This window comes from Silene latifolia, chromosome 11 (assembly GCF_048544455.1).
Source record: "Silene latifolia isolate original U9 population chromosome 11, ASM4854445v1, whole genome shotgun sequence".
Classification (NCBI taxonomy): domain Eukaryota; kingdom Viridiplantae; phylum Streptophyta; class Magnoliopsida; order Caryophyllales; family Caryophyllaceae; genus Silene; species Silene latifolia.
The window spans coordinates 15,283,730-15,427,908 of record NC_133536.1 but is presented as its reverse complement, the minus strand read 5'-3'; the positions used below and the strand labels follow the sequence as shown (position 1 = coordinate 15,427,908).

Below are 144,179 nucleotides of genomic sequence, written 5' to 3'. Positions count from 1 at the left end.
CCTCGGCCAAAACCGAGAGCGACGGGGAACACGTCGGCCGATACGCTAAAAAAAACGTATACTCGGTCGCATTGAGACGCAATCTAGCGGCCAATGTGCTACACACGATTCGATTGCTATCGGCCGCAACCCCGATTACCTCGGCCAAAACCGAGAGCGACGGGGAACACGTCGGCCGATACGCTAAAAAAAAACATATACAAGGCAATTGAGACGCAATCTAGCGGTCAATATGTCCGCACGGTTAAGACATACATTCAAATCGCCTCGATCGGTGACACAAGAAGACAAATAAAGGATCGTAATCGAGTCCCGGCCAAGCCGAGGACCAAAAAGATAAAACCTTGTTAAAATGATCGCAAGAAGAGTACAAACGACGGCCGTCCCCATAAGGATTGCCTAAACTCTACCTACCAGAGCTTTACAAAAAGCAAGGAAACAGAAAAACAAAAAGGTACAGACTTGGAAATTGAAGCGCCAAAAGGATGGCAGGGAGAGAAGGCTCAATAATTGGCCCCGACACCTAAAGCTATCCGAGATGCCGGGTGAGTCGTGTGACGACCGCCCGTCTCCTATGCTCGATGCTCCCCTGCGTCGTAGCCACAAGATCATCGGTGGCGGCTTTGTTGAAGGTCGAGCATCTTCAAGCAACTTCAGCCTCTCATCCTCCTTCACTTTCGCATCATAAGCCGCCTTGGCCTCAGCTATCTGAGCCGCCTTCGCCGCCTCAGCCTTCTCCGTAGCCGCGGCCTCCTCAGCATCAGCCATTTCATCCAAAAGAGTATCAAATTTATCCCATGGAAAGGAGCCCTCGGGGACGAGTCTTCTTATCGCCTCCCTGGTCGCCTTCTCGGCCTGGTCCCGGAACTGGACGCACATTTTAGGAAGGAGCTCATCCTGAAGCATTTCAATATCCTTCTCTTTCTGAGCAAGGATAGCCTGCGTGCCCCTGAGCACCTCTGCTTGCTTCTGAAACCGATCCTCCCACTCGTCCCTCTTGGCAACCACAGAGTCGTAGGCGCCCTTGTACCTGTCCCGCTCCTCCATCATCTTGGCCGTGGCGCCATCAGCATCCTCAACTTTGGCCCTCTCGGCCCTCAGCAGCTTCTCACCTTCCTCCGCACGCCCCTCAGCAGCACGGAGATCCAGCTTAGCCTTCCCGGCTTCCCCCTCGCAGCAAGAAGATCAAACTTGAGCTTTGCAATCGCCGCCCAGATTGGGCGTGGCCTTTCTTGCTCCCCGATGAGGAAGCGGCTTGACGGTTCCATCTCCCCAACTTCTTGTATATTTTCTCACCCTCCGCCACGAGTTCGGTAGGGTAAGCTTCACGGGGTGAGGAGTCCACGGTGACACTTTGGTCACCCGTTTTCTCAACCGCCTTCTCAGGCTGCTTCCCTGCTTGCCGTTCAGCGAGGACGGCGGTCTCCGACGATGGAACTGCAAAAAAGTTACAGAGAGCATCCATGTCACCGTGCATTGACACGTCGTAAAGCTGTCACCGGGAATGCCCAACGAGCGGCTAAATCCGAACCACAAGTTAAATCCGTACCAGTTCGAACCCTCTTAGCTGAAGGGCTGGCGGGAGCAGGCTCCTCCACGGCAACGGTGGAAGCAGACGGTGGGTCTTTCCTCTTCTTCGGAGAAGGGACCTTAGCAACGGTCACCTCCCCCTCAGAAATGTTGATCACCTCCACATGATCCTTTTCGATCACCGGGGTCGGAGAGGGAGTTGCCATTGATGCAGCCGCCGACTTGGACGCCGCCTTCTTTGGTCTTCTCAGCACGTTGCCAAGAACCCGTGCTTGTGCCGTCTCCTGATCCAACGCCTTTGTCTGTCTTTCCATGACTTCGTTAGGAGACAGTCGGCGATCACGTGCTTCAGCCGTAGGATGGCGGGTGAGAACCTTTCCGTCCTTATCAAGCCCAAGCCTCTCCAAGTCCTTCTCTGACAGATCCTGACCAAATCGATCTGCAAAGAATCAAACAAGAGTTATATGAAAGAAGTAAGAAAGCTCCAAACAGGAACATAACAAGTAAAGGTGGGCCTCACACCGACCCTACTCACCACGGCTGAGGGCCGGTATGAGGCCGACGCGGCAGAGCATCTCGTCCTGAAGAATAATCTGAGTCGGGGGCAGCCATCCCTCCTCAGCATCAAATAGCTGCATTGCCCGCTTCTCATCCGCCGTAAGGGGGACAAAAGAAGCGTCCATCTTAACCTTGCTACCCCGGGAGACGTACTTCTCATACTCTTCCCGGGTCTCACACCGCAAATGAACGGGGCCCTGGAAAGACCTCGGCAACGGGTAGTCCTCCGGCACCTGGACGTACACCCATCGCCCCTGCCAATCTTTGCAGAAGTAAGCTTGTTTACGGAGACATATCCAGCTCGTCCGGGACGCTGTACCACCCCACCTTTCGGGAGATCGACGGCCGAAGACTATGAAGTCGGCGGAATAGGTTGACCGTAGGGACCTCCCCTTTAAAAAGGCAGAGCCACACAAAGCCGATTATCGTCCTCATGGCCAACGGATGTAGTTGGGCCACGGCAAGGTTCATAGCTCTGATGATGGCCGCAACATGCTCGTTTAAAGGAAACCGGAGCCCGTACTCCAAATGCTTAAGGTACACGCCAATATGGCCCGGGGGAGGGCAACAGACCACTCGACCCTCCTCCGGGATAACAATTTTATACCCCTCACCGAAGGAGAAATGATCTCCGAACAGGGTCCCTCCGGAACTACTAGCGAATTTATTCGTCCAAACACGGTCGAGGCCAGTCGTGCAGGCCTCGCCATGACTCGGAACAGTCATCCTCCCACCATCGACGGGAGCCCCATCACCGTGATCAACATCAACATCACCCTCATCCTCCAACTCCCCCAGGAGGGGCAGGTCATCTACGGGAGAAGGAGGCCTAGGACCCCCTAACCTTAGCGGGATGGCCTCTAAAATCTCCTCCTCGTCAAGACGCGACGGGAACCCCGGCGCGGAAGTGCTAGCCCCAAGCATCGCAGCAGAGACATGTTCACAACAAATTACTAGCAAAGAAAAGAAAAATTCGTTTGTTTACCTTCAAAGGAAAAAGTGCTAGCCGGATCAAAAACTCTGAAGATTGGAAGAAAAAAGAAGCCCTTCAGTTTAGCAAGACGAAAATTTTGAAGAAAATTTGAGAAAATGAAATTAGTGACCAAAATCACGAAAAAACTGCCCTATTTATAGGGAAAAAGCCCATAATAAAGGGCCAATCAAAGCACAGCCCATGAAGCAACAGCCAATCAACGAGCAAACACGTGTCGAGCATGCAACCACGGAATGTCAATCGTCGCAATAGTTAAACGTCAATCAATGCAACAGTGACCAAGCGTCTTCAACACGCCCGTTCACATCCCTTCAACTATTCATTTTCCTCAACAAATTCCTAGGTATCCGGTCTCCGCCGCCACCGATCAACCAAGCTAGGAAGCACGCCGGGGCAATCAAAATCAACCTAAGCACTCTCGGCCTTGGTCACGGCCGGCGTCATATTCTTTTCCACATCGAGTGCCCTTTACGCATCCATGGTGGGGGGATATGGTATACGGCACGGCCTAGGATATGGTATACGGCACGGCCTAGCAAGAGCCACGCCGATGCACAAGAAGAAGCCGATGCAGAAAATTTCTAAAAATTACTTGTGCAGAATACATGCTCAACGTACATCGGAGCCCATACCACGGCATAGACTACGCTGGGGGCAAATTGATGGGGCATATCTCGCACCGCCGACCAAGTCAACACACCGAGCAAGGTCAAAGATATCCACAAGAAGTCAACGACTTAGATAGCCTAGCCGATGCATCCAATCGGCTGCCACACTGGGTCCTGCGTGACAACCTTCCGGTAGGGACACACATCCGCGTACTCATATCCAAGACCCTCGGCGGCGAGTCAACATTGTCCGCCGGCCTGCATAGGTCCCCGGCCGAGGGGTAGATCGATCTTTCCACCTGCTAGCCACTTGGCCACTACGTGACAAAAGGTGAAAGTCTATAAATACTCCTCAACCTTCATTGAGGAGAGGATCTCACAATTATAACCTAAATACACTATTCATCTGGTAATATCTCCCTTATCTCTCTACAATACGCATCTAGCCAAGTAACACAGCTTAATCCTTTAAGTTTACTGACTTGAGCGTCGGAGTGAGTACGCTTGGCACACAGCCAAGCCCTCAGTTCGTTCATTGTTGCAGGAGAGGCCGAGTGGGACGATAGGAGCAAGAAGGATTCAGCTCAAGACATTATTCTACAAGTCAAGGGTGGTAACTAATAACAACTTTGGATCAAATACCCGATCCGTACTCTGCCCTACTCTTAACAGTCTTAAGTACTACCAATAATACAAGAACTGTGTATATTAGACCATCCCCAAGCAAGGTCAATTGCTTGGTCGTGACCTTGCTTGGTCACGGTTAATCAAGTAATTAGTATTGTTAATGTGTGACCAAGAGTGGTTAATTTGTGACAAAAAACAAGAAATGGTCAATTTGTGACCAAGGTTGGTCAATTTGTGACCAAGGTTGATCAAAAGAGGGGTCTTATTGACCTTCTACGTGTCAATTTCTTATTGGCCAACAATTATAAAACAATAAAAAACAATGATTGAGAATGTTGTAAAGTGGATAATGATTGGGTTGATGCGCAGGTCGCGACCTTCTCGCAGGGAGGGTGAAAATGGGTCAAGGTTAATAAGTTAGGATTAAGAGTAAAATCGGTGCGATCAGTTAAGCATGTGACACCACGCTTGGGATGGTCTTACAAACTGTAGTAATTTTGATGTCAATTATTAGGAAAAAGGAAAAATCCAGAAACACCTGTCACTTCCTACAACTAACTCACTGCCTCACTGGTAGTCAATAATTGTCAAGTTTAAGGTGCATGCATAATCTACGCCTTTCATCTTTGGGTCTCTTGAATGCTGTTTCATACCCGATTTGAATAATGTTAAGTAGAAAAGAGAGTTGTGACTTGTGAGATGTTATAAGGAAGACTTGTTGATGAAGGTATTGCCTCTTCCATTAGATCAAAGAGCATTAATTTTTGCTTTATTTATCTCAGGTCTCTTTATTTGTCTACACAAAATCTCATTTGTGACGGCATGTATCCGTCACTTTAGAGTGACGGATACCATTTTTCCTCACAAATGACCCAAATAGAGGAGAGAGGGAAGCACATGGGGTGCCCCCGCCTTGTCCCCCCTATCCGTTTTGTGAGTGGCATTATCCGTCACTTCCTCCGACCCGTCTTCAGCAAGACTAATTGATATGTCTATTCCTTATGTGAAATACATAAGCAAGATATAATATTATAAACTCCATCATCTTTTATAATATACGGAGTAAAAGATAAAACGTAAAAACCGAGCGGTGGATATTATGAACTCCCATTAGGCCAAGCATCTTTCTTTCACATTTTTCATCATATTATTACAATTCTTCTTTTTCGAGACAAATTTTTAAACAAAGGACTGTCAGGTCAAAAATGTTACTATACGTTCTAATTACTTGTTTCCGGTTTTCATTTTTTGTAAGAAAATTTAAATTAAAGGTAAATAAATTACTGAATTGAAGGGACTAATTTTATATACTTTAATACTAAAAGATCGATCACGTCATAAGCTAAATGATAAAATTGTAGTATGATTAAATGAGAAGTAGTATTCATATATTGATCTTACGTATGATAAATAGCATGCATGTAAATTTACGGAATTAATTCTGATAATTAGAAAGTTTAGAACGTTAAAAAACTTCAAATAATATGTTACTTACCGAAATACGTTCATCAATTTATAATGCGATTTTACGTTAATATTGTGGAAAATATATAACAACGGCCAACGGTGTAAAACATGACTCATAGTTATAAAAAAAAAACTTGTTTTTATAATATATACTCCCTCCCAGTCACTATAATGTTCCCTCTTTCCCAAAACGGATTATTCAAGTAATGTTCCCCTTTCTATTTTTAGAAACTTTTACTCTTATTTTATTCATTTCTCTCTCCTATCACCAAACCCCACACAACTCTTTTACTCTTACTTTATTACTTTCCTTTATGTTTTGGCCCCACAATTCTTTATTTAACTACTAATAATTCATCCCTCTCTCATATCACCAACCCCACACAACTCTTTTACTCCTATTTTAATACTTTTCCTTAAGTATCGTGTCATTATCAAGGGGGAACATTATGACGACTGGGAGGGAGTATATCCGTGTAAGGTCACGTTAATGAATACTCCTTACTTATGTAAGCCTGATTTACCTAAAATACGAGTACTTATCTATGTTATCTCTATCATCTCTGTAGTATATAAAACCGTCTTATATAAGTATTTACTTGTCACCGATAATTTTAAACTCTGGTTGATTGCCATGTAACTTTGTAAGAGTGGCGGTTAAATTTTCTTATTGTTTTGATTCAAATGAATGATGACGTCACGATGACTAATGAGCACGAGCCAAGTATATTTTGTTGTTTTTTTGGTGGGTTGTTTACTTATTTTTGTGTGGTCTTAAGAAGTTACTGATTAATCAAACAAACGATGGATACGTATGTGGAAGTTCATAAAAAATTAAAAGAAGTTAATTTAAAGACTATTGAAATGCATGATTGATGAATTGTTGATGTGACGGAATTAGTTGGAATAATCTGTATAATCTATATTAATTAATGCTAATGATCAAATAAATTAGTGTTTAATTCTAATTGAGTAATAGAATCTTTAGAGAAAACGTTAAAAAACTCAATAGTATCTTTTTGAATCTGTTTTGATTTCATTATCGATTACTTAATAATGGACAAGAATGTTATTTTGATTAATATTTGTTGATTCGCGGTGGGTCCAGGTTTGGATAGGGAGGAGAAATTGGCAACGTTGGGGTCAAGAAACTTCTTTATGTGCAAGCGGAGGATAGAGGTGATGGTGGATGGTGGAGCGATTACTACGTCGTCTTGCTCGTCACAAGCGGAAAAGGTGGCTAAATTAGGGTCTCCTTCCCCTTGGTTCAAATTCATGAGTTTCTTGTTAAAATAGAAGTACAATGGAGGGAAATAAAATGGAGAAATTCGACTCTTTCCTAAAATTCAATGTCTTTTCCGTTTAAAAAGGTGTTAAAAGTCAAATGGGAAGAACAGATGTCGACGGAAGGATGGTTAGTTGGTACAATCATCAAAGCTATATATGATGGAATTATTTTCTTTGAAATTTGGCAGCTTTTGTATTGGATGACATTGTATCTCCGAGGTGTAAGCCTAGACTTTGGTCAAATAATTAGTTTGATGATTATAGGGATAGAATCATAGAAGTATTGTACAGTTGAAATTTGAGATCGTTTTCAAAGTTTAAAATTAGAGCAATGTATATTTGGAGTATATATATATATATATATATGTATAATCTATGGTTTTAAAAATTGTTTCCAAGACACATTGGTAACTTGATTGGTTCGTAAATATATTAATCTCGCTAAATCTATTTGTAAGATTAAATCGGAGTGACCTCACTAAACACAGGAGTATATAGCTTTATCAAAAACAACTTGAAATGTGAAAGATATTAGAGAATAGGAAGGAGTATAACTTAATTAAAAATGGGCTATAGTTGACCCGAACTTCTTGGATATAAATTAACATACTAGAAATAAATTTACTCATAAAAAGATCGATGATTCAAAATGACACAAAATTATTAAAGTTATGTTCTTTTTGACTTAATTTTAGCTCATTTAAGTTCAACCCACCTCTATTCAGTTCAGTTATGTTCAGCTTTAGTAAGTAGAAGTACTATTCAGCTCATCTCGCACAAATTTAACTCCTTACGACTTACTTCAGATGCATTCAGTCCACCTCAGGTCCATTCAGTCTAGTTTAGTTCAGCTCAACTTCATTCAATTCAATTCAACTCGTTTCAGTCGAAAAAGTTGAACAGAGAGATACTAATTTAAGGTAAATAGTACAGTCCGTCTCATTATAGACGGTCACTATCCGTCTATAGCTATAGACGGATAGTGGCCGCTATAGACAGATAGTGGCCCTCTCACAAAATTAAAGTGGAAGGGCAAGTGGGGTATCCATTTCCGTAGTTATAGACGATGATGGGGCATATTCTGCACCGCTGACCAAGTCAACATATTGAACAAGGTCAAAGATATCCACAGCAAGTCCACGACTTAGACAGCCTAGCCGATGCGGCCCATCGGCCCGTTAGCCTGGTCTCGGCGTGACACCGGTAGGGACACATACCCGCGTACTCATATCCAAGACCCCTCGGCGGTGAGTCAACATGGCCCGCCGGCCAGCCATAGGTCCCTCGGCCGAGGGTAGATCGATCTTTCCACCGCTAGCCACTTGGCCACTTGGCCACACGTGACAAAAGGTGAAAGCCTATAAATACTCCTCAACCTTCATTGAGGAAAGGATCCCACAACTTAACCTAAATACACTATTCATCCAGTAACATCTTCCTTATCTCTCTACAATACATACCTAGCAAGTAACACAACTTAATCCTTTAAGTTTCATCGACTTGAGCGTCGGAGTGAGTACGCTTGGCACAAAGCCAAGCCCTCGGTTCGTTCATTGTTGCAGGAGAGGCCGAGAGGAACGATAAAGGCAAGAAGGGTTCAACTCAAGACATTATTCTACAAGCCACGGGTGGTAACGATACTTGCTGCGGAATTACACCAGGAACAATTGGCGCCCGTCGTGGGAAAAGACACTAGAAGCTAGTCACATTCATTCCCAAACAAAAAAAAAAAAAAAAAAAAAACCCACCCAAAAAGCTAAGAAGATGTCGAAACAACAAGACGCGATCGTGTGACCGACGAAACCACATTCTACCAAGATGATACTTTCAACAGTGCTCGAGTCGTGCGGCCCTCCCGGCGTGAGTAACCCAACCAGAGTTCGGGATGCCGATAATACCCGACACGCGCGGCCCAACCAGGTCACCATCATGGGACATATGGTTGACGTAGCAAACCGAAAATGCTCCCGGACCTAATCGAATACGGCTCACACCGTCACGCCGACAAGAGCGGCGGAAACCGTCCAGGAGACCAGGGCCCAAAATGTGACTCCGAGAAATTTGAACGGAGCACTAGGAGAAGCTGACGCAGTCAAAACGCCGGCGGAGCCCAAAGTGGGCGCGGTAGACCTAAGTCCTTCCCGCACTCATGGGAGGACAGCGTCCGCAAAGACGAACGAGGCTTACCCCAAAGGAGCCGAGGAGTCCGACTCAACAGAGTTGGAGGAGAAGTCCAAGTCGAAGAAGGAGTCCTTCCCGCTACGAGGAGAGGAGCCGGATTAGGAATGCGAGGAGCCGATCGCCGCGTATCGTTCGGCACGTGGTCAGACAGCCCCTCAGCGCCTACGTCCTAGAAGTTCAGGTGCCAACTAAGCTCAAGTTGCCACCTCTATCATACAAGGGAGATAGCGATCCAGCCGACCACGCTGAGGCTTTCGAGTCTTACATGTCGGTATGGGAGCCCGATGAGGTCCAGTGCCGAGTTTTCCCAACAACTCGCCATGGATGGCTCAAAGTTGGTACAAGGGGCTTCCGACGGCATAAGGGACGCCTTTCTAGCCCATACTCTTCTTGCAACAAGAGAAGGGCCGTGGAGACATCGGACCTCCTAACTATCAAACAGGAGGGAGGCGAGTCTCTACGAAGCTATGTGAAGAGGTTCGACGGAAAGGTCCAGCAGATTCGGGAAATCAATCCCGAACTGGCGGCCTTCGCACTAATGAAGGGCCTCCCAAGGGGAGATTTAAAAAATGAGCTCATCAAGTGCGGAGGCCTGGGCTTGACGCCGCCGTAAAGTTGGCCGACCAAGCCATCAAGGTAGAGGACTATCACAAGACCCGGGTAGGCGGCCGAGGCCGAGCACTCAGAAAAGAAGAGTCGTCGGGAGGACAACCCGGATGAAAGACGCTGTGACAACAACGGGTCACGGTCCGATGAAAGACGCCGTGAGAATAATAGGTCACGGTCGGATAGATCCACCAGGAAACAGGACTCGGCGGGCGCCGGGTGGAGTTCAGGAACGTACCACCAGAGGCGGTATAGTGATAAAACCCCTCTCGTCGTATCAGCCGCCGAGGTCTTCGCCCTGAGCAAAAACGAGGGCCAGAAATGGGAGAGACCCCCCAAGCCAAAAAGCGACGGTGACACGAGCCAGTACTGTGAGTACCACGGCCACACCGGCCATCTAACCAACGACTGCCGGCATCTAAAGAATGCCATTGAAGAGCTGATCCGGAAGGGGAGCCTCGGCAAGTACGTTGCCAAAAGCCAAAAGACGACGCCGAAGCGGTTCGGGTAAGAAATCTGTCTTGAACGGATAGGAGTGATCCATGTTGTCATCGGGGCAACGAGAACGGAGGGTCCGCTCATGGGCACAAACGGCACCTGAACGAGCTATATCAGGCCATCAACTTTGTGCCCAACACAGCGATCCCCGCTTCCAACATCCCCGACATAACCATTGGAATGAAGGACTACGAAGGAGTCATCGCTCCTCACAGCGACCCACTTGTGGTCAATTTGGACATATCCAACCACCTGGTCAAAAGGTGCCTGATTGACACAGACGCGTACACGAACATCATGTTCAGGGAGTGCTTCCTCAGTCTCGGCCTGAAAGTCAAGGACTTGAGCCCCTGCACCAACCCACTATACAGCTTCTCCGGGGCCTACCGATACCACTAGGATCAATCAGACTCCCGGTAACGTTCGGCGAGAAGAATGCGGCTAAAAATGTCCTAGCTGAGTTCGTGGTCATCGACGGTTCGTCCGCCTACAACGTTCTCAAAGGCCGAATCACCCTGAGCGAGGCTGACGCGGTGATGTCCATCCGGGCCCTAACAATGATGTATATCTCGGACCGGGGGGAAGCGCATAAGCTCGTCTCCAAAGACGAGAATGACGAAGTGGTCAACGTCCGAGATAGGCGCCGAGAGGATGCAACATGCAATCCCTCAAAGTAGCAAAGAAATCGGAGAAAGGGAAAAGTCTATCCTTACAACAGGAGGGCGACCTCATGGATGTAGCTAGCGGCTGACCGGGAGGGTGTGCCTTTGATAAATTGTTAGGACACTGGTAATCTCGAAGAAACTGTGTAACGGCGGAGGTGTCCAAAACAGCTGTGGGCACCCCGACGCATGTTTTTATCTAAGGAAGAATCGTCCAAGTTTTCCATCAAAGTGTTCATTTCCCCCCATAGTCACTATCAAGAAGCAGACGCCACGGCTCGCACTGTCACACCGACAAGAGCGGCAGTCTCTATCAATAAGCAGACGTCAGCTCACACTGTCACACCGACAAGAGCGGCAGTCTCCTCCAAGAAATAGGCGCCGTCGCAGTCACCCCAAGTAGTAGACGCCACGGCAGTCACCCCAAGAGGTAGACGCGTCGCAGATCACTCCAGTGGTAGACGCCACGGCCGTCATCATCAAGAAACAGACGTCGGCTCGCTTTGTCACACCGACAAGAGCGGCGATCTCTATCAATAGCGGACGTCACCACATCGTCACACCGACAAGAGCGGTCCCCTCCAAGAAATAGGCGCGTCGAAATCACCCCAGTAGTAGACGCCACGGCAGATCACCCCAAGAGGTAGACGCCGTCGCAGTCACTCCAAGTGGTAGACGCCACGGCCGTCATCATCAAGAAATAGACGTCACTCACACCGTCACACCGACAAGAGCGGTCTCCTCCAAGACATAGGCGCCGTCGCAGTCACCCCAAGTAGTAGACGCCACGACAGTCACCCCAAGAGGTAGACGCCGTCAGATCACTCAAGTGGTAGACGCCACGGCCGTCATCATCAAGAAATAGACGCCGGCTCATACTGTCACATCGACAAGAGCGGCAGTCTCCTTCAAGAAATAGGCGCCGTCGCAGTCACCCCAAGTAGTAGACGCCACGGCAGTCACCCCAAGAGGTAGACGCCGTCGCAGTCACTCCAAATGGTAGACGCCACGGCCGTCATCATCAAGAAACAGACGCCGGCTCATACTGTCACACCGACAAGAGCGGCAGTCTCCTCCAAGAAATAGGCGTCGTCGCAGTCACCCCAAGTAGTAGACGCCACGGCAGTCACCCCAAGAGGTAGACGCCGTCGCAGTCACTCCAAGTGGTAGACGCCACGGCCGTCATCATCAAGAAACAGACGTCAGCTCACACTGTCACACCGACAAGAGCGACAGTCACTAACTAGGAGCACTCGCCGGCTGACACCGTCACACCGGCAAAAATGGCAATCACCCTCAGGAAATAAATACCTCGACGGTCACGGCCAAAGACATTGATACTGCAAAGCGATCAAAACGCCTTAGAAGTGTCGCGCACGGTTGAACGACACTCTAAGACCGCTCGACCAAGCCAAGGCGGAAGCAGAGGAGACGCCCAATCAATAACATAAAAAAACTCGAGACAAGGATGAGAATGGACCTCGGCCGAGCAGAGACAAAGTGAAACGTTAATGCAGATTGAGATGCTCAACTATTAGCACAAGGAAAAGGGAATGAGGTAAAGACCTCGGCCAAGCCGGAGGCAGAGGAAACGAGCTCTTATTAAATATGTTCAACAAATTACAAAAATACAAACGACGGCCGTCCCCATAAGGGTCAGCCAAAGGACAACCTGCCAAAGTTGTACAAAATACAAAGACGGAAAGGCGAAAGGGCAGACATCATCTCCCTATGTCTCCGCCGCTCGCCATCGCCAGCGGTAGCAACGTCTCCTTCGATGGGCAACCCGGCGGCTTTCCCCGGCAGCCTCGGCCTTTGCTCGGCGGCCTCGGCTTTCCTCATTCTCTTGGCCTCCTCATTGGCCGTCTTCGCCCTCTCAAAGAAGGGCTGCGCCTCCTCGGCCGCCTCCCCGCTCTATCTTCACCCTCACCGCCTTCTTGACCCTCTCCTCCACGGCCTTCTCCTTAGCTTCGAGCTTGTCGTCAAACAGCTCGTCAAATTTGCTCCACGGAAAGGAACCTTCAAGAGGAAAGAGCTCCTCAATTACTTCCCTGGCGTTTGCTCGGCCAGATCCGAATTCGGAGCACATGTCGGGAGCATTTTGGTTTGGAGCATCTCAATGTCGTCCTCCTTTTGCCTGATGATGGCCTCCTTGCTCTGAATCACCTTCCCTGGATCTCAAACCGCTCCCGAATTCATTCCTCTGCTGGAGATAGAGGTCGGCGTGCCTCCGACGCGAGGCCACACTTCGCCAAAAGACTTTTCAACTTCGGCCGCGAAGTCTCGGCCTTGGCCCTCTCAAGGACCTCCTTTTCGGCGTCCTCCCCGAGCTTTCTCTCGGCCAAGAGCGCCTTCTCGGCCTCCCAAGCCTCTCCGCTCATTGAGAAGATCCAGCTTCGCCTTCGTGGCCACCTTCTTAGTGGCATTAAGCTCAAAAGCGGATTGAGCCACGGCCTTCTCCTGCTCCATGATACGAGCGCCGGTCAGCTCGTTCCACCTCGCCAGTCTCTTAATCAACCTCGCGCCTTCCGCCACAAGCTGAGATGAAGAGTCAGTAGCGACGTCATGATCACCAGCCCGCGGACGGGAAAGGGAAACCTTCTGCGATGAAGAGTCAGGAGCGACGTTATGATCACGACTGCGCGGGTTCTCCTCCGTTCCGCTTTCAACAAGAGCGGCGGCCGACAGCGGTTGATCTACAAATTTTTTTTTAAAAAAAAAAGGGGGGGCATCAGTATCAACATACATAGGCATGCCGAAAAGCCTGTCATCGGCAGCGCCTGATGAACGGCTAAATCTGAGCCACCGGATAGATCAATACCGTGCTTGGCCTTCTTGACCGAAGGGTGCATTTCCTCGTCGGCGGCGCAACGGCAGCGGTAAAGGTGTCGCTTTCTTTACGGACAAGGGGAGACCCCTCCTCCTCACTGGAATCATCGCCATTGGAGACATAAACGACTTCCGCCGTCTCCTTCTGAACAGGGGGGGTGGAAGGCGGAGCCGATGTCGACGCCATCATCGCCGAAGGATTTGTTTTTCGCGTATGGCGCGGCATATTACTAACAACCTTCGCCTGGGCCTCCACCACATTCAAGCGTTTCAGCTGCTGGTCCATAAGATCATTCGGCGACGTCCTGCGGTCGTGGGTCAGAGCCTTAGGATGCAAGTTAGCAACGGTTTTGTCTTTGTGCAGCCCCATTCTCCGGAGGATATCCTCAGACAAATCCGGTCCAAAGTGGACTGCGAAGGAAACAAAGCAAGAATTAAATAGAGGAATTAAATCGGAGTTCGAAGAACAGGAACATTGACAGCGGTGATGGGCCTCATACCGACCCTACTCACCCTGTGCTAAGGCCGGTATGAGGCCGACATGGCAGAGCGGCTCATCCTGAAGAATGATCTGCGTTGGGGAATCCATCTTTTCGGACACCCACTCTTGTCCGCCTCAAAGAGCCTCATCGCTTGACCTCTCATCCTCCTTAAGAGGGACCCTGCTGGCATCCATCTTGAGTTTTTTCCGGGAGACCCATCTGTCATGTTCCGCCTTAGTCTCACACCGCAAGTTAACTTCCGAAAAATTTACAATAATCTCCAAATTTAAAACCCCCAAATTTAATAACAACAACAATAATAATCATTATAACGATTGATTTTGATTAATTTGATTATTTAGAAACTTATTATTATGTATAATATATATAGAGATTAATATAGAAATAAAACATAAATTGAGAAATTAGGGAAAAATGAAAAAGCAAGATACATGGCGAGAGAGGTTGCCGGCGGCGAAGGGGAGGCTGACGGTGGCCGGACTCAGGCGAGGGACTCGCCTGGAAGGCGTCGTAATGCAAGAGAAACAAGGGGATAAATGAGATGTAAGGGGAAAATGGAAAAGTGAGATGTCATGATAACTGATAAAGTGATATTTTGATTTCAAAACTGCTTATTTGGTGTGTCCATTGGACACGGGCCGTGTCCAACCATGTTGGACCGTGTCCGACACGTTTTCTTTTAACATAAAAACCGGGGACACGGTTCAAGGCGTGTCCAGAACGTTTTCAGGCGTGTCCTACGAGTGTCGGTGTCCGACACGGTGTCCGACACGGGAACGCTCAAAACTAGGCGTGTCCGTGCAACCTAGAAAGCAACGGGGCAGCGGATAGTCATCCGGCACCTTAACGTACACCCACCGATCTCTCCAGTCTTTGCAAGAAGTAAGTTTGTCAACAGAGACATAACCCTTCTCCATGTGCACACTGTACCAACCGACGCGGCCAGAGATTGTGGTGGAGATAATGCACGGCGGAATAAATTCACCGTCGGGGCCTCCCCCTTGAAGAGACAAAGCCACACAAAGCCGACTATCGTCCTAATGGCCAACGGATGCAGTTGGGCCACAACGACGTTCATAGCTTTGATGATAGCCACGACGTACTCGTTCAGCGGAAACCGGAGCCCGTACTCCAAGTGTCGCATATATACACCGGTATGGCCGGTGGAGGGCGTGACGGCCGACCCTCCTCGGGGATGACAATCTTGTATCCCCGCCAAAGAAAAAGTGGCCCTCAAAAAACTTCTCACCAGAACAACTGGCCAACTTATGGGTCCAAGCTCGGTCAACGCTTGCCTTACAGACGTCACCGTGATCCATAACGTACCGCCTCCTCTCTTTGGGACGAGCACTTTCCGCATCATCACCGAAATCATCACCAAAATCACCATAAGAATCATCATCCTCCCATTCCTCCAGAATTTGAGGATCAATTTCAGGAGAAGGAGACCTAGGGCCCTCCGACGCAGGTTTACTAGGTCCAGCATCAGCAGAAGATATGGTCACAACAAAATACTAGCAAGATAAAAGAAAAATTTGTTTGTTTACCTCGAAGAAAAACACTCGCCGGATCAAAGACTCTGAAGATTGGAAGAAAATGAAGCTCTTGAAAGTTTAGAAAGATGAGGATTTTGGAGAAAAATTTGAGAAACTGAAATTGGTGGCCAAAATCACGGAATAACTGCCCTATTTATATATTAAAGGCCATAAAGAAGGACCAATCAGCGAACAGCCCATGAAGCGTCGTCCAATCAGCGTGCAGACACGTGTTGGACATGCAACCACGGGATGTCAATCGTTGCAACAGTTAGACGTCAATCAATGCAACAGTGACCAAGCGTCTTCAACACGCCCATTCATATCTCTCCGCCTATTCACCTTTCTCAACAAATTCCCAAGCATCCGTTTCTCCGCCGCCACTCGATCAACCAAGCTAGGTAGCGCCGCGGGGCAATCAAAAACAATAGAAGCACTCTCGACCCTGGTCTCGGCCGGCGTCACTTTCTTTTCCACATCGGATACCCTTTACGCATCCATGTGGAGGGGGGATATGGTACGGCCTAGGGTAGACCAGGCCGAGGTGAAAGAAGCCACCGCAGAAGAAGCCGATGCAGAACACTTGTTACAAATTACTTGCGCAGAATATACGCCCAAACGTACACCTCGAGCCCATACCACGGCATAGACTACGCCTGGGGGCAAATTGATGGGGCATATTTCGCACATGACCAAGTCAACATATTGAACAAGGTCAAAGATATCCACAAAGAAGTCAACGACTTAGACAAATTTTCTAGCCTAGCCGATGCGGACCCATCGGCTGTTAGCCTGGGTCTCGGCGTGACAACCCGCCAAAGGGACACATACCGCGTACTCATATCCAAGACCCCTCTACGGTGAGTCAACATGGGCCCGGCCCGCCATAGGTCCCTCGGCCGAGGGGTAGATCGATCTTTCCACCGCTTAGCCACTTGGCCACTACGTGACAAAAGGTGAAAGCCTATAAATACTCCTCAACCTTCATTGAGGAAAGGATCCCACAACTTAACCTAAATACACTATTCATCTGGTAACATCTTCCTTATCTCTCTACAATACATACCTAGCCAAGTAACACAACTTAATCCTTTAAGTTTACTGACTTGAGCGTCGGAGTGAGTACGCTTGGCACAAAGCCAAGCCCTCAGTTCGTTCATTGTTGCAGGAGAGGCCGAGAGAAACGATAAAGGCAAGAAGGGTTCAACTCAAGACATTATTCTACAAGCCACGGGTGGTAACGATACTTGCTCTGGAATTACACCCGGAACAGACGATAATGAGAATTTGTGTAAATAGTATGTCAATCCTAAATGACCGTGGCCACTTAAAAGTTAAAACTATAGTAAATCTCCTGAATCTCCTGAAAGACCGCCTCTCACTACATTAATAAGAGAAAATCAATAAATAACTAAGAACTAATTAAAAAAAACAATAAAAATTGAATATAAATAGTAACTATCTATTACTCCTAAGAGAGGTATCTCACTAACCAACATGGGTTTTTCTAACGTGTGCCCTAAGGGCACACGTTAAGAAGATAAATATGGAAAGATTCACAACATATTCTCATGAAAAGTGTAAGAATAAACTTAGTGTTACCATAATTAGTGAGGATATCTAATAAATCTTTCCATATTTATTTTCTTAACGTTTGCCCTTAGGGCACACGTTAGAAAAATCCAAACAGAAAATGACCAAAGTCGCAAAAACCTATAGAATATGCGAGATGATTCAGCTAGAATATACTCTTAAGTCCTACCAATAATACAAGAACTGTGTATATTACATACTGTAGTAATTTTGATGTCAATTATTAGGAAAAAGGAAAAATCCAGAAACACCTGTCACTTCCTACAACTAACTCACTGCCTCACAGGTAGTCAATAATTGTCAAGTTTAAGGTGCATGCATAATCTACGCCTTTCATCTTTTGGGGCTCTTGAATGCTTATAATGTTTCATACCCGATTTGAATAATGTTAAGCAGAAAAGAGACTTGTGAGATGTTATAAGGAAGACTTGTTGATGAAGGTATTGCCTCTTCCATTAGATCAAAGAGCATTAATTCTTGCTTTATTTATCTCAGGTCTCTTTATTTGTCTATTCCTTATGCGAAGTAATACATAAGCAAGATATAATATTATAAACTCCATCATCTTTTATAATAGAGTAAATTATAAATTACTCCCTTATAAGTTGCACTTTTCTAAACTTACTCCCTTATAAGTTTTTTTTTTTTAAATTACTCCCTTAAGTTGACCTCAGGCCAAAAGTTGCTACCATTTTCGAACTCTGGGGTGTATTTCCGTCTCTTTTTGAATTTTCCCTCCATTTCTCTAAATTCATGACGAAAATGCCCCTGTAATTCCTTCACCCTATGTTAAATCACCCATATTCCTCCTTATCTCGGTCAACTGCCCCACCAACCGCCACCCCATCCTTGCTCTCCGACACCCCACCAGCCGCCACCCCATCCTTGCTCTCCGACATCCCACCACCCGCCGCCCTTCTCCCTCATGAGAACCTCACCATCCACCTTTATTTATTCTTTCCTGCCCCAATTGCGTTTTTTGCCGATAACGACCACCACCGCAGAGCGACGTCCTCAGCGATTCAACCACGAAAAATAGTGACGAAACTAGTTTCGAGCTTTAATTTTGCCGACAACGTCCCCGGAGATATTAGGTTATTGAATTTGTACGTGAGTCGTTTTTGGTAGATCCAGCGTTTTGAATTTATGTTGACTTACTGTGGGGCTGGTTGGGATAGTCGTCGGAGAGCCTGGAGGTAGTTGGGGTGATGACGGTGGTGGAGGTTGTGCGGTGGTGTGGTGGTAGTAAGGTGGATCTAGGAAACGAGGAAGAGAATGAAGAGAGCAAGAGGACGAGAATGGACTGGGTAATTTTTCAAAGGGCAATTTCGTCCCTTTACTTAATTTTTCACCTGAGAACTAGCTTGATAGCAACTTTTGGTCTGAGGTCAATTTAAGGGAGTAATTTTAGAAAAAAAACTTATAAGGGAGTAAGTTTAGAAAAGTGCAACTTAAAAGGGAGTAATTTATAATTTACTCTTTATAATATACGGAGTAAAAGATAAGACGTAAAAACCGAGCGGTGGATATTAAGTTATTAACTGCCATTAGGCCAAGCAATCTTTCTTTCACATTTTTCATCATATTATTACAATTCATATTTTTCGAGACAAAAGTAAATAAATTACTGAATTGAAGGGACTAATTTTATACTTCCTCCATTTCATTCAATTCCATACTTTTGCTTTATACACGTATATCAATGCCCGTTTTCTTTTGTTCATATCTTTAGTTACATATTAGTAAAAATTATAAAAATTTGTTATTCACAATGTACTCGGTAAGACAATTAAAACAAGATCGCACATGACTATATTTTATGCTATATATTAGAAGTTGTATCGAAAGTTCTCCCTACTTGTAAATAGTGTTCAAAAAGGCAAATGTATGGAATTGAATGAAATGGAGGAACTATACTTTAATACTAAAAGATCAATCCCGTCATAAGCTGAATGATAAAATTGTAGTATGATTAAATGAGAAGTGGTATTCATATATTGATCTTACGTATGATAAATAGCATGCATGTCACACGTATGAAACAACCATATAACTATGTAAAGGGGCACTAATGTTAATTATATTCACAAAATAATATACGATTGATTGCTAAACTAGTGAAGATTCCGTGCTAAAGCATAGTATTTTTTAAGTTATCTATTTATATAAATACGTCTCTAATTGAAGACAATTTTCTAAACTAATTGTAGTTTTAGTTTGATGTTATAAGAGGTAAAAAACGAAAGATGACTATAATTATAAGACATTAAATTAATGTTATCTCATTAAATGTCACTTCTCCGTCCTAGTGAATAGTTTACACTTACTTTATTTTTCCCTCACAAAATAAAGCAAGTGTAAACAGATGGAGTACTATTTTATGATATTAATAGAACTGCAATAAGTTTATTTCGATGGAGTTTAATGGTATATAATTTTGTAGTATATAATCCTTGTTTTTTGTTTTGTTTCTATTTTAAAATATAAAAATATAAAAAGATATTATTGTAAAATATTTTAGGAAGATGCTTAATATTTTCAACATATCAGTATGTCAAATTTTTGATTTTGTAGTATATAATCCTTGTTTTTTGTTTTTATTTTAAAATATGAAACTATAAGATATTATTGTAAAATATTTTAGGGAGATGCTTAATCTTTTTAATATATTAGTATGTTATCTTTTTTATTTTATCTTGTATATTCTTTTCGTATTTTGCATTAATATATTTTTTTTCAGCTTTTTTTGTTAAGATTGGCAGTGTGAATGCTTTATTAAATAAGCATTTGATTGAAAGATTTTATTTAGTATGACCCACCTTGTGTAAATCAATTGTGTAAGGAAGATTTTATTTAGCATTTGACAGAATTGTGTGAATCAATTAATTAAAAGATTATTTTCAATAGGGGCCCACTTTTTTTGTCAATCAACTGAGCGGGAAAAAGTTGAGCAATCCTTAATCTTTTAATTTATTGGGGATGACATGAGGCAAACAATTAACAAGATTCATAACGTTAAAGTGATCTTGGCGTAAGCTTATGAGTCTTCGAAATCTCTTTAGAAAAGGACTAAGATGGCAGGTAGGAAATGGTAGTAACATTAAGTTTTGGGTTGATAATTGGATTTTTTACACGCACACTTACAAGCAGTATGGTTGATAATGATAGTAACCGTGATCCTAACCTTTTGGTTAAAGATTTCATAACCTCGGACAAACAATAGGATGTTTGTAAATTGTCCAGTTTAGTGAATAACGATATTGTTAATTAGATTACTAACATTCCACTGCCACATAATGATATTCAAGATACCCTCATTTGGGGGTTGTCCGTAGATGGAATTTTTTCTACCAGAACAGCAACTTGGTTAGCGCAAGGTTTGTTCGATCAAACTCTTGACAAATGTGAATTTCAGTGGATTTGGAAATTGAATATTCCTCCAAAATTGAAAATTTTTCTTTGGAAAACCTGTGTTGACGGCCTTCCAACGAAGAGTAGACTTCTCAAGAGTCATATTGATGCCCCACCTCATTGTGTTTTGTGCAACAATCCTTTTGAAAACAAATATCATTTCTTTTACGAATGTCCCTTGATTGGGTCTGTCATCCAAGACTTGAACATTATTAGTTTCAACAAATTTTTGTCAAAATATGATTATATTACGAGTCAAAGTTTTCTAAGAAACTTAATTATCTCAAAGATTTAATTCCAAAAGATGATTTCATTAAGATTATTTTTTATTTGGTGGAATGCATGGTTTCATAGAAATGATATTATCTTTAATAATGTTAATTTAAGTATCAGCAAACTTATTACTTTATGTAACAATAGCACGAAGACCTGGAATGTGACTAGATTTAAGGATCTCAACAATCCCGAGATAGAAGAATCAGCTAGAAACATCTCTAGTAAGAAAGAAATTTGGTGGGAAAAACCTAGAAACGGTTTCCTAAAGCTAAATTTTGACGGATCGAGAATAAAAGGTAATAAAGCGGCTTTAGGATACTCTATAAGAGATCACAATGGTAAAATTGTTTTGTTGGGAGCAAAAAAGTGCGGATCCAATAGTATCCTTGTTGCGGAAGCTCTAGCTTTAAAAGAAGGTATTTTAGCAGCTAAAGACTTAAGAATCTCAAAGTTAATTGTGGAGGGTGATAATTTATGTGTTATTAACTCGATTCGAGGTACTTGGCAAATTCCTTGGGAAATTTCAAGTATTATCAAGGATGTGAAATTAGACCTTCATTTTTCGATGAAGTGATAATTAAACATTGCATTCGTGAAGCCAACAAGGTTGCTGACTTCATGGCTTCTTTTGGACATTCATGTCCAACTCTTTCGAGGTGGTTTGATAGCCGGTGGGACTTCAACTTACCTCCCTAATTCGAAAGGATGAGATAGGTTGGTCCTACCCTAGAGGATCAACCTAATTTTCTTAACTAATCAAAAAAAATAAAATAAAAAAATAACGTTAAAGTGATCTATATCATCTCTGACCAAAATATGTGACGTGAAGAAATGATGTGACCATAATGTATTACATACCGGTAATAATATTCGGGACAAATCATGGAGTAACTTAAGTTACGATTTCACACGTTTATGGGATTAATTATGAGGAAGCAATCGAGTTAATTTCCCTAATCGTGAGGTAACTAGTAAGCATTTTTTTTTGGTACATAAGAGGGCTAAGCCCGATGACTAAGGAACTAAACGAGGTGTAGTAACACCCAAAAGATCTTCACGAAGAATCGTCCGCAGAGCTTCAGGAGGAGCTTTGAGATAAGTGATATTAGTAGAAGATTGTACTCCTTGATTAGCTAACCAGTCGCTAGCTTTGTTGGCTTCTCTAAAAACGTGACGAATTTGAACCTTTCAACCGGGCTCCCGAATTAACTCTTTACACCGAAGGACTAGATGCCGAAGGCTATTACTAACCAGCTGATCTTCCAAAACCAAATTGATACACGTCTCACTGTCCATATGGATAAGGAGTTTATCTATGTGAAGGACCCTCGCTCTTTCAAGGCTGTCAACCAAGGCAAGCATCTCTGCCCTCATAGATGTACAAATACCACCTGAGAATAAGTAAGTTGAAATAAAATTACCTGTATCGTCCCGAAAGATACCACCACACCCCGCAGGGCCCAGGTTCCCCTTCGACGCACCATCGGTATTAAGAAGACACAAACCATATAGCGGTGGGTACCAACGAATAAAAACCTCTTTGCGAATGGAACCGGGAGAAGGGATGAACAGCAAAAATTTGTCGGAACACAGATTTTGAAGTAGCAAATTGTTGATGAAGAAAATCGATAGGGTAAGATGGATTCTCATGAGCTCTATCAAAAGCAACATTGTTCCTCCACCTCCACATCCACCAACAAGTGATCGCAAACTTCATAGACCAATCATCCAAGTCCTCAGCCACACTATTACTAACATTGAGTCAAATCCATATCGGAAAAGGGGAATTATAAAATGAACTGTGATTATTAGAAATACCGAGATAATGCCATATATTGCGAGAGATAGGACAGTGACAGAGGATTTAATCCATGGTTTCTTCTTCTGCTTGACAACGCGGACAACTAGGGTCATCCGAGAGGTTGCATCAGACCATATTCACGTTACACATAGCTAGCCCTTCCATGGGCAGCCAATCAAATAAAAATTTAATTTGCTATTGGACGGGTAGTTTCCATATAGCATGCCATCGGACTTGATTAGAATCCGGTTCCGGTGCTGGGGCCTCGATAATATTAAGGGCAGACTTTAAGGAAAATTTTCCATGAGAGGTGCCATTCCAATAAAGAGAATCCACAAGGTTAGTAAGCATAATTTTTGTGATATTGAGTTATCGACCCCTCAACACAGACTTATGTAATGCGATTTTACGTTTATCGTAAAATTGGCTATTTTAATAACTATTTTTGTCCACTAATAAGATTGTATTTGGATTTGTTTTACAATTGCGAGGTTAATAGTGTAAAACCGCCTTATAAAAAACAAACTATAACTATCTGTACTTGTACAATAGTACCATTAATTTTTTATGTTATTTTACAAAATTTTCTACGCACTAAATTAACTATGTCCATTCTATTTTTGCTTACCATTCTACCAAAATACCATATTGACAAGTTTTTCCTATCAAAAAAATAGTGGATTTGACTATAAAAGGTAAAAAATGAAAAGAGTTAATTTTACGGATAATACATATGTCAATCTTACAAAAGGTGATAGGCGTAATTATATCATCATAATTGTTAAATCCTGCGCACCAATCTACTCAATCCCGCGTTTGTCTCTTTTTTCCATCACTACCCTTCATTAAAAAAAAAATCCCCACATCTCCTAACCCCCAACACCCCCATTCCCATTTCCACCTCCCGCAGCCCAACCACCCTCCACCGACGCCGACCTCCTGCCCCCTCATCGTGACCTTCATTCCATTCCTAGCCCCGCCATCGACGGAACACTGTCCCTTCTCATTCACTCACCAACGAGGCAAACCCAACCTTCTGTCATTCTCGTCATGCCTTTGTCGTCGATCTGTCGTTCTCTATTTCAAATTCTAATCAAAATTGTCTCATTATTTCCAATTATGAAAATCTGATTAACAATCAAGCTGGTAATTGTTTCATTTTATTGATTAAGTTACATAAATTTTAATTTAATTGGAGTTAACCCTAATATTTTCAATTAGGGTTTTCTCCAATTGGGGTTGTTACTTGAAGGTGGTAATGAATTTGGCTAGTGTAGGCGGCATGGTAGAGTGTTGGCGAACGCGTGCAAGAAAGGGGCAGTGAGGGCACCGACAATGGCGGGGTGGGTGAGGGCTCGTGAGGAGGCATAGATGGTAAGGGGGCGGTCAGGCCAGGGAGCGACAATCACATCATGGGGTGGTAAAAGGAGTGAGTGAAGAGCTGGGTGGCTGACGTGGTGGGTGAGAGGTTGGTAGCGGGTGGTTGCACCGTGATTGTTGGTTAGGTGGGTATTCTTCTCTTAATTGTTTAAGAAATGTGGGCATAAAATGAGAGGGGTAAAGTCAGAAAATTTTGACCATTTGCATAAGATTAAGTAAAACCGTGTACGGGATGTAGCATGTCCCCTATATCATATCAATTCATTATTCAAGCTCAATAAAGTCACATTCCAAAAACCACCTCCACGTCTTCGCCAGCTCCTCAATCAAGACCGAATTCAGTTATCATTATCACGCTACCTCGACTTCTCAAGCCATTTTCACTTTCATGTTATGCCTTCTTAGGCCCTGTTTGGTACTCACTAGATTATAATTAGCAGAAGCAGATTAGTCAAGCGCAGATTACAAATGACAGATTTGATTGACATGTTTGACTAGTATATTACAATTAACAGATTTAGTAGAAGTGTTTGTCAATTAGCAGATTTAAGTTAACTAGGTTTGGTACCCGGCTTCGCCCGGGCTACCTCTATTTATTGTTAAATTTTATTTTCAAAGAAATAAACTATGTTGGAGCTGTCTAACTCATACATTTACTATTTGTAATATATTTTTCTACGGCATATCTTGTAATTATGATGAAATGTGAAATTTATTTTCAAATTATGAGACACGTTCACTACCCCGCTATTAATATTATTACTTTCACGATATTTTTTCTTAATATCATTACTTTCACTACTCCCGTGGTTACTATTGTTTCTTTTACTAATTCCTCTATTTTTTTTCTGTTAAATTCATTATTCCCGTTAGTTTTATCCGGCCTATATTTAAATAAATAAAATATTTCCTTGAGTCGATTGGTTATTTAATTGTTCATACTTTTTAATTGTTCATACTTTTTCTCATTGTTACCACTGTTACTTTCACTATATTCGTAGTTACTTTCACTACTCCCACTATCATTATTATAACTGTCACTACTCCCACATTAATACCGTTAATTTTATTAATCTCGTTGCTGCTACTATTACTTTTACTACATTTAATTTAATGTATAATTCTACGATGATACTAATTAATTACATAAGTGGGGCATGTTAATTTTAAGTAAAATCACTATATTCTTGTGTTTTATAAATTTAATTACTTTAATTTAATGTAATTTCCATAAATATTCTTCATCCAGGCATCTTTATATTATACTTTTAACCAAAACTATATAATATTTACATTGAAATTCCTTTATCAGGTCCATCACACGGTGCTATCGATTTAAAACTATATAGTATAATTAATTTGTATAGATTTCTTTAATTACATTAAGTCTCTTGGTTTCTGAAATTAATATATAGTACTAGTATTAGTGCCCGGCTTCGCCTGGGCTACCTCTACTTACCATTAATTTTTTTTCATTAAATAAAATTATTTAAAGTTGCGTAACTCATAAATTTATTATTAATATATTTTTCTATGACATATCCTAAAATTACGATGAAATAAATTTTGAGACAAATTCACTACTCCCGCCGTAATTATTGTTACTGTCACATTAATATTGATAATTTCACTAGTCCCGCCGTAATTATTGTTACTGTCACATTAATATTGATAATTTCACTACTCCCGCTGTAATTATTGTTACTTTCACTATTGCCGCATTAATATTGATTATTTCACTACTCTCGTTGTTGTTTCTACCACTTTCAGTAATCTCGCTGATAATAATTAACATCTCCATACATCTAATAAACTATAAAGTTTAATAAAATTGCATAGATTTTAAATTTAATATATAATTTTATGATGATAATAATTAATACCATAAGTGTACATGTTTATACTAATTAATTATTTTATTTTAAGGAAATTGACCATCTTCTAGTCTTCTATAAATATTTAGGAAAATTACCAAACATCTTCTTTTTTTTAGTCTCCTTAAACTTAAAATTGATCATGTTAATTAATTATTTTATTTTAAGGAAATTGACCATCTTAATTAATTATTTTATTTTAACAAAATTGACCATGTTTTAGTCTCTTACAAATGTTTAAGAAAATTACCAAACTTCTATATAATTTATTTTTAACCCAAACTGTATAATATTTGCATTGAGATCCCTTAATCGGGTCCATCACACGGTGCTATTGATTTAAAACTATATAGTATAATTAATTTGTATAACTTTCTTTAATTACTTTGAAGTCCCTTGGTTTCTGGATTTAATATATAGTATTGATAGATTGTTGTATACATGTGTAAATTATAGACAGATTCATTTTCTACAATCTACTAAAGTAAATATGCTTGGGGAGCAGCATATTGGAAAACAGTAAATTGGAGCTCAATTTACTGTTTCAATATGCCATTTACCAAACACGTAATTTAGTAGATTGTTGAGTCAATAATGCTAAAAGTCTTGAATATACTGAAATTTCATCAATTTACTGTAGATTACCTTCTCAAAATTCTTCTAATTTACATAATGATTTACTCGTTTGACTATATGCAAACTTAAAAGGCCTATTTTCACTATAAATGCATAATAATTTCATAATTTCTATATTTGTTAAAAACAACTCTTTACAAAAGATTTCTTTTGATAATAAACCTAATAACTTAACTTAGGTAAAATATCACAAGCTTTTTAAAAATTGGTTTTATATCTTCATAATAACTTATTCACCTATAAAATCCAACATATCCGATCAGGATGTGACCTTGAAATAACGGGTCATTTCAAAGTACACTCGAATTTCAAAATTTATTATTCTTAACTTAAAAAACATGTTAGACGATATTTAAAAATTGGGTCAAATTTTGACAAGTTTAATTATTGGACAACATTTTTTCATGGGTCCTGCTATACGTCGTCGACAAATTACTAAATATCGTCGACAATTAACGTAAAATTCCAAGTTTGCCCTCCATATCATGACTCCATATTGGTCTCACCAAAATGCAATTTCCGTCTCAAAACAGAAATGAAATTACCGTCTCACTAAAACACAAGTCACCGTCTCACTAAAATATTTCAAACAAAAAAAAAAAGTCGGGTTTTGTAATTAACAACATGAACGGGAACGATTTTAACAACGATTTCAACAATGAAGATAGTAACGAGGTTAGTTTACGATTTAGTTTTGTTAAAAATTTATGTTTTATTATCGTTTGAATCCCGAATTAGGATAGATGCCATGAATGTAGACGGAATTATGATAGAATTTGTGACGGATTTATATGAAAAATTAATCGAAAAAAAAAAAAAAAAAAAAAAAGACGAAACTGGGCTGAGACGTGGGTGTTCTTCGTCCCAGACCCAGGCCAGACGAAGCATGGGCTCGTCTCATATGGCCCATGGACGAAGGATTCCTTCGTCTGGGCTTGGTGTTGGACGAAGGATTCCTTCGTCTGGCCCATTGTTGTTTTTTTTTTTTTTTTTTTTTTGTTTTAGAGTTTCTCGTTAGTTTTTTTTTTTTTTTTTTTTTTTTTTGTTTCCGACTCGTTTTGTATAAAATAATTAATTTCCGTCTTTGTATTAAAATTTTTTATTTTTTATAGTTTCCGACAATTCAAATAATTATAATTAATTTCCGTTATTTCCGACTCGTTGTGTACAAAATAATTAAATGCCGTTTTTGTATTATAAAACAATTGAATTAATTAATTACCGTCTTTATATGAAATTTTTATCTTTAACATTTCCGACTCGTTTTGTAAAAAATAACTTATTACCGTGTTTGTATTAATTTTATATTATTTTATATTTACTTCGACTAGTCCCGTAGCAAATAATTGAATTAATAACTAACTTGTTGAAATGCGTGCGCAGGTGATTAACGATGGAGACGGTGTTGATTACTCAGATCATTTTACGACAACCAGATTTTTGCATCTAGTACTTGAAGCGTTTAATTGGGCATATGAGATCGGGCTCCGACTCGGGTTTGGTATAAAAAAATCAAGCAACAAGAAAGTTGGTCGTAATACTAATTTGAGACAACGTTATTTTGTTTGTCGGATGGGTGGAAAAGGTCCCGTAAATAAGGATGCCGATTCTTTAATGAGGGGTAACACGGCTACCGCGTGGTGCAATTGCAAATTTTCAATGAAAGTTGTTGAATTAGAAGAGAATAAGTGGCAACTTGTGATGAGATCCGGGTTTCATAATCATGGTTTAACGTTGTGTTGTGTGGACGGCGAGATACTTTGCAAAGTTTGATGACGAGGAGTTGGCTTATATCGATGCCCAAGTTAGAGCTCACGTTAGACCGGCAATTATTAGTGCGGGTTTACATCAGCGGAATCCGGAAAAGTCAAGACCTAATCGGCGACAAATCTACAACCGTTCTCAGAAAGTAAGGGTCGAGGAAAGAGATGGGAGAAACCCGCACAATGAGATGTTAGCACTTGCGGTTCAAAGATAAGTACGTTCATTATTGGGTCATCGATCGAAGACCGATGAGCTAACCCACGTGTTCATGGCTCATCCAGAAGCGGTTAAGATGTTTCGATCATACTATTATGTGGTACTGATCGATTCCACGTACAAGACAAATGAATACCGTCTTCCGCTTGTTGAGATGGTTGGAGTCACACCTGTCGGGAAGAGCTTTGTCATCGCGTATGCTCTTGTGACGCATGAGTCGGAGGAGAAATATCTGTGGGTCCTACGGAAATCGAAGGCCCCGCTCAATGATGCCGTTCAACCTAATGCTATTGTTACTGATTGCGAGAAAGGTTTGTTGAACGCGATTCCCATTGTTTTTCCGGATTCGTCTCACTTGCTATGTCTTTGGCATATATATTCTAACGTGGAGACGAAAGCACTTGATATCACGGGTCAAGATAGTTGGGCTAAGCACGTAACTTTTAACTTGTTTACTGCGGTTGTCGAGGCGGAGACCGAAGATAAGTTTAATGTTGCGTGGGGCAAATTGGCAAGGGAATGGGCGGGAGTGGCGGCTTATATTGAGAGGCAATGGTTCCCGCACTTGGAAAAATGGGCCAAGTATAGAACGAACAACATAACTCATTTTGGCAATACTTCTACATCCCGGGTTGAGTCGGCTCATGCGAATTTGAAGAGATGGCTGAATAGCGCGAAAGCGGCGATTGATAGCATCTGGAGTCGGTTTCATTCTTTGATGGAAACGCAACATGTTGAGATCCGACACTCGTTGGAGTTATCTAGATCGAGGCGGTTGACGGGGATTCAGCGATTATTTTCCAGACTTTCTTGCAAAATATCAAAGAATGCCATCAGTGAATTGCATGAAGAATTCGAAAGAGGTGCCAAGATGACGGAAGATGCCTTGACGATCGATTGCGGTTGTGTAAAGGCTACTACACTTGGTTTGTTATGTGCTTGTTCACTTCACCGCATTTCTAGAAACGGATCTCGGGTCCCTGTTGATGTGTTACATGCATTTTGGAGGAAGTTGGAGTACGATGGTTCGGAGGCAATGCCGACTTGTGATGATGATCGATTGGAGGAGTTATTCGATGAAATTCGGAATGCAGATCCGAGTATGAGATCATCCATGTTCGATGCCCTTTACTCTCAGATACATCCGGATCAGGAGGATGTAAACGAGCCTCGGGTCAACGAGAACCCTAGAGGACGTCCGAGTAGGGGAACTCGTAGAGATCCGTCCGCCGTTGAGCATGCACGGGTTCGTGTTCGAGTAGGTACTCCGTCTTCCCAACGTACTCCGTCTAGTACCCCCCGTTCTACTCCGACGATTCCTGTTACTCCGTCGTCTACTCCCCGTTCTACTCCGTCGGTTCGTTTTACTCCGTATCGAACCCCCCGGTCCACTCAAACGGGCCCCGTTACACCGTCTACCACTGCTACCACGACTACGGGGAGTTTCGGCACAACGTATTGCGCACCTCTTGAGGTCGACTACACCATTGGTGATTTGAGGTATTTTCCTTATCGTGACTTCCTGCCTTCATTTTTTCACGAGTATGTAGAAGCATGGTTTAATCCTTACGGAGACGGTCATTGTGGTTTTCGAGTTATCTCACATGCTGTTCGGGGTGACCAATCTCATTTCACGATGGCTAGAACAGATTTACTTAGGGAAATTCTTAGTCCCGATTACCGTGATCATATCTATGGCCCAGGGAGATTTGATGCGGAGGTAGCTAGAATTACATTTATGGATCAGATACCGTGTGGCTCGGGTAATTGGATGGACGGTTTCGATCTATATGGTTATGCTACGATGTACAATTGGGTGATATGTTGTATTTCTGCATTTGACGATCAGTTAAGTCAGCGACATTGGAATAGTAGTTTTACTTATTTGCCTCTACGAGCCCCCCCGGAGTACGTGCCCCATATGGTGTCTTATGGGTATTACATGCGGGAAACCACTATTTGCGGCTCCGAGTACGCCCCTTGTCACCTATGCCTCCAATAGCCCCTTGTTGGGTACATGATGCAAGCGTAGATCATTATAATGGCCTGTATCGACATCAGATCCGATTATGGCGCGATTTCGCGAGGTGTTCTTAGCTTTTATTTGTCCGATTATTGTACCTTCTATTTTATATATCTGAATATTGTACCTTATATTTTTTTTTATTTAATTATCCGATTATTGTAGTTTATTATCCTCTGCATCCGATTAATTGACTTAAAACGTAATTTAATTAAAACAATCCTTAAAACATAATTTGACATATTTTAATAAAAACATTCCTTAAAACGCGTTTTGACATACTTAAAACATAAACCAATGAAAACATAATTAAACCCCAAACCCCAAACCCCAAACCCCAAACCCCAAACCCTAAACCCTAAACCCCAAACCCCAAACCCTAAACCCTAAACCCCAAATCCCAAACCCCAAACCCCAAACCCTAAACCCCAAACCCCAAACCCATACCATAAACGATTATTACTTAAAACATAACATAATTAAATAACTACCGAACTTAATTATCTTCCGATGATGAAGATGACGATTCCTCATCTTCTTCATGATCTTGAATCTCAATTTCTTCAGGTTGGGTAGACATATATTGAGTCAATAAATCATTCAAGTAGAGATAAAGAATTCCTTGCCCCAAGCACTCTACCAAAGACATAAGTCTGATAGTCTTGGGTAATCAATCACGGTGAGAATGCGCTCAAAATATGTAAAGATATCACTTTTTAACCTACGAAACTCCCACATCTTCTCGTTTAGTACTTCATCAGAAACAACCTCATCTCTAACTGCTGGAGTTAGAACATGATCCGGGTTTCCTTGTAAAATTATACAAAGGGTACCAATTGGAGGCTCTTCAAGCAGGTGCCATACGGTGTCACTAGGAACCACCGATTCAAGACGCTCAATTAGAATTGGTAAATTTTGAACAATTAAATCGATTCTTATTTGATAAACTCGATTTTTGAGCATTTGTGAGAACCATTTTAGGATTGGATGTTGTGAGTGAATAATTAGTATTGTAGTGAGTGAAGATGATTTGGATGTTGTGATTGAAATTGACATAGAATGGCCTATTTATAACCTATTAATTGTAACGGTTATTTTTGAATTACAACGGTTATTTTGAATTATAACGGCTATTTTGAATTATAACGGTAAAATTTGAATTATAACGGTAAAATTTGAATTATAACGGCTATTTTTGAATTATAACGGTAAAATTTGAATTATAACGGCTATTTTTGAATTATAACGGTAAAATTTGAATTATAACGGCTGTTTTTGAATTGTAACGGTTATTTTGAATTATAACGGCTATTTTTGAATTATAACGGTAAAATTTGAATTATAACGGCTATTTTTGAATTATAACGGTAAAATTTGAATTATAACGGTTGTTTTTGAATTGTAACGGTTATTTTGAATTATAACGGCTATTTTTGAATTATAACGGTAAAATTTGAATTATAACGGCTATTTTTGAATTATAACGGTAAAATTTGAATTATAACGGCTGTTTTTGAATTGTAACGGTTATTTTGAATTATAACGGCTATTTTTGAATTATAACGGTAAAATTTGAATTATAACGGCTATTTTTGAATTATAACGGTCACATTTTTCCCTACATAAACATCTACTTAATGTTGTAATTTTGCACTCATCTTCAACCTTTTCTATTTTCCAATCATCTTCATCATCTTCCATTTTTTTCTTCAAATCTCTACTTATGTCAACATCATCCTCAAGGTGGGGAACCCGACCAATTGAAGGCCTTGATTTTAAGAATCAAATTTGCAATCGTTGTCAAAGAAACGCTATCATCATGATTTCGGATGACTACTAATCCGAAGAAAGCTTTTTTTAAGTGCGTAACTTGCGATCGTTTTGTGTCGTGGTTGACTGAAGATCATTTAACAATAATAAAAAAGTTGAATATAGCATGTCAAGATGAAGGTGATGATGCATCAAGTGGAAATGTCATGAAATAGCAAGTGATAGGTATAAAAAAGGAGATTTCGGAAATGACAAGGATGATGAAGTTTTATTTCAAGTGTATCTTGTATTTGTTTGTTTTCATTATGTTGGCCATTGTCATGAAGTAGTTACTATTTCTAGAAATGTATGAATTTGCATCGATTCTTATGTATTCAAGAAATTTAAGAAATTTTAATTTAAAACCGTCAATTTTTTTGAAATAAACAACGTTCAAATAGTCAACTACCATAATCATCCAACATAAATAATGTCTTCAAAAACGTACAAAATAAATGAAAACAAACACAAATTAGTCTCCCACTACTAATTATCCTCTTCCTCGCTATCAGTATAAACACCATCGCTCTCTACGCCGAACAACATCACCGGGTGTTTGACGAGGTCCTCGCCGACGTATGATATCCCCGACCCTCTCAATCAATGGGTCGACGTTCTTCATCATCTTGCGGAGGAAGGCAAGTTGTTTCTTGTCATCCTTAATTTTTTGGCCTCGTAAAATCGAAACATTACAAAGACGTGCGTCTGCAAATTGACAAGAACAACTAAAACATTATAAACATTATCGAGGAACAAAAGAAAGTTAAACAATAATTACAAGAAGCGTAAGTAATATTATTACCTCGGCGGGGATATCAAAATTCTCATGTGGCGCGGGGCGTCATGGTGGTCGGGATCAATGATCAACGGGTGAGAATTCCCATTATACCAAGTCACATACTGCCCGTCTCACCGGGATAGTAATCGGTCTCGATTTACGAGAAAGTGAACCACGTGATCCTCCCAAAGCAATCCCAAAGATGATCGGTCTCCGCAACCCCACCCCCTAACCTCGCACCCTATCCCCGAAAGCGGGACGATGCGGCCGTCAATCACATAATGGGATTGGGTATGATCTCGCACATACCCAAACCGTCGTAAACACCGATCGGCCGGGTACGGCTCCGCTATGTCCATGAAACGAATAAAACCGGTATACAAAGTACGAGGATGATATCTTTGCTCCCGACGCGGCCCGTACGGATCCCACCTAATGGAAGCACAAGTAAGCCCATCTAACAACCTCCGATACTCCAACAATTTCTCCGCATTTTGAGCGAAGGGACCAACGGATCTCCAAGAACACGACCGAGGCCGAGTAGGTAGGGTCAATTGCCAAAGGTGGACCAGTCCGAACATAGGAAAATACTCATAGATCCACGATTGCAACAAAGTCAAGCAACCACCAATAGTCTTCACACAAGCACGTGAAGCCACCCCCAACTGTCGGTACATGAAGGCAAGTACACCGGCTCCCCAAGCGTAGTGGTGTACATCATCAACATCATACAAGAAAGAAAACAACCGAGGACGTAACCTATCACCCGATTTGTCGACAAAAAGTGTCGACCCCAACACCACTGACCAAAAACCCCCGAGCAAAAACAACATCACAATTAGCTCTCGCCGTTTCACAAACTGCATCTACCAATATACCCCTACTCTTGCAAATAGGGACCTTCTTCTTAGAGTTTAACGGCAACCTCAATCGCTCGATGAAATCCCAAAAAGCCACAAACATGCATAAGGGGATCCGCCAACGTCCCGTCATTATTCTCCACCTTACAACAGTTACCATCAACTCGAACGCCTAAGATCTGCGCAACATCGTGAAGGAGTATGGACATCTCCCCAAAAGGCATGTGAAAACTGTTGGTGTCGGGTTGCCATCTCTCAACAAAAGCATAAATAAGGGGCATGTTATAATGCTCGGCCATGGAATCTAATAGGTGAGAAAGACCGTCACTCAGTCATAAATAGTCTTAACGGCAGTGGGAGGGAGTTGCCAACAACTCAACAACCTCGTCTTACCAAACCGGTGGTAACCCGTCAAAACTGGTCGACCGACCTCATTAGGAGTCGGCCATAAGGTGTTGGCAATGTGGCCCCCAAAGCTAGGAATCACGTGGGGAAAGTCAGGACCACCAGGAACACGATGATCGATCAACCAAGAGACATCCTTACCCGACTTCTTCTTCGGAGCCACCACACTACTAGAACTACCATCCGACCTCCGCAGGAAACGGCCCTCCTCATTCCGTCTACGTGGCACCCTACGCACTCGCTCATAACCCGACCCCTCCTCACCTACAACATCACCTGACCAAACCAGCTCCTCCTCCAACCGCTCATCAGTCCACGAATCGGTACTACCATCTCCAACCTCAGACTCAAACTGGAGCCCCTTTCGAGCTCGAACTTGACGATCATTTCCTCCACCGGCCATCTATTCAAAAAATAAAACAAAAGTTTAAGTAAATTAAAAATTTAAAAAAAAAACAAAATAACCCGGAACGGGGTTTATTAATAATAATTAATTAATATTTTACGTAAACTAAACGAGACGCAACAAAAATATATTTACAACAACTTGATTACTTAAATTAATAAAACAAAGAATTTTTAAATATAAGTTTATGTAAATTAAAAATTAAATAAAAAAACAAAATATCCCCAAAAGGGGTTTATTAGTAATAATTAATTTATATTTTACGTCGACAAAACGAGACGGAAAAAATATATATTTACAACGACTTCGCCAGGGACAACAATTATTATTAATAATTTATTAGTTTATAACGATAACAAAACAAGACGGAAAAATTTTATTTAAAAAAAAAAAAAAAAAAAAAGTATCGAGAAATTCTAAAACAAAAAGAGAAAAAAAAAAAAAAGGAAAACGGGAAACTGGGCTGAGACGAAGGATTACTTCGTCCAACACCAAGCCCAGACGAAATATTCCTTCGTCCACAGCCCATAACAGACGAGAAGTTCTTTCGTCTGGGCCTGGTCTGGGACGAAGAACTTCATCGTCTCAGCCCAGTTTCCCGTGTTTCCTTTTTTTTTTTTTTTTTTTTTTTTTTTTTTTTTCTTTCGATTATTTGTTACGATAATTGCGTTTGATTTTCGCTAAACACGACTAAATCCGATTGAAATCAAAGCACCTATCCTAATTCCGTCACTAATTTCAAATTTACAACCTTAGCAAAATACAACAAAAAATTTTTTAATAGTAATCACATACCTTGTTGAATGTTTGAATTCGTGACGGAAATTATGCTGTCGATACGTTTTTTTGTTGAAATTTGAGTCGGGTTTTTTTTTTTTCAAAATTTCGAATGTGAAAGGTTGTTATTGAATAAAAGGGAAAATATAAGGGGGAGTGTGAGGGAGGGGCAAATTTGGAAGTTCATTAAAATTGTCGACGATATTTAGTAATTTGTCGACGACCTTTAGCAGCCAGGTTTTCCATTTATCCATTACTCAAAAGCCCAAATGTGTAAGATGCAACCTCAACACTCATCAACAATTCAACATATAAAACCCCCATTTATTCGCCTCTTTCGCAAAACCCTAATTCATTTTCACTTCTCACTTTCCTAAAACCCTTGATTTTACCCTTTCTTAATCTCCAATGGCAGGCCAAATGGAATTCTGGGGTTTATCTCTTTCCCTTTCTCTTTATACCCTTTTGTTTCTTAATCATATTTCTTATTTCTTGCAAAATGTTTGATTGCTTTATTATATTTATGATTATTGTGATTTGCGATTTTCTTGTATGAAGATTAGATTATCATTCTACTTGATTAGTTGATTTGTTTAGATTATCTCACTATTTCATATTAAAAGCTGTGTTTATTAGTTTGACGATGAAGATTTCTTTGTTTATGTATCGTTTGAGTGATTGAAAATGGGAATTGTGATTGAAATACAGGGATTTTGAAACCATTTTAGGTTTTGATATTATACGGGCTGTGATTGTTTTGATGTCGTAATTTGAGAAACAATAATCGAAACCTGGTTGAGAAATACTCTTAGAAGGTTGCGCGTTGGCGTTTTAGTGGTTGGTTTACGTTTCCGCAGTGTTCTCCGTTTTTAACATGAAGTGTTCTGATATGATGCGTTCTCTGTTCCATTTGATTGTGAACGGTTTAAAATATGCGAGGGAGATTTTGGAAAACGTATACAATCTTATGAAACTGAGGAAGTATTAAATGGTAGGAGAGAACCCTAGATACTTAGGAAGCTTATAAGTTGAGGGTTTTCTTACGAGTTTTAACTTCATTGCTTGCGATTATTTTGATGTCGTAATTTGAGAAACAATAATCGAAACCTGGTTGAGAAATACTCTTAGAAGATTGCGATTTAATGTTTTAGTGGTTGGTTTACTTTTCCTCAGTGTTCTACATTCTAAAATGAACTGTTTTGATATTATGCGTCCTTTTTTCGATTTGATTGTGATCGGTTTTCAAATATTCGATGGAGATTTTGGAAAGTATACAATCGTATTTGGAAAGTATACAATCGTATGAAATTGACCAAGTATTAAATGTTGCGAGAGAACCCTAGATAGTTAAGAAGCTTATAAGTTGAGGGTTTTCTTCTGAATTTAACTTCATTGTTTTCTATCTTCGCCTCTGCTCGCCTTTTCTAGCTTCGCCTCTGCTCGCCAAAATGTTTGATCAGAGTGATGTAACGGGGTTGATATCGTAGTTCGTTGTAGTCTTTTTGTTTATGAAATATCCTTTTTGGGGAATAATTTTTGTCTATGTCTTTGGTTATTGTATACTGTGAAATGTATGTGCGTATGTTTTGACAAATGGAGTCTATGTGTTGAACTAATTTGAGATGTGTGTGGCATCATGGTTATTTTGGCATGTCATTAATTTGTGCTGGTTGTGTGAAGGTGTTGAGGTTAAGGGCAACAAGCCATGCCAAGTACCTCTCAAGCCTGGTTTTGTTGTTCACGTTTCACAGGTACCAGGAGTGTAGAATTCTGAATTTTGACAGATTGTATTATTTGAGCTGAGTACGTTAGTTTACATGATGCTTGTGCTTTGTACTGTTCAGGCTACTCTCGGTGACATGAAGAAAGATAAAGAGACTGTGATAGTCCAGGTTAAAACTACTGACAAGAAGTTGGTTATGGGCATGCTAAACCAGGACACTCCTCAGCTGTCATTTGATTTGGTTTTCGACGAAGATTTTGAGATATCTCACAACTGGAAGAATGGAAGCATTCATCTGATGGGATATCTTGCTGCTACAGGCGAACAATATCCTTTCAAATATTCTTTATGGTGCTTGCATTTTTATTTCATCATATTTATCACGAAATTTAATTTTGTAGTTGAGATGGTTATATTGAACATGGCACTCCCCTGAACATTATGATGCTTGCATTCATTTTTCTTCAGATTTTTTCTGGGTTTCAAACCCGGAGGTTTTCCTATTGAAGTGACTCTGAATCATAACATATAGTCAAAGCATATGGTAGAGACATATTTTGTTGACCTGGGTAAGGAGTATTTGACAGTGGCACATATTCGAATGTTGAAGTTCTTGTATTTCACAATTTTTGAGGCATATATAACCTGTCCAAATATGATAATACATACATACTCTGGATGGTGTTTTGAGTTTTTAAAGTGAAGTGGAAGGATATATAACATAATCATAAATAAAAAATTACGGAGTGTACGATATGCTGTGTACCAATCTCTAGTTTTACATTTATCAAGCTAGTGCAAGCCTTGTTTCTATCTCTCTTAAGAAAAGTGTCGGATAAGGAACCCATTCTCTCTCTCTTAAGAAAAGAGTCGTAGTAGCATTGTTGTTGACCAATTAAGATTTATGCTTAAATTGGTTACCCCGATTGAGTGGTGCTGACGTGATGTTATAAGGAACAATGAAACCTTTTCTGGACTTGACCATTCTGAAAATTTCTAATGGATGTTTTCTAGTTGATGTCCATAACCAACTCTTAATTTGTAGTTGAGTTGGTTATTTTCTTAATTCTTGTAGCTTTCTCAGCACCCTGGCCTATGTTCTGTCTTAAGATATCTCTATTCTGGAAGAGCTTTAGCGCTTTATAATTTTATTTCTTCCTAAACTGGAATATCTTGGTTTCTTTCAATTAAATATTGTCTAATTGTTATGTTTCTGTTCATGCCAAAGTATTTGTCTCCCTTGACTCGCTTGTTTTCTGCTGCTCTCTACGGTGTTTGAGTCTGGTAAGCTGTTTAATGTTGTAATTTTCTATAGTAATTTTCTATAGTAAATGTCTTTGTAGGCACATTGGTAGAAGACAATGGACTAACTAAGACTCTGTATCTTGTATTTTTCAGACTCTTCTGATGAGGAAGAGGAGGATGTTCCAGTTGCTAAGGAGAATGGTAGCCACCATGCTTGTGTTTTCTCCTTATGCTTATTTAATTTTTTAGTATGATCTTAAAGAGTTTGAGCTTTCAGGGCAATTAGCTGCTCCAATTGCTAAGCCTTCTGCCACAAAGCCAAAGGAGGAGATTAAGCCAAAAACTGAAGAGAAAGATGATAGTGATGAGTCTGGTAGCGATGAATCTGATGATTCTGATGAATCTGATGATGGTGAATCTGATGAGGTATGTGAATAAATTTTATGTGTGAAACGTTTTTGGTATGTTGTCCTCCAATTCTTGTCTTGTTGATTCAAGTCAGGCTTGTTTTGAGAAGCCTAGTTACTTAACATGCATTTGACATTTGTAGGCGGCGGACATGAGCGACAGTGAGGAAGATAGTGAGGATGGAGATGAGAAGGACTCAGAGGAGGAGAAACCAGCTAATGTAATACTGCACTCATAGAAATTCTACTCTTATAGGCAGGCTTTATTTTTTTTTTATTTGCTGAAAATTGGCATGTCTCCTTTTCTAGGCTAATGCTGGCAAGAAAAGGCCCAGTTCAGATGCAAAGACACCTCAATCCAAGAAGGCAAAGTTAATTACTCCTCAGAAAACAGGTAACATCATTTCTCTTTTCCTCTGTACTTTTGGATTTTTATCTTAAGGATTGATGGAGGTTGAATTGTGTGATTCCAATTGTATGTCAACTATGACTCAGCTGTTAGTATCCGATGCATGCGACATGATGACAAATGTTGATATACCATTTTATGAAAGAAGCTAGTGTTAATTTAACCCCGAAATTAACTTGTATAACAACATGGCCAAACTAGTGAACATAGGAACGTAACATGTTATAAAGACACCGACAATTATCGATAGATCGATAGGATACTAATTGCCGAGTAATAGTCCACTTTCTTTTTTTCCGAAATCCACCGGTATAATAAAGGGAACTCCGTAATACATGAAAAAAAGGTCATCTTAAGTCTTAAGCGTAGGATGATCTCAAATGTGATTTTGTATTTGTGAAAAACGCTCATGGTTTTGGCCTAGCAGCAATTGTCGAGCTGTCATATCAGGCATGTGATTAGATACAATCGTGATTTCTTACAGATACAAAGAAGGGTGTTGCTCATGTTGCTACTCCTTACCCAACAAACAAAAGTGGAAAGACTCCAGCTGCTGACAAAACTCCCAAGTCCAGTGGAGGCGATGTCTCATGCGGTTCTTGCAAAAAGTAAGCATTGTTTTGTTCCTGTGGTTGTTGACTTCCTGCATTAAGTGAGTTAAATGTGAATCTATTGTGACATTTGAAAACCTGTTGCAGGACTTTCAAGTCGGACTCAGCTTTGCAATCTCACTCCAAGGCCAAGCATGGTGCCAAGTAGATGATCTGAGTTGGAAACTAAATGTAGGGGAAATGGGAGAGCTTAGTCTCAATTTTTTGTTTTGCGAGTGACTGGGTGATGAAGCCATAGCTGAACCTAAATTAGAGTAATTACTGAACTGTGGTTTGTTGTAGAAGGCTTAAGTGCTGAATTTCTAATGGGACATAAATGGATGTTTTTCTGAGAAACCATTTCAACGTTTGAATCCATATATTTGTCTCTGCTGTTTATGTTCACTATTTAAGATATCTTTGCCGTATTCTTGACTGGAAGTGATTGTGGATCTTGAATCTTGATGTTCTCTACACTTTTACCCCTTCGCCCGTGCTGAATTGTTATGGTGTCTGTATTGAAGTTAGTCTCGGGTATTTTGAAACACAATCTCAAAGCTATGGTACTAAGAAAGCTACACTACTCACAAGTCCAGTGGCAGCAATGTTTCATGTGGTTCATGGAAAAGGTATTAAAGTACGCGATGTTTCCTGAGGTTCGATTTCTTGCAATAAGCTAACCTATTTCTACTTGTTGCCGGACCTTAAGTCAGATTCGGCTTTGCAATCTTGCCCAAAGGCCAAGCATGGTGCCAAATAGACGACCATGTTGGAAGGGGAATGTTGGGGGAATGTGAGAGCTAGTCTATTTTGAATATTGTTATTCGGCTAAAATAGAGACTAAGCCCAGGCCTCCGAGGCGATATATGACCTTTAAATAATGTTATTAGTATTAGTACTTATAGGTCATATATTCAGTAGTATTATGATAGAGACTAAGCTAAGCTAAATTAGGCACTTTAATTTGTCCTATCTACCCAAGTGAGTGATATTTGACCTGTTACATGTTTGTGACGAATATATCCGTGACAAAGGAAGATTTATTGTTAACTCCGTTGTATTATTAGGGATGGCAGTCTCACCCTTACCCTGTGGATATCCATCCACCCGAAATTAAATGGGTGGGATATGGATGACGAATTTTTTTCGAATTTAGGGTAGGATATGGATATGAGTGAATTTAGGGTGGGATATGGATTATCGTCTCTCACCCGCTTAACCACCCTGTGGATATCCAAAATTAATATTTATAATAAATTTTTTATTAAGTTAATAATTATTTAGGTTATTAATGATTTCCCTTCAAAAGTATATTTTTTTTATCAGAAATTTTACTTAATTTTAATATCATACTGTTATTTAGGAAAAGTAAAACTTGTGTTTATGTGTATTGTTATTTTCACTAATCAAAGTAACTTACTTTTGTTAGTTTATTCAATAATATAATGCGTTGGTGGTTTCGTTGTAGTTGGCGTGACGTATTTGTATGGTCACTTGTTTTGCAAATACACTTTGTTGTTGATATATACTGGGTTGCTATTTGCTAACACATATTGTTACTTGAATTATGTATGCCTTTTAATTTTATCGCCACAATTTTTTTTACGATATATTATCTTTAAATTTTATAAGTTGTGAAAATATCCAACGGCTACCCGCTCCACCCGCTTCACCCGGTGGATATGGATATGGACGGATGAAAAAATATTAAATGGATGAGGGTGGGATATGGATGACCATAAATTAAATGGATATGGATATGGATATGGCGCCACCCCATCCATATCCCACCCATTGCCATCCAAGAAGTCCAAGGGTGTACTGTGTACCATATATATATTAGTCATTATCATACTTTAGTATCAAAGATGCAAAGAGAGACGTGCACTGTATGCATATTGTATGTAAAACATTCAATGTAAATTAATTAAAACACAAATAAATTATCATTTTTGTTTAGTTTTATCAATAAAACTCTCAAAACTACTATCTAAAGGGAAAAAAATTGTGTTATCGAAATGTCAATTAGTTTACCTTATAAAATCATATGTTCAATCACTAATGATCGCTACACTCCCCTTTACACAAAAAAGACTAAAATGTCCATACAGATTATACATTTAGCCAATTATTTAGAATCTATGCAACTTACGGACAACATACTCGACACTAAAGTATTTATTTAACTATACTTTGGAAAGTACTAATAACACATATATCAATGAGTTGCACAATCTTAGGTACCAGTTAATTAATCCTATGATCAATCTTTTTTTTTTTTTTAATAAAATAAGACGAGATCTAATTGAATTTAGGAGTAGTACCTATTAGCTATCTTAATCTCTAAGAAATAAAACATTTATTTAATTATTCTTTCAGATATAAACATATATCTATATACTAGACCTGAGATTTTAATGACTCATATGTCCATACCCGCGCACGAGGATAGTGATGATTTCCCGGATACAAAATCTCTTTCATGCTTAACAGGAGACAATATCAATTACGGTCATGCTACGCCATGATGTTAAATAAGATTCAGGGGCACTCACTTAATCATGTTGAAGTTTATCTGCCGAAACCAGATTTTAGTCATGTCTAGCTTTATGTAACAACGTAGAATAATATCACCGAGGGATTAAAGTTCTACACTGATAATAGGAAACAAATGTACCTGGGACACATGAAAAATATCGTTTACAAAGAAGTTTTTACACATATACCAAATTAGGTGTCTTATTATATATTTTATATGAATTTCATAGGGAACAACCAGTCTTAATTGTCGATAGTCAAAAACAAATTCTATTATTTAGAGATCTAACAAATTCTCCAAACAGGATGCATATATAATTGAGATACCTGTTATTTTGCGTATTGCCTTTGAAATTTTACATCATCGCATGCTTACAAACTCGAATATATTGGTAAATGTTGTAGGTTAATCTAATTTGCAAATCTCATAAATGTCAGCCTTGGTTATCATGAGTTCATTTTGACGAATTAAACCACATTATCGACAATAACGCTTTATATTAACTTATTAACTAAAAACATATGGTGTGTATAACAATAAGAATAGGTAACTACATAATACAAATGTGTCTTTGGATGTTATACAACTGATATAATTAATACCAAAGGAAGTGGCTTTTATGTTAAAGGGACTGATGATTCATCAATAATCAAGTAAATCAATCTCAAAGTTTTGCGTGTTCCAATTTTCAACATAATTGAACTTTTTTTTAATCAATTTATCTAACTTCTACATAATACCAAACTATGGTCATGTAAATCAACCTACAATCTGTTGTTCAAAAAATTATTAGGATGTTCAACATGTATATTGTTAAAAATGATCCTAATTGGAGCCCCGTGCATCGCACGGGCTTTCCAACTAGTATATATTTAAGGGATAAAAATGGAAAATCAAATAAGTTATTTGTCAAATGCTTATAAAAACAAGGGTTTAAGGCCTGTTTTCTTTCGCTTATTTTTATTTACTTACGATTGATTATTTCGATTGATTCGATTATTTCGATTGATTGATTCACTCCATTGATTCGATTGATTCGATTCAGCTCCATTGATTGATTTTTTCGGCTCAGCTCCATTCGATTGATTGATTGATTCAGCTCCATTAAGTTAAGCTCATTTCAGCCTTACTCATCTTAAATTTAATAGTTATTATTAATTTTGTTATCAATAATACTATTTTTTAATATTATTCTTTATTATTATTATTATTATTATTATTATTATATTTAATAATAATGTTATTAATAATTTATTTATTATTATTATGAATATTATGAATATTATTATTAAAATGAATAATAATGTTGTTGTTGTTGTTGTTGTTGTTGTTGTTGTTGTTGTTAAAATGAATAATAATGTTATTAATGTTAATAATAATATTATTTATTATTATTATTATTGTTATTATTATTATTATTATTAGTATTGTTGTTGTTGTTGTGGTTGTTATAATTATTGGTATTATTATTAAAATTAATAACATTTATTATTAATATTATTGATGGGGCACGCCCAACCGACTTGACCCAATAGCCAATACGGGGTCATACAAGTCAACACGCTTGCCAACATGGTTACGGATTCGCTTGATACTCTACGAATCACGGATTGTTAAAAGCGAATTCTATCAACTCGATTCATCGAAAATACATATAACACATTTTCTATAAGCGAATCGCGAATCGATAAGGCGTATTCATAGCGAATATGGTAACCATGCTTTTGACCATCATTTGAGGTACACATAGAAATCTATAAATATCTCATTATTCACCCATCAATGGTAAAATACTTCTCACCAACAACTTCCTCTCTCTAGAAGTAAAACTACTCGAGTTACTATGAGAAGGCACGGAAACCTTAGCTTCAAGCAAGGTCCCAACTATCCACCCGATCGTAAGGCATCGAGAAGGACCTGTGCGAACCCTCCGAGGCCCTATTTGTTACGCGTGAAAGATCCATCCGGAGAGAGCAAGCATAGGTTCGAGGTGCCATAAATGCGAAAGGAGCGCGTTGACCCGACCCGGATTCGAGCAACGCTTACTTGAGTGTTTTTATTCGAAACAATTATTTTTACTAATATCATTATTAATATTGACATTATTATTTATTATTGTTATTAAGAATATTATTAGTAAAAAATTACTATTTTTTCATTATTATAATTTATGATTATTCATATACTCCTCCCTCTATCCCGGTCAATTGTTGTCCTTTGGTTTTTGGCACAAAGACCAAGGAAAAAGGAGGGCCAATTATAAATGACAAGCGGACCAAATTGAGTGTGAATGATCAAATTGCTCATCAAGTTCATTCTTAAAATAGAAAGGACAATAATTGAATGAGACACCCCAAAATGAAATAGAACAACAAATTACCGGAAGAGAGAGAGTATAATATTATAATTTTTTTCTTAAAAATATTAATTTTAGTATAAATAGTATTATACTATGAATATTATTATTAGTACAGTTGATAATAACAATAATATTAAATATTATTATTATTATTAATATTAATATGATTATTTGATTGATTTCAATTCAATTGACTTTTATTGATTGATTGATTATTTGGCATTTCAAATTTATTGATTCGATTCAATCCATTCAGCTCCATTGATTCGATTGATTGATTGATTGGCTCCATTGATTCAGATTATTTCGATTGATTCGATTAATTCAATTCAATTGATTGATTATTAATTTCTAAAAAGTCGAAAAAGCAGGCCTAAATATCTACTTGTACAATTTAAGTGAAATAAACTACTTTTACCAAATTATGTACATAAAATGCCTTGCCAGTTGCCACCAAGTTCCCAAGAGAAGTAGGAAGAACATTAGATGGGGAGATTCATAAGTGTTCTTCCATATATCCCAAAATAGTCATCACTCATTCACACCCAATTTTACCCAAATATTTCCGAACTCCTTATACCCTAACAAATAATTGTACAATTAAATCCCAATTTTTAACGACCGTGACCCGAATGTGGAGCAGTTGGATGGGTGAAGCGGCTTTAAGCCGGACGAAGGAAGAAATTTCATCTTTGCGGAGGCGTTGCAACTGCAAAAAGCGGAGGTCTGTCCGCTAATTTTAATTTTAATTGTCAATGATTTACGTATATTAGTTCAAACCAATTGCTAGTTGATTAATTTGACGCAGCGCGTCGTTACATTATTCAATCAATTAGTCAGTTTAAATTGATTGCTAGTTGATTAATTTTATTGCCAATGATTTATATTAGTTCAATCGACTGTTAGTTGATTAATTTGGCGCGGACCGCGGAGTTACGTTATTCAATCAAGTAGCTATTTTAATTTAGGATTGTGATTTGTTACTACCTTTGGACCATTTGTCATGTTTGTTAATGTAGATAAGAAGTGCACAATAATGGATGTAGATAATCAAATTACCCATTAGAAGTAGTCCTAATATGGAAAGGAAAACGAATGAAGGTGATACCCAAATATGGCATAAGTAAACAAATGACCGGGACGGTAGTAGTTATAACTATGAAGTGTGAGCTTAACTGGTGCTTGTTTCACTTGTAATTTGTACTCCCTCTGTTCTGGTCATTTGTTGTCCTTTTCCATTTTGGGGTGTCTCAGTCATTTGTTGTCCTTTCTATTTTAACAATGAACTTGATGAGTAATTTGATCATTCACATTCAATTTGTTCCACTTGTCATTTGGTTATTGGCCTTTTCCTCATTCCTTGGTCTTTGTGCAAAAACGAAAGGACAACAATTGACCGGGACGGAGAGAGTAATTTGTAAATAGTCAAGTGACTAGTCAACTATGTCGTTGTTCATGACCGATTATCTCCCACACCTCTCACAATAGCCGTCGGATGAACTATGTAGCTAGTGAAAGAAGGGATCAAAAATCCAGAGGAAGACAAAAGATTGTTACTTAAATGCTAACTAAGGTCTCTAGATTACTTAAATTTACGTGATGCTCCTACTCGTGGTATGTGTTCTTCAGGCTACTCTCGGTGACATTGTGTTAAGAAGGATAGAGAGACTGATTGTTAAAGTTAAAGCCAGTGACAACTGACAAGAAGCTGGTTATGGGTAAGCCAGCACACTCAGCTGTCATTGGACTTGGTCTTTGACCACCGCAAAGGACGTGCTATTAAATATTAACAACGGAGATGTGGTCCATCTCCATCCCAATAAATAAATTCCAATGGATGTTGCACTTTCGCAACAGATTCCCGCCACAAAGCCACTCAGGAAGAAATATGGATTCTTTCCCATCGATGGTTGCGACGGAAAAATAGTTTTAAGTGACAGAAGTTTGCCAGAAAAAAAAAATATTCGTTGAAAAATGCATTTTCGCCGCAAATCAGCGTCTTTGCTCGTCCCAATTCAGAGAGATTTGCTTCATGTGGTATGTGTATAAGGTTTGTTCATCCTCTATGTTTGAGTTTTTTACTTTGGCTGATTATAAGGGTATTTGTGCTAATAGACTGGGCCAAAACTAAAGTTTTGTGACACGATTGAGGTTGTCATGGATTATTACGATGTTTACACTTTTACCTTTCTTCTCTCGTACAATATGCTGAAAAAGTGAAATGTTCTTCATGTACGTTTTAACTGTTTAAAAAGACATTGGATACTGAATTACTGATCTATTTAATACTTGACATATGAGTAAGTCTTTTTTTTTTGTTTCTTGGTGAAAGACAAAGTCTTTGATATAATAAAGTCAACTCAATTAGAAAATAATGAAAGTGTAATAAATTAATAAGTTACTCAAAGTCTTATACCAAGTCATTGAATATACATAATCAACTCAATTATTTGCGCTCGTAAACATGTGTTTACTAGTGGAGATCTCCATTATTTGCGCTCGTAATTGCTACTTAATCAATTTCGTACTCAACAGTTTCTGCACTCTACCAATTCACTCTAATCTTTCTTTCATTCCAAAAAACAAAAACTCTTGACAGATCTTTCAAGTCCCACAATCATGGACGTGTCAACAACGTTGTCATTAGTTCAAACTATTCTTGCTGCTATCCAAACTTTGGGTCAGCTGCAAATAGTCTGCTCTGTTTCTAATTGCAAATCCGAGCTTGATGACCTCCAAAACACCGTCCAAACCGTCAGAGCTGTTCTTGAGGATGCTGATGCCAAGCAGGACTTGCTCAGCAGCCAGGACAAGAATTACATCCAAGAGCTCAAAGATGCGGTTTACGATGCGGATGATGTTTTCGATGAGTTCCTAACCCTTGCCAAGCAGAAGCAACTCAGCCGCAACAAGGTGAAATCTTTTTTTTCTCACTTTAAGCTTCTTACTCACAAAATCTCTAGTAAAGTCAAAACAGTTAACGACAAGTTAAACACCATTGCCACTAAGAGTGATAACTTTAGTTTTAAAATTGACTATAAGCCTAAGAAATTAACTGAGGAGACTTCTTCTTGTATGTCTGATACAATCATTGGGAGGGAGGAGGACGTGGAGAAGATTATAGGTGTGTTGTTGGGTTCTAATATTGTAGATCACCCACCTGTTTCTTTACTTGCCATTATGGGAATGGGAGGTTTGGGAAAAACCGCCCTTGCTCAACTTGTGTATAACGATCCTAGGATCAGTGAGGCATTCCACCTAAAGAGGTGGACTTGTATCGCTGATCAGGATGAAAAACAGTTGGACTTGAAAGGGCATTTAGCGAAGGTAGTGAAAGGATTATCGGATAGTGAGAAAATGTCTTTGGAGGACATACATCACGAAGTTAAGGCGCATCTGGGAGGGAAAAAGTATTTGCTTGTGTTAGATGATGTGTGGACTGAACGTTATGATGAATGGCAGAGGTTTGAAGGGTTTTTGAAGGTTGGGGGAAAGGGGAGTTGGATAATTGTAACTACGCGCTCGAAAAAAACTGCACAAATGATTGGAGGTGATCAAGTCTATGAGCTGCAAGGTTTGTCAGAAACAGAGTCATGGAATTTGTTTGAAAGGATGGCATTTCAAACAAAAGAAAGAGACGATGAATTAGTTCAACTTGGCAAAGGGATTGTTAAAAAGTGCACTAATGTTCCACTTGCTATTAGAGTAGTAGGAAGTCTTTTGCGTGCTCAATCCAAGTCTAAGTGGTTATCATTTCACGACAAATGGTTAGAGTGTCTTAATGAAAGTAATGATACCACAACCCGCATATTGAAGTTAAGTTACGATCAACTTAACCCTTCCTTGAAGACTTGTTTTGCGTACTGTGCTATCTTTCCCAAAGATTGTGAGATTAATAAGCAAATGTTGATTAGGCTTTGGATGGCACAGGGTTACATTAACTCAGAGAATATAGGCGAGGAATACTTTCTTATACTTCTTCAAAGGTGTTTTTTCCAAGATATACTCAAGGATAAATTCGGGAGGATTGGTTCTTTTAAGATCCATGATCTCTTGCATGATATTGCTGAAAAAGTAGCTGGCAAAGAGATTTGTAGGTTCAATTATGATACTTCTAATGTGGGTAAAAGTGTTCGCCATTTGTCTTTGGTGAGTGTACCTCATGCACAACAGATCTTCAATAGTCCTCATATTCGTACGTGCCTTCAAATCGAGCTTTCCGGGACGTGTAGAGTGGACCAATTACTAGCAAGTAAAACAATAATGAAATGGACATGCTTAAGGTCATTAGATTTGAGTACTACAGATGCAAAAAGTTTACCAGAATCAATTGGTCAACTTTTACATCTTAGAAGTTTAGATATCTCATTCAGTTATGATCTAAAAGTTCTTCCAAGATCAATAACAAAGCTAGTTAATCTAGAAACTTTAAATTTAAATCATTGCGATAGCTTAAAACAATTGCCAGATGATGTGAGCAAGCTAGTTGATCTAAGAACTTTGGATGTAACTGGATGTAATGCGCTCAGACGTATGCCGGTAAACATAAGTATGTTGACCTGTCTGCACACTTTATGCGAGTTTGTGGTGGGTGTGAGAGGAAATTCAACTTCAAGGCAATGTTTTAATGGCTTGAAAGATTCAAATCCACGGCAATGTTTTAATGGCTTGAAGGATTTACAACACCTGAATAATTTAAAAGGGAGTTTGATGATTCATGTAGGAGTACTTAAAAATGCAAAATTTGTGAAGGAAGAACATGGCGGGGGAGGCTACTTAAAGAGTAAGAAACACCTAGAGACGATTGGTATTGCCTTTAGACGTGGAGAGGAGTATGGAAACAAGGAATCTGAGCAAGCATTACTGGAAGAGATGCTGCCTCATCGTGATGTCAAAAGATTGCAGTTGGAGGGGTATCATGGTGAAACAATATCGAGTTGGCCAGGGAGGGGAGATAACTCGGTACTGTTTGATCTCCCCAATCTTGTCACTTTGGAAATCACCCATTCCGGTGACTTGCTCTATCTGCCTTGGCAGGTTGGGAAGCTGCCCCGCCTTAAAACGCTATATATATCAGGATTGTGGAATATGGAGTATGTGCTGGATGCGAACTCAGAAACACTAGTCTCATGCGAAGGATCATCCTTCTTTCCCAGCCTCGATATCCTCAGTTTTTATAACTTGCATAAGTTAAAAGGGTGGTGGCGGAGTTCAGAATCAGGGTCGAACGTGGTCAATCCTAATGACAGTGGAAGCAGCCGAGAAGCAAATCTAGAGTTGATATCATCTCCTTGTTTTCCTGTACTAAGGAAACTCGATTTAGAAAATTGTGAAAAGATGATGTTTGTTCCATTATGTCCGCAACTCGAAGATCTCACTATATGTGATTCCATACTAGATATGAGGTGCATACTAAATCATCAGCCGCCCTTGTCATATCCCAAATTGAAGAGGCTGAAAATCAACAACTTAGAGTGGCTGAAATCAACGCCAGTTGAGCACTCTCAGTTTCTTGTAGAGATACATATAGATAGCGCGAGGAAAATGGAGAGCTTGGGAGAAGTAAACGAGTATCCAGCCTTTTTATTGTGTTCCGTGCGAACCCTACTCATCAAATATTGCTATAACCTTGTGAGTATAAGAGGATGGTTGGAGCATCTTTCTGCCTTGGAGCGTTTGTCTATAAATTACTGTCCGAATGTGGAGTTGGGTGGGATGTCATGGCATAACCTTGCTGCTACCCTTCATTCCTTGGATTTGTGTGGATTGTATAAGATGGAGGAATTGCCGGAGGGGATACAGTACTGCACTTCCCTCCGATCTCTTACCATTGCGCAGTGTTCCCAATTGAAATACCTGCCGAAGTGGATGCCCAAACTCACCTCTCTCCACAAACTCGAGCTTGAGCGGTGTTCCGAGAGTCTCAGAGAAAGATGCCAACAACCGAATGGCGAGGACTGGCCCCTCATCCAACATATTTCAAAACTTGAAATCAACTCCGTATGATATTGTGGGACTATTATTATAGCATTACTTATCGTGTTTACCATTCTACATTCTACAACAAATTTTTTTTGTGCTGTATTTTAAGTAATTTATTGTACGATTATTTCTGGCCGTAGTAAAATATGATTTTTTTTTTTTTTTTTTTTTAAAATTCGTCTCTCATTGTCACTCTAAAATATAATTTAGTTATTTACTTGCTATTGGGAAAACTAACGGAGTTAGTAGAGTCCCTTAACTGTAATATTTAGAAGTTGAGTTCCTTAACTGGAAAAAAAAAAAAGCAAAGTATAGGTTCTTCCACAATGGTAAGCTAGTTGCTACTAGCTTACCTTTGCCACATCAACTTTTTAAGCCACAACAATTTCAAGCTACAATTTGCTCTAGAGCATCTCCAATGGTTAAGCAAAAGGACTTGCTTGCAAATAAAAAAGTTTTCAAGCTACTTGCTTAACCATTGGAGCACTTTACATGTACTAGCTTAAATTGAGCTAGTAGCTCCATGGAGCTAGTAGCTCAAATGGGCACACAAGAAAAAATCTACCAATTAAAACAACACTTAAATATTTTTAATTTTTATTTTTTAGGTAAAATAAGTAAATGTATTAATTAAAAGAGTGTTGTGGAAGGTAGTTGACATATGGTGCATTTAAGCCACAACTCTAAGCTAGTAGCTTACCATTGTAGTAGTTTGTAGCTTAAAAATATTCTAGCTTGAAAATCTTATGTAGCAAAGGTAAGCTAGTAGCAACTAGCTTACCATTGTGGATGCTCTAGAGCTTAATTGAACCCACTTAACTGAACCCACTTAACACACCCTCTATTTTTACCAGTAGCTTAATTGAACCCACTTAACATACCCTCTATTTTTCTATTGGTTACATTCTTCTTGTAGGACCATTTGAGCTACTAGCTCCATGGAAGCTAGTTTATGTAGAGTGTTCCAATGGTTAAACAAGTAGCTTGAAATCTTTTTTATTTGCAAGCAAGTCCTTTTTGGTAACCATTGGAGATGCTCCTAAATAACATGTTTATTTAGAGTAAATCTATATATAATAATTAAAAGATAAACTAACAATCTATTTTAATGCCACATCAATGTTTTCAAGTATTTACACAACACACCTCCACATCACCACCAAGTCATTTATTAGTAAAAGACAAAAAAATAATTAAAAAAAAAAATACTAAATAACACCTTTCTCTCTTTTAAAAGAATTTCAGCATGCCGTACTATTAATTGTTATTTTAAAAAGAAAAATATTGTCTTTTTAAATTTAAACTAAAATAAACGACTAAAATAACAATTAGACATCAAAGATAATTCTAAATTTTAATTTTAGAATTTTATTGTAAAAAAAAAACACATTACATCACTATAACCTTTTTTGTGTTTGAAAATGTTATCCTCTCTTAATAGCTTAGAACTCGTGTAAAATTGCACGAGTATATAAATTGAATATATAAATAAGTTTTTTATTATTTTTATTGTTACAATATCATATTAATTTAATTGTGCAATCAGTGGCGGATCCAGGAAAAAAACTTTACGGTGTCCTTTTTTCACTATTTTTGTAGATTTTTTTTTGTGCAATTTTTTATAGATTTTTTTTTTCAAGTTTCATTTCACAAAAACAAAATTTTCTTTTGTAAAATAGATTTTTTTTCGAAATTATGGTGTAATGAGTACCCTGAATAGTGAGTACCAGCCCACGAGCTTACTATCGATAAGACGATAACGCTTACGTTAGTGTATTTACGTACTCCCCCATCCATTTTTATTCTTCTCATTTGACTTTTTAGGGTCAATGTTATCAAACTTTGACTTTGAAGAGACGAAAAATAAAAAATATTAAGATATACATAAAACTTAAATATTTAGATTTATTATCAACCAATCTTTCAGAAAATACATTTTTCAACAATAAAATATTATAAATACATGACTAAAATGCGGTCAAAATGTCGCATTAAAGACCGCATAAAGTCAAATGGGATGAATGAGACGATCTCACACCGTAAAACGAGTTATGTATAAAACAATCACAAAAAATTTAGAGAGACGGTCTCTCATTATTGAGAGATCTCTCACATGATGGGGGGGAGGGGAGTTATTTAATTTCTATTTTTCATGGTATTTCTCCCACTAATTTAGCGAGACTGCGGGAGACGGTCTCTGAGGAGACCTACCGATAAACAATTCATTTATTGCTAAGTGAATGAGTTATTTTTTTTATACAAATATACGGTCTTACAAATTATAATATGAGACTATCTCTGTTAAGAGTGTAGAGGGAAAGGTTGATTGTATTACTGTGCCTAACACGGCTTAAATAGAATTACAAACGGAATCGTAATCTCGCAACATAAGGCAAGAATATCGGGATGAATAACAAATATTATATGACTAACAATATTTCCTAATAGTATGGGATATTTCCTAATACCCCTCAAGCTGGAGCGTGAAGGTCGAGAACGTCATATAATATTTCCTAATAGTATGGGATATTTCCTAATAATCTCACACTTTATTATTGATATTTTTAACTTTTTATTACTTGGTATATTTCATCAAAGTACACTAATAGCCATGTACCCCGTAGATCATAAGGTAATTACTAGTCACTTGGTAATATAGTAATCAAATACTATTAGGCTCACCGGTAGTTTTTATAAGTAAAATCTTCTTAAACAAGGACAAGTGGCAATGTTCTTGTTTGACTGGTGTCCCACTACCATTTTTAGGGTGTCCTACTATCCTCTACTCCAATTTGCATAACTTCCTGCAAAAAAATTCCCAAAGTTTGAGGTGTCCTTGGACACCCCATAGCAATACGTGCGTCGGCCACTGTGTGCAATATTAAGTTGTATAATTGTACCGTTAACTTCAACAAATTAGTTACCTATAAAAAGAGCTTAAACGAATAAAATAACATATTTTTTTCATATAACGTATTTCAAATATTATACTCGTATAACTTAGTAAATTAAAAATATCATAATACAAGGATAACATAGAAAGCACCAAGTGTACTCTTCTAAGACCATGTTATCCTATGAAACAAAAAAAGAATATATTGCAATGAAATAACAAAAAAATGCAGAAAAATAAAATAAAAAAATTCACGCTCTGCCACAAATGGTGCTCGTGTTAAATTGACAAGGTTAATGATGAAAATAATAAAAATATGAGAAACATATTAAAAGTTAAGAATATTGGCTAATGATGAATATGAGCAACATATCTATCGTCTATTCAATTAACACGGTAACTTTGTATCACAGTTCTCAATGTCCCAATTAAGTACTTTCATATACTTTCATCCGGTATTACGTATACTTATGCATATAATTTGTTAATTTGTATAAAAAATATAGATATTAAAATGTTATGGTTTTCACCAAACTACATAAATTATAATTCAGGTGATATGTTTTTTGGAGTCTATGTCAGCAACAAAAATGTCAACATGTTTCATACTAACAAGGTTACAATCATGCGTAAATTTAAACAATTAATCTTAAAAACACCCGTAATTTTCACGGGTACAAATGCTAGTGACTAATTAAAAAACAAGGAAATTGTATGTTAGTATTATACCATGAGTTGTTGAGGTTTCCAAATTGTAATCCTGTTTTATTCCTCTAATATTTGTATCTTTGCCTAACTATTTCATCTCCACACAAAATCCAAGTTGGTTTGACCCAGGTAATTAAATCTGCAATTATTAAACAACTAGTCCCACTATAGACGAATATATATGTTTAAAGTGAAAAATGGGTCAAATATATTTAAAGTGGTGATATTTTTGGAACCACCATGCAACTTGTTGCTTGTTTTATGCTTAAAGTGAGTGAATATTTCTGTTAAATCTATAACTATAGACGGATATCTCCCGTCTATAATGAGAATTTGTGTTAAATCCGTTAGAAAAAGTGGAGTCACATATATTACCGTAAATAATATTATAACATTATACAACAATATAAAGGACAAAGAAAATAAATAAATAACAATAATGTAAAATAGAGTAGAGAGAATAAATGTAGCCTGGGTCGAATCGCGTTAGGCGCTTTCCTAAGAGAGATCACGCTTCCACTGCACTGGTTATCAAATAGTGTGTTACTCTCCCAAGATACGACAACCCGGTTGACTATTTCGATAGCAGCAAGAGGAGCCTCGAACCGATGATCACTAGTGTGTTTTTTACGAGATAATCTTTCTTATAAATGATCTTATCTCAAATATCCTATTGAGTATTGAGTGATCCATCGGTTGGCGATCTTACACTCGGAATTGTTTTGGGTGTATAGGATCTACAAGTTATTAGATCCATATTGCTGCATGTTGTCGTGAGAGTATTATTTCTATTGTTTCAAATGTGAATGGTCTGCTTGATCGTGCTCAGGAGCGGGGTTTTGCTGTGTTTCAGACGCAAAGCAATCACACGATGTTTAACCTTGATCTTAGAGCTACACCATTTACTACTAGGTATGTTTCTTCTAATATCCGTCTTGGTGGGCATGGGGGCTCTGTGTCTTCGAATGAAGCTAATTTTGAAGATGAGCAAGTTATTGATTTTGAGCTTGGGACTACTCCGGGGGGGAGGGTTCACCCTGGGATGAGGTTTAGTGTGACCGCACAACCCTTTGCAGGGCCTATTCTGTTTAATGTGGGTGGTGGTGGTTTTGAGTATGCGGACCCACTTGTTGACCCTATGCATGTTACTCCTGCTAATGGGGTTCCTGATCCTGGTGGTTTGCATGAACCGGTTTTCAACATGAGTTTAGATGCTAGTGTGGGTCTGAATGCTGCTGGGGGGTCTAATAATGATGGGCTGGTTAATTTAGATGGTATGCCGGCTTCTATTCCTGTGCCTATGCAGGTGGAGGCAAATGGGGGTGTGCCTGTTACTGGGGTGGGAACTAATGAACCTGGTTTTATGAATGGATATGCTGCTGGTGTTTCTGCTGAGATTGGGGCTGCCGCGGGTTCTGGAGTGGCCACTGGTGGGTGGATTGTGGAACCAGAACCATTGCATAATCTGGGTCATGGGTTCCCTGAGAATGATCCATATGTTGTCTATAGTAATTTCCACACTGTTGGGAGTCATTTTGACCGTGATCTACATATTCAGGAGGCTATTCTCAGTCGTGTGGAGAGTGACTTTAATTGGTCTCGTATTGAAGATGATGACATGGGATATGGGCAGACTTTTGACCCCCCTCCTCAGGGGATGCCTATTGTATACCCTTATAATTTCTATCAGTTCTCTCCTGGGGATGAAAGACCCTCTGATGAGGTGGGGGATCTTTTTGGTAATAATGTTACGATTAATATCGATGATTCGTCAAGCTCTCATTACTCTACTCCTGAATGGCCCCTTCATAGTTCTGATTCTGAGGGAGAGGAGGCACTAATAGAGGCTGATGTGATGGCTAGAACATCTGAAGTGGATACTATGTTATCCCTGAACCTGGGATCGTCTTCTGTAGCTGCTGTGATGGAGAAAACTCAGGCTGCTTCATGTTCTGTTCCTGATAGTAATGCTTCTGTTCAGGAGGCTGGTGTGATGTTACAAGAACCAATGGGATCTGCTTCTACTGCTGTAGATGTGTGTGCCTTGACATGTGTTGCTGCTGTTCCTGCTACTGTTGGTAAGACCCAGAGAGCTCAGTCTGCGGGTGCGTGCATGGATAGTTCAGGTGTGGGTAATTCAGTTTCAGGGGGTGTGTCTGAGTGCAAGTTACCTTTCAAGAAAAGGAAATGCAGGTCTGAAGCTGGTAAGGATGAATTAAAGGGAGCCTTTATCCCTTCTATTGGCCATGCAAAGGCTTATCTCACTCAATTGGCTAAAAAAACTTGTATGGTGGATGTGCGTACTTTGGATCTGGGTAAAGTCTCTACTGGGTCTGGTTTTCATATCAAAATTGCTGAGGATGACGGTATGAGTTCGTGTGATGGTTCTTCTGTTCGTGGGGGAAGGAGTTGCGGAGGTTGGCCTTCATCAACCTCCTTGCTTTCCATGAATGGGCTTCTTTGGAATTGTAGGGGCTTAAATAATGTGCTCTCCCCTATAATTCCGAAATTAAGAGCACTTAATAATAATAATAATTATGACTTTATTTTCCTTAGTGAAACGAAATGTAATGCAAGCTTCGTTAGTCCTATGTTTCGTAGTATGGGTTTTATTGAGTCCGTGGGTGTCAATGCAACGGGTAGTGCTGGTGGTCTTTGGTGTGGCTGGAAGAAGGGTTTGATGATGAGCTGTGTAACTACATGTAATAACTTCATCATCCTTTTGAATGAAATGAATCCTTCTTTGCCTTGGTATCTCGTGTTGTTCTATGGTGAACCTGAGCAATCTCTCCGTATGCAAGTATTTGATCTTTTGGGTTCATGGCTAGTTTCCTTAGAATTTCCGTTTGTTATTGTTGGTGACTTTAATCAAGTTGAATTTACTTGCGATAAGCTTAGTTCGAAGACGGGTAGTATTGCGGGGGCATTGAGTTTCCATAATTGGCGTGTTGAACATGAACTTGTAGATATACCGTTCAAAGGGCCGCGTTTCACGTGGTGCAATAATAGAAAAGGTTTTAAGCGAGTGTATGAAAGAATTGACAAGGCCTATGGTTCTAAAGATTGGTTTCATCTCTTCCCTAGTACTGGTGTTAATCATTTACCAATTCAGATTTCGGATCATGCTCCTATTGAATTATGCTTTAACCTTGTTAAGAACTCGTGTAAGAAGCCGTATAAAATTGAATCTTGGAATTTGGATAGTGAGGAGTGCCTGTCTTTAATTCAGAAAAATTGGAAGTCTGTTTTTATAGGCACTTCTCCATTTAAATTGGTAAGGAAGCTTGCTTTTATTCGGAATTTGCTGCGAAAATGGTCCATTGAGAAACGAAAGGCTTGGAGTAAAGAGTGGGATTGTTTTGATGAACGAATTGTGGATGCTATGAATTGCGCCATTAATACGGGGAATTCGGATCTAGCTGTTCAGATTAATAATGAGGTTACAGAATTTGCTAAAGCATCGGCTTTGTACTGGAAGCAACGTGCAAAGTTAAATTGGGCGGTTGAGGGGGATACTTGTACTAAGTTCTTTTTCAATTGGGTTAAGGGCCGTGCGGGTCGTAATTTTATTCTTGGTATCAAAGACACGCGGGGGACTTGGAGTTATGACCCGGGTTGTATTGGGAATCTCTTTTACAACCACTTTTATGCTATTTATAATCCGGTTATTGATGATACTACTACGACTTCTTCTGGTTCCCATCTAGCTTCGTTGTCCTCGGTTGATTTCCCAAGGTTGGCGAAGTATGACATGCTCTTTTATCAGGTAAGGTCTATTGTTAAGGAGGATGATATGGATTTCTTGACCAAAGCTTTTACTGCTAAAGATGTGAGACGGGCGGTATTCCAACTCGGCGCCTTGAAATCCCCGGGACCTGATGGTTTCCCGGCCTTGTTTTTTCAGAAATGCTGGCATTTTGTGAAACATGATGTCATTGCGGCGGTTTTAAATATTCTCAATGGTGGTGGGATCCTAAAAGTACTCAACAGGACTTTTATTACACTTGTTCCGAAATGTGAGAGTCCCGAAAGGGTGGAGGATTTCAGACCTATTAGTCTCTGTAACGTTATTATGAAGGTGGTCACGCGCTGCATTACGAATAGGATGTCTAGGGTTATGAGTTATCTAGTTGGTGATTACCAAAATGCTTTTGTTGTCGGTCGGCATATTGGGGATAACGTCCTTCTTGCCCACGAAGCAATTCAGAATATTAATAAGCACTCATCTGGGGCCTGTGGGAGATTTGCTTTTAAAGCAGATATGAGTAAGGCATATGATCGTATTCGATGGGATTTTTTACGCCGTACTCTTATTTGTTTTGGGTTTCCTAATGGTTTGATTAATCTTATTATGAGTGTTGTCACAACGGTTTCGTATGAGGTTTTGGTTAATGGTGCCCCTTTGAAGCAATTTCAGCCTAGTTGCGGCTTACGTCAGGGCGATCCGCTATCACCGTATCTTTTTATCTTATGTATGGAAATCCTGTCTCAAAATGTTCTTGCAGCTGAAGCCAATAGGTCTATTTATGGTATTAAGTTATCAAGAAATGCGCCCTCTCTTTCACATTTATTATTTGCGGATGATTCTATTTTCTTTCTTCAAGATAAAGATGAGGCTTACAGTAAGCTTAAACTGATCTTGGCTAATTTTTGTGCTGCTTCGGGTCAGATTATGAATGAGTCTAAATCTGGTATACTATTCAGTCCTAGCACCACAATGCGATCTGTGCGGGAAGGTCTGAGAGTTTTACATATTACTGAGAATAAGGGTATTGGTCGATATTTGGGTATCGATATTGATTTTGGTTCGTCTAAAAAGGAGATTTTCAATGCGCTCATTGAAAAGGTGCGGCGCCGTATTTCGTCTTGGAATGCTATTATTCTCTCTCCTGCGGGAAGGTTGACTTTGATCTCTTCTGTTTTGTCTGCTTTATCGAATTATGTCCTATCGGTATTTAAAATACCGGTAAGTGTGGCCAATAAGATTAACTCCTTATTGTCACATTTTTGGTGGGCTGGAACGAGATTAAAGTCCACGATCCATTGGTGTAGTAAGAATTTTATTAGCCTTCCTAAGTCGGAAGGTGGACTTGGAATTCGAAATCTTCAGTGTATGAACCAGGCTCTGTTAGGTAAGTTAGCTTGGAAAGTCTTGTCTATGAAAGACTCTATGGTTAGTCGAGTTTTTTATGACAAGCTTATTTGCAATAAGGATCTTGTGATGCCTGGGTCTTTAAAGTCTTGCTCGTCCCAATCTTGGGGTTGCAAGAGTTTATCTTTTGGTATGGAGTTGATTTTGGCTCAATTGGGATGGAAGCCTGGTGTCAATTCAATGCTGCGTATATGGAATTGTGGATGGGTTGGTGGTGAGGTACCACCTAAAAGGACGAGTTTGGGCTTTCCGCCGCCAGACTCTATGTCGAATTTTACGGTTAAGGATCTTCATACTCCTTCATTGTGTTGGAATCGTGAGCTTATCTTTGATTTGTTTGAACCTGAGTGGGCTCGTCGGATTTGTGCCATACCTATTTGTAATACCGCTGTCGACGATTGTTTTTTCTGGAAGCTTTCTTCTTCGGGGATCTACACGGTCAAAAGCGGGTACGCGGCCTGTCTTGCTTCTTATCTAAGCGTTCATAGTTCGTCTAAGGATGAGAGTAGAATTGATGCTACTTCTAAGGTTTTTTGTAAAAAAAGGTTATGGCGTTTACCAGGCCCGCCTGTTTGGAAGATTCTTGTTTGGCGAATTTTGACGGATTCACTTTCGGTGGGAGCTGAATTTGTTAAACGGAATCTCATCATTGGGTCGGTGTGTCCTTGGTGTGGGGAGGATGGTATGGTGGAGACTGTAGAGCACCTTTTTAGGGATTGTTTTCTGGTTAAGCGTCTTTGGGCGTGTTCTTCGATTGGTATTTCTACTGAGTTTTCTACGTCGGTTAGGTTACGTGATTGGATTAAAAATTGGATAAATTATTTCTACACAAAGGAGGATTCATCTATTACTGTCATTCGTTTCCTTTCTGTTTTGTGGAGTCTATGGCGCATCAGGAACGACATTGTGTTCTCAGGAAAGTCCTTTTCGCCTGAGCACTTCTTTGCTTTTCTTTCAAACTCTACTAATGTGGCTTTGGAAGCGGAGTCACGGCTTGCTTCTGCAGTCTCGGCTTCGGGGGCTGTCTGTTACGATCCGTTGGACACTTTGAGGAATGATATTAGGAATTATTTTCCGTTCTTTTTGGTGGGAGAAAAAGGAACTTGTGCTCCTTTCCGTGTTAAAGTTGATGCGAGTTGGGTAAGTTCTTTACAGGCTTCTGCAGGTTGGATTGTCTATGCTCCTAATGGGGAATGTTATGGGACTTTTGCCATAAGTTTTGATGCTGAATCCGCGTTACAAGCCGAAGCGATTGGTATTAGGGAAGCTTTGAGATGGGCTGCTAGAAGCAATTTGCTTCACTTGGACGTCTCCTCGGATTGCCTTCAACTTCTTCTTCAACTTGCCCGAGTGGAGTCTCAGCACCACTTGGTTAAGGGGATTCTGTTTGATATTGAGTCAGACCTCTTGTTGTTTCATTGTATTTGCTTTAGTTTCGTTCCGCGTCGTCTTAATAAGGTTGCCCATAACCTAGCTCGGGCTAAATTGGGATTGTAGTTTGTTCTCTTTACAGCTGCAAAAAAAAAAAAAAAAAAAAAGTTATTAGATCCATGCAGATTCAAGGTCTCAGTATATATTTTGACAGTTAAAAGTATTTATTTTGAGATTTTCCCATCTATACCCCGTGATTTTTACTTTTCCCAACTGTACCCTCGCATATCAGAGATTACTAATTGTACCCCTAAACTTACCTAATGATTCCCAACCGTGGCTAATCTCCCATTTTCCGTCAAATGTCGTCGTTAATTGCCAACATGGCACGCTTAATGGGCCAACAAGGCATGACTTGGCTGCCAACATGGCATTACTAAAACCCCTTCTGCCATTCACTAGTCATACCCTTAATTTCATTATATTGACGGTTTTTCTTATTTATCGTCTCACTCACGCTTTATCGACTTTTAATTATTTGTAATGTCCCGCCTTTTTCACACTCACCAACCTCTTCACTCTATCCTATTCCTCAACCCAAACCGCCTCCTACGTTGCTCTGCTGCCCCCACCTCTGTCAGCCTCCGTGGGTCCGTAGGTGGTCGTAGGTGAGGTCCACGGTGGCGGGAGGTAACTGTTGTGGGTGGTTGAAAGATGGGTGCATGAGATGGTTGTTGTTTGTATTGTTTACGGACGGGGGTGGAAGAAGGGTTCGTGGTGGCTGTTGCGGTGGTCCATGATGGCCGTGGATGGTTGGGATGTGATGTTGGAAGTGGAGAGTGGTGAGTGGTGGTGAGTGGTTGTTGCCACGGTGGCCGGAGGTGATAGTAAAAGCTCAGCAAAGACCATCTGAAATTAGCAGATGCTCCTTTAGTTTATTTTTCCATGATTTGGCCTATTTTCACCTCCGCCATTTCTTCTCATAATCCTGTCTTGCTCTTCCGCCTCACTTTCCCGTCTTGCCTGCACATTAAATTAATATAATAATAATACTACTAATATTATACATAAATACAATTAATTATTAATTATAAACTAATACGACTAATTATTTTAAATTAGTAATTAAATGAGCTTATTAGACAACTAAGCACACAAAATGAGTCGGAATAAGGTAATAGGACGGGGCTAAACCGTCCTAAATTAGGACAATATCATTCGCTCACTGTTGCGGCGTCTTTCTCAGATACCCTTGAAACCCTAACCCCCAAATCCATGTTATTTATTGTGTGAAGCTATTGAGGTGCTGGATGCTGCGATTAAGGATTTGGGCTCAATAACGATGTGAAGTCGGGTTTCTGAGTTTGAATAAGACTGAGTTAGAGGGTGGTTTGAAAAGGATTTGGGCGAAATTTTCTGGATTTAATTCGATCGATTTTGATTCGGAATCTGAAAATAATAAGGGTAGTTTGGTCATTGCAAATAATTAAAAGTCGATAAAACGTAAGTGAGACGATAAATTAGAAAAACCGTCGATATAATGCCACGTAAGCAGCCATGTTGGCATAAGGCGTGCCATGGTAGCACTTAACGGCCAAAACAAACGGAGTAGCCAAGTTTAGTCACGTATGGGAGTCATTAATTAAGTTTAAGGGCACAATTAGTAATCTTTGATATGCGAGGGTACAGTTGGGAAAAGTGAAAACCACGGGGGTACAGATGGAAAAAACCCATTTATTTTTAACCGTCAGAGTGTATCTCTAACTTAGCTTGGGTGCACTCGCTATTCCGAATCTCTAAAAATAGTTAAGATTATCAATTATCAATTTGAGACCTTAGCATGACTATAAATAACAAGAGAATAATTTGCCAACCCAAAGTCGTATCTCTACATTTCTGTCTTAAATCCATAGAAATAGTTAAGGTTATTTGATTATCAATTTTTGCTAGCAGAAAATCCTTAAACTTGAAACCTTAGCATACCTGTAAAATAACAAGAGAAGAATTTATTGACCTAAAGTTGCATTTCTACGTTTCCGACTCTGCTCCTCAACCAAGGTATGCTATGAATGACCTAAGGTATAGTATGGCATCAATTTTTTTTTCTTGATTGAAAATTTACAAACTGGAATTATTTTTGTTAAATCTAAAGCTATTATTTGGAATGAAGACGAAATCTAAAATTTCAAAGGTTCTTTGCCCTTGTTTCCTTAGATGAGTTTTTTGGGGCGTTTGGTTTATGTTGGAGTTAGTGCTTTAAAAGGAGCAAATTGTAATTCCCAATTTATTGATGGGATAGTTTTCCAAATTGTTCGTGCATTCTCCATACTTGATTTATGAGATTTTCCACATTGATTGTGTAGTATCTTAAAATTACCATTTTACGATACTAACTTTGTGATTTACAATACCCATTTCACTACTATATAAACCCCACCTCTACCACACAAAAAAAAGAAGACACAACACATTCTCACATCTACTCCTCTCAATCTACTCCTTCCCTAATACTTATCTTTCATAGCTGATTTTGGCAACGTTCTGTTAGTAATTCTCAATCTGAGCCTTTGTCGTACACCTTAGACTCAGAAGTCGTGTAACCCTGGGAAGTTGGTTGCTAAGAGGCCGTGTGTACGAGCGAGGCAAATTCAACTTTAGGGCAGTGATTCTATCACGCCACGACATCTTTCTCTTCAAGTTCTGTAAGTTTATCTGTTCATTATCCGTCTTATAGTCATACCGCCTACAGTCTAAAGTTGAATTTTGTTAAAAAAAAATTCTTGCTCATTAAATTTTTATTTAAGGCGATATGGCTATGTCTATTTCTACTTGTTATATTTAATTTCATGTATCCATAATTATTTTGACAAGTATATTATTTGATTTATACAAAACTAGTGTAGATTCCGCACAAATTTTCTCTTTACTTAATTAAATAAATAAAAATCAACAAACCCTAATTTCATCTTTAACAATTTTTTTTTTCATTGATTAATTAGACTCAACAAATAATATTAATAATTGAGAAACAATTAAATTACTTTATAAGTATCCATATTTTATGTCATTTGAGCAATTAGATTAAATTTAAGAAAATGTTGATTTAAGAGTTCATTTGGTCCGATTTTGGGTAAAAATGGTACAAAATGGAACGCTTATGAAAAAGTGGTGAAAGAGTAAAGTTCGTATATGAAAAAAAATTACGTATTAATAATAAAAAAGATTAGAAATAGTAATATTATTAAGAATAATACTATTAAAATATTAAAATTAATAGTAATAATGTTATTATTATTTTAAATTAATATCAATATTCATATTAATAATAGTATTAGTAATATTAGTAAATATATTAATATCAATATTATTGATTTTAATAATCATAATATTCATTATAATACAATAATGAGGATGATTAATTAGTAATAAAATAATATTAATAATATTGATACAATAATGATAATAATAATAATAATAATAATAATAATAATAAATAAATAAATAAGATTAATTATATTAATAAAAACTATTAATTTTAAGATGAATAGACCTGGAAGGAGCTAAACTGAATTGAATGAAGCTGGGCTGATCTGAACTTGAACTAAACTGAACTGAATTGAGCTGAAGTGAACTGAATAGAGTTAAGCTGAACTGAAGTGAGTTAAAAATGGTTTTAGTCTTGTGTAAAACAATTCTACTTTACTATAGTTCTAAAAGAGATTCAAGCATAAATCGATTAGCGAGTAGAAGTGGTTATTAAAAGCTCCCGTTTATTGTAAAACCGTGTTAGACAACTATTTGTGCAGGATACGGAGTATTTGACACCAGATGTAAATTCACCTTTCTATGTATCCCAGAATAATCCCCCCCATCCACATTTTCCCAAATTTTCCGAAATCTAACCTCCAACTTTAATAATTAATCCAACTACCCTAAGAAGACAATCAAGTATGCTCCAAAATCTGACGGTGGTTTGGAGTTGGACTATGTATGTGGAGCAGTTGGATGGTTGAAGCTTCGTTTAATGGTATTCTTATTCCTATGTTATACAATAAGTCTCCTCTGTGACCTTCTTTTCAAAAAAAGACGAAATTGTTCGTCTTCATTGGGAATTTGTGTTATATTAATCCTAACCGATTGGTAGTTGATTAATTTGACGCGGAGTTACCTTATTCCACCGAGTTGCTACTTTAATATTGTGATATGTCACTATTTTGGTATTTTATACTCCTTACTTGTTTTAATTATTATTAAACCGAGTGCTAGTTGATTAATTTGGTCCGATGTTACGTATTCAATATTTGAGGTTGTTTACTGTATTGTTTGTCAGTTTATGGAGATGATGTGCTCTAAACGCGTGTTTACACAATTAATTGTGCTCGCTAATTACTTTATTAGCCACTAGCTTGTTGCTGCATTACCTATTCACTTTAATCTTGCATTTACAAACATCAAAAACCAGAAAAACTCTTGACAAATCATGGATCTGTCAACAGCCTTGTCTATAGTTCAAACTATACTTGCTGCTATCCAAACTTTGGGTCAGTTACAATCACTGTGTTCCATTTCTAATTGCAAATCCGAGCTTGATGACCTCCAAAACACTGTCGAATATGTCAGAGCTGTTCTTATGGACGCTGATGCCAAACAGGACTCTCTCAACTTCCAGGAGCAGAATTACATCAAAGAGCTCAAAGATGCTGTTTACGAGGCCGATGATGTGTTAGATGAGTTCCTCACCCTTGCTAAGCAGAACCAACTCAAAAGTAACAAGGTGAAACCCTTTTTTTCTCGGTTTAAGCTTCTTACTCACAAACTCTCTAGTAAAGTCAAAATGGTTAACGACAAGTTAAACAAAATTGCCACTAAGAGTAATAAATTTAGTTTTAAGGTTGACTATAAGCCTATCAAATTTACAAAGGAGGAGTCGTCTTCGTTTTTGTATGATAAAATCATCGGGAGGGAGGAAGATGTAGAGAAGATTGTAGGTATGATGTTGGGTTCTGATAGTGTTAATCAGCCAAGTGTTTCTTTGCTTGCCATTATGGGGATGGGAGGTTTGGGAAAAACCGCGCTTGCAAAGCTTGTGTTTAACGATCCTAGGATCAGTGAGGCATTCCAGCTGAAAAGGTGGACTTGCATTGCTGATCAAGATCAACAACAGTGGGACTTGAGAGGGTTTTTAGGGAAGGTGGTCAAAGGGTCATCCATTGATGATAAAACGTCTTTGGAGGAGATTCATCATGAAGTTAAGAGGCAACTGGGAGGCCAAAAATACATGCTCGTGTTAGATGATGTGTGGACTGAAAATTATGATGATTGGCAAAAGTTTGAAGGGTTTTTGAAGGTAGGGGGAAGGGGAAGTTGGATAATTGTAACTACACGCTCCAAAAAAACTGCCCAAATGATTGCAGGTGACCAAGTTCATGACTTGCAAGGTTTGTCAGAACCGGAGTCATGGCATTTGTTTGAAAAAATGGCATTTCAAGTAGAAGAAAGAGATGATGAATTGGTTAAACTTGGCAAAGAGATTCTTAAAAAGTGCACCAATGTTCCCCTTGCTATTAGAGTGGCAGGAAGTCTTTTGCGTGGTCAATCCAAGTTTAAGTGGCTATCATTTCACGACCAAGGGTTAGATTGTCTTGGTGAGAGCAATGATGCCACGACCTGCATATTGAAGTTAAGTTATGATCAACTTAACGCTTCTCTGAAGGCTTGTTTTGCATATTGTGCTATCTTTCCCAAGGATTGGAAGATTAATAAGCAACTGTTGATTCAACTTTGGATGGCACAAGGTTACATTAACTCGCAGAATTTGGGCGAGGAATACTTTCTTATATTGCTTCAGAGGTGTTTTTTCCAAGATATAATCGAGGATGAATTCGGGGGGATTGACTCGTTTAAGATACATGATCTCTTGCATGATATTGCTGAAAAAGTAGCCGGTGAAGAGATTTGTAGGTTCAATTTTGACACTTCTAATGTAGGTAAAAGGGTTCGCCACTTATCTTTTGAGAGTAGCCCTCATGCACAGCATATCCTCGATATTACTCATATTCGTACGTGCCTTCAAATTAAGTTTTATTTCAGGGAATGTTTAGTGGAGCAATTATTAGCAAGTAAATCAATAATGAAATGGACATGCTTAAGGTCATTAGATTTGAGTGATACAGAGGCAAAAAGTTTACCAGAATCAATTGGTCAACTGTTACATCTGCGAAGTTTAGACCTTTCATCTAATAGCAATCTAGAAGTTCTTCCCAAATCGATAACAAAGCTGGTTAATCTACAGGCTTTACTATTACGTTCTTGCACCAAGTTAAAACAATTGCCAAATGATGTGAGCAAGCTAGTTGATCTAAGCACCTTAAATTTAGCTGAGTGTGATGCGCTGAATAGTATGCCGGCAGGCATAAGTATGTTAACCTGTCTCCACACTCTATGCCAATTTGTGGTGGGTGCGCGAGCAAAATCAAGTTCAAATCAATGTTTTAATGCATTGGGAGAGCTAAAAGACCTGAACAAATTGAAAGGGGATTTGAAGATTGAAATAGCAGTACATAAAAATGCAAAATTTGTGAAGGAAGAACAAGGCGGGGGAGGTTATTTAAGGAGTAAGGAACACCTAGAGACGATTGTCGTTAACTTTAGAAGCGGGGAGGAGTATGGAAGCAAGGAGTCTGAGCAAGCACTGCTGGAAGAAATGCAGCCTCATCGTGATATCAAAGCATTGGAGTTGGAGGGGTATCATGGTGAGACAATACCTAGATGGCGAGGGAGGGGGGATAACTCTGCATTGTTTGATCTCCCCAATCTTGTCACATTGAAGATCCAAGATTGCAGTGAGCTGCTCTATCTGCCTTGGCAGATTGTGAAGCTTCCCCACCTTAAAACGTTTTATATTTCAGGATTGTTGAATATGGAATATGTGGCGGACTCAGAAACACTTGTCCCCGGTGAAGGATCATCCTTCTTTCCAAGCCTTGAGAACCTCAGTATTCATAAGTTGCCTAAGTTAAAAGGGTGGTGTCGGAGATCAGAATCAAGGTCGCATGTAATCAACCCTAATGACGGTGGGAGCAGCCGAGAAGCAGATGTAGAGTGGGTATCATCTCCTAGTTTTCCTGTACTAAAGAATCTGAGTATACAATATTGCAAAGAGATGACGGTGGTTCCTTTATGTCCGCAACTCGAAGATCTTGTATTATATACATCCTGGAGAGATATGAGTTGCACACCTCCTCATCAGCTGCCGGCGTCATCACCCTCATATTCGAAATTGAAGAAGCTGGAAATCAATAACTTGGAGTGGCTGAAATCAATGCCAATTGATGACTCTGTATTTCTTGTAGAGATATTGATAAAGAACGACGAGAGAATGGAGAGCTTGGGAGAAGTAAAGGAGTTGCTTCAGGGCGGTTTGTTGTCTTCCCTCCGAAGACTAAGCATCGAAAATTGCCCAAAACTTAAGAGCGTGGGAGGATGGTTGGAGCATCTTTCAGCCTTGGAGTATTTGCATATACAAGCCTGTCCAAAAGTGGAGTTGGGTGGGATGTCGTGGCATAACCTTGCTGATACCCTTCAAGACTTGTATTTATGGGGATTTAATGAGATGGAGGAATTGCCAGAGGGGATGCAGTACTGCACTTCCCTCAAATATCTTTCCATTTGGAGATGTCCCAAACTGAAATACGTGCCAAAGTGGATGCCCAAACTCACCTCTCTCCCGATACTCTTAATTTTGGCATGCTCCAAGAGCCTCGTTGAAAGATGCCAAGAACCGAATGGGGAGGACTGGCCCCTCATCCGACACATCTCAGTAATTAGAGTGTGGTGGTAGAGAATGGTCTTGCCAGAATGGAATATTACAGAGTATACTTATATGGCATGGTATTGTAGAAATATTATTATATTATGAGATTATAGGAAATAATACTGATAGTACTAGTTTACTAGTTATCCTGTTTACCATTCTGCATAATATATACAGTGTAGCTTATTAAGGATATCAGTATATTACTCCTACTCGGCTACTATGCAGCAGCCGTGTGCATCAGTTTAGGAATCTAGGAATTCTATCTTTGCTAGTTGTTATAATTGTGTTAGTTGTTGTATTCTAGTTCGGTTATAGCTACAACGCTTCTGGTATAAATACCCAATCTTATTATCAATAAAACGCATCCACAATTTATCTCGTCTATCTTCTTACATAGCTAACATTCTTATTCTTCGGATTCGATCTTTAATTTCAAATCTATAGGTATTGAGCTGGCAATACTGATCATGGCACTCCCCTTTTTTGAAGATCGTAAGCGCTTTGTCAGGTATTTTTTAAGTGGGATATTTGACAGTTTTTTTTGTAGCTTTATTAGCTTCATTGCTGGAGGTTGAACTACGAAGATTCCGATTTTATGTTACTATTTACTCAGTTGTAAGTATCAGATGCGAGATGAGGCAAGTGTCTGATACAGCCATTTGATGAAAGAGCTTGTGTTTATTTGAACTGTCTTAAACTTACTCGTACAACATGACAGTATAGCTAGTGGCGTACAACATAGACAGTATTCATTAATTAAAAGACAAGCTATGGAGAAAATAAAAACAACTCGAATGAACTCGAAATTTTTAGAAATGACCTGCAACTTACTTTCTTTATAAATATTTAATTTCATGTTTTGCTGATTTTTTAGTCCAAATATCTTTCATAAATACTTGAAAGAGACCGTTCACTCACTGTGTTATCGCCGAAACCATTTTTCTAGTGAGCTTTCAAATTTTTGTGAGACCGTACTCTCAAAACATTTACTTATACTTTTGTGTTTTATTGAGTACTTTGTGAAAATGTCAAGTAAAAATAATTGGGGGTGAAAAGTTATTATTTGCATCTCACACACATTTGTATAGTTGAGATATATCTGTGGTCTTATTGTTTTTATATGTCTAATTTACATGTGGAAGTGGGGTTAGAAATAAACACGTTAGTATGTGTGAGTTGTAGTAGTGTCACTTGCATAACAATTAAGCAACTGTGACTTTGTTCTTTTGGATTAAAACGGATTTGATTTGAACTGAACTGAACTTATAGGAACTGAACTGAACTTAACTTAACTTAACTTATAGGATATGAACTGAACTTATAGGATAGGAACTGAACTGAACTTATAGGATATGAACTGAACTGAACTTATTGGATCTGAACTCAACTTATAGGATCTGAACTGAACTGAACTTATAGGATCTGAACTGGACTTGTAAGATCTGAACTTAACTTACACGATCCGAATTTAAATTAACTTAAATTAATTTAACTTAATTATTATTATTATTATTATTATTATTATTATTATTGTTGTTGTTCTTGTTGTTCTTGTTCTTGTTGTTATTTTTATTCTTATTTTTATTATTTTGTTATAAAATCGCAACTTTATTATTATTATTATTATTATTATTATTATTATTATTATAAAAATAAACGCAAACTTTTATTGAGATTAAACAAATTTGTTTACAAGAAATTAGGGGGCAGCCAAGAGGGAACATTGATAAAAAAAATAAAGTCTAAAACACAAGGTAAGATAATAACATTTTTCCGCTTTATATACATTGGTTTGTTCATACATTATATTACGGTTACATTACGATAAAAAATAATGAGACCAGTGATAATTTTGTTTTAAAAATAATAATGTATATATGTATCGAATAATTAATAATGTCAAATGTTTTTGTGTCAGTTTTTAAAAATAATACTCTGTATATAACTTTTCTAAAACTGAATTTATAGGATCTGAACTTATAGAATCTGAACTGAACTAAACTGAACTGAACTGAACTTATAGGATCTAAACTGAACTGAACTTATAAGATCTGAACTGAACTTATAGGATCTGAACTGAACTTATAGGATCTAAAGTGAACTTAAATTAAGTGACTTTAAATCCAAAAAAAATACGGCCTGTGTCGTCATTGCAAGTTTGTCTAGCATGAACTAGGCCCTTTTCATTGTTATTGGTTTTGTCTAATCTATAGTTTTATTAATTGCGTGCTTTAGTAGGTTGCAGTAATGATCCAACAGGTGAACATGAAGTTGTTGGTAACATTACTCAAGACAGTGCAATTACTAATGCAGTTTAGGTTGCAGATATAGTAGAAGCATGAATGTGTCAGGGAAGATAAATCCGTAACAAGCAAGTTTTTGAAGACAGCCAGATGTATGCATTCAGACATAGTAGAAGCAAACAAGTTTTTGCAGTAAACAGAACAGTCAACATTTTGATGAGAACTAGATGAATGCAGTAAAAACATAGAAGGCACACATGCAATTTATGTACTCTTTTGAACTTTGCACAAGTTTTTATTGTCTTTTGGGCAATTAATGTAAACTGAACTAGTTAAATGGCAATTGTGCTATTGTAGTAAGACTTCAACCAAATTGAGTTTCAAGTTAAGATAACCAACATCACAATCCATACATAGCCTGCATCACGATTACCAGTGGTGGCGTAATGCATGAATTGTTTAACTATGCTCTCAAATGAAATCATCGAGCATAAATAAACTAAACAAAAGGAGAATAAAAACCCATAAACAGCAACTTTTACATCATCAGTCCTTCAAACCGTATTTAAAAAAAAAATTAGGAGAAGAATTAGACCTCCCATCGTGTTTTTCTTCCAAATCAGGAACAAACAAAGAGCAATACTGAGAATCAGGGACAAATGTATCAAGTTCCCCATAACTGGCAGGAACAACATCAAAGGAGTCAACTATGGGTTGATTGTAACCACCAACATCAACAAAATCTTCATGCATGGCATCACCAGTAACTTCATCTCCCATTAGACCTTCCTCGGCATCTTCATCTTCAATGGCAAACATGGGATCAAATTTTGCCATTTCAGTCAGCATCAAACGACGGTATTTTGGGCTTTCACGTCTCTCAACCATCTTTTTCATCCTTCTTTCTACATATAGCGCCCTTCTTCTTAGAAAGACGAGCCGGTTGTTAATGTAGCGAGCCTGTAGTGACGGGCTCTTCTAGAACATTTCGAGCATGAGAATGAGGGGCGTACCCCCCAATCCCAACATAGGCCTATGGACCGGCAAAGAGAAAAGAACCTAAGCAAGGATGCGATTCTATCGATCTCTTACCACTTTTCTTGAATAGTGCAAGTGCGTGCTCCCGAAGAAAGTCAGTAGAGAGAGCGCAAGACGCTTTGACATGACATAGCGTTTCCGGACTTAAACAGCCCGCTGCTTAACTTAAGTAAAGCGCTTAAAGAACAAAGAAGTAAAGTGCCCGAAAAGATCAATCTCACTCAATCTTGGTCCTTTCTTTGTCAATCCAGGTCCATGTTTCAACTTATGTAGCCAGCAAAGAAACAAGCAGCTGACGCACCAATCACCTTTTTCGGGTAGAATTATTCATCTTTTTCTTGAAATAAACTCCGACATCTCTTCCCTAGCCTTCTGATAATCATCATTTTTCCCAAATTCAAGGATATCATCACCAGAATCAGTAACAACTTTCTCACCTACATTATTTCTTTTCACCCCTCGCAATCTTCATCAAACCCAACCAAAACAACAGAGTTGTTAAACAAACAAGGGCCATCTTCAAGATCCGAGTCAAGATAACTCAGATCTGGAAAAAAACTGATAAACTTATCGAATTTTTGGCGATTTAAGTAAAAATCCATCGACATAATGATTGAATGATAGAAAGGAGAGTGCGAAAATGAAGATCAGAGATGAGGAAAGGGATTAGATGTGAAACAAAGGAAGATTTGGACGGAAAATAAGAGAGATCTACAGAGAGAAAGTGAGGAACAATGGCGGAAGAGAGAGAGTGACAATTAGGGTTTGGCTGATTAAGGGGTTAAATATGGCGGGAGGGGTTAATTAGGGTTTGGTTGATTAGGATTAAGGGTTAAATGGGCTGGGTTAATAATTGGGTTAGTATTTGGGTTGGGTTAATTAGGTGAATTAGTATTTGGGTTAGGAAATAAAATAGGGGTACAAAATGTAAAAACAAAAAATAAGTAAGGATAGAATGGTAATCGTGTAGGTGCAAAAGTTACTAAAAAAGGAAAGGGAACATTACTTGAATAATCCGTTTTGGGAAATAGAGAACATTATAGCGAATTGGAGGGAGTAGTACAATTAAGTTTCCTATCAGTATAAAAATAAAAATTAAAAATTAACGCTACCAAAATAATCAAAAAATTACTTTGTTAAAGTTTATTATTTTTTTTATAAAACATACAATAAATTAGAAATCACTAAAGTTAAAAAAAAAAACATTAAATTCAAATTAATGTAAAGCTTAAAAAAAAACATACAAAATATCATATCTTTTGGAAATTAATTATAAGAAAATTACCCCCAAATATATACCAATAGTACATTGATAAATCTGGCTGGAAAATAAAATTTCAAAGTACCTAGATTCAAGCAGAGATCCAAATTTATATTATTTGCTTGCACACTGATTATCCGTTCATAATTTGATAATAGTTGAGCCGAAAATATCCCGAACCCGACCGAGTTAGCCAGTTTACTAGGTCTAAGTAAGTGGCAAACCCGTGCAAGTTCGGTAAGGGTTTAAAACTAGTACTCCCTATGTCCCGGTCATTTGTTGTCCTTTTCCATTTTTGGGTGTCTCAGTCATTTGTTGTTCTTTCTATTTTAAGAATGAACTTGATGAATAATTTGATCATTCTCATTCAATTTGTTCCACTTGTCATTTAGTTATTGGTCATTTCCTCTTTCCTTGGTCTTTGTGCCAAAACAAAAGGACAACAATTGACCGGGACGGAGGGAGTACAATATATTTAGTAGTATAATGTTATTTCAAAGTAGAGACTAAGCTAAACTAACCTGTGTTTTTCTAAAATGTGTCCTAAGGGCACATGTTAATAACCCTAATATGGTAAGATTAACAATATATTCTCACTAATTATGGTAAACAATGAGTTTATTTTTGAATATTTCATGAGAATATGTTGTCAAACTTACCATATTAAGGTTATTAACATGTGCACTTTAATTTTTGTCCTATCTATCCAAGTGAGTGATATTTGGCTTGTTACAAATTTGTAACGAATATATCCGTCACAAAGAGAGATTTATTGGTAACTCCGTTGTATTATCTTAGTCTACAATTGTCTTACCCAAAACTAAAATAACCACAAAATAGCAATTCCCGATTCAAGTCTCCCCAGGAGCAATCCTGTGGAGTATTTAATATTTATGACATGAGTCTATGCCTTACCGACTCCGAGCTTGTCAGATTCGGATGACTTAGGGTGTGTTTGGATTGAGGGATTTGGAGGGAAAGGAAGGTGAAGGAATTAAAAGGATGAGAAATCCATTGTTTGGTTAGCAAGATGAAGGTAGAAGGATTTGGAGGGGAGGGAAAATGGATCCCTCCATTTCCCTCCTACAAGGCAAATTATTTCCCCACCAACATAGGCAAGATTTGGAGGGAAAATTATCTCCTCCATTCTCCCTTCCCTCCCCTCCCCTTCCTTTTTCTTCCCTCCTTCCCCCTCCCTTTCCTTCCCCTCCTTTTTTTTCCTATCCAAACAAGGCCTTAGTGTTTTGCCGTCTATCACGTGTAGTACATTAAAGGTAGTGGCTTCGAGTTACTTGTGATACAACAACATCAGAGCCTTAATCCCAAAATGATTTGGGGTCGGCTGACAGAAATCATCCTTTCGAACCGTCCATGGGTGAACGCACGCCTCAAAATGCGAATAAAAAAGGGAAGATGAAAAACAAAAAGGGAGAACGAAAATGTAATGGAAAGTCAAGGTGAACTTAGGGGTTTTAAAATCGAATTCCGTCTTTCTTTTATAAAAACTTAAAATTTAAATCGAGAGAAAAGATTAAAACGATTTTTAAAAACCGAAATAGAGTTAAGGATCCGGAATGAACCAGGTAAAATCTATAAGAAAGTGGTTGTTGAAAAAGTGTGGAGTAAAGGAGAGAAAAATAAATAAATTAATTTCTTTAAATTAAATAAATAAAAAAACACTAAATCTGTCAAAAAACATCAAATACTAAAAATCCACACGTATCTTTTCCCTCCATTGTGCCCTCTCCGTCACCATACTCTCCTCAAGCCCCAGAACTCTCATATCGTGTTCTATCACTCTCAAGTCTCAACCATGTCTGTCTCGGTCTTCCTCTGCCTCTAGGGACCTTTTTTGTTCTCCAAGTCTCCAGCCTCCTAACTGGTGCGTCCATAGGTCTCCTTCTCACATGGCCAAACCATCTTAGTCGGTTTTCCATCATCTTGTCCTCTATTGGCGCCACTTTTACCTTTTCCCTAATAACCTCATTCCTTAACCGATCTTTCCTTGTATGTCCGCACATCCACCTCAACATGCGCATCTCCGCCACACTCATCTTTTGAATGTGACAATGTTTCACGGCCCAACACTCGGAGCCGTAAAGTAGGGCAGACCTAATTGCCGTGCGATAAAATTTTCCCTTTAATCTTTGGGGCATATCTTTATCGCATAGAAACCCTGAAGCACTCTTCCATTTCAACCATCCCGCTTTAATTCTGTGAGCCACATCTCCGTCTAACTCCCCATCTTTTTGAATAATAGATCCTAGATATCTGAAGAAATCCGAACCCTCAACAACATTCCCATCGAAAATAATACTCCCCGCCTCTGTCGATATCAACCCCGCCACCTTAGTGAATCGACACCTCAAATACTCGGTCTTACTCGCTCGGCTGAACCCACGAGTCTCTAAAGTTTGCCTCCACAATTCCAACTTTCTCTCCACCTCCTCTTTTGTCTCATCAATCAACACAATATCATCAGCAAACATCATACACCAAGGGATGTCGTCCTGAATATCCCTTGTCAACTCATCCATAGCTATAGCAAAGAGAAAAGGACTAAGTGCGGAACCTTGATGCACCTCGATGGTAATAGGAAATTCTTCCGTTCTCCCAACATTAGTGCGAACACTTGCACTAGCCCCCTCATACATGTCCTTTATGAGGTCAATATATTTTCGCGACACACCCTTTCTCGCCAAAACCCACCAAAGTACTTCTCTTGGTACCCTATCATATGCCTTTTCCAAGTCAATAAAAACCATATGCAAATCCTTCTTCTTGTCCCGATGGTATTCCATCAACTGTCTCATGATAAAAATCGCATCCATAGTCGATCTCCCGGGCATAAATCGAAATTGGTTTTCCGAGATGTCTACATATCTCCTAAGCCTTTGCTCGATTACCCGCTCCCATAACTTCATTGTATGACTCATAAGTTTAATACCCCGATAATTGGAACACTCTTGGACATCACCTTTGTTCTTGTACAAAGGGACAAGAGTGCTTTTCCTCCAAGCCGATGACATCTTGTTGCTCCTCCAAATCTTGTTGAAGAGCATGGTTACCCATTCAATCCCTTTCTCCCCGAAGCACCTCCAAACTTCTATGGGTATACCATCCGGTCCCTCTGCTTTCTTTGACCCCATCTTCCTTAACGCCTTTCTAACTTCACTCTTTTGTATTCTACGCACAAATTCACGATTAACCATGCTTGGTGTTACCTCTACATCCCCAAAACCTTGTTCCCGATGTCCATTGAATAAATTATCAAAGTAAGAACTCCATCTAGCTTTTATCTCGTTATCCTGAACCAGAACCTTGTCGTCCATATCTTTCACACACCTAACTCTCCCAATATCTCTCGTCTTTCGGTCTCTTATGCGAGCCAGTTTATAGATATCCTTCTCTCCTTCTCTCGTGTCCAACCTAGCATACACTTCTTGGTTAACTTTTGCACTCGCATCCCGTACGGCCTTTTTAGCGGCTCGTCTAGCCTCCTTGTACTTCTCAAAGTTCTCATCACTCATGCATTTCCCCAGAACCTTATAGCATTCACGTTTAGTCTTTATCGCGTGTCTCACCACATCGTTCCACCAAGATGTGTCCTTACTTGATGGTCTATTCCCTTTAGATTCCCCTAACACCTACCTCGCCAAATCCTTTACAACATGCTCCAATTTATCCCACGCTGCATCAATATCTTTCTCCTCGCAATCCGACCAAATATCGCTACTTCCAACCTTATCCAAAAACGCTTGTTGGTTTCCCCCTTGTAGCTTCCACCACTTGATCCGTGCCTCACCGATTATCTTTCTCTTCCTCAAGTCTCTCTTACCCCGAAAATCAAGAACCACTAGTCTATGTTATGTTGCGGCACTTTCCCCGGGTATGACCTTGCAATCGGTGTACTCTTTCCTCCACACATTCCTTACCAAAAGGAAGTCAATTTGACTAGCATTACCTCCACTTCTATAAGTCACCAAATGAGAATGTCTTTTCTCGAACCAAGTGTTCATTATACCCAAGTCATATGTCAAAGCAAAATCCAATATATATGTCACTTCCTGCTTCATTTCTCTCCCCGGACCCAAAACCCCCATGAATGTTCTCAAAGCCAACTCGACTAGTACCCACATGCCCATTGAGGTCACCACCAATGATCAATTTCTCTTCAATAGGGACTCGTTCTACAACCTCTTCCAAATCTTCCCAGAAGGCTCGTCGAAAAGAAGCATCCAAACCTACTTGGGGTGCGTAAGCACTTATAACCGTCACCACCTCATCCCCGACTACAAGCTTAATACTCATAATCCTATCACTCTTTCTCGATACTTCTACCACATCATCAATGTAATCTTTATCAATGACAATACCCACTCCATTACGACTTTTGTCTTTACCCGTGTACGAAAGCTTATAACCCCAAGGCGCTATCACCCTTGCTTTATCTCCGACCCACTTTGTCTCTTGTAGACACATTATATGCACTATCCTCCTTTTCATAACCTCCCCTACCTCAGCTAATCTCCCTGTCAAAGATCCAACATTCCAAGTACCAAACCGTAACCTACTACCCTTCCTAAAGTCACGTCCTGATTTCTTTACCCGCTCCTGACCATGCTTCCTAGATCCAAACCTATTTGACACCACACCCATACTTCGAGGTGGCGCGCCGCTTTTGGGCGACGACCTAACAACCCTTGCATATTTTTCACTATACCCGGGTCTAGAAGATGTAGCGCACCCTTGCCTATTTGATACCACCCCCAGATGTAAAGATGGCGCGTCGCTTCCGGCGACGACCTAGCAACCCCGACATACTTTTCACTACACCGGTCTAAGAAGTGCGCGCGTCGCTTCGAGGAGACGCCCAACGATGTTCAAATTCGATTCGTATCCATAAAATGTGGTAAGTTTTTATCTTACGCACAGCACCTACCGCAACCCTCCTCCTTTATCCGGGCTTGGGACCGGCCGCGAATGCCCAAAAACACTCACAGCGGAGTTCTCCGAGTTACTTGTGATATTAAAAGGAAAAAAAAAAAAAGCAATTCCCAAGTCACCAAAAAAAGTAAGAAGAACATTAGATGGAGATTCCACAAGTGTGCTTCCTAAGTACCTCTATCTCAAAATACTCATCACACATTCACACCCAATTTTACCCAAATATTCCGAAATCCTTATACCCTAACAAGTTAATTAATCAAATGTACAATTAAATCCCAATTTTTAACGACTGTGATTCGAATGTGGAGCAGTTTGATGGGTGAAGCGGCTTTAATCCGGATGAAGGAAGAAATTCCATCTTGCAGGGGCGTTGCAACTGCAAAAAGCGGAGGTCTGTCCGCTAATTTTAATTTTAATTGTTAACGATTTACGTATATTAGTTCTAACCGATTGCTAGTTGATTATCGTTACATTAATCAATCAAAGTAGTCAGTTTAAATCGATTGCTAGTTGATTAATTTGATTGTCAATTATTTATATTAGTTCAAATCGATTGTTAGTTGATTAATTTGGCGTGGTGTTATACTGTTACGTTATTCAACCAACTAGCTACACCCTCTAACACATTGAATAATTTACATTTGCTTTATTTTCTGGAAAAAAAAAAAAAAACCGTAAACTATTGACTGCGAAGTGGGGGAGTAGTTTAATTTAGGATTGTGATGTGTCACTACTTTTGAGCTAGCTTACTATGGAGTATGGAGTATTTAATACGATTAATCACGTCTTTTTAATTCTTAACGCGGCTAGTCAATTTAAGCGAACCAACCATAGTATTGCTTACCTACCTACTCGCTACCTGACTGGCTGAGTATCGTAGTACGGAGTATTATCTACCGTTAATCTATTGTTAAATTGAATATTTGCTAGACGACTTCTCAGCTTGGTTAATTGATGCTTGAAAATATTATTAGTATGTTAATGTTAATAGCTAGCTAAGGGGAGTTTATAATTAGTTGATCCTCCGTCCCAATCATCTGTTTAGCTTTTTTTATTCATTCTAAGATGTATTTTAATTAAAGATAAACAAATGATATTTCTCTAATTAGCTCATCTGTCCCAATCATTTGTTTACTTTATTTACTTGGCTAGCTAATAAAACGGAATTTTATCAACTTTTGATGCTGTGTTCTTGAAAATCTTTCTCTAATTAGCTCCTTATCATATGTTAGAAAAACCGTTTTACTATTTAACTATGTATTGTCTGTCATACATGTTGGATTTGTCGGTTTACGGAAATTTCCGCCTTTGTATCTTTTGTATTCTTTTAGTATACTTTTTGTCTGGCCTGGTTTATGAAGGAGATGGTGTACCGTGAATTGTGAGTTTAAGTCAAATAATTGTGCTAATTGGTTATTTTATTCGCGCTCTCGCTTTTTACCTAATTCATTGTTTGTACTCGGCAGCAACTTCACTATCTATTCATCTGAGATCCTCCTTAATCTTGCATTTTCAAACATCAAAAAACTAAAACTCAAAGAGTTTATTCAAGTCCCACAATCATGGATCTGTCAACATCGTTGTCCGTAGTTCAAACTATCCTTACTGCAATCCAGACTTTGGGTCAGTTACAGTCAGTGTGTTCCATTTCTAGCTGCAAATCTGAGCTTGATGACCTCCAAAACACCGTTGAAATTGTCAGAGCTGTTCTTATGGACGCTGATGCCAAGCAGGACTCGCTTAACTGCCAGGAGCAGGTGTACGTCAAAGAGCTCAAAGATGCTGTTTACGACGCAGATGATGTGTTAGATGAGTTCCTCACCCTTGCCAAGCAGAAGCAACTTAGAGGCAACAAGGTGAAATCCTTTTTTTCACGATTTAAGCCGCTTACTCACAAACTCTCTAGTAAAGTCAAAACGATTAACGACAAGTTAAACACCATTGCCACTAAGAGTGATAAGTTTAGTTTTAAAGTCGACTATAAGCCTATGAAATTTACAAAGGAGGAGACTTCTTCTTTTATGTGTGATAAAATCATCGGGAGGGAGAAAGATGTGGAGAAGATTATAGGTATGTTGTTGTCTTCTGATAATGTAGATCACCCAGATGTTTCTTTGCTTGCCATTATGGGGATGGGAGGTTTAGGGAAAACCGCTCTTGGCCAACTTGTGTATAATGATGCTAGGATTAGTGAGGCATTCAAACTAAAGAGGTGGACTTGCATTGCTGATCAGGATCAAGATCAGTGGACTTTGAAAGGGTTTTTAGGAAAGGTGGTGAATGGATCATTCATTGATGATAAAACGTCTTTGGAGGAGATACATCATGAAGTTAAGAAGCAATTGGAAGGGAAAAAATATCTGCTCGTCTTAGATGACGTGTGGACTGAAAGTTATGATCAATGGCAGCAGTTTGAAGGGTTCTTGAAGGTAGGGGGAAGGGGGAGTTGGGTAATTGTAACTACACGCTCGAAAACAACTGCCCAAATGATTGCAGGTCGTCAAGTGCATGAGTTGCAAGGTTTGTCAGAACCAGAGTCATGGCATTTGTTTGAAAGGATGGCGTTTCAAGCAGAAGAAAAAGACGATGAATTGGTTAAACTTGGCAAAAAGATAGTTAAAAAGTGCACCAATGTCCCCCTGGCTATTAGAGTGGTAGGAAGTCTTTTGCGTGGTCAATCCAAGTCTAAGTGGTTATCATTTCACGACAAAGGGTTAGATTGTCTTAGTGAAAGTAATGATACTGTGACCCGCATATTGAAGTTAAGTTATGATCAACTCAACCCTTCCTTGAAGGCTTGTTTTGCGTACTGTAGTATCTTCCCCAAGGATTGGAAGATTAGTAAGCAACTGTTGATTCAACTTTGGATGGCGCAAGGCTACATTAACTTTGAGAATTTGGGCGAGGAATACTTTCTTATACTGCTTCAGAGGTGTTTTTTCCAAGATATACTTGAGGATGGATTTGGGGGGATTGACTCTTTTAAGATACATGATCTCTTGCATGATATTGCTGAAAAAGTAGCAGGCGAAGAGATTTGTAGGTTCAGTTTTGGCGCTTCTAAAGTGGGTAAAAGAGCTCGCCATTTGTCTTTTGCGAGTAACCTTCATGCACATCAGATCTTCAATAAAACTCATATTCGTACATGCCTTCAAGTCAATTATTATTTCCCGAGGGCCCAATTACTAGCAAGTAAATCAATACTGAAATGGACATGCTTAAGGTCATTAGATTTGAGTTATACAGAGGCGAAAAGTTTACCAGAATCAATTGGTCAATTGTTACATCTGAGAAGTTTAGACCTCTCATACAGTAGTGATCTAAAAGTTCTTCCAAGATCAATAACAAAGCTAGCTAATCTACAAACTTTAAATTTATGCTGTTGTACTAATTTAAAACAATTACCAGATGATGTAAGCAGGCTGGTTGATCTAAGCACCTTAAACGTAGCTGGATGTGACGCTTTGAGTCATATGCCGGCAAACATGAGTATGTTGACCTCTCTGCACACATTGTGCCAATTTGTGGTAGGTGCCGGAGCAAGTTCAACTTCAAAGCAATGTTTTAATGGGTTGGAAGACTTACAACACCTGAATAAATTAAAAGGGTATTTGATGATTGAAATAGCAGTACTTAAAGAAGCAAAATTTGTGAAGGAAGAACATGGTGAGGGAGGCTATTTAAGGAGTAAGGAGCACCTAGAGACGATATATATGAACTTTAGCCGGAGAGAGAAGTATGGAAGGAAGGAGTCTGAGCAAGCATTGCTGGAAGAGATGCAGCCTCATCATAATGTCAAAGCATTGGAGTTGAGGGGGTATCATGGTGAGACAATGCCGAGATGGCCAGGGAGGGGAGATAACTCGGCATTGTTTAATCTCCCCAATCTTGTCACTTTGAAGATCCGCAATTGCACTGAGTTGCTCAATCTGCCTTGGCAGGTTGGGAAACTGCCTCATCTTAAAACGCTGAATATTTCTAAATTGTCGAACATGGAGTATGTGGCAAATGCGGACTCAGAAGCACTTGTCTTGGCGGAAGGGTCATCCTTCTTTCCCAGTCTTGTTAACCTCAAGATTTGTAAGTTGGCCAAGTTAAAAGGGTGGTGGTGGAGATCAGAATTAGGGTTGCAAGTCGTCAATCCGAATGACGGTGGGAGCAGCAGCCGAGATGCACATCTAGTATGGGTATCATCTCCCTGTTTTCCCCTGCTAAAGAATCTCACTATCAAACATTGCGAAAAAATGATGTCTGTTCCTTTATGCCCGCGACTTGAACATCTCGAAATATATGATTGCAGGAGACAACTGTTGTGGACAGATATAAGGAGCACAACTCACCATCAGCCATTATCGTCACCGTCGTACTCATATCCCAAATCAAAGAAACTGGTAATCAACAACTTGGAGTGGCTGAAATCAATGCCAATCGAGTACACTGAGTTTCTTTCAGAGATAGAAATAGGGATTGAGAAGAGATCGGAGAGCTTGGGAGAAATAAAGGAGTTATTTCCGACCAGTTTATTGTCTTCCCTGCGAATCCTGGCCATCAGAAGTTGCTCGAAACTAAAGAGTGTGGGAGGATGGTTGGAGCATCTTTCTGCCTTGGAGTATTTGCATATATCCGACTGTCCAAAAGTGGTGTTAGGTGGGATGTCATGGCATAACCTTGCTGCTACCCTTCATTCCTTGGATTTGAGTGGATTTAAAGAGATGGAGGAAATGCCAGAGGGGATGCAGTACTGCACTTCCCTCCGATCTCTTTCCATTTGGTGTTTTCCCAAACTGAAATCCCTGCCGAAATGGATGCCCAAACTCACCTCTCTGCAGGATCTCGACCTGTGGAGGTGTTCCGACAGTCTCATTGAAAGATGCCAAAAACCGAATGGGAAGGACTGGCCCCTCATCCGACATATCTCAGAACTTAGAGTGGAGGGAAATAAGGTTTATATATAAATTAATATGATAAAGGAAAAGAGGTATGCCAAGTAAGCTTCAAGGGGAGGGTATATCATCCACATTTCACAGGTACTAGTGAGCATAGCTTTCTCAATATTGACACATTCCTGTAATACTGATCATGGGACTCCTCTGTTTTGAAGTTCGTCAGGGTTATGTTTGGTATTTTTTAAATGGGACTCCATGGCTGATCATGAATTCTATTTTATTAAGATCTCACCATTCTTGAAGAGCTTTATAATTTATTTCTTCCTGAACCATTTTAACCAGAAATATATTTATTTTTTCTATTTTCTATGTAGATGTAGTAGTCTTTGCTCACGCATAAGTTATGTGGCTCTCTTGACTCGGTTTCTGTCAGCTGCTATTTTCAGTATTTGGCTCTATTAGGCTGTTTAATTATGTATGGGGTAATTTCTATAACGAATGTCATCGTAAACACATTGCTAGAAACATTGGACGTAAGTAAAAGTCCGTACCCTGTATTTTTCAGGTTTTCTGATGAGGAAACGGAGGATGTTCCAATTGCTAAGGTGAACGAGAACGATAGTTACTGTGCTTGAGTACTCTGTTTGTGATTTTTTGTAATTTTGGTATCATGTTCAAGTGCTTATGCTCTTAGGACAACTTATTGCACCAGTTGTTAAGTCTTCTGAGTCTACATTTGCCATGTCCTCTGCTTTTAGGCTAATAGTGGTAAGAAAAGACCCAGTATTGATGCAAAGACACCGCGTCCGAGAAGGCAAGGAAACCTACACCTCAGGAAACAGGTTACATTACTCTTCTTTGCCTCTATGCTGTTTTGGCTTTTATCTCAGGGAATTGATGGAGGTTTGAACTTTGGACTGTGTTCAATCCAACTTTATGTTACTATGACTCGGCAGCAAGTATCCGATGTGACATGAAGGCGATTTTATGTTTCACATTTCACATTTTTCTCATTATGCTAGCTTATGGTTATTTTGCCCCCATTCCGGTTCACCATTTTGCCTCATTTCTGTATAGATAATACTTTTAGGGAAAATTGAACCAACTAATCAGTTCACGGTTTTGTTCTGATCTTTGATTTCAATGGTTTCATTTGAAAATTAATAGAGTATCAATTTCCATAATATGTATAACATTGAAGAAAGACGATGCCGTAAATCGTAATGAATAAAGATGATAGATTTCAGGGCGTACTTGTTAGACTGAGAGGATCTAAGCTAATGGTATGTTATAGAGCTGGCAAGTCTGTGTCCGACCTGAACCGATTGCTACTTGATTAATTTAGTTCGATGTTACGCGTTATTCAACCGAGCTTGTTAAATTAAGATAATTCATTGGGTATCTAACTCCATATTCCAGAACACTCAACCAAACACCCCCTTATTGGTTGGAAATAAATCCTAAACCAAGTCGGGTTTCCATCTTGTTAGACTTTCCTAATTGTGAATCCGATTAATTTACTCGTTTCTCGCTTGTGAATTGTCGTCGTTTATGATTGAAAATTTAAACGTTATGTAATTGATTTATTGTGTTGGATATAAATAAGATGAAGTATAATTTGAAAGTCAAAAGTTGAGGTAGATTAGGGGTAGAATTGGAAAGTCAATGTCCTATTTTGGGCGATACTAGTAAAATACGGGCGACAAAAAGCAACTTGTACAGTTGTACTACATGCTGTTGCTGTAAACATGTGTGTAGTAGTGGAGATCTCCATTATTTGCGCTCCTAATTGCTACTTAATTAATTTCGTACTCTTAACAGTTTCTGCACTCTACCTATTCACTCTAATCTTGCATTTACAAACATCCAAAAAAACAAAAACTCTTGACAGATCTTCTCACAATCATGGACTTGTCAACAACGCTGTCATTAGTTCAAACTATACTTGCTGCTATCCAAACTTTGGGTCAGCTGCAAGCGGTGTGCTCCGTTTCTAATTGCAAATCCGAGCTTGATGACCTTCAAAACACCGTCCAAACCGTCAGAGCTGTTCTTGAGGATGCTGATGCCAAGCAGGATTTGCTCAGCAGCCAGGACAAGAATTACATCCAAGAACTCAAAGATGCTGTTTACGATGCGGACGATGTTTTCGATGAGTTCCTAACTCTTTCCAAGCAGAAGCAACTCAAACACAACAAGGTGAAATCTTTTTTTTCTCGGTTTAAGCTTCTTACTCACAAAATCTCTAGTAAAGTTAAAGCGGTTAATGACAAGTTGAACAAAATTGCCACTAAGAGTGATCAGTTTAGTTTTAAGGTTGAATCTAAGCCTATGAAATTTACAAAGGAGGAGACTACTTCTTTTATGTATGATACAATCATTGGGAGGGAGGAAGATGTGGAGAAAATTATAGGTGTCTTGTTGGATTCTAATAATGTAGATCCCCCACCTGTTTCTTTACTTGCCATTATGGGAATGGGAGGATTGGGAAAAACCGCTCTTGCTCAACTTGTGTATAACCATCCTAGGATCAGTAAGACATTCCATCTAAAGAGGTGGACTTGTATTGCTGATCAGGATCAAAAACAGTTAGACTTGAAAGGGAATTTAGGGAAGGTAGTGAAAGGATTATCAAATAGTGAGAAAATGTCTTTAGAGGACATACATCATGAAGTTAAGGCGCAGCTGGGAGGGAAAAAGTATTTGCTCGTGTTAGATGATGTGTGGACAGAAAGTTATGATGAATGGCAGAGGTTTGAAGGGTTTTTGAAGGTTGGGGAAAAGGGGAGTTGGATAATTGTAACTACACGCTCGAAAACAACTGCACAAATGATTGGAGGTGATCAAGTGCATGTGTTGCAGGGTTTGTCAGAAACAGAGTCATGGAATTTGTTTGAAAGGATGGCATTTCAAGCAAAAGAAAGAGATGATGAATTAGTTAAACTTGGCAAAGAGATTGTTAAGAAATGCACTAATGTCCCACTTGCTATTAGAGTAGTTGGAAGTCTTTTGCGTAGTCAATCCAAGTCTATGTGGCTATCATTTTACGATAAAGGGTTAGACTGTCTTAGTGAACACAATGACACCTTGACCTGCATATTGAAGTTAAGTTACGATCAACTTAAACCTTCCTTGAAGGCTTGTTTTGTGTACTGTGCTATCTTTCCCAAAGATTGGCAGATTAATAAACAAATGTTGATTCAGCTTTGGATGGCACAAGGCTACATTACCTCGGAGAATTTGGGAGAGGAATACTTTCTTATACTTCTTCAAAGGTGTTTTTTCCAAGATATACTCAAGGATAAATTCGGGGGGATTGAGTCTTTTAAGATCCATGATCTCTTGCATGATACTGCTGAAAAAGTAGCTGGCGAAGAGATTTGTAGGTTCAATTATGATACTTCTAATGTGGGTAGAAGTGTCCGCCATCTGTCTTTTGTGAGTGTACCTCATGCACAACATATCTTCAATAGTACTCATATTCGTACGTGCCTTCAAATCGAGTATCATTCCGGGGAGTGTAGAGTGGACCAATTACTAGAAAGTAAAACAATAATGAAATGGACATGCTTAAGGTCATTAGATTTGAGTTATACAGATGCAAAACGTTTACCAGAATCAATTGGGCAACTTTTACATCTTAGGAGTTTAGATCTCTCATTCAGTTTTCATCTAAAAGTTCTTCCCAAATCGATAACAAAGCTAGTTAATCTACAAACTTTAAATTTACAACATTGCGCTATTTTAAAACAAGTGCCAGATGATGTGAGCAAGCTAGTTGATTTAAGCACCTTGAATGTAGCTGGATGTAATGCGCTGAGATGTATGCCAGCAAACATAAGTATGTTGACCTGTCTGCACACTTTATGCGAGTTTGTGGTGGGTGTGAGAGCAAAAGCAAATTCAACTCTATGGCAATGTTTTAATGGCTTGAAAGATTCAAATCTAAGGCAATGTTTTAATGGTTTGGAAGATTTACAACACCTGGATAAGTTAAGAGGGTGTTTGATGATTCATATAGCAGTACTTAAAAATGCAAAATTTGTGAAGGAAGAACATGGTGGGGGCGGCTACTTAAGGAGAAAGAAACACCTAGAGACGATTGGTATTACCTTTAAACGTGGAGAGGAGTATGGAAGCAAGGAGTCTGAGCAAGCATTGTTGGAAGAGATGAAGCCTCATCGTGATGTCAAGGCATTGGAGTTGAAGGGTTATCATGGTGAGACAATACCGAGATGGCTAGGGCGGGGGGATAACTCGGCGTTGTTTGATTTCCCTAATCTTGTCACTTTGTCAATCTTCAATTGCAGTGAGATGCTTTATCTGCCTTGGCAGATTGGGAAGCTGCCCCGCCTTAAAACGCTATCTATATCAGGATTGTGGAATATGGAGTATGTGGCGGATGCGAACTCAGAAACACTTGTCTCGTGCGAAGGATCATCCTTGTTTCCCAGCCTCGATATCCTCAGTTTTGATAACTTGCCTAAGTTAAAAGGGTGGTGGCGGAGATCAGAATCAGGGTCACACGTGGTCAACCCTAATGACAGTGGGAGCAGCCGAGAAGCAAATCTGGAGTGGATATCATCTCCTTGTTTTCCTGTACTAAGGAAACTCACTTTACAAAATTGTAAAAAGATGATTTTTGTTCCATTATGTCCGCAACTCGAAGATCTCACTATACATGATTCCATAATAGATATGAGGTGCATACTAAGTCATCAGCCGCCCTTGTCATATCCCAAATTGAAGAGGCTGAAAATCAACAACTTAAAGTGGCTGGAATCAACGCCAATTGAATACTCTCAGTTTCTTGTAGAGATAGTTATAGACACTGAGGAGAGAATGGTGAGCTTGGGAGAATTAAATGAGTTTCCGGCCTTTTTATTGTCTTCCGTGCGAACCCTACTCATCAAATTTTGCCCGAAACTTGTGAGCGTAAGAGGATGGTTGGAGCATCTTTCTGCCTTGGAGTATTTAACTATATCACTCTGTCGAAAAGTGGATTTGGGTGGGATGTCATGGCATAATCTTGCTGGTAGTCTTCAACACTTGGAATTGACTGGAGTGGAAGAGATGGAGGAATTGCCAGAGGGGATGCAGTACTGCACTTCCCTCCGAATTCTTACTATTTGGTATTGGCCCAAATTGAAATACCTGCCGAATTGGATGCCCAAACTCACCTCTCTCCTCAAACTCGAGCTTTGGAATTGTTCTGAGAGTCTCTTTGAAAGATGCCAACAACCGAATGGGGAGGACTGGCCCCTCATCCGACATATCTCAAAACTTGAAGTCTGGTAGAATAGTGTCACCACTCACCAGATAGAATATACTGAAATCCCTCCGATCTCTTTCCATTGGGTATTGTCTTAAACTGAAATCCCTGGCCAAATAGATGCCTAAACTCGCCTCTCTGCAGGATCTCGACTTGTGGAAGTGTTCCGACAGTCTAATTGAAAGATGCCAACAACCAACTGTACTTTGTACATTATACAACTGTACTCTTGTATGTATACTTCTTTTATTTGATTGTCATAAACGAGTGTTTAATTAAGATTTAATTAATTAAAGGGCCGTCTTACAGTTTAAGATCTTATTCGATAATTTGTGTTAATAATTGATATGTCATCCAATTTGGTGTCGAGGTTAAAGGAAAAGAGGTATGCCAAGTAAGCCTCAAGGGGAGGGTATATCATCCACATTTCACAGGTACTAGTGACCATAGCATTCTGAATATTGACACATTCCTGTAATACTGATCATGGGCCTCCTCTGTTTTGAAGTTCGTCAGGGTTATGTTTGGTATTTTTTAAGTGGGCTATCTGATAGTTTCTTGTAGCTTTCCTAGCACCATTGCTGATCACGAATTCTATTTTATTAAGATCTCATTATTCTTCAAGAGCTTTATAATTTTCTTCTTCCTGACTCGGTTTCTGTCAGCTACTATATTCAGTATTTGGCGTTTTAATTATGTATGGGGTAATTTTCTATAACGAATGTCATCGTAAACAAATTGCTAGAAACATTGGACGTAAGTAGAAGTCTGTACCCTGTAATATTTTTCAGGTTTTCTGATGTGATGTTCCATTTGCCATGGAGAACGGTAGTTACTGTGCTTGAGTACTCTCTTTGTGATTTTTTGTAATTTTGGTATCATGTTCAAGTGCTTATGTTCTTAGGACAACTTGTTGCACCAGTTGTTAAGTCTTCTGTTGTTAAGTCTTCTGAGTCTGCATTTGCAGAGGATGGGCATGAGCGACAGCGACGATGATGTTGAGGATGGAGATGAGAAACCAGCCAATGTAATACTGCATTCAAATAAATATTTTCGTTTGTTCTTGTAGTTGCCATTTTTTTCATTACTGGAAGTTGCCATGTCCTCTGCTTTTAGGTTAATACTGGTAAGAAAAGACCCAGTACTGATGCAAAGACACCGCGTCCGAGAAGGCAAGGAAACCTACACCTCAGGAAACAGGTGACATTACTCTTCTTTGCCCCTATGTTGTTTTGGCTTTTATTTAGGAATTTATGGAGGTTTGAAGTTTGAAGTTTGAACTGTGGACTGTGTTAAATCCAACTTTATGTTACTATGACTCGGTGTCAAGTATCCGATGTGACATGGGGGCAATTTTTGTTTCGCATTACACATTTTCCTCATTATGCTTCGCTTTTGATTATTTTACCCCCCATTCAACCGAGCTTGTACGTTAAATTAAGATTTTAGGGGTTTGGAATGGAGTTAGAATCCATTGAGTATGTAACTCCATATTCCAGAACTCTCAACCAAACACCCCCTTATTGGTTGGAAATAATTCCTAAACCAAGTCGGGTTTCTGTCTGCTTAGACTTTCCTAATTGTGAATATTTGTATTAGATTAAGAAAACAATTACTCCTGTAAATACTGTATTTCCTTAAGTTATATTAGGAAATTAGAAATCTTGTATTAGTATAAATACTAAATAGACATCATCCATGCCATCTCTGAATAAATAGACATCTTGTATCATAAACCCATTTTAGAATGCAGGAGAATGATGGAGTCAAAGCATTATTAGCAATCAACAACAAAACTAGGAAAGAAAACTCAATCGAAGATCTGAGCGATGAAATACTGCTTGAGATCTTATCCAGGTTGCCTCGTTATGTCACCGCACTTCGCTGCAAAACCGTGTCCAAACGCTGGTGCTCTTTAATCTCCGACCCCTCCTTTCCTGATCAAGGCTTCTCAATCCACCAAGAACAAGAACAACAGGAACAACAACCATGGACGTCATTAGAGATTCATGATTATCATCTTATAATGACCATCGTTGCACCACCGTTTTGCGAAAGTCTGCTTTGGTCTCCGTCTTTTTCTCTAAACCTCCTTCCGAATTCCAACGAAATCCATTCTACTTTTAGAGACCTGGTTTTGTACAGTAAACACGAGGGCTCAAAGGACGTAGGTCAGTACTACGTCAGCAACTTATTAACGAAACAATGGATTACTCTTCCTCCTTTTCCAACCAACGAAACACCCTCATGGGCCGGTCTAGTTGGCCGAAAAAAAGGGGCCGACTTTAGAGTTGTCGTTGCTCATTATTCCGTCTCTTCTAAACTTTATGATGACGAACATCCTTTAAAATTTGATAACCTGTTTATATACTTATCAGAGTCCGGGGAATGGAAAAGAGTAACTGTTGAAGTCGCTACCCACCCCGATTTTTTCGGTTATGGTAGTATTTGTGGTCCACGTTTCAGCAACGCATGCGCAGTCGTTTGTAAGAGTATGGTGTGCTTTTGTTGGTTAGGGTATTTTGGTGCCTTGGATCCGTTCCAAGTGACTCCTACTTCTGACAGGACTTTGACGGCAACGAAACTGCCATCCCCTCCAGTATCCGGAGGAAAATTACTAGAAAGCTGTGGAAAATTAATATCAATGAGTACTTCGCTTTCCCTCAACGGGTCAAATGGAAATCACGGTGACATTACCGTGGGATATCCATTTCTTGTGTGGAAACTTGATCTGAAATTCCTCGAGTCGATTGAAAATAGGAAAAATAATGTTGTTGAGTGGGAACTTGTATCGAAACTTGAAGGTTGTATTGCTGATCAAGGATCATTGATAGAACAAGTCATTAGAGGCTTTGGATATGAATTCCTCAAATCGTTCGACGTGCACCCAAATAAAGAGCACTTGGTATACTTAACAATGTCGTCAATGCATGGTGAACGTGGTCGGTTATTGTTCATTTGCGATACTAGGCTAAAATGCTTGAAGGTTTTGCCACAATTACAGCCGTGCTGTAAGTTTTTTTTACCTTGTCATAGCCTTCTCCAAGGTTGGCCTACGCCTATTTCAATTCCAGAGCATCATCGGTAAGAACGATTAGTTCACCGTAAACGCTCTCGGTCTCGAAGCTACTGTATTAAGTACCCCGTATCAATTAATTACGCCTATTTTTTTGCTAAATTAACAACATTATAAGAATCGGAGTCTTTCGTTGTTATATTATGTTTTGTTTCCTTTGGTTACATACATGCATCCAATTAATTACGCCTATTTTTTCCTTTGGGTATAACGAGCGCTGATCGCCTGATCATTGTTAAACACAAGGTAGAACACAATAATAACGAGATGCCTAAAGTAACTTGGGAAAGAACGAAAGATAAATTAACATGAAAGATTTCCATTTACTTTTCCGCAACTAGAGTTGTAAATGATTTAGGCCGATTCGTAGAGCCTTCGGAATCAGCTCGGCCAAAGCTCGGTTTAAAATCGGTCAAGAACGATTCCGAGCCGAGATGAACTAAATCCGAGGCGAGCCGATTAGCTTCTACGCTCGTTTCATTTATTATTTGTTATTTAATTTTGACATATTATAATGGTTTTTGTTCTTAATAAAATAGGAGTATTATTTTAGCATTTATGATAATATTGGATAAATATTTTATATTTACATTTTTTCTTAAAATATATTTATTTTAAATTTTTATTTTGGTTTATAAGTTAAAGATATTAAAGAAAATTACGATATAACCGAGCTCGACTAGAGCCTAATCCGAGCCGAGTCTGAGTTCAAGCTCAAATTTTCGAGCCAATGCCAAGCGTACCCAAGCTCGTGCTCAAATTGGCTCGGTTAAACCCCTACCGACAGATCATATGACTCACTTCATTATTAAGCCAAACATATCAATTTAAATACAAAATCACTTTTATTTTGATCAATATTAAGCTTAATAATTTTCGATTCATCAATTTAATCAGGTCAGTATCGAGTCGGGTCAATATCGGGTCGGGTCTGGGTAGGGTTCAGGTCACTGATCATTGGGTCATGTCGGGTTACGGGTCGTCGGGTCGGGACAGTTTCGGGTCACTAATCGTCGGGTTACGGGGCGTCATCGGGTTGGTTTCGGGTAGCAATATTCTCGGGTTCTGTCGGGTCGGGTTTGCTCGGATTCGGGTCGAGTCAGACTTGTCAGCTCTACCTAGATCTGGCAAAACCAACCCGACCCGAAAAGGTTGACCCGAGACCCGAAATGCAACTCTCTCAAGTGTGACCCGACCCGGACATGACTTTTTTGTTGACCCGGAACAAACCAGTTCCGAAAAGACCCGATCCGAAACCACCGGACCCGAAAACGACCCGACCCGACATAACACAACATTAATTGAATTAAAAAAAACTTAAAATGACTAATTCAAAGCACACTTAATATTGTTAATGTTAAAAATAAAGAATTAATTATCAAAACTGAACTAAAAATAGGTAATAACACTAAACGTACTTTTTTCTATCTTAGTGGTTAACCGAAAATGACTTGAGTCCGAAATAACCCGACCCCCTTTGACACGAAAATAACCCGACCAACATACCTGAAGACACCCGAAACCCGAATTGACCCGACCCGAAATAAGCCGATAATATGAGAGGCTCGAACTGACTCGACCCGAACCCGACTCGTTGACCCGTTTTGTCGGGTCCTCTACTAACAGTATCTCATACCGACAGTTGAGACAATCTCCTTCGCGATACTGAAGGCAATCTAATAGGTTAATCCCTCCCAAGTTTAGCTTTTTTTTATTCGGAAAAGTGAATTGGACATTTGGACCCCTCGTTGGGTCGTGAGTCCCGATAAGGGATGGCAATGGATTCAGATCCTAGGATCCAGATGCTACAGACCGGATATGGATCGCAATATCTTAGATCCAGTGGATAAGAATAATGGATATGGATCGTATGGAGACCTGGCAAAACGGGCCAATTCGGGTCGGGTTCCGGTCGGGCCAATTCGGATCTCTCATTGATTTCAGGTTAATTCGGGTCGGGACGGGTCATTTCGGGTTTTGGGTCTGTTTCAGGTTTGTTCGTCGGGTCTGTTCGGGTTGTTTCGAGTCGGCTCATTTTCGGCTCAATGAATAATAGAGAAAGAGTCATTTCAAATTTTTTCAGTTCAATTAGAATTATATTTTGTTGGGTCATTTTCGGGTCGAGTTATTTACAAGTCAAGAAGCTCGGGTCATGTACGGGTCGGGTCAATTCGGGTTTTCGGGTCACATTCGGGTGATGTTGTTCGGGTCATTTCGAGTCTCGGGTCAGTCATTTCGGGTCGGGTTGCTTTTGCCAGGTCTACGTATGGTCAAGATCCAGATCCTACCCTTAGATCCATTTTTATTTCATTTCTTTAACAATAAGTTAAGTTAAACAAATAATAAAACTATATGCTTTATTTTTTAAATATTTTTTCATAAATCAAACCATGATTTTTTCTGATTAATATTTTTCGGTTTAAATTTTTTTTTAGTGTTATTGTAATTTCATAAAACTTTATTTCTATGTTTTAAAATTTTAGCTTTATTATTTGTATTTACTAATAGAGAAAAATATTACTCCCTCTTATTCGGAATAACTGTTCCATTTGGACAATGGACAATGACACGAAAATTAAGGAATGCAGTTAAAATAATGAAAAGTATTGTATATGGTTAAGAATATAGGAGTTAAATAATAAAAAATATTGAATATGATGGTTTAGGGGTGGTAAATAAAGAAAAGAATCAAGTGTAGAAAAGTCAAAAAAACATGTCCAAATATGACAAATAGGACAGTTATGTGAATAGACGAAAATGACAAATGAGACAGTTATTTTGAAGAGGAGGAAGTATGTTACATCCCAATAAAATCTAAAAATTAATATTTTCGTATTTTAAAACAAGTTCTTTTTACTATCCTGATCGAGTCAAGATCCTAAAAATCAGATATGAATATGAGAATTTCAGATCCTATAGTATAAACCGGATAATTTTATCCAAATCTTATCCATTTTCATGCCTAATCCTGATTACTCGTTTAAGAGATTTTGTAAGAGCACTTGTGAGGGAAAACCCACGGGCCACAGTTATAAATGATCGACACCCTAATTTTTAACAAAAAAAATCCCGTTTTGTAAGTTGGGAGTAGAAACGATGACTAAATGAGAAAGTAAGTAATTGTAGTAGGAGCAATGGAGATGGAAATTTACTCATACCACAACTAAAATTGCAGGGAAACAAACACAAGGAAAGAGATCATTCATAAAGACGAAGTAAATCCAATTCAGATCAAGTCCAGATTTTAATTAATGGAGGTAATTCTTTTTTTACCCCTATCTAATCTAATCTAATTCTATTGTTTCGCGGTAATTCTATTTCATTTTTCTGTTTTATTTCATTTCCGTATTGATGTTTTTGCTTGATACCTTATACTCGGATCAATTAATCATGTACACTAGTTTCAATCGGAATTTCGCGAATGATGGGAGTAATTGAATGTATGAAACATTAGAATCAGATGCCCATTGATTTGTGAGCTAAAAATCCAAGTCATGTTTACATTAGAATCAGATGCCCCATTTGTTTCTCCTTTATTTGTAGACCACTTGTCTGACATTCCATTATCCTACAATAAGTCTTGCTTCCGACGGTCTAAAATAAGACGGATCAAATGACACTATTTTTTTTATAGAATGTAACTATTTAATGACAAAATGTTATAACTAAAGTTGTCACCCTGGAAATGCTAGTAACATTTTATCGAGAAAATAGTACTCCCTCCTATTCTATATTTTCTTCCCTATTTCCTTATTCGGTTATTCGGGTTTTCTTCCCTATTTCCTTTTTTTTGGGATGATTTGTGTGGTCCAAATTCAATGACATGTGGGGTAGTGTGTTTTATGTGGTCCAAATTCACTTTGTTATTTCTTGTGTAAAAATGAAAGGGGAAGAAAATACTCCGTATAGGATAGGAGGGAGTAACATTTTTATCGTAAAATGGCTACATTTAGTCCTTACGGAAATTTAAAAAGTAGTACAATTTCGAAGAATCCGAGCGCGTATAAGTTCTTTCAAAATCTCATTCACATAATGTGAATAAAGTATGGAAATGACAGGAGAAATTTTGGAACTTGCAAGAGTGCTGTTAAAAGTAAAACGTGTGTTGCCAAATAATTGTACTCAACATTTACTTATTCGTTTCAAATTCTTTTTATATAATCTTCCATTTACAAACATCATACAACAAAATTCAGACATATCTTTCAAGTTTCACAATCATGGACCTGTCAACAACCTTGTCTTTAGTTCAAACTATACTTACTGCCATCCAAACTTTGGGTTTGATGCAATCAGTTTGTTCCATTTTTAACTGCAAATCCGAACTTGATGACCTCCAAAACACTGTCGAAAATGTCCGAGCTGTTCTTGAGGATGCTGATGCCAAGAAGGACTTGCTCAGCAGCCAGGAGAAGAATTACATTCAAGAGCTCAAAGATGCTGTTTATGACGCCGATGATGTCTTAGACGAGTTCCTAACCCTTGCCAAGCAGAAACAACTCAGAAGCAACAAGGTGACTTCCTTTTTTTCTCGGTTTAAGCTTCTTACTCACAAACTCTCTAGTAAAGTCAAAATGGTTAACGACAAGTTAAACAAAATTGCCACTAAGAGTGCTATGTATAGTTTTAAGATTGATTGTAAGCCTGTGAAATTTACAAAGGAGGAGACTTCTTCTTTTTTGTATGATAAAATCATCGGGAGGGAGGAAGACGTGGAGAAGATTATAGGTGTCTTGTTGGGTTCTGCTAGTGTTGATCACCCAAATGTTTCTTTGCTTTCCATTGTGGGGATGGGAGGTTTGGGAAAAACCGCGCTTGCCCAACTTGTGTATAAGGATCCTAGGGTCAGTGAGGCATTCCAAATCAAGAGGTGGACTTGCATTGCTGATCAGGATCAAGATCAGTGGAGCTTGAAAGGGTTTTTAGGGAAGGTGGTGGAAGGATCATCCATTAATGATAAAACGTCTTTGGAAGGGATACAACATGAAGTTAAGCAGCAACTCGGAGGGAAAAAATACTTGCTCGTGTTAGATGATGTGTGGACTGAAAGTTATGATGATTGGCAGAAGTTCCAAGGGTATTTGAATGTAGGGGGAAGAGGGAGTTGGATAATTGTAACTACGCGCTCAAAAATAACTGCCCAAATGATTGGAGGTGATCAAGTGCATGTGTTGCAAGGTTTGTCCGAACAAGAGTCATGGCATTTGTTTGAAAGGATGGCATTTCAAGCAGAAGAAAGAGATGATGAATTAGTTAAACTCGGCAAAGGGATTGTTAAAAAGTGCACCAATGTTCCTCTTGCTATTAGAGTAGTAGGAAGTCTTCTACGTGGTCAATCCAAGTCTAAGTGGCTGTCATTTCACGACAAAGGCTTAGACTCTCTTGGTGAAAATAATGATACAATGACCTGCATATTGAAGCTAAGTTACGATCAACTTAACCCTTCCTTGAAAGCTTGTTTTGCGTACTGTTCTATCTTTCCCAAGGATTGGGAGATTAGTAAGCAAATGTTGATTAAGCTTTGGATGGCACAAGGCTACATTAACTCGGAGAATTTGGGCGAGGATTACTTTCTTATATTGCTTCAAAGGTGTTTTTTCCAAGATTTACTCGAGGATAAATTCGGGGGGATTAAGTCGTTTAAGGTACATGATCTCTTGCATGATGTTGCTGAAAAAGTAGCGGGCGAAGAGATTTGTAGGTTTAATTCTGATACTTCTAATGTGGGTAAAAGAGTTCGCCATCTCTCTCTTTTGGATGATTCTTACGGACAACATATCTTCAATAATACTCAAATTCGCACGTGCCTTTTTATTAAGGGTTTTTACGAGAAGTGTAGAGTGGACCAATTATTAGCAAGTAAATCAATACCGAAATGGACATGCTTAAGGTCTTTAGATTTGAGTCATTCAAAGGCCGAAAGTTTACCAAAATCAATAGGTCAGTTGTTGCATCTAAGGAGTTTAGACCTCTCATCCAGTAGGAATCTAAAATCTCTTCCCAAATCAATAACAAAGCTGGTTAATCTACAGACTTTACTATTACATTCTTGCACGAACTTACAACAATTGCCAAATGGTGTGAGCAAGTTAGTTGATCTAAGCACCTTAAATATAGCCGAATGTGATGCGCTGAATCGTATGCCGGCGGGCATAAGTATGTTGACCTCTCTGCACACTTTATGCCAATTTGTGGTGGGTGTGAGACCTATTTCAACTACAGAGCAATGTTTTTATGGGTTGGAAGATCTAAAGCACCTGAACAAATTGAAAGGGGATTTGAAGATTGAAATAGCAGTACTTACAAATGCAAAATTTGTGAAGGAAGAACAAGGCGGGGGAGGCTATTTAAAGAGTAAGGAACAGCTAGAGAAGATTGTTATTAGCTTTAGACGCGGGGATGAGTATGGACGCAAGGAGTCTGAGCAAGCATTGCTGGAAGAGATGCAGCCTCATCGTGATGTCAAGGCATTGGAGTTGAATGGATATCATGGTGAGACATTACCGAGATGGCCAGCGAGGGTAGGTAACTCGGCACTGTTTGACCTCCCCAATCTTGTCAATTTGAAGATCCGAAATTGCAGTGAGCTGCTCTATCTGCCTTGGCAAATTGGGAAACTGCCCCACCTTAAGACGCTAGAGATTTCAGGATTGTTGAATATGGAGTATGTGGCGGACTCAGAAGCACTTGTCTCTGCTGAAGGATCATCATTCTTTCCCAGCCTCGACGAGCTTAATATTTGTGATTTGCCTAAGTTAAAAGGATGGTGGCGGAGATTCGAGTCAGGGTCGCACGTGGTCAACAGTAGGCGCAGCCGAGAAGCAGATGTAGAGTGGGAATCATCTCTTTGTTTTCCTCTACTAAAGAATCTCAGTATAAAATATTGCGACAAGATGATGTTTGTTCCTTTATGTCCACAACTCGAATGTCTAGTAATATATGATTCCATAAGAGAAATGAGATGCACACCTCGTCACTACCCGCCGTTTTCATATCCGAGGTTGAAGTCACTTGAAATCAACAACTTCGAGCGGCTGAAATCAATGTCAGTCGAGTACTCTGAGTTTTCGACCTGTTTACTGTCTTCCCTACGAACTCTACGCATTGCAAATTGGCCGAGCCTTTTAAACGTGGGAGGATGGTTGGAGCATGTTTGTGCCTTGGAGTGTTTGCATATACAAGAATGTCCAAAAGTGGAGTTGGGTGGGATGTCATGGCATAACTTTGCCGGTAACCTTCAAATCTTGAGTTTGACTGGATTTGTAGAGATGGAGGAATTGCCAGAGGGGATACAGTACTGCACTTCCCTCCAATTTCTTCACATTGGGTTGTGTCCCAAACTAAAATTTCTGCCGAAATGGATGCCCAAACTCACCTCTCTCCAGGAACTTGAAATTAGTCTGTGTTCCGTGAGTCTCAAGGAAAGATGCCAACAACCGAATGGGGAGGACTGGCCCCTCATCCAACACATCTCAGATGTTTGCGTGTGGTAGAGAATAGTACTGTGAACTCTATCTTTTTTTTTTATTAGTGAATATGTTTCCTGAGACAACAATATTAGAATCTTACCAGGCTACCAGCTCCAGTTTTGTTGTGATCTGTGTGTACCCAAAATTGATTTTTTAGATTATACTGTATCATAGCTACGATTAATATGAATTTCATTATATCTCTGCTTTATATATGAGATTTGTCACAGCTGCAAGAATGGAAGCATTCATCTTATCGGATCCACAGGTGACCAGTATCGTTTCAAATATGCATTGCGTGGCTTACATTCTTACTTCTTCCTATCTCAGGATTTTTTATACTGATCCTGGGACTCTTCTGTTTTGAAGTTCAACTGTGGACAGTTGATTTTCGCGGCTATACTGATCATGGGACTCTTCTGTTTTGTTTTGAAGTTCAACTGCACAAGAAGGCAAATATAGGCTAGATAAGTAGTCAGCCACACGCCCACACCTTAGAAAACTGGTGATACTGGTCATGGTGGTTTGGCCTTAACTTGTATGAAAATTGTTTCGGTCTATTTATTTGTTTCGTTTTTTTATTTTGTTTTTTCGCAACATCATTATTAATGCATAATAATAACATAAACAACATACTAAAAGTCTCTTATGATACTGTCTTATGTAAATACTCCTTAAAGTAGATGTCGATAAAAGAAAATGGGTGATCATCACAATTTATAGTAAAATGGTAGACGAAGGAAAACTAAAGCTTAAAAGAATTAAAGTCTCTTTTGAATCCGTTTCACATATATATTTTGTGAGAAAAGCTATATATAAACAATAAATAATAGTTGATCGATTAATTGTATAATGTATATTGGATAATGAAAAGTATAAATTAATATTACAATTACTCTTATGTGAAACTGACTCATACCAAGAATTATGAAGAAATAATCTTATCTTTATTAATTCAGAAGACAATACTCAATCCAGGGCGTGTCACGTCATTAATTTAACCTTTTTTTTTTTGAAAATACATGTTATGGTGGGAGCCGTTAGTGTGAATGTATTTATTTCTTCGTAATTAAATTTATACAAACATGCGACAAATTCCGTCTTAGAACAAATACTATGAAATAATACTATGAAATAATTTTATACATTCCGAATAAATGAAATTAATGGCATATAAGCGGAATGAATTACAAATCGGAATAAATGAAACTAATTACAAATAAATGAATTACATAATTTAAAAAAAATAATAATAATAAAATTACATAATTACGAGAAAGAATTACATTTAATTACGGAATTGAATTACATATAATGCGAATAAATTACATGCATAATTTTTAAAAACTAGATAGTGAGATATATTTTTTTAAAAAAATATCCTTTGTTATTTCCTCTTAAACCATTGCATGTGAACACGTATTTGTAATAAGTTTAAACATTAATTATGTAGATCGCTGATTTAGACCAACTAGATAAGTACAATAGAAATGCAAAAAAAAAAAAAAAATACATCCAAAAACATTAATACCGGCCTAAATATATACCCGTGCAATTTTGCACGGGTTTAAAACTAGTTACCTTTAAAACGAAATATATGATGGAACATCATATGTACTAGTGAAGGAAAAAAAAATCGTGATTATAGGTGCACAAATAAAAATAAATTTAAAAAATGTTAAGAATATAAGAAACACAAGTTAGAAGAAGAAGAAAAAAAAAAAAAATTAAGACGGAGGTATTGTGGATAATATCCCAAATTCAAATCCCCCTTATATCTATAGCCTATAGAGTCTATTGTAATGTAAAATAAAATTAAAGGATAAAAAAGTTCTCAACTAACTTGTCTTTCACTTACTAGCTTTTTATTACGGTTAGAGCCACAAGTAGAGGTGACAATCGGGTCGGCTTTGGGTCGGGTCACGTCGAATCGGGTCATATCGGGTTCGGATCATATTGGGTCAACATACCCTTTTGGGTCGAGTCGGGTTGGGTTCGTGTCGGGTCATTTCGGGTCAAATGACGTATCGGGTCAGGCCGGGTTTGGATCGGGTCATTATCGGGTCTGGTAACTTAATCGCATTACTACAGTTTTTTACCATTAAATTTAGTTTTTAACCAATTATTTGGTTTAATTACTTCATTACTAAGTCAAACATATCAATCTAAACAAAAAATCACTTTCATTTTGATCAAAATTACGCTTAATAATTTTCGTGTCATCAATTTAATCGTGTCACCACCGGGTCAGGTCAATATCGGGCCGGGTTTGGGCTGGGTTCGGGTCGTTGATGATCTGGTCGTGTCGGGTTACGGATCGTCATCGGTCGGGTCGATTTCGAGTTGCAATATTTTCGGGTCCTGTCAGATCGGATTTGCTCGGGTGCGAATCGGGTCACTCGGGTCGGATCAGACTTATCAGCTCTAATTACGGCTATGGTTTACTTCTCTATTGTCAAAACTTCCACACAACACAAGCTTGTTAAAATTTTGGTCAAAAAAATTACTTTTACTTTTGTTCGATAAACTAAGCTAAATGGATAGTCTTCGGACTTCGGGCATACAAAATTTTCGGGTTCACCTATATACGTGACCCGTGAATCCGTGATCAGAGATTAATTCACTATTGTCGATGATTTACCTAATTTAATTTGGGAAGTTGGAGATGGAAAATTACTCGTGGACTTGTGGTCATGATCATGCCATCAAAAAAGTGCAGGGAATCAAAAACAAGGAAAGAGAGATCATTTCATAAAGACGAAGTAAATCCAGTTAAGATCATGTCCAGAATTTAATTACTGTGGTAATTCTTTTCCCCTTATCTAATTTTATTGTTTTGCCGTCTTCATTCATTTCTCTAATTTCGGTACTTTTTTTTGACTATTTTGCCCCTCTTATTTCGTTTACGGCTTTACCTCATTACTGTGGTAATTCTTTTCCCCTTATCTTTACTGATTGTGAAGTTGTGAACAAGTCTAAAAATGATGAGTTAGTCTTGCTTGTGACGGGCCACAAGCTTGTGACCTCTCACAAAAAGGGAGAGGGGACAAGGTGGGCACCCCCATGTGCTTCCCACTTGCCTCTCAATGGACATTTTGTGAGAGAAAACGGTATCCGTCACAAGCTTGTGACGGATATCGCCCGTGAGATTTTGTGAAAAATGAAAGGAGGAATTTCCGACACCATTATTCATGTTGCAAGACATGCAAGTTCATTATTGTACGTTTGGTCGGTTATTGTGGTGTAAAAGTATAAAGTGTGTCTGTCAAATAATTGTACTCAACAATTACTTAAGCCATCTCAGCTGGAATCCAAACTTTGGGTTGATTATCGGATAAACTACTTTTATCAAATAAGCTAGTTAAAATCTCATCCGAAAATGAGTCTTTGGCTCCGTTTGACACGACAGTTTAGGTAGGTTATTTGACCAAAATTTCAGCTACCTGATTTTTTTTGCACGTGTTTGACAAGTAGCTTATTTGGTCAAATAAGTTATCTCAAATGAAATGCTACCTAGAGTAGCATTTGTGATTTTAGGTGCCTAAAATAAATTATCTTCAATTTATTACCCTTTCAATCTATAATATTAAATAATTATCATATTCTTTTACGTCATTTTACCAAAAATCAACTATCTTTCAGCTAGTTTGCCAAACATTTTTTTTATAATCGATTTATCTTATCAACTCGCATTTCTTTTTAAATTACCTTATCGATTACCTTTTTAGATTTGATTAGCTTTTGATTTGAGTTTTTTTTTTGAGTTTTTAACTTTTTTAATTAATTTTACCAAACAGAACCTTTGTATTTTCAAATTACCTCTTAACGAGACCCGTGACAAGGAAATTCTCTATTAATGATGATGGACACCTCAATTTACAAAAAAAAAAAATACTTTCTTAATTAATTTTGGAAGTAGATACCAATGTGGCGATGACAAATGAGGAGTAAAAGTTGTATAGGAGCAATTGAGTTGGAAATTTACTCATACCACGTAATAAATTACAGGGAGACAAAAACAAGGAAGAAGATCAATTGAGATCAAGTCAAGACTTTAATTACTGTGGTAATTCTTTTACCCTTATCTAATTTTATTGTTTTGCCGTTTACATTTCACTCATTTTGCTACGTTTTTGACTATTTTACCCTTTTTATTTCGTTTTACCTAAACTTCTGTTGTCGTAGTACTGGTAATTTACTTTATGCTACTTTATATCCTTTTGATCAATTCACTGTCTTTAATCATATACATTAGTTTCACTGAAATTTCTAAATCAAATTGAATGTATGAAACACGAGCAAGTACCTTTAATCATGTATTGTACTCAGCAATTACTTCTGCTTCATATATCTTGGATCTCAATTGCTACTATATTACTTAATTCATACTATTATTGACGTTTTTTAACTTCAAAAGTGCATTTGGAACCATGCGACAACCAAAACATAAATGGTAGATACCGGACTGTTGTCATCCAGTCTATTCATCACTCCGGCCTTGAAAATCACTTCTTAGTTACGAAAAGTGGTATGAGTGTATGACCCTATAACCGGACCGATTAAAGGAAACTAATAATTGCACTTGACTGTTACAATTACTTCATAAATCTGACATCTCAACTGCTACTTCATTATTAATTCATCTCAAATTCATCCTTTTTTTACAAACATCATTCAACAAAATTCAGAAATAGAATTCAATTCCTAGTCATGGATTTGTCAACAACATTGTCTTTAGTTCAAACTATACTTACTGCTATCCAAACTTTGGGTCTGATTCAGGGCTCCTCCATTTTTAACTGCGATTCCGAGCTTGGTGATCTTAAAGACACAGTCGAACATGTCAGAGCTGTTCTTATGGACGCTGATGCCAAGCAGGACTCGCTTAACTTCCAGGAGCAGAAGTATGTCCAAGACCTTAGAGATGCTGTTTACGACGCCGATGATGTGTTAGATGAGTTCCTAACCCTAGTTAAGCAAAAGCAACTCAAAAACAACAAGGTGACTTCCTTCTTTTCTCGTTTTAAGATTCTTACACACAATCTCTCTAGTAAAGTTAAAACAGTTAATGATAAGTTGGATAAAATTGCCTCTAAAATTGAGAAGTTTAGTTTTAAGATTGAGTGTAAGCCTGTGAAATTTACAAAGGAGGAGACATCTTCTTTTATATGTGATGATGAAATCATTGGGAGGGAAGAAGATGTGGAGAAGATTGTAGGTGTGTTGTTGGGTTCTCATAATGTAGATCACCCAAATGTTTCTTTGCTTTCCATTATGGGTATGGGAGGTTTGGGAAAAACCGCTCTTGCCAAACTTGTGTATAACCATCCTAGGATCACTGAGGCATTCCCACTAAAGAGGTGGACATGCATTGCTGATCAGGATCAAAAACAATTGGACTTAAAAGGGCATTTAGGAAAGGTTGTTAAAGGATCATCTGTTGGTGATGAAACGACTTTGGAGGACATACATCATGAAGTTAAGAGGCAATTGGGAGGGCAAAAGTATTTACTCGTGTTAGATGACGTGTGGACTGAAAGTTATGAGGAATGGCAGAAGTTCGAAGGGTATTTGAAGGTAGGAGGAAGGGGGAGTTGGATAATTGTAACTACGCGCTCGAATATAACTGCCCAAATGATCGGACGTGATGGAGTGCATGTGTTGCAAGGTTTGTCAGAACCGAAGTGCTGGGATTTGTTTGAAAGGATGGCGTTTCAAGCAGAAGCAAGAGATGATCAATTGGTTAAACTTGGCAAAACGATTGTTAAAAAGTGTACCAATGTCCCGCTTGCTATTAGAGTAGTAGGTAGTCTTTTGCGTGGTCAATCCAAGTCTAAATGGCTATCATTCCACGACAAAGGGTTAAACTCTCTTGGTGAAAGTAATGAAACAATGACCTCCATATTGAAGCTAAGTTACGATCAACTTGACCCTTCATTGAAGGCTTGTTTTGCGTACTGTGCTATCTTTCCCAAGGATTGGGAGATTAGTAAGCAAATATTGATTGACTTTGGATGGCACATGGTTACATTAACTCGAGAATTTGGGCGAGGACTACTTTCTTATATTGCTTGAGAGGTGTTTTTTTCAAGATATATACGAGGATGAATTTTGGGGAATTGAGTCGTTTAAGATACATGATCTCTTGCATGATATTCTTTGAAAAGGTAGCGGTGAAGAAATTTGTAGGTTCAATTCGATAGATCTAATGTGGGTAAAAGAGTTCGCCATCTCTCTCTCGTGGGTAAGTCTTACGCACAACATATCTTCAATAATACTCAAATTCGTACGTGCCTTTTTATTAAGGATATTAACACGGCGAGTAGAGTGAACCAATTACTAGCAAGTAAATCAATACCAAAATGGAGATGCTTAAGGTCATTAGATTTGAGTTATTCAAAGGCCAAAAGTTTACCAAAATCAATAGGTCAACTGTTGCATCTGAGGAGTTTAGACCTTTCATTCAGTCGCCATCTAAAAGTTCTTCCTAAATCAATAACTGAGCTAGTAAATCTCCAAACTTTGAATTTGAGTCTTGCACTAGTTTAAAACAACCGCGATGATGTGAGCAAGCTAGTTGATCTATCTACCTTAGATATAGTTATTTTGTGATGCATCGAGATATGTGCCAATGCCGGCAGCATAGGTATGTTGACCAATCTACAAACTCTCGCCAATTTGTGGTTGGTGCTCGACCAAGTTCAACTTCAAAGCAATGTTTTAATGGGTTGGATGAGCTACAACACCTGAACAAATTAAAAGGGAGTTTAGAAATTCAAATAGCAGTACTTAAAAATGCAAAATTTGTTAAGGAAGAACATGGCGGCGGAGCCTATTTAAGGAGTAAGGAACATCTACATACGATTATTTTTAATTTTAAATGTGGAGAGGAGTATGGAAGCAAGGAGTCCGATCAAGCATTCTTTGGAAGAGATGCAGCCGCATCATGATCTCAAGAAATTGGAGGTGAGAGGGTATCAGGGTGAGACAATACCGAGATGGCCAGGGAGAGGAGATAACTCGGCGTTGTTTGATCTCCCTAATCTTGTCACTTTGGAGATCGAAGATTGCAGTAATCTGCTTTATCTGCCTGTGCAAATTGGGATTCTTCCCCACCTCAAAACGCTAACTATTTCAAATTTGTTGAATGTGAAGTACGTGGCGGATGCGGACTATGAAAAACTTGTCTCGGGTGAAGGATCGTCTTTTTTTGCCAGCCTTGAAAAGCTCTATATTTCTGGGTTGCCTGAGTTAAAAGGGTGGTGCCGGAGATCAGAATCGAGCTCGCATGTGGTCAACCCTAATGAAGGTGGGAGTATCCAAGAAGCACAACTAGCATGGGTATCATCTCCATGTTTTCCTCTACTTAAGAATCTCACCCTAACTCAATGCGAAAAAATGATGTTTATTCCTTTATGCCCGCGACTCCAACATCTCAGAATAGATGATTCCAAGAGACGTCTGGTGTTGGAAAATTACCATCTGCCGTCATCGTCAGCCTCATATTCCATATTGAAAAGGCTGCTAATCAGCAACTTGGGGTGGCTGAAATCAATGCCAATGGAGTACTCTCAGTTCCTTACAGAGATAGTTATATTCCGTGAGAAGAGATCGGAGAGCTTGGGAGAAGTAAAAGAGTTATTTCCAGCTAGTTTATTGTCTTCCCTGCGAGGCCTACACATCGTAGATTGCCCAAAACTTAAGAGCGTGGGAGGATGGTTGGATCATCTTTCTACCTTGGAGACTTTGTATGTACAAGAGTGTCCAAAAGCGGTGTTGGGTGGGATGAGCATCCCATGGCATAGCCTTGCTGGCAGCCTTCAATCCTTGTTTTTGATTGAATTTCAAGAGATGGAGGAATTGCCAGAGGGGATACAGTACTGCACTTCCCTCCGATCTCTTTACATTGTGAGTTGGCCCAAACTGAAAATCCTGCCAAAATGGATGCCCAAACTCACGTCTCTCCAGAATTTCGAGCTGTTGAAGTGTTCCGAGAGTCTAAAGGAAAGATGCCAACAACCGAATGGGGAGGACTGGCCCCTCATCCGACACATCTCAGTACTTGAAGTTATGTCGTCTACCATGGTAGAGAATAGGTTTATGAGACGGTTTAGATATTATTGATTAAGATATTATTTGCTATGATATTCTATTTTAAATGGGCTATCTGATAGTTTCTTGTAGCTTTAGCACCATGGCTGATCACGAATTCTATTTTATGAGACGGTTTAGATATTATTAATTTTTTTTTTCTTCCTGAACCATTTTAACCAGAAATATATTTATTATTTCTATGTAGATGTAGTAGTCTTTGCTCACGCATAAGTTATGTGGCTCCCCTGTCTCGGTTTCTGTCAGCTGCGTGCTATTTTCAGTATTTGGCTCTAGTAGGCGTTTTAATTATGTATGGGGTAATTTTCTATAACGAATGTCATCGTAAACAAATTGCTAGAAACATTGGACGTAAGTAGAAGTCCGTACCCTGTAATATTTTTCAGGTTTTCTGATGTGATGTTACAGTTGCCAAGGAGAACGGTAGTTACTGTGCTTGAGTATTCTCTTTGTGATTTTTTGTAATTTCGGTATCATGTTAAAGTGCTTATGCTCTTAGGACCCGGTATTGATGCAAAGACACCGCGTCCGAGAAGGCAAGGAAACCTGCACCTTAGGAAACAGGTGACATTACTCTTCTTTGCCGCTATGCTGTTTTGGCTTTTATCTCAGGGAATTGATGGAGGTTTGAACTGTAGACTGTGTTCAATCCAACTTCATGTTACTATGACTCGGCGGCAAGTATCGGATGTGGCATGAAGGCGATTTTATGTTACACATTGCACATTTTTCTCATTATGCTAGCTTACGATTATTTTGCCCCCATTCCGGTTCACGGTTTTGCCTCATTTCTGTAATCGTAGTACTCAACTACTCGTATAGATAATACTTTTAGGGAAAATTGAACCAACTAATCAATTCACGGTTTTGTTCTGATCTTTGATTTCAATGGTTTCATTTGAAAATTAATAGGAGTATCGATTTCCATAATATGTATAACATTGAAGAAAGTCGATGCCGTAAATCGTAATGAATAAAGATGATAGATTTCAGGGTGTACTTGTTAGACTGAGAGGATCTAAGCTAATGGTTTGTTATAGAGCTGGCAAGTTTGACCCGACTTGAACCGATTGCTACTTGATTAATTTAGTTCGATGTTACCATTATTCAACCGAGCTTGTTAAATTAAGATTATTTATGATCTCACTATAGCTAGGAGAGGAATGGAGTTGGAGACTTGGTAGATAGTAGGGAATGAGATTCTAGGGGGTTGAATTGAGTTAGAATCCATTGGATATGTAACTCCATATTCGATAACACTCAACCAAACCCTCCCTATTGGTTGGAAATAATTCCTAAACCAAGTCGTGTTTCCATCTTGTTAGACTTTCCTAATTGTGAATATTTGTATTAGATTAGGAAAACGATTACTCCTGTAAATATTGTATTTCCTTGTTATTTTAGGAAATTAGAACTCTTGTATTAGTATAAATAGACATCATTCATGCTATCTCTCAATAAATAAACATCTTGTATCATAAACCCATTTTAGAATGCAAGAGAATGATGGATTCAAAGCATTAGCAATCAACAACAAATCTAAGAAAGAAAACTCAATTGACGATCTGAGCGATGAAATAGTGCTTGAGATCTTATGCAGGTTGCCTCGTTATGTCACCGCACTTCGCTGCAAAACCGTCTCCAAACGCTGGTGCTCTTTAATCTCCGAACCCTCCTTTCCTGATCAAGGCTTGGGAAAACACACAAGGTAGAACATAATAATAACCAGATGCCTAAAGTAACTTGGGAACGAACGAAAGATAAATTATGAAAGATTTCCATTTACTTTTCCGCAACTAGGGTTGTAAAGGATTTAGGCTGATACGTAGAGCTTTCGGAATCAGCTCAGCCAAAGCTCGGTTTGAAATCGGCCAAGAACGATTCCGAGCTGAGGTGGACTAAATTCGAGGCAAGCCGATTCCGAGCTTAGTAGAGCTCGGATCGGAAGCTTCTACGCTCGTTTCATTTATTATTTGTTACTTCCTCCTATTCACTATTTTCTTCCCTATTTTTTTAAACGGATTATTCAGATTTTCTTCCTTTTTCTTATTTTGGAAACTTTTACTCTTATTTTATTCATCATCTCTCCTATCACCAAACCCCACCCAACTCTTTTACCCATATTTTATTACTTTCCTTAATGTTTTGGCCCCACAATTCCTTATTTAACTTCTAATTATTCATACCTCTCTCCGATCACCCAACCCCACTCATCTCTTTTACTCTTATTTTATTCTTCGCCTTAATACTCGTGCCCACAAACAAAGAGAAAAAAAATAGACACTAGGAGGGAGTATTTTATTTTTGACATATTATAATGGTTTTTGTTCTTAATAAAATTTTAGTTTAGCATTTATGATTATATTGGATAAATATTTTATATTTACATTTTCCTTAAAATATATTTATTTTTAATTTGGTTTAAGTTAAAGAAAGTAAAGAAAATAATTAACGATATAACCGAGCTCGACTAGAGCCTAATCCGAGCCAATTCTGAGTTCAAGCTCAAATTTTTCAAGCCAATTCCAAGCCTACCTAAGCTCGTGCTCAAATTGGCTCGGTTACACCCATACCGACAACAAAGAGTTGAAATAATAATCATATGGCCCACTTTCTTATTGCCTTTATCTTGGAACACATCATCATGCACAAATAAAATACTCCCTCCGTCCCGTTATTTGTTTACTTATTTCATTTATGGATGTCTGATCCATTTGTTTACCATTCCCTATTGAGTATATTTTTGGAAGGTAATTTGAACATCCACATAACCTATTTTCAACATGTCAACCAATAACTCCACCAACAAATGGTCCCTTTTTTTTCATTAATCTTTGTATCAAACCAAAGATAAACAAATGGTCAGGACGAAGGTGTAGATAATAATTATTATCAAGATGTGTCATAAGAAAACTATAATAGTAAAACATAAGAATATGACAGAAAATCTTGTCTCCGCAACAAATGAAATACTCTCTTTTATTCTCTAAGATCTTCTATATTTCCTAAAACGACAAATTTACTAATATCTTCCACTTTTCTTATTTGTCAACTATCAATATTTTATTTTGCAACAAGTGATGTGTCAAACGGTGATTGGAGTGACACACAAAAGTGGGACAGAGGATCCTCACTGTATAAAACCGAGTGGGGATCCTCTGTCTCATTTGGTGTCCAAATCTGTGTGTCACTCCAATCACCTTCTAACACATTAACAAATAAATATAATTATTACAATATTTTATTTTGCAACAAGTGATGTGTCAGACGGTGATTGAAGTGACACACAAATTGGGATACAAAAGTGGGACAGATGAGTATAAAACCTGAGCAGAAAAGAGTACTCGGACACTCAATTTGAAATAAAACAAAATGATGTGATTATGTGAATGACAGATGATGAGTAACTCGTACAGTAACAATGGAGACGGAATTTTACTCAGACAAATTGATAAAGACGAAAGTCGCTCCAAATTCAGACCAAGTCAAGAGCTAACTGAGATTATAATTACTGAGGTAATTCTTTTACCCTTAATTATTACCGCTTTTGATTATTCTACCCCTCTCATTTAGGTTTACGGTTTTACCCCATTTCTGTAATCGTAGTACTGGTATATAGATTTAGTTTTAGGGAAAATTGATTCAACTAATGAATTGATTTAAAAATTGATTGAAAGATTGATCGACAATATCTAATTTTGAAATTGATTTTGTTTTGATCTTTGATTTCACTGGTTTCTCTGGAAATTTAATTAGAGTATTGATTTCCGTACGTACTCTTTAACATTGAAGAAAGATGATGATCCGTAAATCGTATTCCCTCCGATTCTTTGAAAATGCCCCATTTACTACAATTACATTATACAACGGAGTTACAAATAAGAACCCCTCCACGACACTAATACCTACTGCTCTTTTAGTCGTTTGTAAAAGATAGCAACTGCAAATTCTCATTTATCCAAAAGATAATTCTTATTTCAGACAGGCCGTTTTCCCATTTGAAATAAGACGGGTAAAATGTTGCCATTTTTTAAGAGAATGTAACCATTTAATCCTTGTTATTACTAGAGGCGTCATTTTTACCCTAAAAATGATGTGAAAAATATAAGACGGAAAACAACCGTCTGACGTTATCCCTTTAAGAGTTTCTTTGGATGGAAGGAAGGGAAAGGGAGGGGGAATAGGGAATTTAAAATCTATTGTTTGGATATCAAATAAGGGTGGAGGGAAATAGAAAGGAAGAGATTTGGATGGAAATTGTATCCAAACAACCTCACGGCCTCACCCCATTCCACCGCTCCTTTCCCTTCCCCCCTCCCTCTCCCTTTCCCTCCTATTTTGGTATCCAAACAAGGCCTAACTCTCCCATAAAATAGTATAGCCGCGAGTAGCCGTCCTAGACCATATGAGGTGTCCATATGTTATTGCGTGTTTGGCGAATGCGTTATGTATTGAATTATTGATGGGTTATTTTTTCGATTAATGGGACATTGAACAATTTTATACTCCAATTCTTGTTGCAGTTGTCGGGTTAGGGAGATTTTCTTCTTTGTATGTCTTGTTTTATTTAATTTATTTTTTGTCAGTTTATGTGAGTCATGATGTTCTGTAAATCGTAAATTGTGTGTGTTTAGTAAAAAAATGTTGGTGCTCAATAATTGCTACATTTTTTTTGTCAGTTTATGAAATCTCCGTTATTCGCGGGATGTCAATTGCTATTTAACTCAACTTTGTGTTTAGTCATCAGCATACACATTCCATTTTCAGACATCATTAACAAAAAACTCTAAAAAGATCTTTCAAGTGCAACAATCATGGACCTGTCAACAACGTTGTCTTTAGTTCAAACCATCCTCGCTGTGATCCAAACTTTGGGTCAGTTGCAGTCAGTGTGCTCCATTTCTAAATGCAAATCCGAGCTTGATGACCTCCTAGACACTGTCGAAACTGTCGGAGCTGTTCTTGAGGATGCTGATGCCAAGCAGGACTCTCTTAATTGTGAGCAGATGAATTACATCAAAAAGCTTAAAGATGCTGTTTACGATGCCGATGATGTGTTAGATGAGTTCCTCACCCTTGCCAAGCAAAATCGACTCAGAAGCAACAAGGTGACTTCCTTTTTCTCTCAGTTTAAGTTTCTTACTCACAACCTCTCTAGTAAAGTTAAAACGGTTAACGACAAGTTGACCACCATTACGGCTAAGAGGGATAAGTATAGTCTTAAGGATGACTATAAGCCTAAGAAATATACAAAGGAAGAGACATCTTCTTTATTGTATGATAAAATCATTGGCAGGGAGGAAGAAGTGGAGAAGATTATAGGTATGTTATTAGGTTCTGACAATGAACATGACCCACATGTTTCTTTCCTTGCGATTTGGGGGATTGGAGGTTTGGGGAAAACCGCTCTTGCCAAACTTGTTTATAACGATCCTAGGATTAGGGAGGCATTTCCACTGAAGAGGTGGACATGCATTGCTGATCAAGATCAGAAACAGCTGGACGTGACAGCGTTTTGTAGGAAGGTGGTTAAAGGATCATCCATTAGTGATAAAACATCTTCGGAGGATGTACAATGTAAAGTTGTACAGGAACTGGAAGGGAAAAAATATTTCCTCGTGTTAGATGATATGTGGGCTGAATGTTATGATGAATGGCAGGTGCTCAAAGGGATTTTGGAGGTAGGGGGGAGGGGGAGTCGGATAATGGTAACTACCCGCTCAGAAAAGACTGCCAAAATGATCGGAGGTGAACAAGTGCTAAAGTTGGGAGGTTTGTTAGAACCGGAGTCATGGCATTTGTTTGAAAGGTTGGCGTTTGAAAAAAAGGAAAGAGATGACGAATTAGTTAAACTTGGCAAAGAAATTGTTAAAAAGTGCAGCAATGTTCCGCTTGCTATTAGAGTAGTAGGAAGTAATCTGCATGGTCAACCCAAGTCTACGTGGTTCGATTATTACGACAAAGGGTTAGACTCTGTTAGTGGAAGTAGTGATAAGATAAGACCCATTTTAATGCTAAGTTACCATCAACTTAATTCTTACTTGAAATCTTGTTTTAAGTACTGTGCTATCTTTCCCAAGGATTGGGAGATTAGTACGCAAATGTTGATTCGGCTTTGGATGGCACAGGGCTACATTAACTCAGAGAATTTAGGTGAGCAATACGTTCTTATATTGCTTCAAAGGTGTTTTTTCCAAGATATACGCGAGGATGACTTAGGGGGGATTGTGTCGTTTAAGCTACATGATCTTTGGCATGATATTGCTGAGAAAGTAGCGGACGAAGAGATTTGTAGGTTCAATATTGACACTTCTAATGTGGGTAAAAGGGTTCGCCATTTGTCTTTTATGAGTGACCCTTGTGCACAACATAACTTCAATAGTACTCACATTCGTTCGTGCCTTCAAATCAAGGGTCATTACACAGAGTGTAGAGTGGACCAATTATTAGCAAGTAAATCAATAATGAAATGGACATGTTTAAGGTCATTAGATTTGAGTTATACACAGGCAAAAACTTTACCCGAATCAATTTGTAAACTGTTACATCTGAGGAGTTTAGATCTCTCATGGAGTCGCTATCTAAAAGTTCTTCCCAAATCAATAACAAAGCTAGTTAATTTACAGACTTTAAATTTACATAAATGCACTAGTTTAAAACAAGTACCTGATGATGTGAGCAAGTTAGTTGATCTAAGCACCTTAAATGTTGATGGATGTTATGAGCTGAGTTGTATGCCGGCAGGCATAAGTATGTTGACCTGTCTGCAAACTCTATGCCAATTTGTGGTGGGTGTGCGACCAAGTTCAACCTCAAAGCAATGTTTTAATGGGTTGAAAGACCTACAACACATGAATAAATTAAAAGGGAGATTGAATATTGAAATAGCAGTACTTAAAGATGCAAAGTTTGTGAAGGAAGAACATGGCGGGGGAGGCTACTTGAGGAATAAGGAACACGTAGAGACAATTGTTATTAACTTTAGACGGGGAGAGGAGTATGGAAGCAAGGAGTCTGAGCAAGCATTGCTGGAAGAGATGCAGCCTCATCATAATGTCAAAACATTAAATTTGGAGGGGTATCATGGTGAGACAATACCAAGATGGCCACGAGGAGGAGATAACTCGGCATTGTTAGATCTCCCCAATCTCGTCACTTTGAAGATCGAAGATTGCAGTGACCTTGTCTACCTGCCTTGGCAGATAGGGAAGCTGCCCCGACTTAAAACGCTTGAAATTTCAAGATTATCGAAAATGGAGTATTTGGCGGATGTGGACTCGGAAACACTTGTCTCGGGTGAAGGATCATCCTTCTTCCCCAGCCTCGATAACCTCCGTTTATCTTGGTTGCCTGAGTTAAAAGGATGGTGGCGGAGATCAGAATCAGGGTCGCAAGTGGTCAACCCTAATGATAGTAGTAGCAGCCGAGAAGCAAATCTAGAGTGGGTATCATTTCCCTGTTTTCCTCTACTAAAGAATCTTAGAATACAATATTGCCAGCAGATGATGTTTTTTCCTGTATGTTCACTACTCGAACATCTTGAAATACAAGATTTCAGTAGAGAACTGTTTTGGAAAGATATGAGGAGCACACCTCGCCATCAGACACTGGAAATCAACAACTTGGAGTGGCTGAAATCAATGCCAATCGAGTACTCTCAGTTTCTTGTAAAGATAGATATATTGTCACACGACAGGTTGGAGAGCCTGGGAGAAGTGAAGGAGTTTCCGACCTGTTTATCATCTTCCCTGCAATCCCTATACATCGTAAGTTGCTGGGAACTTAAGAGCGTTGGAGGATGGTTGGAGCATCTTTCTGCCTTGGAGTTTTTGAAAATAAACAACTGTCCAAAATTGGAGTTGGGTGGGATGTCATGGCATAACCTTGCTGCTACCCTTCAATACTTGATTTTGATGGGAATTAAAGAGACGGAGGAATTGCCAGAGGGGGTGCAGTACTGTACTTCCCTCCGACTTCTTTACATTAAGGGGATGCCCAAACTTAAATCTGTGCCGAAATGGATGCCTAAACTCATCTCTCTCGAGGAACTCACGTTTTGGGATTGTTCCGAGAGGCTCATTGAAAGATGCCAACAACCCAATGGGGATGACTGGCCCCTCATCCGACACATCCCAATACTTGCAGTGGACTAGAGAATAGTATTATCATATATATTAGTTAGTGAATGTAAATAATAATGATAGCTAGCAGTACTTACTGTATTTTTTACATCATACAATGGTTCTTTCTGTACTTTAAATACTACTTTTATTTGATTGTAATAATTGTCATAAACTGCTCCGAACTTATGAGCCTGGGAGGATGGTTGGAGCATCTTCTTGCCTTGGAGCGAGTTGCTACAGGTGAACACTATACTTTCAAACATACATTGTATGGCTTTATTTTTATTTCTTCGGATTGAGCTTTAATTCCAAATTTATAGGTATTGTGTTGGCTGCACTGACCATGGCACTCCCTTGTTTTTGAAGATCGTAAGCGCTTTGTTAGGTATTTTTCAGTGGGCTATTTGATAGTTCTTTTGTAGCTTAGCACCATGGTTGATCATGAATTCGATTCTGTCTTTAAATTCCTTCCTGAACCATTTTTTTGTGTTTTTTCTGTAATCTTGTAATACCACAAGGAATGATGAGGTTAGTCTGTTTTTCATGCTGTGAACATGATTGGCTTATCGATTTTGTCACAAGTCACACTTCTTTCTGAAAAGAGTCAATCATAACAGTTTTCTAAAATAATTCCATTTTATAATTTTCTTTTTTCAAATTACTCCTTCAACATGCACTTTTATCAATAATTGCTTCAAAACTCCAATTAAGGTAACTTATTCCGTCTGTTTTTGAACTTATTATCCATTGTTAATTGTTATTCCTTTCAAAGTATAAATTGGCTAAGCTGCCACAAACGTAATAAGTTCAGAAAACAGATGAAATAAGTGACTTAAATTGGAGTTTGAACAATTTTTGATAAAATTGCATTTTGAGGGAGTAATTTTAGAAAAAAAAAATTATAAAATGGAGTTATTTTAGAAACTGGTATATAAAATGAATAATTAATGGACTCTTTTGAAAAGTGTATTTACCGAATATTCTGTAATCTTGTACTCCGTATCATGTAACTGAATAAACTTTTTTAAATTTATAATTTCTTACAGATGCAAAGAAGGTTGTTATTCATGTTGCAACTCCTTACCAAGAAATAAAAGTGGAAAGCATGGTTCTTGCAATAAAAGTGAAACGTGTTGGTGATTTAAGAGTAATTTACCGGTTTATTTGGCGTAATTAAGATTGGTTCGTAGATGGGTAATTTCTAAATAATGGAATGCGAGTTCGGGAAGTACGGAGTGTACACTCGCATAATTATTTACGGGATTACGGTATAATTTTCGGTTCGAATAACTATGAAGGGGGTCTCGCTACTCGGATTTTAATTAATTGTAACCGGAATTTCTGAAGAGTTGTAACTCTTCAGAAATACATCTCCCTATACCCTGCTTTGTCATTATAAATAGACAAAGGGATGAGAAGAAAAAGTTACAGTAAAAACATAATCTTCTACTTGATTCAAAGAACATATAACATTCTACACAAAATATTTCTATATTACGTCTCTGATTTTTGTGCCAAAAATCAGAGGGCACCGTCTTATCTCAATAGAAAATTCGATTATACCCAGGCATTGTTAAGGGTCGAATTATTCTATTAGGAAAGCGGAGTCGATTCGGTGCGGTGTTATTATTGTCAATTCCTTAATCGTGCATATAATTTTCTAACAAAACGTCCTTACCCAAGTCCAGTGTCAGCGATGGATGTTGCAGGTGGTTTTTGCAAAAAGTAAGAGATGTTTCCCGCGGTTCTTGTAATAAGCGATCGAAATGTGAATCTATCTTGAACTGTTTCAAGATGTTGCAGGACCTATAAGACTTTATGTAACACCCTATGTTAATTGAAGAGGTCCAGTGATAGGCTTAAATGACTAGTGCTTAAAGGGATTGAAAGTACTACTCATATCAACAAAGTGCACTTTCTTTTATGGTCATCCATGCAAAAGAACTTCAAAGTTAAGCGTGCTTGGCTGGGAGTAGTCTTAGGATGGGTGACCTCCTGGAAAGGTTTCCGGGATGCGCATGAGTGAGGACAAAATGCGCTATAAAGGATCTGTGTTGATCTGTGGGCCATGTACACATCCTGGTGAGCTATCATAAGTAACCGCTCCCGACCCGGTTTGGGTCGGGGTGTTACAAGTGGTATCAGAGCAACCCTGCGACCGTGTGGTGATCGGAGGCAGTTGTTATACGCTCCTGGAGGCAGTGGTTATACGATCCATTGTGATCACACACCTAGCGGGGGAGGATTCTGGGTTAGCGGTTATGCTCCCAGGCGCAACGAGGACGTTGCGTTCTTCAAGTGGGGGTGATTGTAACACCCCATGTTAATTGAAGAAGTCCAGTGATAGGTTTAAATGACTAATGCTTAAAGGGATTGAAAGTACTACTCATATCAACAAAGTGCACTTTCTTTTATGGTCATCCATGCAAAAGAACTCCAAAGTTAAGCGTGCTTGGCTGGGAGTAGTCTTAGGATGAGTGACCTCCTGAAAAGGTTTCCGGGATGCACGTGAGTGAGGACAAAATGTGCTATAAAGGACCCGTGTTGATCTGTGGGCCATGTACGACCGAGTTGGAAACTGTATGAGTTAGACTCAAATATTGAATTATATTTGGCTTAGCTGTTAGTAGCTGTTATATGCTTCTTAGACACTCGATACAATTTGAATGTATTAGGCGGAAAAGGTAGAGAGATAAAATCCTCCCCCTTCTCTGAGAAAAAGGAACATACATCGGATGTAGTACCTCCAACTTTTTTGTTTTTTGAGCATATATGTATTTTTCTTGAGCTTATTATCTTAAACTTTATTCGTTTTTGAGCATATGTGTATTTTTTTTGGGCATATTAAAGTTTACAAGTTAGATTTTAATATTTTTTCCGTCAAAACTCAAATTTAGCTACTTATAATAATATTTTTGAGTTTTATTGTAATTTTTTAGAGTTTAATGTTTAAATGAATAAACTCAGAAACTTCATAGTAAAACTTAGAAACTTTAAAATAAAACTCAAAAATTTTATTAGAATGCTCATAAACTATAAAATTGGAGGTAATACATCAGATTTATAATCCTCTTACTGCCCTTCTCTCTACCTTTCCCAATTTCATAAAAAAAAAAAAAAAAAAAAAAAAAAAAAAAAAAAATTCACCGCTTCACAACCTCTCAGAGTCTCAGTCTTGTTTGTTCGCTCCACCTGAGAGGTGATGATCGTCTAGAGGCCGATCCCCGATTAGTTTTCTCATGCTTTTATATCACAGGTTTTTCTGGTTTTTTTCCTTATTTGTTCTTCGTTTAATCAACTGATACTGTCCTCTTCTGTTTCCTCTTTGGTTGTGCGTCTTAATTGGGCTTCTCCTGGGCGATTTTTGCTGGTTGTTTACCTGGGCTTTATTTGTTGCTTTCCGAGATGGAATATCAATTTCTTCTGTTTAATCTTTGTGATTTGTTTGTTGTCAACGATAATGGTGTCGATGATGATGACCTTGCTAAGTTGGTTATGGAATTGGAGGTACCTTCCATCTCCAATATCCATTTGGTGAAAGACAGGGGGAATTCACTTTTCAGGGAAGGGAATTTCTTTTTAGCTGCTCGTCACTACTCTTAAGCTATTAAACTCGTATGTTTTCTAGGCCTTCCACCCGTGCATGACCAGCCCGTAGCCACTTCCCTCTGCCTCTCCCTTGTCCTTAATTTAGCGGGTTGCGAGTTGAAGCTTTCCCAGTTTAATCGGGCTTGTTGTTTCTGCACTTTCGTCTTATCCTTTGATCCGAGTAATGTTAAGGCCCTTTATCGCAGAGGCCTGACCTTTAAGCATCTGAATCTTCTTAACAAGGCTCTTGATGACTTTGAACATGCTGTGATATTTGACCCGTATAACAAAGATGTAAATCGTGAACTCCATTCTGTGGCTGATCTTTTAATTTTAAATGTTAATGGGAAACGAGCCGCTTATCCTTTTAACCCTTTGGATTCAGATAAGAAAGGTAAGAAACCTTTTATCGCTAATGATGGGTTTGATAAGTCTGCAATACGTGTTGATTTGAATGAAGCGTCTTGCAGTAAAGCTCCTTTGGTAACAGATCGGGTTTCTCCTCCTCATGTTGATGTTTCTTCTAGTTCCACTGTTTTTATTGATTCCAAAAACCCTAGTGCGACTGATTCTGACACTTTTATGGACTCTGGAATCCTGTTTGCGGCCACTGATCTTGTCTTTAGTCTGAACTCTGATAGCCTGAATGAGGCTACTCCAACTTTGTCTGCTAAAAGCGCTTGTAATCCCTCCAACTCTTATACCTCCAGGCCTGCAAAATACTCATTTTCCAACAAAAAACATCCTAAAAATAATTTGCGGTTGTCGTCCCAAGATTATGAGAATCTGTTACTCGGCAACAATCTCCTTTTTTACAATCCAAGATCTTTGTCATCCTTGAGGGTTCGTCCCCTCATCTCTACAAATTCTATTTCGACGGGAACTCCCCATGAAGAAATTTCAAGGGAAGCAGCAGTTCCCACTCCTTATCCATTACATGAAGTGCGCCTTCAGCATTCGCATTCGCATTTGGGGTCTGACAATGAGAGTGATGAGTTGGGTCATGAAGAGTCTGTTTTGCATATTGCCAAAAAGAAAAGATTTTCATCTGATTCATCTGTGGTTAGTATGGTTTCCACAGTTCAGTTTCAATTTGTTGCAGTCAAGGAGAAATCAAGGAGGAAGTACTGTCGCAAGGTGAAGCATTCAATTCACCGGGGTCGAATGGTTAGGTCGGCTGCCAATTCAAGGAAGATATCGTTGTGTTCTGTCAACAAATTACCTTTGTTTTTTTGCAGGTACACAGAAAAAGTCGCGGCTGTTGAATATGCTAAAAGGAAAGAAGTTGACTTGCTCCCGTTCGAGGACTATTATCATCCGCCTTTTAAGAAATGTCGTCTTTCTTTTTCAGTTAGTTCCACTTGTAATTTTAACCCCGTTACTTCTGTTTCTTCTACTTTAGGGGTATCTAATTCCCCTATGTTTGTATGGTAATTAGTTTTGTTTCTTTGTTGTAATCGTATAGTATGTAATCTCCTCTTTGATAGTTTATATATGAAATAGTACACGTTTGTCTAAAAAAAAGCTGTTAGTAGCTGTTTTGCGAGAGACCGAGCTAGGAATGTGTCAACCTACTACATTTAGAGTATAATTACAGAATTGTAGTACAGTATAAGTTTAGTGTTCCAACAAAACGTAAATGGATGTCTTATTATAAAACTTAAAAACTATCCAGATTAGATGTACTATATCTGATGTATAATCTGTGAACTGTTCATTAGGGGGTTTATCTTTGTTTCGTCACTAGTGTCTAAGTGTGGGTCATTTGGAATCGTGTAATTTTCGACTAAGGCTCTGTTTGGTAAATGGCATATTGGCCAAATTTTAGCATATTAGAGAGGTTTAGCATGTTTGACTCACGAATATGCTATTTAGAGCGTTTGGTTAATGGCATATTGAAATAGTATATTGGGGTCCAATATGCTGTTTTGCAATATGCTGTTCCTACTAGCATATTGAGTTAGCGGATTAGAAAGGAAAAAAATTGTCTTCTTTACCCCCTTAAAATTTACTAACCTTCCTTTATATATTCCGTATTTAATAAATAATTTGTTCATATCCTTATTTATCATTTTAGAAAGAATCCAAACAATCTGCTAATCTAAAACTGTCAATTACCAAACACCTCTAAAACTATTCTGCTAAATAAATATGCTAGTGAAACCTGTTAAATCATTCTGCTAGTCAAATCTGCTTCTGCTAATATTAATCCGCTATTTACCAAACAGGACATAAATGACATTCCGGAAGTAACTTTTCCACATATGGATTTTACCCATTTATATACGGTTTTTACAATTTTACACTTGTCATTTATTCATTCTTCATCCAATTAATTATTTGTTTCCCTTCCCTCATCTCCCTTCACCATAAACACCACCTCCGTTCAATACCTCCCTCGCTCCGGCTAGTCCACTCGCCGACCGATGTTGCTCCGGTGAAGGTCATTCCGGCCAACAGGTTGTCGAAATCAATGACAAATGATATATTTGTTCAATTTCGTGCATCTGAAACCAATAATCACTAAGATTGAATTAGTTATGGGCAAAGTTAAAGCATTTATCTTTTCTTACTCCTTCCCCCAAGTTGGTCAACTGGTTGTATTTGAAATGTATTAAGTCAGATCCCTCTTTCTCATTTGTAGAAATGCTTCATTTGTTTTTAGGACAATAACAGCGACGCCGTCTTACATCCGCTATGCCATTTGTTCAAATATTTATGCCAACGCAGCAACCACACGAACCAACCTCGGACACCACCCTCACGCACCACCGCAAAAGCACCGCCCAACACCTAAACCACCAATCCACCACGCCTTTATTGATAAAAAAATGATAAACAAGTAAATAGTTAATTTCACTAAAATAAACCATAATAATTTCAACAAAAGATATTAATAATTGTTAAATAACATTACTTCACTAATTACTGTAAAAAATTATGAGTGATTCATCAATCAATACTATATATTAATTTCAGAAACCAAGGGATTTCAATATAATTAAAAAAATCTATACAAATTCATTATATTATATAGTTTTAAATCAATAGCACCATGCGATGGACTCGATTAAAAGATCTCAATGCAAATATTATATAGTTTGGGTTAAAATTAAATTATATAGAAGCTTGACAATTTTCCTAAACATTTGTAAGAGACTAAAACATGGTCAATTTCCTTAAAATAAAATAATTAATTAGTATAAACATACACGCTTATGGAATTAATTATTATCATCATAAAATTATATATTAAATTTAAAATCTATGAAATTTTATTAAACTTTATAGTTTATTAGATGTATAGAGATGTTAATTATTTAACATACAAAAATATAATAGGTAGGTTATAAATAGTTCAAGTTAGATTTCATAATCAATACTATATATTAATTCCAGAAACCAAAGGACTTCAATGTAATTAAAGAAAGTTATGCAAATTAATTATACTACATAGTTTTAAATCACTACAAGAAAACACGACAAAGGCGACAGAAAAAAAAAAACGGGCGACCACTATCCGTCGCCAATTTGGCGACTATACCTTTTTATCCAAAAATCCGTTGTAGTGAATATACCTTTTTATCCAAAAAAAAAAACGGGCGACCACTATCCGTCGCCAATTTGGCGACTATACCTTTTTATCCAAAAAAAAAAACGGCCGACCACTATCCGTCGCCAATTACCTTATTTGTTGTAGTGAATCACTAGCACTGTATGAGCGACCCGATTCAGGGATCTCAATGCAAATATTATATAGTTTGGGTTAAAATTAAATTATATAGAAGCTTGGTAATTTTCGTAAACATTTGTAAGAGACTAAAACATGGTCAATTTCCTTAAAATAAAATAATTAATTAAGATGTCAATTTCCTTAAAATAAAATAATTAATTAAGGTGGTCAATTTCAAGGAGACTAAAAGAAAGAAAATATTTGGTAATTTTCCTAAATATTTATAGAAGACTAGAAGATGGCCAATTTCCTTAAAAATAAAATAATTAATTAGTATAAACATGCTCACTTATGGTATTAATTATTATCATCATAAAATTATATATTAAATTTAAAATCTATGTAATTTTATTAAACTTTATAGTTTATTAGATGTATAGAGATGCTAATTATTTTACATACAAAAATATAATATAAGTAGGTTACAAATAATTCAAGTTATTTTCCATAATATATAATATTGAATAATTCTTTCGATTTGATTTAATGCATATATGTAATATATTAATATAGTTATATAATCCTCTTAAAATTGCATGACTAAGTAGTAAAAGTAATTTCGTCAGTAAAAAAAAGAATTGTAGTAACATTGGATATAGTTATATGATAATAATCACTTATTTGAATAGTAAAGTAACAATATTATCTGCGAGATTAGTGAAAGTAATAGAAATAACGGGAGTAGTGAAATAATCAATATTAGTGCGGCAATAGTAAAAGTAACAATAATTATGGCGGAAGTAGTGAAATTATCAATATTAATGAGGCAGTAGTGACAGTAACAATTATTACGGTAGGAGTAGTTAAAGTAACAATGATTACGGATTTACGGACAAGTAGTGAAATGTTATTACTATTATTTCATTAATATGACTAAAATATTAATAGCATGAATAGTAAATTTGTCTCAAAATTTATTTCATCGTAATTTTAGGATATGTCATAGAAAAATATATTAATGATAAATTTATGGGTTATGCAACTTTAAGTAATTTTATTTAATGAAAAAAAATTAATAGTAAGTAGAGGTAGCCCGAGCGAAGCCGGACACCAATACTAGTATATAATATTGCATAATTCTTTTGATTTGATTTAATGCATATATGTAATATATTTATATAAATATATAATCTTCTTAGGCCTCGTTTGGTTGCTCACCCAATTCATGGGAATTCTAGAATCTCATGAATTGGGATTTTTAGAGGTTGTTTGGTTACCCCATTTTTTGTAAAATGGGGGAGTTTAAAACTCCTAGGAGTTTCCAACTCCTACATGATGGGAGAATTTAACTACCTACCCCCCCTCATGGTCATTAGAAATTCCTAGGAAACTAAAACTCCAACATGACAACCAAACGGATTATTGTAATTCACGTGAATTTTAATGTAGGAATTAAACTCCCGTGTATTGCAAATTAACACATCAATTTAATTCCTGTATCAACCAAACGAGGCCTTAAAATTGCATGCCTAAGTAGTAAAAGTAATTTCGTCAGTAAAGAAAAGAATTGTAGTAACATTGAATATAGTTACATGATTTTTTTTGAGTGAAAAGATATGGTTATATGATAGTAATCACTCATTTAAATAGTAAAAGTAACAATGCTATCAGCGAATTAGTGAAAGTGGTAGAAATAACAACAAGAGTAGTGAAATAATCAATATTAATGCGGCAATAGTGAAAGTAACAATAATTAGGCGCGAGTAGTGAAATTATAAATATTAATGCGGCAGTAGTGACAGTAACAATAATTAAGGCGGGAGTAGTGAAAGTAACAATGATTACGGGCAAGTAGTGAAATGTTATTACTATTATTTCATTAACAAGAGTAAAATATTAATAGCGAGAGTAGTGAATTTTTCTCAAATTTTATTTCATCGTAATTTTAGGATATGTCATAGAAAAATATATTAATGATAAATTTATAAATTATGCAACTTTAAGTAATTTTATTTAATGAAAAAAAAATTAATGGTAAGTAGAGGTAGCCCGGGCGAAGCTGGGCACCAATACTAGTTATTCTTGTTTTTAGAACAATTAGACTTGACTTTAGAAAAAAAAAAGGCATATATAAAAGTTTATGGAAAATTGTGTATAGAAAAGAGGTAAACAAATTGGGAACAAAAAAACTATAAATAATTCGGCAGTTCGGCACGGTACGTCCCAAAAACACGATTGATCATGTCTAGGCCGGACCAAAATCATGACAGATTGGGATCCAGGCCGGCACACCACGGTCCATTGCCTAGTTGTATGACTCGGTCTACCGGTAATTTGAAGAAAAGATATCGGTTTCTATCGACCATTCCTTTCCCAAGTAATTTGGGAAGTAGATATGAATGACAAATAGTACAGGAGAGCAATGAAGCTGGGAATTTCCTCTTATACAACGAAAAAACAAATTGATAAAGTCAATGTCAATCCAAATTCAGATCAACTCCAGATTTTACTGAAGGTAATTCTTTTACCCTTCTCTAATTTTACTGAAGTATGCTTTTAACTATTTTACCCCTCTTGTCTCCTTGTTACGGTTTTAGCTGATTTCTGTGATCGTAGTATAATTTTAGCGGAGAAAAATTGATCCAACTAATCAATTCACAATCTCTAATCACATTAGTTTCAATCAAATTCCAAAATTGATCGACACTATCTAATTGCATGTCAAGTTTACACATTTCATTGGAAAATTAATAAGATTATTAATCATTGATTTATAAAAAAGGGTATTGATTTCTGTAATACGTATAACATTGAAGAAAGATGATGATCTGTAAATCGTAATGAATAAAGATGATAGATTTGAGGTTGCATTGGCTAGAATTCCAGAGGAATTAGTTAGGTTTTCATCCCGGAAAAATAAAATTACGATGTTATAATGGAAAAAGATGTTCTAATTTTTTTTATTGTAGGATTATTTGGAATGTATCTGGAACTTCTGTTTTCATTACGTAGATGTGTTAATGTGGATCATGATCTCCCGGGAAAGAATTCGTTTATACATAATTTATCTGTCTCAATCATTTTTACGGTTATATTTAATGCTTAGTGACTTAAAAAAACACTGTCGAAACCCTTAGAGCTGTTGTTGAGGAAACAATGGCGGAACTCAGAGAGAAAGTGAATGAGTTTCCTACCTGTTTGTTGTCATCCCTGCGAACCCTACGCATTGAAAGTTGCTGGAAACTTATGAGCGTGGGAGGATGGTTGGAGCATCTGTTTGCTTTGGAGTATTTGTGGATATACAACTGTCCGAAAGTGGAATTGGGTGGGATGTCATGGCATAACCTTGCTGCTACCCTTCAAACCTTGTATTTGGTGGGATTTAAAGAGATGGAGGAATTGCCAGAGAATATACAGTACTGCACTTCCCTCCGATCTCTTTCCATCGGTTATTGTCCCAAACTGAAATCCGTGCCAAAATGGATACCCAAACTCACTTCTCTCCAGTCTCTCAGTCTTGTACGGTGTACCAAGCTCAAGGAAAAATGCCAACAACCGAATGGGGAGTACTGGCCCCTCATCCGACACATCTCATTTCTTGAAGTCTGATAGAGAATCATATATCCGATATGATTCTATCAATATGTTGTTACGTATTCATTGGACAGTAGTCAATACAATACCGTTGTATGAGAATTATTCCCTACTTATATTCTTCTCATTATAAATTTCATAACTGGGCAAGTAGTGTTGCTTGCAATTCAGGAGCAAGTACTAACGACTCGCCAATTTAGCAGTTTTAGAGCTAATAGAAACAATATACCAATTCTCCAAAATCTGTAAAAACATCTTCACAGTCGAAGGCTTGTATATAGAAAGTTATCTTCTAAATTTTCCTGCGAATCATTTTACTTCACCACAGTCTTTCCCCCGCATGTTGAAATGAAGTGTAGGGGATGGATGGATGGATGGATATTGCCGTTCTCATTCGTCATTTTGCTTATGGACTATTTCATATATAGGGATAAATCTATCTTTTTCTTCTATATGCTTGTCTACTGCAAACTCCGAGTCATTTAAGCGTTTGTGTTTGGAAATTGGAATATATTTGTTTTAACTATTTTGAGACGTCTGTAGTGTTACGATTATTGGCATGTCATTAGATTATGATGGTTAGGTGAAGGTGTCGCGGTTAAGGAAAGAGAGCCATGTAAGACTCAAACAAAGGAGCGTAGCATTCTGAATTTTTACACATTCTGAATTTACGTGATTGTTGTGCTTGAGTACTCTCTTTGTGCTTTTTGTGTAAATTTTGGTATGATTTTTAAGACGTCTGATGATGACGCTGAATCGGTATCTTAAAGTGTGTGTGCTCTCAGGGCAACTTGCTGCTCTGATTTTTAAGCCTTCTGCTGTAAAGCCAGAGGAGGAGAACAAGCCCACAACTGACGAGAAAAATGACAGTGATGGAGATACCGATGACTGATGATGACGCTGAATCGGATGAGGTATATGCATATATTTTAGTTTATTTTCCTGGTTGGGTAAGGAGTTACCCTGTTTTCCATGTTGTGAACATGATTGGCTTATTGATTTTGCCACAAGTCAGGCTAGTTTTGGAAAAACATATTTACTGAATATGCATTTGCAGGTGACACGCATGAGAGACAGTGACGAGATGACGAAGATGAGATGCGGAAGACTTGGGTACGAGAAACCCGCCAATGTAATATTGCATTCAAATAAATTGTTTTTCTTTTGTTCTCATAGTAGTCATTTGCTTTGAATGTTAAAAAATTGTCATTTTGCTGTTTTTAGGCTAATGTTGCCAAGAAGAGGCCCAATGGTGATGCAAAGACACACCAGTTCCAAGAAGGCAAAGTTAGCTACACCTCAAGAAACAGGTGACATTACCTCTTTGTACCTCTTACTCTTTTGGGATTCCGTCTCAGTATCCGATGTAACATGATAGCAAGTGCAAGTCTCACTTGTTTCTGAAAAACATATTTACTGAATATGCATTTGTAGGTGATGGGCATGAGTGACCATGACGAAGATGATGACCGGGTTGGAAATCACTGAGTTGGGAATAAGGGAGCTTAGGGTAAGATTATCAGTAAGACTCTTCTAAGCCAAGTCTTAGTCTCAAGACTGTGCCACATCAACTTTTCATTGACTTTTATTATTTCTTTATTGTTTAGACTCGCCCCATACTCTCCTCAGACCTTATACATTATCCGTCAGACTCACCTCATACTCTACTTTTCCACTTCACACATGAGATCCACTCATTGGATAATTTCCCTTTAAGGGTGGGGTCAAGACTCACCCAAAGTCTTTTAAGTTGAGTCAACTTAAAACTTTGTTAAGACTAGGATAGATTATTGATAATTTTGAGTGAGTCTTGTCTTTAAGACTACCAATAATCTTAACTCAAGTATTGAATGGCAAATGACGCCTTATTGGAGCAATATAGATGGAAATTTGGCCAGACTGAAAACTTTTCAGGGAGAAAAAAAAAACAAGCAAAAAGTTTTTTAAATGCTTCAAGAAAAGGTCTTACAATGCCCACCAATTCGTATTCTATGAGAAGGTTTTACATTAGTATATAGAGTAAAAGCCTTAAAAAAAAAATTAGCCTGAAACAAAAAAAAGAAGAATTTTAGAGATATAGAGAGAGAGCTCTCTATTTTTCCAGAATTTTGGAAGGGAATCTGGAAAATCTTTTTCCCTTTATCTTCTTTCCACAGCAATTCATCTATCTTCTATTCTTCTTCAACCCTTTTCTTCATAATCATCTTTCCTAATCTCCTTATGATTATGTTAATTTTGTGTCTTTTTGTAGTCATTTAATTGATTTTTTTTTTCTTTCTTGATTTTCACTTTCTTACAAGACTAGACTGTAAATTACTCTCCATTTTAGCCTAGGAGAGTTTTTTAAGTCACATGTCTTAGTTAAAGAAAGGTGTAAATCAAGGATTAAAGAGAAATATTTTAAGTATTTATCTTCAAATTGATTGTACCAAATTTATCTTCAAATTGATTGTACCAAATCATTGTTGATATTAGAAGGTAAGGTTATGATAATGTCTTTGGACCTTTTATCCTTTTGGATCTCTTTGTAGTCTGAATCTTTCATACCCTTTGGGGATTTTTGCATTTCGCACTCCAACTTCAACATTTCTGGTTTTGTTGTATGACCTCGGTACCACTGAACAGCTCGTACAACCTTTGTCCAGTAATAAAGTTCTGACTTCAGATCGAAACTTTCATCTACCCCATTGGTGGTGTAATGTTCATCTTTTCCAGATCTTGTTTGACGAACCCCTTTTCCAGATCTTGTTTGACGAGGGTTCTCTCCAACAATCTGCTTGTTGGGAGAAGAGTGAAGACTATTATTTTTCGAAGGTACGTTTTCTTTAATTCTTCCTTTGCTTTTAAGCGACAGTTGTGGCGAGAGTTTTTGTTGGTGCCCTTTCTTTTATGTTTGATTCTTGCTAATTTGAAAATCGTAGATTTTTTTTTACCGTTCTTATCCGCAAGAATGGTCTAATCAACCTAGTTTATTTACCTTATCCAAAAAAAAAAAATCCAAAAAAAAAAAGTTGGTTCGTTACAAATTTATGACCTCTCACAAAAAACAAGTGGGAGAACAACTTGGAGCCTTGGAGGGCAAGTGAAAGGAGAGCTCTGAGATGTCACAAGTTTGTGACGGTCACAACTCACAAGCAAGACTATGTAATATGTATTCTTATATAAGATCGGCCCACAAGGCCACAGAATAATTTGGGCAATGCCGTGAGGAAAAATACTTAGCCACTTGTTTTGTTGTGACGGACTAAGTTACCAAAATTGACAATAAATTGTCTCATCTTATCTTTATTAAACCAAGAACATTTTAAGCAAATTTCTTTCATGTCATCATATACAACTTTATTTCCCCAAAAATTCAACAAATGTGGGACCCGCATTGTTTACATGACGATAGAAACTTCCTAGTACCATCTTTCTCATTTTCCCAATTTTCCAAACTCATCAAAATTAATTTAGCTAAAAGGTAATTTCAATGGGTAAGATCACATCACATTTAACACAAAATCTCATTGAAGACGGGTGATTTCCGTCACAAATTTGTGACGGATACCGTTTACTCTCACAAAATACCCATCGAGAGGTGAGTGAGAAGACATGATGGGTGCCCCATTGTAACGCCCGTAAACAATAGGTGTACAAAATGGTATATTTTATTAATAGCAATGAACTTACAGAGCGTTACTGTATGGGGAGAAAAATACAAGGCTTACATTATTCTTTAGTACAACCAAATAACTAGTAACAAGTCTTATTGATAAGATTATATTATTATGATACATTATTCTTATCCTATTTTCTTGCGTCAACCTCACTCATGCCCTTCCCTGTTTCCAGTACCTGAAAAAGATTAATAAAATAAAGGGTCAACCAACCACAGATTGAATATATTTCCCATAACCTCCAACTCAAATTAATATAATTCGGGTCATTATTATTGAACAGGGCCACATTACAGGGCCACATTACGGAGCCGAGACTCCCTTAGGCTATGCCCTCCTCCGTGTACACAGGATAACAATCTTTTTCTTTTCTTTTTTATCTCTTTTTCCCTTTTTTTTATTTTTTTTTTTATTTTTCTCCTTTCTTTCTTTTTATCCGGATATAACGGGGCGGAGCCAATTGCCGAGCCGCCGCCGAGCCCACTTGAGCTCATATCCATGTACACGGATAAAATAATAATGTGGTCCGGTCCCTTCCAATAATAATGTCCCAGACGATACATTGGCCAAATGTATATCTTAGCACTGGTATTTTAACATTAACATTATCGTGTGAGCATTATAACGTTAATTATTGACACAAATAGTACCACAGTCATATCTCACGTAAACCACATTACGTAAATTATACAAGTATAACCTAACTTTATCATAAAAACAATAATTCATGTATATTATAATATCAGTTAAGTAAATATGACGATAACATACTTACTTATTACATTAACTTAAGATGAAGGGGTAGGAAATATACCTCAATTGTTTCACTATTCGGAATAACCGTACTTATGCTTTCTCTAACCGGTTGTTATTTAGTTGTGTGTGCATGGATTTGCCATTGATTCACGTTCTTTTTATAGTAAAACTAAGTCGGTTACAATAGTAACCCTATTCCTACCTATATCTTTACGTGGATTTCACATTGACCATGCAAAACCTATATGCCAAGCTATGTCTATATGTTGTATTCCTCACCACCAATCATACATACGTACTATTTTTTTACTAGTATTTAGAACATGTGACATGTAAATAAACTATGTAAAATATCGTAAAATATTTAACTTTATGGGTTATTTTCTTTTAGATAGGTCTAGTAAAAATTTTACTGGTGAAATTATTATTAAGTTGGACTCCAATCGAACTATTTTATTTTTATTCTAGGGCCTTACCTATACTAGGTTACTATGTCTTTTGAATTTTATTTGGTCAATATCTCCCTCTAGGATGGACCCCTTTCATTTGTGAACCTTTTCGACTTTACTTAATAAAAATTCTTTCCATTTTCAAATAACTATTTTTCTTAAATCTATTAAATAAGATAATTTTATTTGGGGTATCACATTCTACTCCCCTTAAAATAAGTTTCGTCCTCAAAACTTTGGATCATTACCTTATTGGAACAAATAAGGGTATCGAATTCGCATTTCTTGTTCTGTTTCCCAAGTTGCTTCTGTGTCATCATGATGTGACCACAAAACCTTTACTAGTGGAATAACTTTGTTCCGAAGAGCCTTTTCCTTGTGATTTAAAATTTGAATTGGTTTCTCCTCGTAGGTTAAGTCATCCCTAACTCGCACCGGAGGTAAGTTAATGACGTGACTCGGGTTGGGGATATACTTTCTTAGGAGTGACACATGAAAAACGTCTTGGATTCTAGAAAGTTCTATTGGAAGGGATAATCTATAGGCAACATCTTCAACTCGCTCCACTATCTCAAATGGTCCTATATATCTTGGACTCAATTTTATCTGTTTCCCGAATCTAATGACCCCCTTTGTAGGTGATACCTTGAGGAAAACCGAATCACCTACTTCGAATTCCACTTGTCGTCTCTTAGGGTCAGCATAACTCTTTTGACGACTCTGAACAGTTCTCATTTTCCCTTGTCTGAATTTTATCTTATCTGTGGTCTCTTGAATCAGGTCTGGTCCAATGATCCTCGACTCATCAATATCGCTCCACATATTGGAGATCTACATTTTCTCCCGTACAAGGCCTCAAAAGGAATCATTCCAATGCTAGCATGGTAACTATTATTATATGAGAACTCTATCAAGGGCAAATGTTGTTCCCAAGACCCCTGAAATTCTAGGACACATGCCCTCAACAAAGCTTGTCTGTCCATCGGTCTATGGATGGAAAGCCGTGCTAAAGTTCAATGAGTTCCTAGGACAATTTGAAAACTTTTCCAAAATTTTGCTAAAAAGTTTGTGTCACGATCCGACACAATGGTTTTTGGAACTCCGTGTAATATAACAATTTCCTTTATGTACTTCTTTGCCAACTATTATGAGTTCCATGTTGTTTTTATTGCTAAAAAGTGTACGCTCTTGGTCAATCGGTCCACAATTACCCATATCTCATTCATTCCCTGGGTTGTCGGAGGTAGTCCTGTCACAAAATCCATTGCTATCGACTCCCATTTCCAGGTGGGAACATCTAAAGGCTGCAAAAGTCCTCATGGCCTTTGATGTTCGATTTTTACTTGTTGACGGGTTAGACATTTTGCGACAAATTCTGCAACCTCCTGTTTCATATTATTCCACTAAAACATTTTGCGGAGGTCCTTGTACATTTTGTTCCCCCTTGGATGAATCGAATATCGCGTGTTGTGAGCTTCCTCTAAATTTTTTTTCTTAAGGGTTTCATTATTAGGTACACACAACCGATCTTGAAACCAAAGTGACCCGTCATTTTGGATGATGAACCCAGGGGATTTCCCTATCTCAACGTTCCTCCGATTCTTTTCTAATTGGGGGTCCATCTTTTGGGCCTCTTTTATTTCCTCCGTTAAGTTTGGTCTCACCTCTAAGGCTCTTAGCTGCCCGACACAAACCTCGTCATCCATGTCGGTACATAGATTTTTATTGCCTTCTTGGATGATGATTTGATCACCCATAAGCGAGTTAGCAGTAAGTCGTTTACGGCTAAGTGCATCCGCAACGACGTTTGCTTTACCTGGGTGGTATTGGATGTCTATTTCATAATCCTTGAGAAACTCAAGCCACCTACGTTGCCTCATGTTAAGCTCCTTTTGGGTGAAGAGGTATTTCAAACTCTTGTGGTCTGTGTAGATACGACAAGAAACTCCATAAAGATAGTGTCTCCAGATTTTTAGTGCAAAGACCACAGCAGCTAACTCCAAATCATGGGTTGGGTAATTTTGTTCGTAAGGTTTTAGTTGTCTTGATGCATAGGCAATCACTTTCCCATTTTGCATTAAAACACAACCCAATCCCTGTTTTGAAGCATCGCTGAAAATTTCAAACCCGTCCGTGCCATTTGGAAGGGTAAGAACAGGTGCCGAGGTAAGTCGTTTCTTAAGTTCACTAAATACTTTTTCACATTTCTCACTTCATTCAAACTTGGTACTCTTCTTTATAAGGTTTGTGAGTGGTTGGGCGATCTTTGAAAAATCCTCCACAAAGCGGCGATAATACCCCGCCAATCCCAAGAAGCTACGTATCAGAACGTTTTTGGGTTTAGGCGATTTATAATTGCCTCAACCTTTTGGGATCCACTTGCACACCTTTCTCGAGATAACGTGCCCTAAGAAAACAACTTTGTCTAACCAAAACTCGCATTTCTTTGCTTAGCATATAGCTTATTCTCCCGCAACGTCTCCAAGACTATTCTCAGGTGTTTACCATGCTCCTCTCTGGTTTTGGAATAGACCAGGATGTCATCAATGAAAACAACCACAAATTTGTCCAAGTATGGCCTAAAGACTCTATTCATGAGATCCATGAAGACCGCGGGGGCATTGGTAAGACCAAAAGGCATAACTACAAACTCATAATGCCCATATCGAGTCCTAAAGGTCATTTTTGGAATATCTTGAGTTTTATCCTTAATTGGTGGTATCCTGATCGCAGGTCAATTTTGGAGAATACGGCCGAGCCTTGCAATTGGTCAAACGAGTCATCTATTCAGGGTAAAGGATACTTATTTTTAATGGTTACTTTATTAAGCTCACGATAATCTATGCACAATCTCAAACTTCCATCTTTTTTTTTCACAAAGAGTACGGGTGCACCCCACGGTGAGGAGCTTGGCCTAATGTACCCTTTCTCTAATAGTTCATCAAGTTGATCTTTGAGTTCTTTTAGCTCTACAGGAGCCATCCTATAAGGTGCCTTAGAGATAGCTCCTACACCGGGTACTAATTCAATGGTAAAATCCACCTCACGATGTGGAGGCATCCCTGGTATTTCTTCTGGGAATATGTCTGCAAACTCTCTAACTACAGGTATGTTAGATACACATGGTTCAGAGGGATTTGGTGAACTTCACAAAGGAATCCTTCACAACCTTGTCGTAGTAACTTTAAGGTTTTAACAAGGGATATGATCCTATTGACTTTATTGTTTTTCACTCCCTGAAAATTTATTTTGTCCTGATTGGGTTTCGAGATAGTTACTATTCTCTTATGACAGTCTATAAGAACGTGATTTGCTATAAGTCAATCCATTCCTAGAATGTATCAAAATCGTGTAGGTCAAGTTGGACAAGATCAACTAGGAATGAGTTTTCTTCTATGGTTATGGTACAATCCTTGTATACAATTGAACACGGGATTGTTTCTCCGGTGGGTAATCCTATCAGAAGTCCTATATCCGGATTACTGGGCACTAATTCCAATTTCTTACTTAGCGAATGTGATATAAAAGAGTGAGTTGCCCCGGTATCAAACAGTACACTAACATGAGTAGAGTTAAATAGAATGTTACCCGTGACCACATCATTTGAATGTTCTGCCTCCTGGGCATTCATCACGTACACTCGACCAGGCATAGGGCCTTGCCTCTGTACCATGTTTCCTTGCGACCCTGGGGGATTCCTATGGGTGTTGTTGTTGTTAGTGTTGGTGCCCACTCCAGGCGGCTTGCTTCTTGCTATTGGACAATTAACCCTTTTATGATCCGGGCTCCCACACTCAAAGCATCGCAGGATAGGGTATCTACATTGGTTTGTGCTGTGATTGGTTAATCCACATTTTGCACATCGGGGCATCGGTTTCTTCCCTGAAACATGTTTGAGGGAAACCTTCCTCCTACCAAATTAGGCTGCTTATTCTGATAACTTTGACCTAACGCACCGCCTCCCTCAAACTTTCTTTTTGGTTTGGTTTGTTCACCCTCACGCTGCTTCATTATTCTTTCTGCATTGGTAGCCTTGTCATACATAGAGGTGGCAATCGGGTCAGTCGGGTCGGGTTTGGGTCGGGTCACGTCGGGTCGGGTCATATCGGGTCAGCATACCCTTTCGGGTCGAGTCGGGTCGGGGTCGGGTCGTTGTCGGGTCGGGTCATTTCGGGTCAAATGGTGTATCGGGTCGGGTTGGGTTTGGGTCGGGTCATTATAAGGTCCGGTAACTTAATCGCATTACTATAATTTTTTACCATTAAATTTAGTTTTTAACCTATTATTTGGTTTAATTAATCTATTACTAAGTCAAACATATCAATCTAAACACAAAATTACTTTCATTTTGATCAAAATTAAGCTTAATAATTGTCGGGTCATCAATTTAATGGGTCGAGATTTGGTCAATATCGGGTCAATATCGGGCGGGTTCGGGTTCGGTCACCGATAATCGGGTCGTGTCGGGTTACGAGGTTGTCGTCGGGTCGGGTCGGGTCGGTTTGGTCACAATATTTTCGGGTCGGGTCGGGTTGGGTTTACTCGGGTTGGGCCGGGTCGGACTTTTGACTCTAGACTCATACATCTCTTGGTAGTTCAAACAGGTATGAGTTGACAACCTGTCACGAAGACTCCAACTAAGCCCCCTTTCGAAACGATTCATTCTTAATTCCTCAGTCGCCACCATGTGTGGTGCGAATCGAGACAATTCCATGAATTTTTGCATATTCCATAATGACAATGACCCATGTCTTAAACTATTAAATTCCTCTTCCTTCTGTCGCCTAAGAGACACGGGGTAAAATTTTGACCTCAGGAGTTTCTTAAACTCGGCCCATCCAAAACCTTCCTCATTTTTCTTTTCCTTGACCGTTTCCCACCAAAGGTCAGCTTGGCCGACCAGGTAGTAAACAGCAAACCCGACCTTCCATTTGTCAGGGCAGTTTATGATAAGGTTATTTTCAGTCGTTTGCCTTAATCAAAGTAAACCTAAACTACTACTAACAAAATAGCTAGCGGTAAGTCAGGGTCGAATCCACAGGAAGGCGGTGATTATCTAGTTTGTTTATATTTAATTTCGTCTTAAGGTAACCAATTTTGGGGGTTTGATTGTTTGTATGCTAATCAACTAATTGCAAGTAAATAAAAGATGAATAACAATAATATTAAAAGGTCTAGGGATCGGGTTCACTAGGTCGTCGTCAAAAGGTAGAATTTAATTCATTGATTGAGCAATTTATATTGTCGAAAGTCATATGATCGGTCGATTCTAATATGTCTTTTTAGATCTAACTTAACATGCGATCGCTATCATTAAGTTGGTCTAATTCAATTATCGTGGCCTATACTAGTCTTAACCCGGTCGGTGATAATCCTAGTTTATGCAAGACTAATTAATCAATTCTGATCAGTAATCAACTAATTAGAAGTAATACGATAATTGAACAACAATAGAAAGCAATTTAACAATCAATTCATAAGTAACTCCTTTTCTAACAACCTAGATCCCCTTTCACCCTAGATAAGAGATTTAGCTACGCATAATAGAAATAAGAACAACAATAACAATAATAAGAAACATGATTGCAAGCATAAAAGATGAACAATGAAATAAATGATTAATAATAAAGGAAAGATTAAGAACAATACCGTAAATAGCTAGATCCGGAAGTAAGAACAATAAAAAAAATAAACTAAGTATTTGAGAAAGTTTTCTAAGGTAGCTATATTAAACCTACTGAAAATAAAACATAAAATAACCTAGGGTACGAGTTTTGGTATTTATAGCAATACATAACCGACTTAAGGAAAGTTGCGGGAATTATAAAACTGGAAGCTTCCTCGATCGAGCCAAGGGTGACTCGATCGAGGCACCAAAGTTCAAGAACACCCAACTCTCGACATTGCGAAATTTAGTTGATTAGGTTGGTTCCTCGATCGAGTCGAGAGTGACTCGATCGAGCATGAAGTTCCTCGATCGAGCCAAGGTTGACTCGATCGAGGCACCAATTTCCTGCTTCGCGCAATGAACTTCAAACGGCCGCCATTTCTTCGTTACTTGTCAGAAACAAGCGATTTTCACGGCGTTGGAAAGCTAAGAGGATAGGCTTTCACCTCCAATTGGAATCACTTGAAAATCTGTTGTAGAACTCGAGATATGACTCTTCAAAGGAGGCACTAATGATAAGAAGCTCTTTTCTTCGTGTTTTCTTCTTAACTTCTCTTCCTTCATTCTTATGGATTCTCGTGCCATGCTTAGTGTATCCCTTCATGCTCACTCCACGATGCCCATTTCAATCCTTTGCTCCTCAAATGCATCATTTCTGCATTAAACATCAAAAGGCGGAAGTATCAACATTCTAACATAAAAGGCATGTAAATGATATAAACTAGCACGAAAACCGTATCAAAAGTAATTAAGGGGAGGCATAAATATGTATATAATTATAACTCATCAGTTTACAGCCTCAAAACGTTTGTCCATACCCCTTACCCAATCCTCAAAGACCACAAGGTCAATTTTTCTGTCGTAAGTTCTTGGGTTATAGCTAGCCATTTTCCTAAAATATTTCATACCCTCATCTTCCCCATTAGATCTATTTTCCTTCACAGCTTTAGCTATCATGGCGACAAGGGTTCTGGTGTCTGACTGGTCTTGGGTTATTTGTTGATTCACCTCCGAGCTTTCAGGGTTAGACATCCTACCGTACGAATGAAAAGAAAGTTAGGTACTTTCTACATAATTCTGCATAGGCCCAAGTAATTACTTACATAGTAGTTATGCATCATATCAAACTTATCATACAACATTCTTATCTTACAGCAACTTATTATACATTACATCACACCTGCTTTATATTAGTGGGATACCGAGAAGGGTCGGGTAGTTTATTATCATAGTTGTTATTCTACCCTTATTTATTTCACACACTCCCCCTTTTTTTTCCACACTTATATTACATATGTTACATTCTGGCATTCATTGCGAGCATTTCAGTTGTCATCCTTGCCGGAGTCGGGTGTGTATTCTGACACTGTACTTTCACCATCACTTTCGTCATTGGCATCACCATTCTCATTATTATCCCCGTTTATGAGTCAACATCCGATAAGTAAATCCCATTGTTCCTTTCTAAGGTAATTAACTCTGCAGCTATGTCTTCAAATGTGAGATACCATAGACAATTCAATCTCCCTCCAATATATAGGTATTTCTCATGGTTTGGAAACCCATTAACAATTAAATCGGAATATTTTTCCTTGATTCCGGTTCATGGGACAACGTTGGGTAACGTCTCTACGAGACATTGTGCTTGGAATGGAACAGTAAGGCCAAAATGGGGAAACACATAGTTGTTGGTTGTCATGACTACTCTTAGGCGTTCTATGTGGTTGCTCACTCAGTCATTGGGGTTCATAGCAATTTCGTGTGCGTTCGAAAAGGGTGCTGCCATGATCTTAAATCAACACAATACACAAGTAATCACATAATTATTTGTGTTAAACAAATAATTATTTGCTCACTCTGTCATTGGGGTTCATAACATATGCTATTTGTGTTAAACAAATAATTATTTGCTCACTCTGTCATTGGGGTTCATAGCATATGCTTGATCTAATTATGTGATTACTTGTGTATTGTGTTGATTTAAGATCATGGCAGCACCCTTTTCCGAACGCACACGAAATTGCTATGAACCCCAATGACAGAGTGAGCAACCACATAGAACGCCTAAGAGTAGCCATGACAACCTACAACTATGCGTTTCCCCATTTTGGCCTTACTGTTCCATTCCAAGCACAATGTCTCGTAGAGACGTTACCCAACGTTGTCCCATGGACCGGAATCAAGGAAAAATATTCCGATTTAATTGTTAATGGGTTTCCAAACCATGAGAAATACCTATATATTGGAGGGAGACTGAATTGTCTATGGTATCCCACATTTGAAGACATAGCTGCAGAGTTAATTACCTTAGAAAGGAACAATGTGATTTACTTATCAGATGTTGACTCCGCAAACGGGGATAATAATGAGAATGGTGATGCCAATGACGAAAGTGATGGTGAAAGTACAGTGTCAGAATACACACCCGACTCCGGCAAGGATGACAACTGAAATGCTCGCAATGAATGCCCAGGGAATGAATGAGATATGGGTAATTGTGGACCGATTGACCAAGAGCGCACACTTTTTAGCAACAAAAACAACATGGAACTCAGAACAGTTGGCAAAGAAGTACATAAAGGAATTGTTAGATTACACGGAGTTCCCACAACCATTGTGTCGGATTGTGACACAAACTTTTTAGCAAAATTTTGGAAAAGTTTTCAAATTGGCCTAGGAACTCATTTGAACTTTAGCACCACTTTCCATCCACAGACCGATGGACAGACAGAGAGAACAATTCAAACCCTAGAAGATTTGTTGAGGGCATGTGTCCTAGAATTTCAGGGGTCTTGGGAACAACATTTGCCCTTGATAGAGTTCTCATATAATAATAGTTACCATGCTAGCATTGGAATGACTCCTTTTGAGGCCTTGTATGGGAGAAAATGTAGATCTCCAATATGTTGGAGCGATATTGATGAGTCGAGGATCATTGGACCGAGATCCGATTCAAGAGACCACGATAAGATAAAATTCATACAAGGGAAAATGAGAAGCGCTCGAGTCGTCAAAAGAGTTATCGACCCTAAGAGACGACAAGTGGAATTGAAGTAGGTGATTCGGTTTTCCTCAAGGTATCACCTACAAAGGGGGTCATTAGATTCGGGAAACAGAGAAAATTGAGTCCAAGATATATAGGACCATTTGAGATAGTGGAGCGAGTTGGAGATGTTGCCTATAGATTATCCCTTCCAATAGAACTTTCTAGAATCCATGACGTTTTTCATGTGTCACTCCTAAGAAAGTATATCCCCGACCCGAGTCACGTCATTAACTTACCTCTAGTGCGAGTTAGGGATGACTTAACCTACGAGGAAAAACCAATTCAAATTTTAGATCACAAGGAAAAGGCTCTTCGGAACAAAGTTATTCCACTAGTAAAGGTTTTGTGGTCACATCATGATGACACAGAAGCAACTTGGGAAACAGAACAAGAAATGCGAATTCGATACCCTTATTTGTTCCAATAAGGTAATGATCCAAGTTTCGAGGACGAAACTTATTTTAAGGGGGTAGAATGTGATACCCCAAATAAAATTATCTTATTTAATAGATTTGAGAAAAATAGTTATTTGAAAATGGAAAGAATTTTTATTAAGTAAAGTAGAAAAGGTACACAAATGAAAGGGGTCCATCCTAGAGGGAGATATTGACCAAATAAAATTCAAAAGACATAGTAACCTAGTATAGGTAAGACCCTAGAATAAAAATAAAATAGTTCGATTGGAGTCCAACTTAATAATAATTTCACCCGTAAAATTTTTACTAGACCTATCTAAAAGAAAATAACCCGTAAAGTTAAATATCTAAGATATTTTACATAGTTTATTTACATATGTCACATGTTCTAAATACAACAACAACAACAACAACATCAGAGCCTTAATCCCAAAATGATTTGGGGTCGGCTGACATGAATCATCCTTTCGAACCGTCCATGGGTAAACGCACGCCTCAAAATGCGAATAAAAAAGGGAAGATAAAAAACAAAAGGGATATGTGTTTTGCATGGTCAATATGAAATCCACGTAAAGATATAGGTAGGAATAGGGTTATTATTGTAACCGACTTAGTTTTACTATAAAAAAGACGTGAATCAATGACAAATTCATGCACACACAACTAAATAACAACCAGTTAGAGAAAGCATAAGTACGGGTATTCCGAATAGTGAAACAATTGAGGTATATTTCCTACCCCTTCATCTTAAGTTAATGTAATAAGTAAGTATGTTATCGTCATATTTACTTAACTGATATTATAATATACGTGAATTATTGTTTTTGTGATAAAGTTGGGTTATACTTGTATAATTTACGTAATGTGGTTTACGTGAGATATGACTGTGGTACTATTTGTGTCAATAATTAACGTTATAATGCTCACATGATAATGTTAATGTTAAAATACCAGTGCTAAGATATACATTTGGCCAATGTATCGTCTGGGACATTATTATTGGAAGGGACCGGACCACATTATTATTTTATCCCGTGTACATGGATGTGAGCTCCGAAGTGGGCTCGGCAATTGGCTCCGCCCCGTTATATCCAGATAAAAAGAAAGAAAAAAGGGAAAAAGAGATAAAAAAGAAAAGAAAAAGATTGTTATCTTGTGTACACGGAGGAGGGTATAACCTAAGGGAGTCTCGGCTCCGTAATGTGGCCATGTTCAATAATAATGACCCGAATTATATTAGTTTGAGTTGGAGGTTATGGGAAATATATTCAACCTGTGGTTGGTTGACCCTTTATTTTACTAATCTTTTTTAGACAGGGAAACAGGGAAGGGCATGAGTGAGGCTGACGTAAGAAAATAGGATACGAATAATGTATCATAATAATATAATCTTATCAATAAGACTTGTTACTAGTTATTTGGTTGTACTAAAGAATAATGTAAGCCTTGTATTTCTCTGTATGGGGAAATACGGCGGTAACGCTCTGTAAGTTCCGCTGGTATTAATAAAATATACCATTTTGTACTTCTGTTGTTTATAGGGCGTTACAGATATTAATTAACACAAATTCTCATTTGTGACGGCGATATCAGTGACAAGTTTGTGACGGATACCGTTCCTCTCACAAAATGTCCATTGAGAGGTGTGTGGGAAGCACATGGGGGGTGCCTCACCTTGTCCCCTCTCCCTTTTTGTGAGAGGTCACAAGTTTGTGACCGGATTAGTCCGTCACAAGCAAAACTAGCTGATTGATTAATACTTTAAAATTTGATTTTGTTTCAATATTTTGTAACTTAGTTAAACTTTTATAATAATAAATTTAAAAATCAAACCCGTGCAATTTTAATTGAACGGGGTAAAACTAGTTTAGTTTCAATACGAGTCGGTTTGGTCATATTATACGTTTTTGGAGCGGATGAACTAAAACAAGTTTGTTTGAGATTTTTGGTGTAACTAACGTTTGAAAAATTGTGATATTTGGGATATGGGCATATGACTCGTTAGGGGGTTTATCTCCATTTCATCACTAGGGTCGAAGTTTACCAATCGTTGGTTGGCGAGTGGTAGCATGGGGCTGCGCTTGGTAGGGAGGTCTGCGGATCGATCCCCCACAACTGCGATTGTGAGGGGTTTAAATACCGTAATCCTTGGACACGCCCCGAAATCCGGATTAGTCGGCCCAATGTGGTTCGGATTACCGGATGGTTTAGACCAAAAAACTAGGGTCGAAGTTTGGATCATTTGGAGTCGTGTTATTTTCGACTATTACGGACACATAGTGAGTACAACCACAAAGGAGGTTTTACAGGATCAGTATATATTTAACAAGATTATCAGGAAGTTCTAAGACAAGATAATGATTAAGGGAAAGCTTATATTATAAGAAATGAATATATTTTACAAGGAAGGTTTTATGAGAGATGTTTAGAGAGAGATATCACACTTAGACTTAGCTTTGTTATGGCAAGTCCCAAACACTCCTATTTATAGTACAAGCTAGGGAGAATATTACAAGCATATGCCAATCACATCATAAAATACACACCATAAAATTAAGGGTTATTTAACGACAATAATCCAACCTAAGCCTCCCCTTCCCCATTTAATCCATCCTATTAATTAACCCATATTAATCTTATCTTTACTTTCATTTATCTTATTTTGATCTTTTAGAAGGGCAACCTGTTAAACAGGTTACCCCTTGTTTCTCTTTATCTTTCTTCACCAATTTCCATAACCAGTTACATTTCTAAAACAAACCAAAATAAGAAAAATTGAGCACTAAAAGAACACCACCACCGCCACCTAGCTTAATCTTCTTAGCAATTTTGCTAATCAACGTAGTGACGTAAGCACCTTGCTTCCCTTCCTTAGCAGCTTTCTCTTCGACGTTAAGGGGAACGATTCACTAGAGCTTGTCACCACACCGCCATTAGCGTCACCGAGATCGTCGTCGTCGCCGTCCCTCAATTGCGACCTATTTTACCAAAAGAGTGGGTGCGTGTGTGTTTCTCGAAACTCTAACCCCAAATTGATTTGGGAATTTTTTTAATTAGGGTTGATAACTTAATTAATTTGGGGAAAATATCAATCTGAAATTTTTTAATCATGGGATGCAAAGGTTTGTGAGTCTAAGATTCGTGATTTGGGTGGCAGTGGTGGAGATGGGTAATGGTGCAATGTGATTGATGATGATGGAATCAGTAGCAATGACCGGTGATGGTGACAAAGTGGTATTTTAATGGCAAGGGTCAGTTTGGGGGAGATGGTAGTACGTTTATGGTTGAATTGAGGCGGGAATGAGAGATCGATATCATGCAGCCATGATGAAGATGAAGTCAGAAAATTAAAAAAAAAAATGAATGTTGAAGATGAAGATGAAGGAAGATTGAAGAACCAGAAAGATGAAGTCTTTTAATTTTTTTTTTTTTAAAAGAAGGAAACCGGCTAATAAGTAGCAATAACCGGTTATAACAAGTGAACAAGAAAGCTGGTGTAAAATAAGATAAATGATAACAAAGAACAGATTAATATGAGATAATCAATAGGATGGATTAAATGGGGAATGAGAGGCTTAGGTTGGATTATTGTCGTTAAATAACCCTAAAATTAAAGCTTATATTATACACCACTCCTTTATTTAGAGTACTATTTAGCTATCACTTCATGTCTTTCACTATTGTCTTTTTTAAATGACATTCTGAAATTCAATGATAAATCAATATCGTTTCAAATTAATAGTAAATGTAAATAGATAGGAAACAAAAGAATTATAATTATTAAGTATATTTGGGTCATTTCTTAATCTGAT

At 38.3% G+C, this 144,179-nt stretch overlaps 7 protein-coding genes across 32 annotated transcripts; all 7 read left to right on the top strand.

Moving 5' to 3' along the window:
- The first annotated feature begins 36,192 nt into the window (after positions 1-36,192).
- On the top strand, positions 36,193-40,646 carry LOC141611175 (histone deacetylase HDT1-like). Its single transcript, XM_074429644.1, has 10 exons — positions 36,193-36,327; positions 37,575-37,645; positions 37,739-37,944; positions 38,888-38,901; positions 39,016-39,063; positions 39,140-39,288; positions 39,413-39,490; positions 39,579-39,663; positions 40,163-40,286; positions 40,377-40,646. The coding sequence occupies exons 1-10, from the start codon at positions 36,303-36,305 to the stop codon at positions 40,435-40,437; spliced, it is 861 nt and encodes a 286-aa protein (XP_074285745.1). The 5' UTR covers positions 36,193-36,302; the 3' UTR covers positions 40,438-40,646.
- Positions 40,647-45,596: 4,950 nt separating this feature from the next.
- Positions 45,597-71,735, top strand: LOC141611165 (putative disease resistance protein RGA1). 7 transcript variants are annotated; one of them, XR_012528537.1, is made up of 4 exons: positions 45,597-45,890; positions 65,924-66,046; positions 69,533-69,596; positions 71,414-71,735. XR_012528537.1 is itself a non-coding variant. In XM_074429620.1 (4 exons), exons 3-4 carry the CDS (start codon positions 47,786-47,788, stop codon positions 69,110-69,112), a joined length of 3,483 nt encoding a protein of 1,160 aa, XP_074285721.1. In that variant the 5' UTR covers positions 45,597-45,890; positions 46,796-47,203; positions 47,766-47,785; the 3' UTR covers positions 69,113-69,503. The 7 variants fall into 7 exon arrangements, 6 of the variants coding, with proteins under 6 accessions (XP_074285721.1, XP_074285720.1, XP_074285722.1 ...); XM_074429620.1 differs by lacking the exons at positions 69,533-69,596; positions 71,414-71,735 and adding exons at positions 46,796-47,203; positions 47,766-48,079 and having other exon boundaries at positions 65,924-69,503; XM_074429619.1 differs by lacking the exons at positions 69,533-69,596; positions 71,414-71,735 and adding exons at positions 46,796-47,216; positions 47,766-48,079 and having other exon boundaries at positions 65,924-69,503.
- Positions 71,736-78,677: 6,942 nt separating this feature from the next.
- On the top strand, positions 78,678-91,828 carry LOC141611169 (disease resistance protein RGA2-like). Of its 11 annotated transcripts, XM_074429630.1 has the most exons (8): positions 78,678-78,971; positions 84,032-84,071; positions 84,225-84,308; positions 85,358-85,665; positions 88,883-88,969; positions 89,706-89,765; positions 89,855-89,938; positions 90,492-91,828. In XM_074429630.1, the coding sequence occupies exons 4-8, from the start codon at positions 85,372-85,374 to the stop codon at positions 91,824-91,826; spliced, it is 1,860 nt and encodes a 619-aa protein (XP_074285731.1). In that variant the 5' UTR covers positions 78,678-78,971; positions 84,032-84,071; positions 84,225-84,308; positions 85,358-85,371; the 3' UTR covers positions 91,827-91,828. The 11 variants fall into 11 exon arrangements, 9 of the variants coding, with proteins under 9 accessions (XP_074285731.1, XP_074285734.1, XP_074285738.1 ...); XM_074429633.1 differs by lacking the exon at positions 88,883-88,969; XM_074429637.1 differs by lacking the exons at positions 85,358-85,665; positions 88,883-88,969 and adding an exon at positions 80,314-80,436.
- Positions 91,829-94,780: 2,952 nt separating this feature from the next.
- LOC141611171 (putative disease resistance protein RGA3) lies at positions 94,781-105,392 on the top strand. Of its 4 annotated transcripts, XM_074429639.1 has the most exons (3): positions 101,750-102,086; positions 103,292-103,349; positions 104,066-105,392. In XM_074429639.1, exon 3 carries the CDS (start codon positions 104,141-104,143, stop codon positions 105,356-105,358), a length of 1,218 nt encoding a protein of 405 aa, XP_074285740.1. In that variant the 5' UTR covers positions 101,750-102,086; positions 103,292-103,349; positions 104,066-104,140; the 3' UTR covers positions 105,359-105,392. The 4 variants fall into 4 exon arrangements, with proteins under 4 accessions (XP_074285739.1, XP_074285740.1, XP_074285741.1 ...); XM_074429638.1 differs by lacking the exons at positions 101,750-102,086; positions 103,292-103,349 and adding an exon at positions 94,781-95,071; XM_074429640.1 differs by lacking the exon at positions 103,292-103,349.
- A 785-nt stretch (positions 105,393-106,177) lies between these two features.
- LOC141612980 (uncharacterized) lies at positions 106,178-107,407 on the top strand. Its single transcript, XM_074431725.1, has one exon. The coding sequence runs from the start codon at positions 106,178-106,180 to the stop codon at positions 107,405-107,407; it is 1,230 nt and encodes a 409-aa protein (XP_074287826.1).
- A 3,292-nt stretch (positions 107,408-110,699) lies between these two features.
- LOC141611167 (disease resistance protein RGA2-like) lies at positions 110,700-116,948 on the top strand. Of its 7 annotated transcripts, XR_012528539.1 has the most exons (4): positions 110,701-110,911; positions 112,276-115,758; positions 115,839-115,903; positions 116,565-116,948. XR_012528539.1 is itself a non-coding variant. In XM_074429626.1 (2 exons), exons 1-2 carry the CDS (start codon positions 110,792-110,794, stop codon positions 115,546-115,548), a joined length of 3,393 nt encoding a protein of 1,130 aa, XP_074285727.1. In that variant the 5' UTR covers positions 110,701-110,791; the 3' UTR covers positions 115,549-115,832. The 7 variants fall into 7 exon arrangements, 1 of the variants encoding a protein (XP_074285727.1); XR_012528543.1 differs by lacking the exon at positions 116,565-116,948 and having other exon boundaries at positions 110,700-110,911; positions 112,402-115,758; positions 115,839-116,132; XR_012528538.1 differs by lacking the exon at positions 116,565-116,948 and having other exon boundaries at positions 115,839-116,131.
- An 8,013-nt stretch (positions 116,949-124,961) lies between these two features.
- LOC141611172 (uncharacterized) lies at positions 124,962-133,536 on the top strand. Its single transcript, XM_074429642.1, has 6 exons — positions 124,962-125,294; positions 127,144-127,287; positions 127,431-127,505; positions 127,598-127,683; positions 129,089-129,187; positions 132,018-133,536. Exons 2-6 carry the CDS (start codon positions 127,237-127,239, stop codon positions 132,115-132,117), a joined length of 411 nt encoding a protein of 136 aa, XP_074285743.1. The 5' UTR covers positions 124,962-125,294; positions 127,144-127,236; the 3' UTR covers positions 132,118-133,536.
- Positions 133,537-144,179: the final 10,643 nt, after the last annotated feature.

Bases quoted from the DNA above. Each gene is read 5' to 3' on its own strand.
- LOC141611175 (XM_074429644.1), top strand. From the start codon at position 36,303: ATGGCAGGCCAAATGGAATTCTGGG. The intron at 39,064-39,139 runs GTAGCCACCATG...TTGAGCTTTCAG, and splicing joins TCCAGTTGCTAAGGAGAATG to GGCAATTAGCTGCTCCAATT. The intron at 40,287-40,376 runs GTAAGCATTGTT...AACCTGTTGCAG, and splicing joins TCATGCGGTTCTTGCAAAAA to GACTTTCAAGTCGGACTCAG.
- LOC141611165 (XM_074429620.1), top strand. From the start codon at position 47,786: ATGGACGTGTCAACAACGTTGTCATTAGTTCAAACTATTCTTGCTGCT. The intron at 48,080-65,923 runs GTGAAATCTTTT...GATGCCAAACAG, and splicing joins AGCAACTCAGCCGCAACAAG to GACTCTCTCAACTTCCAGGA.
- LOC141611169 (XM_074429629.1), top strand. From the start codon at position 85,372: ATGGACTTGTCAACAACGCTGTCATTAGTTCAAACTATACTTGCTGCT. The intron at 85,666-86,670 runs GTGAAATCTTTT...ATGTTGATTCAG, and splicing joins AGCAACTCAAACACAACAAG to CTTTGGATGGCACAAGGCTA.
- LOC141612980 (XM_074431725.1), top strand. From the start codon at position 106,178: ATGGAAGCAAGGAGTCCGATCAAGCATTCTTTGGAAGAGATGCAGCCG.
- LOC141611167 (XM_074429626.1), top strand. From the start codon at position 110,792: ATGATGAGTAACTCGTACAGTAACAATGGAGACGGAATTTTACTCAGA. The intron at 110,912-112,275 runs GTAATTCTTTTA...ACTTTGGGTCAG, and splicing joins CTGAGATTATAATTACTGAG to TTGCAGTCAGTGTGCTCCAT.
- LOC141611172 (XM_074429642.1), top strand. From the start codon at position 127,237: ATGACAGTGATGGAGATACCGATGACTGATGATGACGCTGAATCGGAT. The intron at 127,506-127,597 runs GTAATATTGCAT...TGCTGTTTTTAG, and splicing joins GGTACGAGAAACCCGCCAAT to GCTAATGTTGCCAAGAAGAG. The intron at 127,684-129,088 runs GTGACATTACCT...CATCTTTTCCAG, and splicing joins AGCTACACCTCAAGAAACAG to ATCTTGTTTGACGAACCCCT.